This window comes from Psammomys obesus, unplaced genomic scaffold (assembly GCF_907164565.1).
Source record: "Psammomys obesus unplaced genomic scaffold, mPsaObe1.curated_primary_1811, whole genome shotgun sequence".
Lineage (NCBI taxonomy): Eukaryota > Metazoa > Chordata > Mammalia > Rodentia > Muridae > Psammomys > Psammomys obesus.
Window position 1 is genome coordinate 3,206,653 of NW_026587556.1, and position 104,559 is coordinate 3,311,211.

General features: G+C 43.7%; 2 protein-coding genes across 3 annotated transcripts; one reads left to right on the forward strand and one right to left on the reverse strand.

Moving 5' to 3' along the window:
• The first annotated feature begins 17,869 nt into the window (after window positions 1-17,869).
• Ero1b (endoplasmic reticulum oxidoreductase 1 beta) lies at window positions 17,870-62,282 on the forward strand. Its single transcript, XM_055603930.1, has 16 exons — window positions 17,870-18,178; window positions 23,245-23,364; window positions 29,313-29,396; window positions 32,201-32,242; window positions 33,610-33,692; window positions 36,354-36,427; window positions 43,729-43,849; window positions 43,952-43,998; window positions 46,635-46,646; window positions 48,852-48,878; window positions 52,690-52,782; window positions 53,016-53,262; window positions 54,389-54,458; window positions 55,141-55,227; window positions 57,262-57,395; window positions 59,659-62,282. Exons 1-16 carry the CDS (start codon window positions 18,077-18,079, stop codon window positions 59,717-59,719), a joined length of 1,404 nt encoding a protein of 467 aa, XP_055459905.1. The 5' UTR covers window positions 17,870-18,076; the 3' UTR covers window positions 59,720-62,282.
• Window positions 62,283-62,752: 470 nt separating this feature from the next.
• On the reverse strand, window positions 62,753-100,875 carry Gpr137b (G protein-coupled receptor 137B). 2 transcript variants are annotated; one of them, XM_055603916.1, is made up of 7 exons: window positions 100,433-100,875; window positions 83,013-83,062; window positions 76,722-76,944; window positions 74,465-74,614; window positions 72,963-73,091; window positions 71,030-71,154; window positions 62,753-69,435 (listed from the first exon to the last, which is right to left on the reverse strand). In XM_055603916.1, the coding sequence occupies exons 1-7, from the start codon at window positions 100,799-100,801 to the stop codon at window positions 69,324-69,326; spliced, it is 1,158 nt and encodes a 385-aa protein (XP_055459891.1). In that variant the 5' UTR covers window positions 100,802-100,875; the 3' UTR covers window positions 62,753-69,323. The 2 variants fall into 2 exon arrangements, with proteins under 2 accessions (XP_055459891.1, XP_055459890.1); XM_055603915.1 differs by having other exon boundaries at window positions 69,354-70,813.
• Window positions 100,876-104,559: the final 3,684 nt, after the last annotated feature.

Here is a 104,559-nt window from a genome sequence, read left to right on the forward strand (position 1 = left end):
ATATATATATATATATATATATATATATATATATATATATATATATATATATATATTTTTTTTTTTTAAAGAAAATAGAATTCATTGTGTGCCTTTGAGGTATTAAATAATGTTATGGGATACGTATAGTGAAGAGATTGGAAGGAAACTAACATATCCACATACATGAATTATCCACACACCACATAGTTACTCATTTGGCTTCTGTGACAAGAGCAGCTAAAATCTATTCATTTAGAATCGATCCCGAATGGTAGATCTGTGTTATCTAGTCTTCCCGCGGTAGGTCAGGTATCTACACTTGTTTGTCTTATGTACCCATTGCTTTGTGTCTGGTTATCCTTTCCATGTATTTGCATTCTCTCCCTCCCTCTCTTCTTCTCTTCCTTCTGTTTAAAAAGCACAGCTCTCATCCTAAAGGGAACAAGAGATAATTTATACTGGAGTCATTTTGAGTGACTGGAACACACATTTAGATTGCTCCAAATTCTGTGTTCCAACATGGAAGCAGTTTCATGAAGTTTTTGAAGTTTTATAGCTTTTACAGTACAAAGAGAGTCATAAATCAAGACAAGTTTAAAATACATTGATGGGTACATCAGAGAGATAGTTATAAGATGAAGAAAGCTCTTCTTATAGGCCCATGTGCTATCTGATGACATTCTTAACTCTTGGGTTAATGGAAGCTAGTGGTCTGTTAAGTTAATAGATTCCAAAAGGGAATCTATTATCTATTTATCTATTAGTCACAAGATATTAGTTCAGACTTGGGCAGGGTGGGGGTGGGGAGGGGTTGAGAAATGGCTGTTCTGGAGAGCTAGAACTAGCCCCAGATCAGATAATTAGCTTCTAGGCCTGCAACATGCAAGTCTCTCCACAGTACCGCAGTTCCAATCAGGCAGTCTCAGCAGGTGCAGCTTCTTTCTAGGAGTTCTCCTTCCTTCCTTCCTTCCTTCCTTCCTTCCTTCCTTCCTTCCTTCCTTCTTTCCCTCTTTCCCTCCCTTCCTTCTTCTCCCTTTCTCTCTGTCCTGTTTTTCTTTCCTTATTTCTGATTCCACCACCTAGAATCCCCTAAGAAGGGAGTCTTAGTCGAAGGATTGACAAATTCGAGTTGATCTGTGGGCGTGTCTGTCTTTTGGGCATTGTTTTGACTGCTGGTATAAGAAGACCTGGCCCTTTGTGGTTAGTACCATTCCTTATGGTCCTGAACCATACAAAACAGGAGAAAGCTGGATGAGAGCAAAGAAAAAAGAAGCATGGGTGCAGTCACTTCGCTCTGCTCTTAGATATGCTATAACTAGTTGTTCTGGGTTCCTGCCACCTTGACTTCCCCTCAGTAATGGACTGTGACCTGGAACTGTAAGCCAAATAAACCCTTTGCTCCTCTGAGTGTCATTTGATCACAGTGTTTTGACACAGCAATAGAAATGAAACCAAAATATGTGGCTTATTTCACATCCATGTTGTATGTTGTATCTTAAAGATGTTTTATTTGTTTACTTATTTAGTTATCATTTATTAGTATCAAGGAGGGTCTCACTATGTTAGACCCAGGCTGCCCTCATTATTTCGAGTGCTGGTATTATAGGGGTTTGCCACCGCACTACACCGCCGAGGGAGTGGAATTCCTAACCACCTTGAGGTGAGCTGTTGCAAGTCTTAGCCTGATAGCTATATTAGGTGAGAACTTGGGCGGAGTCTGCCGGCACGTTTGAGTCTCACCGCTGGGACAGGGCTTGAGACCCAAGCAGGCAGGGCCCAGTGAGCAGGATGCTCTCTTCACCCAACCCCCCGCCGTGTCAGCAGACGTGTCTGACCCAGAATAACCACAGAGCTATGAGAGAGGCACTGTCGTAGAGGCAGGAGTGCCAAGGCTTGGAAGGATGGGAGCACCGGCCAGGTGTGTGGTACTCTCATTCCTGTCCTCTCTATGTCCTCAAGGTTAGGAAGATTCGTTACACCTCACTCTACGGGAAGGTTTGCATCGAGGGGGCAGGGCAACTGCAGTCCCATGTGTTTCGCCTGTCCCTCCCCAGGGTGCTCATGGGTGTTCTCTTCACAGCAGAGGAAAGCTCAGAATTACAGTGGGGAAAAAAGGAAGGGACGAGCTTCCATCACCCAAGCTGCTGCTCCTGGTGGTGGGGCCCAGCTCTCCTGGTTTGCCTTAATGCACAATGAACCTTGGGATAACATTGTGTCTTGAGGTGGGCAGCGCTCTGGTGGTATGACAGGAACCTTGGACTCTCTCTGCTGGGAAAGAACGGGATTTTTTCTTTCCCCAGGAGGCACCCTTTCTGCAAGTAAATCTGTGTTCTCTGCCCTACCCCTGCCAGCATCATGGCCTATGAATTCTCTTTCATTTTGTGCTTGCAAGTATGTGTGTGTATGTGTGTGCGTGCGTGTGTGTGTGTGTGTGTGTGTGTGCACATGCGCTTTAAAGAGCATGCATAGGTGAGCACACTTACCTACGTGTGTGACAGCCAGAGGTCATAGATTGAGGTCCTCTTCCCACTACGGCAAGCATTTCGCTGACTGAGCAGTCTTCCCCACATTGGTATTTCTTTTGATGGAGAAGGAAGCAATGTGACAACTCATTTGGGGCTGTAAAACCTAGTGGGACACAGTAGAGAGAAAGATCCAAAGAGTTTTAAAGGGCCCCAGTTTGATGGTGAATTGTTTTATGGCAACAAAAATTAGGTTACTTACGGAAAGTGAAGGTTAGGGAATCTGCAGGAAATCTGTGACATTGCCTTTGGGCAGCTGAAATGTTACATAAGAAAGTTTTAAATCCTTCTTTCTTCTTTTTACAATTTAGAAAAATAGAAATCTTCTTAGCACAGTGAGCTTTCAAAGTAAGTTAGAAATGAATTGGTTAGGGCTGGGGATATAGCTCAGTTGGTAGAGTGCTTGCCTAGCATGCACAGTCCTGGGTTTGACCCTTAGCATTCCATAAACTGGGTGTGATGGTACATGCCTGTGAGTCCAGTACTCAGAATGTGGAAGCAGAAAGATTAGAAGTTCAAGGTCATATATGTGTGTATGTGTAACATCAAAGTAGATGTGAGACCATGTGTCCTAACAAGAAAAAGAAAGGAAAACAAGAGAGGATAATTGTACTGGCTGGTTCTGTATGTCAACTTGACACAAGCTAGAGGCAGATCATCAGAGAGGAAGGATCATCAGTTGAGGAAATATCTCCATGAGATCCAGTTGTAAGGCATTTTCTCAGTTAGTGACCAATGGGGAGGGCCCAGCCCATGGTAGATGGTGCCATCCCTCAGGTGGTAGTCCTGGGTTCCATAAGAAAGCAGGTTGAGCAAGCCATGGGAAGCAAGCCAGTAAGCAGCACCCCTCCATGGCCTTTGCATCAGCTCCTGCCTCTGGGTTTCAGCCCTGCTTGAGTTCCTGTCCTGACTTCCTCACATGATGGATTGTGATCTGGAAGTTTGAGCCAAATAAGCCCTTTCCTTCCCAACTTGCTTTTTGGTCATAGTGTTCAATAGAAACCCTAACTAAGACAATAATGGTACAGGAAAAAGAAACATATTGTATTTTTTTTTTTCTCATAGAGAATCTAAATTGTGTGTGTGTCAGGGGGAAGGCACAGACAGACACATAAGGGAAACTATTTAGGGAAAGGAGAGTGGCTAGTAGGGGAGGGGAGGAGAGTAATGAAAATATGAGGAAATATATCATACACATGTGTGAAATGTCACAATGAGGCCATTATTTTATATGCTAACTAAAGTAATTTTTAAAATTCTCATAAAGAATTTTCATAAAGTGAACTCTCTGCTGGGTGTGATAGTGTGTGTGCCTGTAATATTAGCTTTTGGAGGCTGAGGCAGAAGAATCCCTGGCCGTCAGGCATTTGACCTGACCTCCAGCAGGGACATCAGAGCAAAAACCTATCTCTTAAGGGAGAAGATGAAACTCCCTCTGAAGGATTCTATCTCATCACGTTTGTATGTGCTAGTTCAGGAGTTTTGGCAAAACAACCTCTTAATAAGTCAGCAAAACTGGGTCATGGCTTCCTGCAGAGCAGCCATTGCAGTCCTCTGGTGGTTTGAATAAGAATGCCCCCATATGCTCATATATTTGCATGCTTAGTTGCTGAGAGAAGAGTTAGGAGGTGTGGCTTTGTTGGAGGAGGTGTGGCTTTGTTGGAGGAGGTGTGTCCTTGTTGGAGGAGGTGTGCTGCTGGGGTGGGCTCTCAGGTTTCCAAAGCCCACACAAAGCAAAGCTGCTACGCTTCCGGCTAAGCCTCTGAAATTGTAAGACCCCAATTAAACGACTTCCTTTGTAAGAGTTGCCTTGGTAATGGTATCTCTTCAGAGCAGCAGAGCACTAGCAAGACAAGTATTTTATCTACACAATTCTGGCATCTTGATTTAGCTGTTTCTCAAAAAGGTCATTTGCGAAACGAAAACTTAAAAAAAGGACCTTCAAAAATAATCCTACAGTCCCAAGAAGTGCAGACTTATGTTCTGAATATGATGTGTTGCAAAGCAAGTCCTGCCAAAAGGCCATTTGATAATAGCCCTTCCAGGAGACTGTTCTTCACCGTTTACCCTGGGTTCTTTACAACCTCTAAGGAGATGTTTGCATTGATGTGAGCCTGGGGTGTTCCTGTCTTACACTAGCACATAGTCCATAATTGGCTTAATGAAGTGACCAGTCATCACCGAGAAACCTGACAGGCATCTAAGGAAAAAGAGCCAATGTCAGTGGAAGGACTGGGGAGGTTACAGTCAGGGCAGCCACTTGAGCTGCTATTAGGACCTGGGAGGTAAGGACACTGGCTGCATGAGCTGCTGGGGTCAGAGGGGCCTGTGGGGAAGTGGTGTATATCCCCATGTGCAAATGGCACACTGACTGCTGGTTTGGCAGCTTGGATATTGATGTAAATTGCCCTGACTGCTGAATGTTTGCAACTAATTCAACATTTTAGCAATCTGGGAGCAGCTCTTTGTAAGCTAAACAGGATAGTTATGTGAGTGACAGGAGGCCAGGGGTCAGCACCAGTCTGAGACCCAGTGGTTAGGGAAGTGGAGGAACCTTGAGAGCAAAGGCTGTCCTCTTCTCCACAGATGGTGCCGATGACGAAGGGTGTTCTCACTTTCATTTTCTGTGGATTGTCTCTAACTAAGTTTTATGCAAGGAACTAGGCCAGCTCCCTCTTCGCAGCTGGAGTTCAAAACCACCTCAGTCCCTCAACATTTGTGTGTGTGTGTGTGTGTGTGTGTGTGTGTGTGTGTATACATGTATGTGTGCTCTTGAGTGTACATATGTGTGTGAGCTTGTAAGTCAAAGGTTAGCATCAGGTGTCTTCCTCAATCACTCTTCACTTTATTTTTGGGACAGGGTTTCTCACTGAAGCTGAGAATTGGCTAGACTGGCTGGCCAGAGAACCCCAGAGATCCACCTGTCTCTGCTTCCTTGGTGGCTGGGTTATAGGTATGTGACACTGAACCTAGCATTTACATTTTTTTAAATTTGTTTTTCTTTTATATGTACTGTATGTATGCCTGTATGAAAGTGTCAGTTCCCCTGGAACTGGAATTACAGACAGCGGTGAGCTGCCATGTGGGTGCTGGAACTTGAACCTGGGTCCTCTGTAGGAGCAGCCAGTGCTCTTATCCACGAAGCCATCTCTCCAGCCTTGGGCCTAGCTTTTTACATCGGTGCTGAGGAGAAAACCCAGCTCCTTATACTTGCACAGCAAGCACTTTACAAACTAAGCCATCTCCCCAGCCCCTTTCTCGACATCTTTTTTTTCTTTCTTAAGGAAGGACTCTCCTAGTCTCTTATTTTTAAAAATAATTTATTTAATTTACTTCTCTGTGTGTTGGCATGAAGTTGTCAGAATACATGGGACTGGAGTTATAAACAGTTGTGAGTTGCCGTATGGTTGCTGGGAATTGAACCTGGGTCCTTTGGAAGTACAGCTAGTGCTCTTAACCACTGACCCATCTTTAAACAGGAGCCTCCTGTTTAAAGATCTTTTCCCAGGAGCCTCCAGCCAGTCTTCTGAGTTGGATTCAATTATAGGGGATGTGGATGTTATTTCTCCAAAGGTTTCTAAGCCTGGCAGACTCTCTATCTCCCGACCATGTATTGATCCCAACATAGCTTCTCAGTTGCAAATGATGGGACTGCGGAGTTGACAGCCAAGGCAGGGGTGTCTGGAGCAGATGTCAGAACCACTAGGAGTCAACAGTGGTCCAGAACAAGAGCTCTGGGAAAACGCCTCTTTCAGATTCTGCTTCCTCCATTTGCTCTGAAGCTGCCTGAGCTTAGAAAAGTTGCATAAACCATCTGTGATGTGGGGACAGCAGAATGCCACCAGCTGTGAGAGTGTTGTGAAGATTTAGTAAGCCAATTCTCAATAAAAAGCATTTGTTGTTAGCTATTATGATAAAAAAATATTATTTGAGCCAGGCCACCACGCCTGTAATCCAAACTCTCTTGGAGGCAGAGTCAGGCAGATTTCTGTGAGTTTGAGGCTAGCCTGGTCTACTAAGTCTAGGATAGCCAAGGCTACACAGAGAAATCCTGTTAAAAAAAAAAAAACTATAAAAAAATATTATTTGGAAGGGCCTGAGAGGTGGCTCAGTGATTGAGAGGCTTGGTGCATTCTAGGCAAGCACTCTACCAACTGAACCATATCCCAGGCCTTCAGTTTTTGGTTTCGTTTTAAAACAGTATATTTCTAATTGTATATGTATGTATGTGCAGGTGCCCACCGAGGCCAGAGAAGCATTTCCAATCCTCCAGAGCTGGAGTTGCAAGCAGTTGTGAGTCACCGGTCATGGGTGCTAGCAACTGAACTTGGGTCCTTTGCAAGAGCATTAAGCATTGCTAACTGCTGTGCCTAACTCCAGCCCCTGATTTTTTTGGTGGCTTCAGCAAGAGTCAACTATGTTTTCCCCATGGCTAAGGTCTTTATCAGGGTTTCTTATCTACTTCACTCTGCATTGACCAGATGAGTCCCTATTCTCAGAGAGCCACGGGTTTTGGGCACTTGGAGTAGGAAGGGATCAATCATGGACTGGATGAACAAGCTGCATGACTTTGAGTTATTTATGCTTCTGTTTTTCTATCACACTTTACTCTGAGTCTGGCTCAGCACACATACAGTTCTTGCCAACTTCAGCACTCTTGCTGCCTGGGGCAGCAGGCAACTCCTTCGTGGCTGCTGCATTCCTTGTCTTCTGTGTATTATTTCAGCTGTCTTAATTAGGAACCCCATCCTTCTAAGCCAACCTGGTTCTCTTATTCTCATTGTTCACAGGGTTATTTTTGTAGCCCTGGGCTGCAGGACATTTATAGAAGTGGGGTCGGAAAGTCCTTGGCGAGAAGTCTATGCTGCCATTCACTAGGCCAACAAAAAGTCACTGAGTTACTTCCCTATGTCCTGGGCTCTGCTGTGTGCTGAGGATACAGCAGCGAACAAATTAGGCAAAGTCTCTTCCACCTTTGTGGAATGACTTTCTAGTCGAAAAGACAGCAATAAGCAAGTCTAAAGCTGAAGGACTAGCAGATTTTGTTCACAGACTGTTGTCTACTTGTGTCCTTAAGCGGTAGACAGAATGAAGGAGCTTTCTAGCATCTTCTTTGATTAACAACAACAACAAAAAAGATTGAACTGTTTTTATTTCGTATGTACGGATGTCTTGCCTGCATGTATGTTTGAGCATCACATAGGTGCCTGGTGCCCACACATGCCAGAAGAGGGTGTCAGATCTCCTGCAATTGGAGTTAAAGATGGTTTCAAGCAGCATGTGGAGCTGGGAACTGAACCTGGGTCCTCTAGAAGAGCAGCCAGTGCTCTTTAACCCCTGAGCCATCTCTGCAATCTCCGAGGGTCCCTTTTGTAATCCTATTCACAAGGCTTTTCTCAAAGGCGTGCCCTACAAGTACAGTTATAGGAAGGGATACATGCCATTACATGTCTAGTAGTTACTCGGTAGAGTGCTTGCCATGTAAGGATGACAATCCAAGTTCACATCCCCAACACCCATGTAAAAAGCCTTATGCAGTGGCACTCGCCTGAATTCCCGGTGTTGAGGCGGTAAAGACAGGAGGTCTCTGGAAGTCACTGGCAAGTCAGGCCGGCTAAATTAGTAAGCTCCAGGTTCAGTGAGAGATCTTCTCTCAAAAAACAAGGTATGAGAGTGATTGAGGAATGACACACAATGTTTACTACAGACCTCTTTGTAGTAAGAGTGGATTTCCCAGAATCTATTTTACTTGACTGTGGTGATTTATCACACCCTTGTGCAGGACTGTGGGATGTCACAATCAAGGATAATGCCATGGAGATTCCAACCAGAAGAGCCATGGGTAAGAAACACATTTCATGCCTTGAAGAATGTATACTAAGCTTGTATTTTATTTTCCAAAACGTAATCACAGGGTTAATTTTTTAATACTTCATTTTTTAAGAGATCTATTTATTTATTATTTATACAGTATTCTGCCTGCATGTCAGAAGAGGGCAGCAGATCTCATTACACATAGTTATAAGCCACCATGTGGTTCCTGGGAATTGAACTCAGGACCTTTGGAAGAACAGCCAGTGCTCTTAACCTCTGAGCCATATCTCCGGCCCACAGGATTAATTTTTGTGTTGTATTTATTATTTATTTATTTTGAGTGTGTGAATGCAGGTGCATGTAGAGGTCAGAGGTCAGCCTCGGTCAAGCACAAGACAGAGGTCAAGCCGTCTATCTTGTTTTATGAGACAGGGTCTCCCATTAGTCTGAAGCTTGCTGACTAGCCCAGACTGGATTGCTACCAAGCATCAGGAACTTCCTGTCTCCTCCTCCCCAGCACTGGGAGCAGAGATGCATACTTTTTTTTTTTTTTTTTTTTGATGAAACATTCAAAATGCAAGATGACCACCCTGTTCAAGTGGGGAAGATTCTGATGCTACGTGAATCTCGGAGAACTCAATGTCCTTGCACAAAATTAGATAGCAACCAGCAAGTAGGTGATTCTCTACTTGGGATCCAGACCTATGATGACTGTTGACGTGTGTATGAGGATGAGATGCAGGAAGTCGGGATACTACCCGTCGAGGGCTGCACAACAATAACCAGCCTCCACGGAAGCAGGGGAAGGGGGTGAGAGGTGGTGGATAGGGAGCGGGTGTGAATGTGATTTTTGGAGAAGTAGCAACTGGACATGGCAAGGACGAAGCCATTGACTGGAACCAATGCATCTACCTGATTTCATTCAGAAAAAGACTATTGAATTCTGAGAAATAATTGTCTGAAGGTTCTCACTGGCTGAGGGTGGGCACTGATTAATGGGAAGAATTCAGGCAGCATTGACGCACAACCACAGCACTATCTATAGCTTTGGTTTCTGTCTGTCCCTTTCGGCAGTCCCCATCTCCATGGACATCTTAGTCACTGTTCTATTGCTGTGAAGAGACACCATGGGCAAGGAAACTCTTTAAAGGAAAACATTCAATTGGTCTGGCTTACAGTTTCAGAGGTTTGGTCCATCATCATCATGGTGGGAAGCATGGCGGCACGCAGGCAGACGTGGTGCTGGAGAAGGAGCTGAGAGTTCTGCATCCTGAGCCTCAGGCAGCAGGAAGAGTGAGATACTGGGCCTGGCAAGGACTTTTGAAATCTCAAAGCCCTCCCCCAGGGACACACATCTTCCATCAAGACCACACCCACTTCTTCCAGACCGCACCTCCTTCTAATCCCCTCAAAGAGTTCCACTCCTCAGTGACTAAGCACGCAAATGCATGAGCCTATTGGAGGCCGTTCATAGTCAACCACAACAATGGCTTGTCCTTCTGTTTCCTCTAGTTCTCATTTTCATACACAGCCCTACACCAGCCAGCCTCTTTGCTTTCCATCATTTTCAATCCCAAAATTCATTGCAAAAGAAAAGGAGAAGAAATCCCCTCGGTTAAAATTAAGAGGTGATGTTGCCAAGCAGGGAGTGGCTTTTAAGTCCCCAGAAGTTTGTCTCCTAGGTGGTCCTAGAGCCTGCCAGCTGGACAACGTTAACTGTCACAAGCTGGGAAGGAGAATTTGTCTTGAGAGACCAAAAAGTTTAAAGCCCCAGCCACCCGGGAAAAGAAACTTAATGAAATCTTTCCCCACCCACTGCCCACTAGTTATACATTTGCTAGGAAACCGGCCCATGCCCCTAGGAAGGGACACCAGGTCATTAATGGTTTGGGGACCTTCCTCCAGCCAATCAATTCAAAATGCAACATCCCTTTTGTGTTTCGACCAATAGGTGCTTGCCAGGCAGGAATCCCCCTGCTTTGGGCATGTTGGGAGGGACTGGTATCTTTAAATCACCCAACTAACCTGAGCATGGGGCTCTCGGGGTTCTTGGGGCTCTCGGCTCTCACCAGCTCTCACCGCTTCAGCTGTGGGGGTGTGAGCCCAAACTGCAGCTTGTAATCAAAGGATCCTCATGCGTTTTGCAATGGACTCAACTCCTGGTGGTGGTCTTTTAGGGTCTCGAGATTCGGGCACAACAGACTTACAAATGATTCCAGGTCTTTTCATGTATTTAACTGCTCTTACTCCCATCAAATCATACATTACTGGCAAGCCCAGTGTTTCAGGCCTGTAATCTTAGCTACTTGGCAGGTTAAGGCAAGAAGATCACAAGTTTAAGCCTAGCCTGGCATATAGCATGGGTTCAAGGCCAGCCTGAGCAACTTCATAAAGCCATATCTCAAAACAGAAAGTAAAAGAGGCCTCAGGGCACAGCTCAGTCTCAGATCCCTTGCCTATCACGGGTGAAATCCTAGCTTCAACCCCCAGTATTACAAAGAAAATGAAAGATTATATATTATTCCTAGCATAGAATCTGTTATAGAAGAAGTTTTATTCAAATTGCACAAAGCCTGTACACGCCTTTAGGAATAGCAATGCTTCTTAACAGAGGCAAGCCCATCGCTTTAATGCTATTCAGTGAGCACACTTGAACGCTGCAGCTGGGTAAATACTGAGACACACAAGGACACTTTAGAAGGGAGAACGGTTAATACAGAGCCATACGCCAGCCAAACTCCTGGGTTTTCATTGCTTTTAATCCCAATTCATTGCAAAAGAAAAGGAGAAGAAATCCCCTCAGTTAAAATTCAGAGACGTGATTACCAAGCAAAGGGTCCCTTGTAAATAAGTCACAGATGGAGAGTTCGTAAAAATAGAAAAAAAAAAAATTTCACCCTATGGTCATTTGTTGACACACCAGAACTATCAACACAGATGTTTAAACACATCAGATTGCCACCTCGTAGGTTCATTAGTCCTAGTTCAGCTTGCTATCACAAAAAAATGACTGGCGTTACAAAATTTCCACTCAATTGCCTTGACTTTTATTTAGGGCATATGGATTTTCAGATTTTCCTCAGTAGACGTCAGGCGTTATCCAGGCCAGAAAGCCATCAAAGAAACATGATGCACTGGAGATGTATATAATTAGTGCCACTTTGTCGAACTTAAGTCTCTTTGGTATCATGGTCATCCAACCAAGGTAGTTTTTAAGTCTTTGCTTAAAAACAAAACAAAACAACCAGGCAAACAAAAAAAAAAAAAAAAAAAAAAAACCACAGCAGTAACAGACATTTCAAGTAAGTGCTTGAGGTTAAAAGAGAGAGAGAGAGAGAAGTTAAAGATGGAACTAAAACATCTTGGTAACTCATTCTCCTTTCCTGCCGCTCGTCCTCTGTCTCCACCAGTCACTCCATTTCCCTTGAGGGAAACTGTTGAAGCTTAGCTGTTGAGAGCACCGACTGTTGTTCCAGAGGGTTCAATTCCCAGCACCCACATGGCAGCTCACAACTGTCTGTAATGACAGTTCCAGGGAATCTGACGCCCTCTTCTGGTCTCCCTGGGCACTGCACACCCACATGGTACCCAAAACATAAATGCAGACAAACACCCAAACACATAATTGGAAAAAAAAAAAAAAAAAACACTTTAAAAAAGTAATTGTTTCTAGTAACGAGATTCCAGCAGTGTGACAATCTGTATCAGTCTTTATTTTTATTTTTATTTTTATTTTTTTTTTGGTTTCCAAATACACCTCTGTTCACATCTTAACAAAATATTGTGTGATTCATTTTACTCCATTTTCCAGGAATATTCTTTTCCAAAATAAAGCTACTACCCAGCCCTCCACAGGAAACATCCAGAGGCCCTACATACTGGTAAGTAATAAAATAAATCAACATAGCGAACAATACTAACTAATAATCAACAAATATGTATTAATTTCTTTTCATAGGGATTGAGATGGTACTCAAAAGAATATAGTAGAAGATAGGTTTGCCTAACATTTTATACTCCAGGTGGATTATAATACACAGACACAAGAAAAGTGAACTCCAACCCAGACCAGAAGATTATCAGAGTTGTTGGTAGGACAACCTAGCATTTGGGTAAGTACATGAAAGAGATGTACTTATTGCTTATAGAAGAGAGGGATGTGGAATAGAAAGGAAAAACAAAACCAAAAAAAAAAAAAAAAAGAAATCCATTAGAGGAATGGAGAGAAGCATTCGAATTTTAAAGCAGAACAGTGAATTGAGGAAATAATCTCTCTGCTGTTGTGCACATATTTGTGACTATAGTTGCAGTATAAATATTAATCTCTGTGTGTGTGTGTGTGTGTGTGTCTGTGTGTGTGTTGTATGTGTGAAGGCCAGAGGTTGATGTGCAGTGTTTCTTCAGTTGATCTAAAAATGTTTTTATTTCCTCAGATGAGAGGATGAGATAAGATCTGTACTCAAGCTTTATAAATACATGGCTTGGGCTAAGCCCAAAGCATTTCTATCTAAATATCCCTAGACCTATATATATACATACATACATACATACATACATACATACATACATACATACATGTGTGTGTGTGTGTGTGTGTGTATAGAGTCTGCACAATCTAATTTTCTACAAGACCAGACCTTGAAGGCTTTAGCCTCATCTGTTAACCTAGGCCTAGAATGTTTTCAGCCTCTGAGACTTACTGCTGAATAAGCTCACCCTTTCCAATTCTTTATGAACTCTGGCTGGCTAGTTCAACTCAGCTTTTCTGGCTCAAAACTCCTTTCCATGCTGACTGACTCAAACTGGCTTCTCTCTGCTTCTCACTGAATTGTTCTCCTTGAAAAACCTGCCTCTGAATTCCATGAACTGAATTGCATAAACTCATTCAACTGAACATCACTGAAATGCACCAAACTGTACTGTACTCCCAAACTATACTGTACTGTCTCCATGAACTCCATACTGTACTCTCCTCCACTGTACTGTATTGTCCCGTTCTCTCTGCATGCTGCTCTTAAGTAGACTCTCTCCCTCTCTCTCCCCTTCTCTCTCTCTAGTGAGAAATGGGTGTATCCTATCTCTGACTCATTCTGTCAAATCTTTCTGTGATTTGTCACTTTGTCTGCCTCTCAATTAGACATCATTGTTTGGGATTAAAAGTGTATACTAGAGGCATGTCTATATTCCAGCCAGAGGGATTAAAGGTGTGTATTCCAGCTGGATTACACAGACCTAGGTCTTTGGATGCTATCCCTTGACACAGTAGCCTTGTTGCTGCATTAAGACTCCTCTATATTGTGATCTCCATCTTAATTTTTGAGATGGGATCTCTCACTGGACTTGGCCAGCAAGAATCTACCTGTCTCCTCTTCTGTACTGGCATAACAACTGCAGGGCCACCATACTGGCTTTTACGTATGTCTTAGGAATCTGAAGTCAAATCTTCATGCTTACATGGCTAACACTTTGCCACCTGAGCCATCTCCCTGCCTTTAATGAAGAGTGATCTGAAACCAGGTCTGTGGCAGAGGCCTGAGATCCCAGTCACTCAGAAGGCTGAGAAAGAAGGATCAAAATGGTAAGGCTTGTCTGGGCAACTTAGCAAGATCAAACAAACAAACGAACAAACAAACAAACAAAAAGAGGTTGGAGAGATGGATCAGAGGTTAAGCGCCATTGACACCATCCCTTCCAAAAGATGAAACACAGTCAGGTCACCCACACCCAGTTTGTTTAGGCTCCTTTGAGAGTTACAAAAAATAAACTCATGCCTTACCAGCTGTCATAATTTGGATATAAAATGTCCCCTGAGGCTCCTGTATTTGAATTTTTGGTAAGCTGGCAGCACTGTTTTGGGAGGCTGTGAGCCCTTTAGAAGGAGGACCTGACTTTGAGGGAATCGGTTTCTCGTGTATGTGTGTGTGGTGTGGTGTGTGGTGCCTCGAGGTTTACGAGCCTGATTTGTTTCCTGATCCCCTGAGATATGAGCATTCAGCCTCTTGTTCCTACTGCTATAGATTAGAGCCGGTTCCCCACTTCTGTGTATCTTCCTTCTCTCGTGATGGACTCACCCTTAAGTTGATTCTTGTTGGGCATTTGGTCATAGTGATGAGGAAAGGAACTAACACATCATCTGTACTGATTGTTTCTCCCACAGAGTTAACCATCATCTATCCCAACCATATCAATGAGAAATTGTCACTGTCTGTCCTGGAGGAGTTGTGCTAACTGACAAAGCAGGTCCTCACTCTTCCCGGAAGAGGCTCACATATTTTTTTTTTCCCCTCACGGAAAGAAAAATAATTTTCCTGTATCTTAGTTGCAGAAAATTAGGCTTGTCTAAGCCAGGTGGTTTATAAATAATAAATTACATTATCTGAAAGAACATATTACTGTTATGTTTGGTTGGCCAGGTCCCTGATGTATGCTTTTCAGTGTACACACAGACCAAGACATTTGTGATAATTTAACAAATGTATGAATGCAAATCAGGGTAATGCAAACCAGAAAAGTGAGTGTAAAGCCAGACCTGGTGGCGGGCCTGTGATTCTAGCTATTCAGGAGGCTTGAGGCAGGAAAATGGACATTTCATGGCTTGTCTAGGCAACTTAGTAAGATTGAAAAATAAGGGAGCTAGAGAGATGGCTCAGTGGTTAAGAGCACTTGCTGCTCTTGCAGAGGACCTCAGTTGTGTTCCAAGTACCCATATCAGGCAGTCCCCAATCTCCCATTAGCCCAGTTCCAGGGCATCTGATACCTTATTGTGTCCTCTGAGGGCATTGCACGCACAGTGTGCATAAAAAGCAGGTACACACACATACACATAAATACAAATACATTTTTAACTTAAAATATAAAGAGAACTGGGGACATGGCTCAGTAGCAAAGTACTTGACTAGCATGTGTGAGGCCCTAGGTTTAATCTCTACTACCACAGGAGGAAAATGAATTTGTCTGACATACTTAGCATGGCTTGCTTAAGGAAGCATTTATTATTTCTGTCTGTCCAGCCTCTTTTTCTCTGTAAATGTGGGAAGGTAGTGGGCCTCCCCATACGCTTGAGTACCTAGCTTCTTCCTGTGTTTTGTATTCCTGCAGGGTTGTCGATATTTTGTGCTTTCTATTTTTCTTTTCTCCTCTCTCAGCTAAACTTGAGAAATTGGAATTTTTATTGGGGGTAAATGATAAAAAGTAACTGGAAATGGTCAATACAATGGCAATGTTCTGGAAAAACTAGTTAGCAGTCCCTATTCCTCTTGGTCCCTGAAGTACACCCCAATGGACTCATCTTTCCAGAGCTGTAGTGGTCAAGCCTTGTTCAACATTGCAAGCTGTCATTTTTCATATTTACTATCATTTTGCTTATTGTTTTTAAATATAGCTGTATCTGAATTTTTCTATAGCTTGCCATGAAGGTGATATGGTATGGCCTTCCTGTTTCAACTTCCTACCCCATCATTAGGATGGGAAGTTTGAAACTGAGGATTACAGGTGGGGAGCAGGGGTGGCATCAGAGAGGCCATGCCTGTCCTAATTGATTTTAAGGAAAGCAGAAGTAAAGAGCAAGGCTAAAACCGAGGAAGGCAGCTTGTTCATCAATGAACACTCCTCTCACACCGCCCATTACAACAAACACAGGCCACAGCACAGGTCAGTGTGCAGGGCCCTTGGTAGCTTTTTTTTTTTTTTTTCATGAAAAACACCTATTTCTGATTTCACTCACAAAAGAGAAAATTTGTTTTCAAACATTGAGTCATGTTCCTGAACTGAAAAACAATTACTGTGTATATATGACTTCATTATATTTTTTTGTGATATTTTTGTCTTTCTTCAGTGACAGACCCTGAAGTGCTCTGAATGACAGGCATTGGTTCTGCCTTGATATGTTAAAAACTTGAAGTTTTAAAATATGGAAGTTTACAACAACAAAAAAAATGTCCCTCTTCCATGATGTATGAGTTATCAGGGCCAATTGTACCCCAAAGGGGCCCAAGGAAAGTTCCCCTGCATATCCAAAGAACAGAGAAATGGGGAGTGTGGAAATGCAGCTTTGAGAAGCAAACTGAAGTCCTGTGTTGGCTGTGTAGGTAAAGATGCCCTAGTCCAGAGTGGAGGCAACAGAAGTGTGGAGGAGAAGGATCAACAGAGTTGGCAACACGGGGAAGATGACCTGTGGAGTTTCACGGCCTTGCACTTTGTTGATGGCTCTGCTGTCACAGTCTTGAAATTCCTCACATTTTTCTGAAAATTTCTGGCTGACTCTACAGATTATGGAGGAATCATGTATGCAAATGTTCTCTGAAAGCTATAAAGCATTGCTGGGGTGATTATGGGAAGCCATGGGTGTACCCGTTCTAATCTCTGGAGCCTGTAGATGTTACTCAAGAGAGCAAAAGAGACTTTGAAGATCTGATTAAGGGTTTTGAGATAAGGAAATTGCCTGCATTATCTGGGTGAACCCCATGCAATCACAGGTCTTTACATGCAGGGACACAAGAGAGATAGGGTCAGAAAGAACATGACAACAGAAGCAGGTTGTGTCACTGTGTCACATGAGGTTCTGAGTCTAGGAATGCAAGTGGCTCTGGGAGCCGGAAAAAGCAAGGAGATATTGTTTTCTATAATAATCCAAATGAATGCAGTCCATTGACTTGAACTTCTGGCTCCCAAAAAGTACGATTAATATATCGAGTTTGTTTCCAGTCATTAAATTTGTGGTCATTTGTTACATCAAAATGACAAACTGACATACACACACTGGATGTCAGGAATATTGATCAAGATAGGGACTACCGTTTATTGAACACTTCCTATTTTCTAGGCACTACAGGAAGCCCGTGTACACAATCTTACATAATCCTAGAACATTATCTGAGGTGTAACTAAGACCCTGAAACTGACTAGAACGTGTTACATTTGGGATAGTCCATGTCCCTTTAAGCTTTTCTGTGCGTTTATCCTGATTCTTCTTTCTCCCTGCATAAGTTTGGTTTATCTTCATGTTTTAAAGTGCATTATAGATTTTCCCGGCTTTGGTAGAGGAGTAGGAGAGACACCAAGCGATGACATTCACTTCTGAGGCGTGTAACATGAAGGATTTGCTGAAGCCTCCTTGACAAGATGCCAGGTGGTTTTAGGTGCAGAGGTGAGAAAAAGAGTCAAAGAAAGCTCTTGGGATTGCGGGTCAAAGATTCCGCCAGGTTGAGGATATCCTGAGCGGTGACAAGGAGCAACCTGCACAGCGCTGGTTTCCCTGCGGGGCCCCAGCCTCGTTTCTCAAAGCGACAAAACCGAGTTTCCACCACCGCCGGCCAACCCCAATCACAGCACCCGCTCTCCCGCCCGCTCCTGGGTGTTTTGGAGCCCTCGTGGTCCCGCCTCATTGGTCGCCGCGGAGCCCCGCCTCAGGGAGAGCGACCTCCGCCCCTGTAGTTCTCCATTTTTGAGGCCTTCCCGTTGTGGGGGGCCCTCAAGGGGCTATCGGGACTACAACTCCCAGAAGGCTTTGCGCAGAGGGCGTGCTCACAACTGAGGACGTCGGGGGCGGGGCCTCCTGGGATGAAGCGGGGGCGCGCAGCGCTGGTACATCAGTAGCTGCTGCTGGGAACCGTGGAGTGTTTTTCTGCCCGAGGCCGGCACTCAGACCTGGAGGCTCCCGGCTCCTAGCTCCCGGTCACTGGCTCCTGGAGTCGTCGTAGCGGAGGCCCGCCGTTCCCTAGCCCGGAGTGGCCGGGGCCACCGCAGCGGCCGAGGTCGCAATGAGTCCCGGGTTCCGCCGGGCGGTCGCTGGGCAGGGGGCGGCGGCCGCAGTGCAGCTGCTTGTCACTCTGAGCTTCCTCCCAAGTCTTGTCAAGAACCAGGTAAGCCCGAGGGACGTGAGGCTGGGGACCGGCCGCGCCGGCGTCGCCGAGAGGCCGCGGGGGGGGCAGGTGCGAGTGGCCAGCCAGGGACCGAGGGAACCGCACCGGCTAGTGCGGGAAACGTCTGTAAACCGCGGCGGCGGGCGCGGGGACGCGACACGCGTGGCGGCGGTAGACGGAAGAGGAAGATGGTGACTGCCAGCAAGCGCTGTGGCTTTATCTTTGTGATGGTGAGGGGGAGGAAACCCTCGGTGTCTTGAACAGGGGGGGGGCGGGGGGGGGGGCCCAAGCCTCTGACTCTTCCCTCAGGAGATGACAGGGAGGCAGGCCCTCCACCCTCTTCCCAAGAGGACTAGAGGAGGACAGGATTTCACTTCCTTGAACTTGTGCACCAGAGATAGGAAGGCTTTAGCTGCTTTATTATTACCCAACCATCCTGCTATGCAAAGTAGCATCGCCAGGTGAACGCAGTTACAACATTGGAGGATCTGGGCCCCGACTGTGGGCCTCCAAGTCTATAGTGAGGCTTTCTGGCTGGAGAGTCCGTTACACTTTGGGGTTGCCTTGGTGAGGCGAGTATTGCTGAAGTGTTCACAGTCTGTTAGAAAGCCAAGGGTTAGCTGACCACAGCCTCCCGTCTTGAAGAGAGGTCGGTTTGCTGCTTTTTCAGTGAGGAAGATTTGAACAGGTTGACAGATTCTGCTGTATCTTGTGTGCACCTGCTGCAAAGTGTTAGTTCGAAGAGCCAACAACGGAGCAAAACAAGTGTCTCAGATGGCCTGATAATGAGGGGACACGCAGTTTGAAGCAATTAACGCTCATTGCTAAGCAAAAAAAAAAAAAGGGGTAACTATGAGGGTATCCATGTAAACATGTTTTTCTGACTATTCATGGGTGTTATGGTGTCTAGCACTAAATCCTGGAATGCTTGTCTATTCGGCTGGTGTCCGTGTGTGAGTGCTCTTTAAATGGATGACTTGATTGAAAAATAAAAGAAACAGCTGGGAACAGTAGTCACACACCTGTAGCCTCAGCACTCAGGGGATAGAAAAGCAGATTGCCACGGGTTGGACACTAAGCTGGTCTACATATGCCGTTCCAGGTTATCCAGAACTGCATAGCAAGACCCTCTCTCATCTAAACAATGATCCTACGGGTGTGGGGGGGAAATAGGGGGAAGGAAAAGAAACTCTTTGTTGAACGCGGAGGTTCTCTGGCTCCTTTCTATATATTCTGCGGCCATCTGGAACTGTGCAAGGAATCAGCATTTTAAACAAGCCTTGTCAGTGTCTGTAATGCAGTTGCTCTTTCCACTACATTTTAGCCTGGCTTAGAAAATACTGTGATATAATGCTGGGTGTATCTACCAGACTTAGAAAAAAAAATTAACTTCCTAGATTGCCAATAGCAAAATTATTTTCTAGTTACTAGTTTGATGTTTGGCTTGAGTGGAACTTATATTTAAGTGTTTTTATAAAGTCTGATTTCTCATTTTCTTGCTTTATATATGTCATATATTAATTGTATACTTTATCACCAATCTAGAAGCTTCACTTCAGTTTTCCCCAGCTACCAATAATCATATCTAATTAGTGGTTTATAATGTACCTGTAATTCTATTTCCTTATATTCAAATATATATAATCAACATTTAAATATTTGTACATTTCAAAGTAACACGGTGCCAAACAGTCTTCAAAAGTGTATATATATTTTGTTTGTAGTGGTACTTACTAGTATAGTTTTGATGACATTTTTAGATAGCACTTAGCCCATAACATGCTTAATTATATATTACCACATTTTATTTGGCACATATCTCATATGTAAGGCTTTGGTGGTTAATGAAGTTCAGAGAGCTTAACTGACTTGTTAAGTAACATAAACTGGGGCCCTAATGTAGCCCTTTCTGCTCTACCCAGTATTAACAAAACAGCATACTTGCTTCATTATACAGAAAAGCAGAGAGCAGAAAATCAGAAAGTAGAACTACAATAGTCAGTTCTTTTACTTCTCATGTATCCTAAACTTGGTAGGAAAAAACAAAAGTAGAATTGAAGGGAAGAATTAAAATTTTTGAAAAACACCTCTGTTTGTATGAAATCAAAATAATTTAAGGAAATAGGTACTTTGCCTTTTATATTGAAAACAGGAAAATATTTTTGCCATGTGAAAGGATGTTCATTTGTATATCTCCTGCTCTATTTTCTTATAAATGAAATGCAAATATGGCATGTTAACATACAATTTTCCTACAAAAGGATGTTTTAGTCAGATATATTTAAAATCCTTTAAAATGTCCATGTTGAGGTGGCATGAAATCATGGAACACACAGCTCCCCATTAAATGGAAGTCAGAAATATGGGACACATATTCCAGTTCCTTAAGGAATTGAACTGGAGTCCAATTCTTTTAAACCTGGAAGACCAAGATTCTAGTCTCACAGCTTCCTGGGGGTGGAAATGGCAAGCAATAAGACCAGTGTGTTCCCTAAGGGAGAATAATAAGAGACCCACTACAAAGCCTGTACCCCAAAGAGCTACACCCTAGTATAAGTGTGAATAAGAAATGAGTCCCATTTTGAGGAAAAGGAAAGTTCAAACAAACAAACAAACAGAAACTTGCTAGAAGAAGGGGTGAAAAGTCCATTGAGAATCTGTGACCGTGAGCAGCCTTCACAGGACTTTTCAGGCCAAGTTTGCCCCACTTAGCTAGGACAAGCTTTCCTTGGAAGTCAGATTTATAGCAAGCCTCGGTTACCAGAGAAAGCAGATATCCATTCCTCCTAGAGAAGTGTATTTTCAACTCAAGGACGTAAGATTTTTTCAGAGATAGTGTTCAGTGGAATAAACAGTAGAATAAGCAGTATGCTAAAGAAAGTAATCACGAACCACAAGGCAAGAGTACCATGAATCATGAATCAGATACAGATAGCCCCTGCCTGATGGTGGGTTATGATGGTTGGATTTAGTTTTGTTTTTTTTTTTTTTTAACTTTCCACAGGTTAGAAAACTGTACCTGCTTTTACTTCATATTTTGTTGTTTTCTCTTTCAATGCTGGGCAGGAACAATGTGCCCCAGTTCCCCATCAGCTATGCCAACACAAGGGTAAACAACTTGTATTCCACAAGTTGTCTCCTGTGTTTCTGACCTATTTTGGATGGTAGGTTTTGTGTCTTGACTGCATTTCCACTTGGTGTTTTTGTTTTAGTGGGATTATTGAGGATTTTTTTTTTTTAATGGGAATTTCAAGAATACCTATAGTGGAAACACTAGAGATGATAAATAAATGATCTTAGGTTCTGAAATTTTTAGGTAGGTTATTTAATATCAGCTTTAACATATTCAAATAAGAAAAGCATAGGGGGACTGGAGAAATGGCTCAGAGGTTAAGAGAACTGTCTGTTCTTCCAGAGGTCCTGAGTTCAATTCTCAGCAACTACATGGTGGCTCACAACCATCTATAATGTGATCTGGTGCCCTCTTCTGGCATGCAGGCATACATGCAGACAGAGAGCACTCATATAGATAAAAATAAAGAAAGCATAGAAGTATGAAAAAACCAAATATCTAAAAGAATGAACAAAAGATTAAAAATAATGAAATTGAGGTTTTCAAAGTAAAATTTAAGCCGTGAGGTGGTACGCACCTATAATCTCTCAAGAGGTAGAGACAGGATCAGAATTTCAAGGTTAGTTTCAGTTATAGAGCCAACTCCTCCTTGGCTTGAGCTACTTGAGACTCTGTCCCAAAAAACCAGGGGAGGAAAAAGTAAAATTTAAAACTCGAATGATAACTTAAATAGATGATTACACCTAGCTTAGGAAATAATTATTACAAACTTCTCTACTTAATCCTTCACTGTCTGCTCACCTGCCCTGTCATTTTTATATCATTAACAAAAGAGAACTTCTGCAGAGCAGCTCACTTACTGGTCTCTGCACCAGCTGCTGTGACTCCATGTTGGTTACAGCTATGGATGAGTTGTTTGTGCTCTTATAATGTATATTAGGTTCCATTTCTTCTTTCCCATTCAAGGATACGGTTCCCTTCATGTTTTCTTTTCCCCCAGTTCATTAATTTTTCCTTTTTCTAATGGGTTGTTACTGTCATCCTAAAATATGACCTTGGGTTCTTGGTATTGAACTCTGGTCCTCATCAAGCTCTCTACCAATTGAGCTACCTTTTTTCAAACTCTGTAAAAAATTTCTGAGGTGTCTTCATTTTATTTCTCCTGTTCTAGTTAGCCTATTTTATTCTTCCTGTTTTGTTTAGCCTATTTATTACAGCCAGACTCTTCTACTGTCCTGAAGCTGCTCGCTTTTGTCAAGGCTACCAGTGTCTTTGTTGCTAAGACTATATAGTTCTTAAACCTCAGGTTTTTACCTGCTAGCAGAATTTTTTCACAACTCAACTTTCACTCTTTCAAGTACTTACTTCTTTTGGTATCCAGAATGCTGTCTTTTCTGGTTTACTTCCTCTGTAATGGCCTAGTCTATCTTGTACACTTTGCTTGTTTCTCCTCTGCCATTGACTACCAATCATTTGAGCCTCAGGGTTTGTGTCTGTCTTGTTCACCTTATCTGGATGCTTGGTTTAAAAAACCCATCTGTACCTTGTAAAATAGGTTTCAGTTTCTTTAAAAACTCAGTTATGTTATGTAAATGTAGATATAAGTAATTTTCCTGTTTTTTTTAAATATTCAACTGCCATAATTAAAAAGTGACTGCTTTAATGTTATGACCCTGTTTAATAGTTATTTTGTGTGTGTGTTGGGGTATGGGTATACGTGTGGCTGGCATACATATAAAAGTCAGAGGACAAGTTTCAAGAGTCAGGTCTCTCCTTCTACCATATGGGGGGAGATTGAACTCAGGTCTACAGACTTGGCAATAAGCACTTTTACCCACTAAGCCATTTCATTGGCCCTAATGTTATGAATCTTAATCAGTAAAACTGGCCAACTTGAAAGAATAAATTATCTTTTAAAATAATAGAACATATTTATTAAGATATAAACATTAGTATTTGCATGTCTTATATGTTACACATATGTACATTCTAGGTGACTGGAGTCCTGGATGATTGCTTGTGTGACATTGACAGTATTGATAACTTCAACACCTACAAAATCTTCCCCAAAATAAAAAAGTTACAAGAACGAGACTATTTTCGTTATTACAAGGTAAGGTGGCAATTTTTAATTCTGTTAACCCAAAGATTCCTATGTAGTTATCTGCAAATACGACTTGTTTTATTATATTTATTACATATTACATATATTATATTTCAAAATCTTGTAAAAATAAAACTAAAAGAATATCATATTTGAAAATTTGTCAGTTTTTTGTTTGGTTAGTTGGTTTTCTGAGACAGGCCTTTTCTTTGTAGCTTTGCCTGTCCTGGACTTGCTTTGTTGACCAGGCTGGCCTTGAAATCAAAGCACCCACCCGCCTCTGCCTCCCTGAGTGCTGGGATTACAGGCATGTACCACCATACCCAGCAAATTGTCTATTTTACTACATACCAAAAATTTGAATCCCCTTCCTGTTATTGGGGACTTATTCTTCTTTCAGTTTTGGTTTCTGAGGATGATTCCTCTTTTACAGAAGGTTCAGATGCCCACATGGGCTTTGCCAGCCTCTCTGGGCATAGGTTCTGTAGCTGTCCAGGCTTTAGATGGACATCATGTTGCTATAATGGGTGTGTTGTAAGCAGGACACAGTAACAGACTGTCACTGGTCCACCTTGTGTGGGGCAGCAAACCAACTGATGCTACAAGTAGAACATGCCCTCATAGTAATTCTATAGATTCTGTTTTTAACCTACTTTGAGTCTTTAGGCCTTCTGAAAAGACCAGTGAAAAGGCAGTAGCAACAAGTATGTCAACATTAGAACTAAAAAACAAAACAAAACAATTGTAACTTTACATTTTAAAGGAGACAATACCAAGGGGGTAGCCTAGTGAGTTAAAAAAAATTGTTAGTGAAAGAAGCCAAAACCATACAATGGAAAAAAGGCAGCATTTACAACAAATGGTGCTGTTCCAAATGGATGTCTACATGTAGAAAAATGAAAATAGATCCATATTTATCACCTTACACAAAACTAAAGGTCAAGTGGATCAAAGACCTCACATAAAACCAGACACACTGAACCTGTTAGAAGAAAAAGTGGGCACATTGAACTCATTGGCACAGGAGACAACTTCCTGAATAGAACACCAATAGCATAGGCTCTAAGATCAATGGGACCTCATGAAACTGAAAAGCTTCTGTAAAGCAAAGGACACTGACATCAGAACAAGACGACAGCCCACAGACTGGGAAAGGATCTTCACCAACCCTATATCTGACAGAGGGCTAATATCCAGAATATATAAAGAACTTAAGTTAAAGAGCAACAAATCAAGTAATCCAATTAAAAAATGGGGTATAGAGCTAAACAGAGAATTCTCTGTAGAGAACTATTAGATGGCAGAGAAACACTTAAAGAAATGTTCAACATCCTTGGTCATCAGGGAAATGCAAATCAAAAGGACCCTGAGATTTCACCTTACACCCATCAGAATGGCTAAGTTCAAGAACTCAAGTGACCACACACACTGGAGAGGATGTGGAGAAAGGGGAACCCTCTTCCATTGCTGGTGGGAATGTAAACTTGTACAACCATTTTGGAAATCAATCTGGCGCTTTCTCAGACAATTAGGAATAGTGCTCCCTCAAGATCCAGCTATACCACTCCTAGGCATATATCCAAAAGATGCTTAAGTACACAACAAGGACATTTGCTCAACCATGTTTGTAGCAGCTTTATTCGTATAGCCAGAATCTGGAAACAACCCAGATGTCCCTCAGCAGAAGAATGGATGCAGAAATGGTGGTACATTTACACAATGGAATACTACTCAGTAATTAAAAACAAGGAAATAATGAAAATTGCAGGCAAATGGTGGGATCTAGCTAGAAAAGATCATCCTGAGTGAGGTATCCCAGAAGCAGAAAGACACATAAGGTATATACTCACTTAAAAGTGGATATTAGACATATAATATAGGATAAACATACTAAAATCTGTATACCTAAAGAAGCTAAGCAAGAAGGAGGACCCTGGATAAGATGATCAATCCTCACTCAGAAAGGCAAATGGGACGGACATTGGAAAAGGGAGAAAACAGGGAACAGGACAGGAGCCTACTGCAGAGGGCCTCTGAAAGACTCTACCCAGCAGGGTATCAAAGCAGATGCTGAGACCCATAGCCAAATTTTGGGCAGAGTGCAAGGAATCTTATGAAGGAAGGGGGCGATAGAAAGACAATCAAACAGAACCAAAAAATCTGGTCCCAGGGGTCTTTTCTGAGACTGATACTCCAAGTAAGGACCATGAATGCAGATAACCTGAACCTTTGCACAGATGTAGCCCATGGCAGCTCAGTGTCCAAGTAGGTTCCCTAGTAATGGGAACAGGGAATGTCTCTGACATGAACTCAGTGGCTGGTTCTTTGATCACCTCCCCCTGAGGGGTGATCAGTCTTGCCTGGCCACAGAGGAAGACAATGCAGCCCGTCATGATGAGACCTGATAGGCTAGGGTCAGATGGAGAGGGAGGAGGAGGACCTCTCCTATCAGTGGACTTGGGTAGGGGCATGGGAGGAGATGAGGGAGGGAAGGTAGGATTGGGAGGGGACAAGGAAGGCAGCTACAGCTGAGGCACTAAGTGAATAAACTGTAGTTAAAAAATAAATAAATAAAATTTAAAAAATCATTAGTGTATATTCATTGTACAAAGCTTTATGATCCCTTTTGGTTCAAGTACATCATGTACTTTGACCATTTTCACTCCCTGATCCTCCAGTCTCTGGAGGTTCTATGATCTGGATCCTTTGAGTGTCAAAGAGTCTATTTTACAACTGTATTTTAAAACTATACTTGGCTTTACTTTGGTCTTGCTCTTGCTCTTAGGATTTAATTGGCATATAATTTGGTTTTTATTTTAGTTTGTTCTAAAATTTAGCCATGGTTTCCTTTTTAATCTTGATTCTGAATAGATTATCTTAGTTTTGTTTTTTTTTTAACTATTTTTGAGGGTGAAAAATTTAATCTTTTGGCAACTGTAGATTGCCCAAGAAGATAACTTAGAAAACGACAGATTTGGGAACCCATCCTTTGTCCCACAAATATCTAGAATATCCAGAAAGGAGCAAATGTTTCTTCTCTGTATAGAATCTGTTAGGAGTACAGTGGGTGGATTTTTCTCAAAGATAAATTGGTACCTAAACTGTGGCTGATGTTGAGGCATTTTTCATACAAATAAAGACAGCTGCTTCTGAGTCCCTGCATGAAATTGCTGGCTGTACATGTAGATGTTGTCTTTATATTGTTAGACAAACCATAATGAAATTGTTACTTTCCTGTTTCAACAATGGTTGAACATGCCAGTTTCATATGGTTCAGTCTAATATAGTAAAAACTTTGTGTGTGCTGTCTGACTGTGCCTTATTTGGGGTCCAGGTACTATTTCCACTGAATCTGTCCCAACCCTCCCTTTTGAGATTGCCTCTTTTATTTCTGTATCCATATAAGACCTGGCCCATTGAGGAACTGAATATTTGTGTGAATGGATATCTCACTTAATTTCCATATGAAAATTTTGTTATTACTATCCACATTTTTAAATTGAAGAAATAATAGGCCTGGGTATCTTAAATAGGGTACTTTTGTTGACTAAAAAAAACAGAAGTTTGAGAAAGAGAGAAGGTAATTGAGTTGTTTACAAAATTAAAAGACAAACTGAAGAAATACATGTCAGAAAAGATGAAGGCAGAGCAGGCACAGGTAAGTCTTTTCTTTAAGATACCACCAAAACTCTGGTAGTTGGGTCTAGGGTATCTGGCCTGTGGGGCAGCTAGGCAAGCCCTGCTTCCCTGAGCCTGTGTGTCATCAGCCCTTCCCTGAACATTCAGCCTGAATTAGCTGTTCCCCCACCGTTTTGTTGTTGTTGTACTGAAGAAGAGGATCATGATTGGTCCAGGAAGTCAAGTGATACTTTTACCAAAAGAAGGAAGGATCCCTTTCTATTCAAAGAAACATGAGGAATCATTGTTTCTCAAAGAGAAATTAGAAGACTGTTACAGTAGAAGGGAAAATGAAAGATAAGTAGGCAAAAATAATGTGGCCTTGGCCTACCCAACATAGGTTTTCATTTTCCTGCTTGTTTAAAAGTACTCTAACATGATAAGGTTCTATACACATTTATGCCTGTTCCCCAAGAGGGTGCAGCCCTGGTGTTGCTGATGCCCTCATCCCAGGGACAAACAGGCATTTGAGAGTGAACTGCTCAGTTTCTAGTTCTGTCTGCCTGTGAGGTAAATAGAAATATTTAACCATTCTCAGTATTCTGTACTTATGGGAAGCTAAGAGCAGTTTTCAAACACAAGTAACATAAAATACCTGGGATTCAGTGAACAAGGAGCGGGACGGAGAAGCAACCACTCACCTTTGCAGCTAGGCAATTGGTCACACTGGTGACTTTTCAACAGCCTCTAGTCTTGGTACTGTGGATATGGCAGTGAGTAAGACAAAGTTTTTGTTCTGTTTAGGGGATAAACAGTAAGTAAGCATACACTGAACTGTATTGTCAGATGTAAGGTGAATACTACAGAGAAAAATAAAGCAGGAGATGAAATATAAGTGGGGTGGGGGATAACATACAGAAATACCTTGCTTTGATGAAATGATCAGGAAAGAAGATTTTTATGCTAATGTGATATTTGAGCAATGACCTTCCTAACGTTAAAGTGTAAGTGGTGGTGAGATCTAGGGATTTTGAGTGAATAGATGTAAAAGTTTTGACATAGGAATAAGCTTAATATATTTGAAGAATTTGAAGAAAGCTTAGGCCACAGAAGTAGATGAAGGAGGAAGAGGATGATTGGAGAGGTAGGTAGGGGCCAGCTTTAAAAAACATGAGCATGTACACATGACACATACACAAAAATTATACACCAACATATTGGGGGGTATATTCGAAGAACTATTTTAGAGGGTCTAGTCAAGGCCTACTGCTGTTGAGAGACCTGAGTAAGGGGGAAGGAACGCACCTTCTGTAGGAACAATAATACAGATGAAGAGAATGGCCAGTATAGAGGCTTTGGGGCTTAAGAAGCCTGGTGTATCAAGCAGAAATGCAGTGTAATAGATGAGGTAAGAGAGGCAGACGACAGTGGTTCCGTAGTAGTGTTTGTAGAGCTGCTGCAGGATTTGCTCCAAGGGAGATGAAAAATGTGAAGTAAAGTTCTGAGCAGACTCTGGTAGGTCTGCCTTGGTTTTGATGTAACTGTTGCTTTGTGCAACAGGTAGTGGTAGAAGGAGGGCAACTGTTGCAGTAACTTAGGCAAGAGACAAATGATGGTGGTGGGGCTGGTAAAAGTAAGTACCAAGTAAGGGAGAAGACAGAAAACGGGGTTTTAGCTTGGGCAATACATCTGTAAGTCCAGTTGGATTGTCAGCTTCCTGTGGTATGAAGAATGTAGAAGTCAGTGTCCACGTAACCTCTGCCTCTATTGTCCATTCTTTTCCCACTAAAAATGGTAGAACTGGTGGTTCTTCATTCTTAGCACCATCAAAGCTCTCCATTGCTATAGCCAAATGTATATTTCCCTTGACCCAGAGGCTACATCCATCAGCGCCACTACTACAAAACTCTGGGTTCTCCTTTGGAACACATACTACAATTTGCAATGAAATAAATGTAAATATTTGATTTCTCTTTTCAGAATATTATAAGTCATAAGAGAGAAAACTCTCTTTTGGCTTTGAGCCTAGCCTGGTGTCTGACAGTTAGCCAGTGTTCAGTACATACTGACTAAGATATTTGGGGAATGTTAAAGTTGTTCTGAAATGTTGCACAATGACAGCTGTGCTTCAAATGAACAGAGAACTTGAGTGTTGTTCCTCTTTTTCAGTGTCAGAGAACCTATAGCCGTTTGTTTTAAAAGTTAACTCTCCATCTGCAATCATTTAATATCTTAACTGTGTATACAGCGCAGGGTCAAGAAGTTTTTCCCTCCCTATCACCACTGTGTTGTGTGCACAGGTCACTGGCAAACATTCTATAATTTGTTCTTTGTAAAAGGTTAATCTGAAGCGACCATGCCCTTTCTGGGCAGAAGATGGCCATTGCTCAATAAAAGACTGTCATGTGGAGCCCTGTCCGGAGGTAAGTAAGAATATAATAATGGGGGCGGGGGGGAGGCAGACTAGTGTACTCTGGGGCTTTTAAAATATCATAAGCCCTTGCTAGTATCCTTGTGTTTGGACTTGTCGGCAGGTTCACAGGCTTTCAGCTCTTATGACTAGACACCTTGAAAGTTTAGGAACTCTTGAATCCAGTGGTATTGGTGATAGGGTATGTACATAGGTCTGATTCTACAATGGGAGGAAGATCAAAGACTTATTCTAGTATTAGACCTACTATGGACTATATTGAATCTGCATCTTGTTTCATAGGCAAAAACACCTAAACTTCACATTTAAAATGGGAATTTCAGTGCACAAATTGGGAAAATCCACCTTAGAGTAGAGTATGTTCTCATTGCTTTTTTTCCTTAAAGGATATGTTTACTACCAAGAGAATGTTACATTCTAGGTAAGGAGAGGGGAGGGGCAGACACAGGAACCTTATCTTTACACATACTAGACAGGTACCACTGAGATATACCGCTAGTTCTGATATTTCAGTTTTGACATAATTAATTTAAAAATATTCTCCTTTAATAACAATTTTAAGGTACATTTAAAATTTTGACTTATTGCCTTTTTTTTTTTTAACCAAATCAGGCTAGTTGTGGGCCTTAAAAGTAGTTTTAAAAAAGAGCATCTGGACCAGTGTCATCTTATGAAAGATTTTTTTTTTTTTTTTAATGAGCTTTATTTTTAAACTAGAATGGTGGTGCGCACCTTTAAGCTCAGCACTTGGGAGGCAGAGGCAGGTGGATCTCTGTGAGTTTGAGGCCAGCCTAGTCTACAGAGATAGTTCCAGGATAGCCAAAGAGAAACATAGAGAAACCTTGTCTTGAAAAACAAATAAACAAAAGAATAAAATATTTACAGAAAATGGTTTGAGTCTGAAATGATCTCCAGTTTGCAGGAAAGGTCTAGGGCTGGTGCAGAGAATGCTGTGGATGTGTTATGCAGATCACCTGAATGTGCACAGTTAATGCCTGCCTTGTAATTTCTGAACTGTTGGAGTATGCTGCAGACTTATCCTTTAAGTCTGAATACTGCTGTGTTTTCTTAGAAGCAAGACTGTTCTTGTATATAACTGCAGCAAAATTAAGAAAATCAGGAAATTAATCTTAATACCATCCTATGCCTAGTTTCACATATGTCAGCTCTGTGCTTGTGCTTTATAGCTTGTCAATTCTGTTCAACAGGACATTTTTTTTTAGTCCTGTCTCTTCCATCTTTTTTCCTCTGGAACTGGAGTCAGTATTTATTTTTTTCTTTTGGTGCTTGTGTTGGGATCAGAACTCAGTTCCTGTATATGCCAAACAAGTACCTTGCCACAGAGTTATACACCTAGATCTGCCCATTTATTTTATTATTTGTGCAGCATCCTGCCTGCATGTGTGCAAGGAGACCAGAAGAGGGCACCAGATCTCATTATAGATGGTTGTGAGCCACCATGTGGTTGCTGGAAATTGAACTCAGGACCTCTGGAAGAACAGTGCTCTCAACTGCTGAGCCATCTCTCCAACTTGGGTCTGCCCATTTTTAAATAGTTTTCTTGGTGTTGAATATTTGAAGTTCATTATTTGGTTGTGGTTTTGTTTGAGATAGGGTCTCATTATAGAGTCTGGGAGTTGATATGCTCCTGCCTCCACCAGTGCCATGTAGCTAGACCTGACCAATTTGTCTTTGATACACTGTATTTTGTGTGTGTGTGTGTGTCTTTGGATTTTTGGAGATATGATCTTATCCTATTGTCTTGGCTGGCTTTGAATTTATGGCAGTCTTCCTTCCTCAGTTTCCTGAGTGCTGGTATCACAGGTGTGAACCACAATGCTGGCTGATTCATGATAGGTTCCTAAATTGAGTGTTCAGTTCGTAAGTTCATAGCCTCTTCTGTGTTACATTTCTAGTAAGAAATAAATGGTGTTTACTTAAAAACTCACATCAGGGGCTGGAGAGATAGAGCATTTGCTGCTCTTACCAGCACTCAAGTAGTAGCTCAGAGCCACCCATAACCATAGTTCCAGGGATTCCAGGGCCCTCTCTGGCTGCCATAGACAGTAGGCATAATGTGGGCTGTTCAGGGCAGGGAGTCCCTGCTGTGGTGGACTCCCCACTCCCGCCCCACCCATCGCCCTTCCCCTTTGTCACCACCACCCTCCCCTGCCCTACTCTGCATGGTGAGGAGCTCCAGCATTGGTCAGTTGATAGTATAACAGTCATGCCCAGCCCTGAGGCATGGGAGTAGCCAGGAAAAAAAAAAAGAAAAAGAAAGAAAAAAAATCTAATCAATCCCTGAACAGGAGACACCACCAAACCCTGATCTTGCCACAGGAACCCACCAATTTCTGAGCTCCCCCAAGCTCAGGGCTTTAAATCCTACCAATCCTCACCCTGGCAAGTTCCATCCTGGACCGCTCCACCTTTAAGAAACCATATATAAACCCTGTGTCTGCTAATTCCCCATTGTTTCTCTCCCGAGCAGAGGCAGCCACCCTTCTGGGTTTTCCCTCCCAATAAATCTCTTGTGTGAGGTTTGTTGTATGTTGTGATTTTGTGGCATTTCTTGGCTCACAACTGCCAGGGTACATTTCCCTTCAGAGCTACATTTATACTGGCAAAACATCATACACATAAAATACAATTTTTTAAAAAAGAGAAGCCATAACATAGGAAGCAAAATCCATTTGCATTTTTAAGATCCAGTTTCTTTTGTTCTCCTCCTTTCCCTTTTGATACCAACCATCCCTCTGACTGTCTTCTAAGTAATGTTACTGTTTTTCTTTTAAGAGTAAAATTCCAGTTGGAATTAAAGCCGGGCATGCAAATAAGGTGCGTTACTCTTCTTCTTTGAATATTTTTGGATAGTGGGGGCAGTAGAGAGCAATGAGTTTATCTGGGAATGAGACAGTTGGCCTCAGAGATCAAACTGCTAACTCTTGAATCAAGCAGTGAGGCTCTGAATACCTAGCTTCTTGTGAAATTGATCTGTTTGCAGAATCTCTAGATAGAAAAACTCTAAACTGCTGCAGCAAAAATACTGGTAGATATTTTCAGTCTTCTGTTTCAGTCAGTGTCTCTGTTAGATTCACATTATATTGAATAAAGAAAATTATTACCAAGATATTTTAAGCGAAGTACTTGGAAATGGTGTTAAGGTATTTGTTGTGCTTTTGGGACAGGGCAGTAAGCTGTGTTCCTAGTTGGAAGTTAACTCTCATTTTCCACTGCTGCACATACATACAAGTTGATGATTCCACCCCCTCTCTGCCTTCTTTGTTACTGTCTTATCTCCTTGATCTATCCATCTCTCCCATGCATTGTTGATGCTCACTTGCTCATAATTACTTTGGTTCTGAAGCTGTAATAAACTAAGCAGCAAGGTAGTCCAAAAGGTAGTCCACTCCCCCAACACTATTTTAATCCCATTTTACTTTCTCCTCCCCAGAGCCAGCCATTTCCTGAAGTGGCTTATGTGGTTCTCCTCTTACTACATATGTATCTGTCTATAAGTTACACACTTTCAGAGCATGTGTCTGCAGTACAATAATATAGATTATTTTCTCAAAAGAGAAAGACAATTTTAGTAAAATAAATTTCTTCAAGTTGGAAATACTTTTTGGTTTATATTTTGGCTCAATGTTTTTGTTTCTAAGTCTCTTTCTCTTTTGATACTTTAGACCTTGTATATTTACCCTCACAGCTATATTTTAGTCATTTGTGTGACTAGCAGTAGCCAGCTTGCATGTGAACATTTCTGTCATTCTGGTTCTTTGCTCTTGCAGTTGAAACACTGGCATTTTGCACATAAAAGTTTCCTATTACTGTGTATAAAAGTGGGATGCTGGGCCATAGGATATGTGTATCAGCATTTTTAAATGATACAAAACACTATGATGGTAGTATTATTAAGAAAAAAAAAAGTTGGGATGTGGTCTAAGTTTTGAAGACTGCTGTTCTAAAGATTTATGTGTTTGTAAAACCTAGATACATATTCATCCAGTTTTCTTTTGTAGATAACATCATCACTGGCACACGCTTGCATTTTTAATGCCTTTGCTCACTTAATGGGTAGAAATTCTTGCCTTTAAAAAAAGTCTTTCTTACTATAAGGATTTTGATGATAATGTGTCACCATTGATTATCTGATAAAGAAGAGCGAATTACTATCATTTAACTACATATGAATTTTCTTGTAGTACTTGCAGGTGGCAAACACCACCATAGAACTGGAAGACTGTGAGCAGGCTAACAAACTGGGTGCCATCAACAGCACATTAAGGCAAGTTGAGTTTTACTTAGTATTTTTTGTATCAGTGACTTTTTTGTGATTTTTTCTTTGAGACAGGGTTTCTCTGTTTAGAACTGACTTTTCTGGAATTTACTCTGTAGACCAGGCTGGCCTCAGAGGTCTACTTGCTTCTGCCTCCTGAGTGCTGGGTGTAAAGTCAAGCACCACCACTGCCCAGCTTGTGATTTTGATAAAATATTTTTAGTTAGTTATTACATTTTCAGCTAATGAACTTCTAAAAATAATAATGCCTACAGTTCTATAAGTTCTCCATCTTTGGGGCAATTTTATCCTCAGTAATTACTCCAGAGAATGAGTGGACTGTCAGGACTTTGACATTCTTTATGAACATTGTGTGGAAGGAGCTTGAGCCCCTGAGTCTTTAATAGGCAGTAGTTTAGTCTGTGTCTTTTCCGAAATGAAAATTGCTGTCAGTATAATTTAAGTTTCATAATATTTTTCTGAGCCTTTTCCTTATTTGCTCTAAACAGAAACTTGCTTCTTAAGGTCAGCATAATTCCTAAATAATCTCAGATTATTTAGTATTAAGTTACTCAATATAACTTGTAGTTGGGATGCAATATTCATAAATTCTTTTAAAACTTCTATTTGTTTTTTTTTAAATTTATTTATTTATTATATATACAATGTTCTACCTGTATGTATGCCTGTATGCCAGAAGAGGGCACCAGATCTCATTACCGATGGTTGTGAGCCACCATGTGGTTTCTGGGAATTGAACTCAGGACCTCTGGAAGAACAGCCAGTGCTCTTAACCTCTGAGCCATCTCTCCTAAAACTTCTATTTGTTTAGATTTGTGTTTATAAACTAATTGCTAGCAAATCAAAGTTAATGGCCTTTATTATTATATTTGTTATATGAAGATAATAGCCTATATTATTTACCATTAAAATTTTAATGTAGAAAGATTAAAGGATAAAAGAAAAAAAGATACAATTTCAAATGAATGTTACCATTTTAATGTAATGCTTGTTTATGGACTACAAATTGAACTCAGGGCCTCACCTATATTAGACAAGTTGCCCTGCCTCTGAGCTATATTCCTAATCCTCTTTTTATTTTTTTTCTTGAGTGTAAGTTTGCTTTTTAGGCTGTGTTGAAATAGATTTAGTTTTAATTGATAGATATTTTCATTGTGTAGATGTGTTACATTTTACTTATCTGCCCTCTTTTTGCTACTATGAGAAGTTTTTAAAATTAACTTTAATAGGGGAACAATAAGACATGTTAATAGTGTGAACTTACCTTTGTGGCTGTAAGCTAGTACAGTGCCCATACTACCTAGATGACCCTGTGAACTCTCCTAGCTGCTACCAACTTTCAAAATTTACCATGATTAGAAATTAGTGTTGCTCATTTATATAAATAGAATAATATGAAATGTGTTCCTTTGTATTTGTGGGTGGGTTTTTTTGTTTTTATTTAATTTTTCTTTTGTTTGTTTCTTTTCTTTTTTTTTGAGACAGAGTCTTACTTTATAGCCCTGGCCTGACTGCACTATGCAGACCAGGCTGGCCTCAGCCTCATAGAGATGGCTCTGTCCTCTGAGGCAAAAGTACTGAGATTAAAGACATGCACCACTATGCTTAGCTGTCACCATCACATCCGCTGCTGCCTCCTTCCTCTTCGTTTCCTCTTCTTCCTCCTCCTCTTCCTCCTCCTCCTCCTCCTCCTCCTCCTCCCCCAACCCTCTTTTTGTGACAGGATCTCAGGCTGGCCTGCAATTCATGATTCTTCTGCCTTAGCCTCTTAAATTCAGGGATTATTGGTATGTGACAACACACCCATCTTGTGTCTGTCTTCTTTAAAGTATGTGTGTGGCTCTCTTCATGTTCTTGAGCAAAAAACACTTCTTTTTGTTGTTGTTGGCACATATGTTGGAATCCTACTGTTGCTAACTGGATGCTTTCCACTTAGAGGCCATTTTAAAAACATTTAGGTCATACCTGTGTGTATTTATAAGGTGAATAGTCCTAGAAATGGAGTTAGGTACTGCCAAATGGTTTCTCAAAATTACTATAGCAAATTTAATTGCCACTAATAGTATATAAGAATGCCTTCTTTGAGGACAGGGAGATAGATCAGATGTATAGATCAGAGATAGATGTATCAATTTTGTATAGCAAACTGGAACCAATGTGAAAAGCATGCAGAGTGTGATCCCATGCAGTATAAATTAAACAACTAATACAATAAAGTTCTTGGTATTTGGGGGTTTTATAAATATAGAAACAAACAAACAAACAAAAAAGAATTCAGAAAACAAGCTGTGCTTCTATTTAAGAGAATAACATTTTTATATTAGTTATGGCGGTGACCTTGATTTTGATATGTAAATGCTTGTGATATTTTTTTGTAAATTACATTTAAATTACTGAAAAAACTAGATGTAAGAATAATTTTAAAGTAGGATAGCTAGGAAATATAAACAACTCATAGATATTGATAGCTATGATTTTCCTGACTTGCTTTTATCATTCCCTTGTTTAACTACTGCTAGAATTTGTGGCATCATCTTCTAAAGAAATGATCTTTATTTTGTTCACTAGAATACAATGTTAAAATTTCAACTCCAGATATAATTGTTTTTTGTTTTTTGTTTTTTTTTTTTTTACTTCTCCTTTCCATAGTAATGAAAGCAAAGAAGCATTCATTGACTGGGCGAGATACGACGATTCACAGGATCACTTTTGTGAACTTGATGGTAATAAAATAGTCATCACTTTAACCTGAAACCTTTTATAAGACACTTAAGCCATTGAATATATGACCTGAGTTAGTGCCTTAACACTAGGTTTTTCTGTGGAGACCTTATTTTTTTTTACACATAAAGTCTTTATTACTAGATGTAGATACAAGTACATTGTAAGGGGTGATCATGTATTTGTCTTTTTAAAAATAATTTATTTAATTTTATTTTATGTGCATTAGTGTGAAGGTGTCAGATCCCTTGGAATTTGCATTACAGACAGTTGTGAACTGCCATGTGGGGGCTGGGAATTGAACCCGGTTCCTTTGGAAGAGCAGACAGTGCTCTTAACCACTGAGCCATCTCTTCAGCTCTCTGTATTTGTCTTTTAATTAATTTTTTATTAGTTAACAATTTATTCACTTTGTATCCCAGCTGTAGCCCCCTCCCTTTTTCCTTCCCAATTCCACCCTCTTCTCCTCCCCTGCCCCTCCCCAAGCCCACTGATAGGGAAGGTCCTCCTCCTCTTCCCTCTGACCCTAGCCTATTAATCAGGTCTCATCAGGCGTGGCTGCATTGTCTTCCCCTGTGGCCTGGTAAGGCTGCTCCCCTCTCAGGGGGAGGTGGTCAAAGAACCAGCCACTGAGTTCATGTCAGAGACAGTCCCTGTTCCCCTTATTAGAGAACCCACTTGCACACAGAGCTGCCGTGGGCTACATCTGTGCAGGGGTTCTAGGGTATCTCCATACATGGGTCTTGATTGGAGTATCAGTCTCAAAAAGACACCTGGGCCCAGATTTTTTTGGTTCTGTTGCTCTCCCTGTGGAGCTCTAGTCCCCTCCAGGTCTTTCTATCTCCTCCTTCTTTCATAAGATTCTTTGCACTCTGCCCAACGTTTGGTTATGAGTCTCAGCATCTGCTTTGATACACTGCTGGGTAGAGTCTTTCAGAGGCCCCCTGTGGTAGGCTCCTGTCCTATTCTCTGTTTTCACACTCTTCCAGTGTCCATCCTGTTTGCCTTTCTGAATGGGGATTGAGCATCTTAGCCAGGGTCCTCTTCTTGCTTAGTTTCTTTAGGTGTACAGATTTTAGTATGATTATCCTATATTATAGGTCTAGTATCAACTTATAAGTGAGTATATTATCATGTGTGTCTTTCTGCTTCTGGGTTACCTCACTTAGGGTAATCTTTTCTAGTTTCTACCATTTGCCTGTAAATTTCATGATTTCTTTTTTTTTAATTCCTGAGTAGTATTCCATTATGTAAATGTACCACAATTTCTGCATCCATTCTTCTGCTGAGGGCCATCTTGGTTGTTTCCAGGTTCTGACTATTACGAATAAAGCTGCTACAAACATGCAGACCTTACTGCTGATAGTGATATTAACTGAGAGAGTATGTTTGAGGCCTCTGTTAATACTACAGATATGTTATTTCTTCCTGATCTTTACAGCTTCCTTAGTAGATGTGTACTGTTCCAGGACTGAGAAACTTGCTTCAAAGAGCAAATAACTTGCCCAATATCACATAATAGCAAGAGGCTAAGGAATGATTCAGTCCTAGATCCGAGTCCCAAACCTGTGTTCTTAGATTCCAGCATGCCATCTCCTGTGGACCTTTACTTCAAATCACTTGGTTCTCTGAACAGGCCATGAAAATTGGATGGTGGTCTCAATAAACTCAAACCGAATCCCTGCAGTACTGGTGAGGATTCTGACTTGACTTCCTCATAGCTCTGTTTTTCCAAGCATCTCTTGGAAGGGTGATTGGCAGGATATTGTCCAGCCAAGTACTAACCACTTCTCTTAGCAAAAGAAAATTACAATAACTCAAAATTGCCTGAGAATATGTCCACTGTGCTGTGATCATTTATTTGGCCTCTCTTCACTTTTTACTGTAGTGTTAGCTTTCGGGAAGTGGGAAAGAACATGCCACTCAACCTACACAGATGGAAATGCAATTTGGGAAGTAGAAACTTCCCTTTAAGGATCTAAGGTGCTCTTACTGCTTTGTAAGGATTTGAAGAGGATTCTCAGTTTTCTATTGCTGTGATAAAACAAGGCAGCTTACAAAAGAAAGTGTTTAATTGGACTTAACAGTTTCAGAGGGCTAGAATCCATGGTGGTGGAGTGAAGGCATGGTGGCAAAAATAACTGAGAGCATATATATATATATATATATATATATATATATATATATATACACACTCAACATAGGCATTTCATAAAATTCTACTCAGGGTTGGAGAGATGGCTCAGTGGGTAAAGCACCTGCCTTGGAAGCCCAAGGATCTGGGTTTGAATCCTTAGGCCACATAAAGCTGGACACAGTGAACAGCAAGGGACCTTATCTAAAGGTGGAAGACAAGGACAAACAACCAAGGTTGCCCTCTGATTCCTACATGCATGCAGTGATATATGCATACACTCCCATACACCATGTTTAAAGAAAAAATCCCCCTCCACAAACACCTATATCCTATCAGTCTGCTGGAAAATTGTTAACAAAGAATTTCATGTGCTAAATTACCTGTCATTAATACAGTGTTAACAAATTTTTTGAAACAGATTATCTTTGTGTAGCCATGGCTACCCTGAAACTCACTATGTAGAACAGGTTAGCTTTGAAGTCTTGGAGATCCAGCTGCCTCTGCCTTCTGAATGCTGAGAAAGGCATGTGCTGCTGTCTTAGTGTTCTATTGCTGTGGAGAGACACCGTAACCATGGCAACTCATAAATCATTTAGTTGGGATTTTCTTACCATTTCAGAGGTTTAGTCCATTATCCTCATGGTGGGTAACAAGCAGGCAGAGCTAGTAACTGAGAGTTCTACATCTGGGTCCAAAGGCAGCAGGAAGAGAGAGAGCCGCTTGGCTTGGGCCCTTGAAACCTCAAAGCCCACCTCCAGTGACACTCTTCCTCCAGCAAGGACATACCACCTAATCCCTCTCAAGTAGCGGCACTACTAATGACTAAGCACTCGAATATATGAATCTATGGGGGCCATTCTTACTCAAACCATCACAGCCATCATGCCCAGTTTAACCAGGTTGAAAAAAAAAGTTTTCTTTTTCACCAGACTTACTGGCACATGCAAGAGAGGCTAGCCTGTTCTACAAAGTAAATTCCAGGACAGCTAAAGCTACACAGAGAAACACTGGAAAAACCAACACAACAAAAACAAAAATCATTGGTTTTTTTTAAACTGTAAAATGGAAGATATATTGTGTAAAAGTATTTCTCAGCTAAGCCCAGAGCTCACTGATTACAGCTAGTCTAGCCTTCTTGCTCCAAGATGCCCTAGTTCTGCCTCCTGAGTTCTGGAACTACACAGGTGCCACCACAGCTGCCAGATGTTTGCCCGGACTCTCGGATACAAATTCTGGTCTTCATACTTTTGTAGCAGGTGTTTACCCACTTAGCCATCTTCCCAGCTCTACTTTTAAGATTTTTCAGATTACGAATCTTAAATACCTAGTACTTTTATGTAATTTTATGCATATGAAACTATGCTATTACCGTTCTTCTGAATAGCAGTGTCTACCTGTGACTGAGTGATTTTTATCTGCCAGTTTTTATTGTTGCGAGACTCCAGGATCATTCTTTAGGTATGCCTGTTTTGTAATTTCAGTGAATTAAAATTAAAATCTCAAGAATTCAAATTTATTCCTGAAAATACCTCTATACCTTTGTTCCTGAAGTTTTGTTGGTGTTGCTGTCTCTGTTTGGAAGGAAAAGGCGAGCCCTAAAGGTCAAAGAGTTTTAGACACTTTTGTGGTTTAATACCCACTAAAGCAAGCTTATGGCATTATCCACAGCTGTCTGCTTCCCTTGGTTCATGTTTCTGCTCTGATGTTGTCTGTTTTCACTCAAGACTCCACACTGCTGGTTTCTGCCCAGCCCACTTTCCAACACTTTCTGAGTACATACAATGTGTTACTCATGAGGCTTGATTTTTGTGCTGCCTGCCTTCTTCAATTAGTCTGTGAGATACCAGTGGACAAGGGCTTGGCCTTTTGGCTCAATACTATATTATTTTTTTAAGATTTATTTATTTATTTTATGTATAGGAGTATTTATCTGCATGTGCATCTGCATGCCAGAAGAGGGCATCAGACCCCAGTATAGATGGTTGTGAGCCACCATGTGGTTGCTGGGAATTGAACTCATGATCTCTGGAAGAGCAGATGGTTCTCTTAACTGCTGAGCCATCTCTCCAGCCCCTAGTACTGTATTCTTAATGTTTAGACTTGCACGTGGACATGGAAGTCCTTAACATATATTTGGCTGAATAAGTAATTGGATCATTAATATTGTAATGGATAGAGCATGTTCATTAATAAATTTAATTATTTATTAATTAGCAAAATAATATAATTTATTTTAAATAATTTAACAAAAACATTGTTCAAAATAGTAATTTCCAAATCTTGCTGTGTCATGATTACTTGATCTTTGTAAACTATAGATTCTCCTCAAGACCATGCTTTTATAGTGGGTTTGGAACAAATTAGGTAAGATTGGTGATAGGTTATATATTCTCAACCAAGAATCTTGTTTTATCTGTAACATGTGCCCTAAGTCTTCATTGTGACCTGACTTATACTATAGTGTATTTTAAGAAATATATGGGTAAAGGGGCTGGAGTGTGTTTGATACACAAGAAACTGAGGTGCAACCTCAAAGCACTGGTACTAAATTAGCACAGTGAAAGGAAAATTCATTTGGAACAATGCTGTATTTTACGAAAAACCTATTCAATTTGATTAATTTCCAGAATTAGGAATAGCAGAGTCCTAATCTTTGAATCCTTAGATATGATTAGCATGGTCAAATAGAAAAGATAGCTTTGTAGAGGGAAGAAGACTTTCAGGGAGAGGGGCACAAGGGCTATAAGCCAGAGTAGAGAGTACAGTTTCTGTTTGAATGAATTAGAATCTATATCCTAGCTGGCCTGGGGATGAGGAATGGCGGCAGCACCACCATGGGAACCAGCTGCATCGCTCACTCTGGAGGGAAGGAATCTTTATCACTGTAGGTCACGGGTAGACAGTTTTCCAGTAAATACCAAATAGGAATCTTAGCGTTTGTAGACTGTGCATGGCTCAGGTCTGCCAGGTGATGTGAAAGCAGCACTCCAGCAGGGCACTGTGTTCTTCCAGGACACTGTCCTTCCCAGTACAACCCACATTCAGCCAAGAGGGTCACTTGCCAACCCTCCTGAGTAACTTAACAAACCCTTCTTTTTTCATGACTTGAAAAAAAATTTTTAAAGGTTTTTAAAATTAAGGAAAACCAAGAACAAATGTTTTATTTAAGGAGTTTTAAAAACAGATATAATTGGTTATATACTTTTATTTTTAAATTTCCTTAAAATACACTAGATGATTTGTATATGTGTGCACACATCTGTGGTATTGAGTATCAACTCCAGGGCTTCACACGTCTTAGGGAAGCATGCTTTCCCTGAGTCACACTGCTGACCCACTAAAATATAAGTCATCATGGTTTGACGTCAGGATCTGACTTTTCCCTTTATAGTTTTTGATTCTGTTTTTTGTGGTAACACCTTCATAGCAGCCCCTGCACGTTTACTTTCACATGTGCGCACTCAGGAAGTATGGACAGGCTAGACATATATATATTTAAAGTGTATGTATATATGTATGCATATATACACAATATAATTATTTGTGTATGTATATCTACATATACATATGTATATGTGTCTATATATGCATGTTTATATCAGAGAATATACTAATGACATTGATATTCAAGAAGTTTTATATATAACCAAATATACTTTAAAGATGAGTTTAAAAACAGCTCAAAGAAATTAAAAATACATAACTGGGGCTGGAACCATGACTCAACAATTAAGAACACTGGTTGCACTTCTTGAGAACCTTGGTTCAATTCCTAGAACCCATGTGGCAGCTCACAGCTGTCTGTAACTCCAGCCGCAGGGAATCTGACACCCTCTTTTGGCCTCAGTGGGAACTACGCACATGTGATATGCAAGTATAGATGTAGGCAAAATATTCATGCGTAAAATTTTAAAACTGAAAGATATAGAAGTTAGAAATACAATGAGGCAGGCCATTCTGCTCCTACCCTAACCACTGCTCCCTTGAAGTATACGCAATAAGCGTGTCTTCTCATACTCTGGAAAAAATAGAAATTAAATAATACATTTTAAATAATTTTTATTGTTTAATTAAAAAATGCTGTTTTTTTCCTCTTCAGGTCGTGTTTGCTTTGCAGATATTAAAAACCAGAGCTTAGCAAGTACCTTTACCACTCAGCTGCACTCTTCATCCTTAACCCTAAAAAGCAATGCCTTTAAAAACCTCATGACCTGAATGTTTTTAAAATTAGGATTTTTAAAATTAATGACTTCCAGTCAAATTAAACTGCTTGTGAGTTTTTGTATATCCAATTGCAAATTGTTTCCTGTGCCTAAATTTGTATAGTGCAATATCTTTGAGATTAGCATTAGAAATAAGATTTTAACATTCTGTAAAATCCTGTTTCCATTATCTCTGTTATATTCAAACCATTTAACAATTACAGTTTGTGGGTTACTTTTGTATTCCTCCTACATAAGAGCAGCAGGTAGCCCTTGAGGGATGTGGGTCAAGTTGACAGTTTCCCTCATGATTATGGGGATAGTAGTCATTGAATATTTTATGAATCTTGTTCAGTGACAGAAAAATATACTATCAGGTAGGAGAGAAAGGAAGTTTAATGACCAAATTATTCTGTAGAGAATAATGAGAAGAATCTTTGTAATGTAAGATGTAACAAAATAGTATTTCCACCAGGCAGTGGTGGTACATGCCTTTAATCCTAGTGCTCTGAAGGCAGAGGTGGATCTCTATGAGTTCAAGGCCAGCCAGGCCTACAGAGTGAGTTCCAGGACAGCCAAGGCTACATAGACAGAGAAACCCTGTCACAAAAACAAAAACTTATTTCTGAGTCTATGTTGAGATAATTACAGAAAGAAAAAAAAAACCACATAAATCTGAATTTGTTATTTCTTTTTATTCCTGGGTGGTTACAACTGAAGTGGAAAATGTTACATTACTTATCTTGGAGAAGCCAAAGAAAGGAAGGGGTTGTTCTTTTCTCTCGAGTGATTTGTCCAAGATCTCCAAATTCAGGGTCAGGTGCAGTCACAGGGACAAACCGCTCCACTGTGTGAGCTGGAGGTGACCTGAACCAGGACCGTCCTGCTTGTGGAGTCGCTGTTTTTGATGCCAAGCTGTAGGTGAGTAGTGAGGCCGAGCAGCCTTACCACTTGTTCCTGACAGATGAGCGGTCTCCAGCTGCACAGTACGTGGACCTGCTGCTGAACCCGGAGCGGTACACTGGCTACAAGGGCTCCTCGGCATGGCGGGTGTGGAACAGCATCTACGAAGAAAACTGCTTCAAGTAATGGAGGGACGGAGGGGGAGGCAGATGTTTGTGTTCGTTCGTAAAGGCGATTCAAACAAGCCGAACCATTTTACAGCTGAGCTTTGTGCTTTTTTTCAGGCCCCGATCTGTATATCGTCCTTTAAATCCTCTGGCGCCCAGCCGAGGTGGGTGTCCATACATTTCATGCTTTCTCAAGTTGAAGAAAAGCAAAGCAACAATTTTATGTTTTGCTTCATTTTAGTGATTAACGCAAGCATGAATTAATAGGCTGGATGTCTTCTGGAGCTCTGTGCCAGGTCCTAACCTGGGAGCTTGGTGTGGGGTGGATTAGAGGATGTGAGCGTACATACCACAGATTTCCTGAGAAATTCCAATTCTGGAGGCCTGGGTCCTTCTCTACAACAGTAAACCAAGAAGCCAGAATAAGGACCCAGTCCCCCAGTCCCCCCATGTTTTTAAACACTCCAGTTCAGTGGTTCTCAACTTTCCTAATACTGCGACCCTTTAATACAGTTCTTCATGCTATGGTAACCCCCAAACATAAGATTATTTTTTGTTGCTACTTCACAACTGTAATTTTGCTACTGTTATGAGTCATAATGTAAATATCTTAATGTATATCTTAATGTATATCTTAGATATCTAAATATCTAATGTAAATATCATAATGTAATGTGCTTTCTGATGGCCTTAGGCAACCCCTGTGAAAGGGTCATTCAGATCCAAAGGGCTCAGGATCCACAGGTTGAGAACCACCGTTTTAGTTGGTGATACGCAGCTAAAGTAGAGAGTCAGGGGCTCATCACAGCTTCTCCAGAGTACACACAGGTTACCTGGAAGCCAGATGAGCACAAAACACGGGGAATGAGCCCCACCTCAGCTAACAGGCTACCTGTCTTTGTGCTGCCTGGGATGCCTACAAGGAAGGAGGCAGGACAGGCACTCAGGCTGCCTTCAACATGCTCCAGTCCCTGTACTGTTCCACAAAGTGGCCAATTACCAGCTGGCCATTAAGTGTTTTCATGGTGAACCTGAACTTAAAATTTTACATTTTAAGTTTAGTTAACTTGATGTAAAGATGGTGGCAGTATTAGCTGCCGTTGACACTGCTGTTCATCATATAGAACCTTCTTGTTTGGGCAGAACTTGTAGCCCATAGCATCTGATACTGAGGTGGTAGGGCCAGACACACTCTTCCTGTAAAAATAGCTGTTTAAGGTACATGTGAACTAGCTAGTGTGCTGTTCAGATGGTGTAGCATGCTGTGGTCAGTGAGGACATCCTTATCCTCTTATCTAGGAGCAGCTAATTCCTGGGATTGACCCTGTAGCTGACCTACCAGTTCAGAGTTTAGGCCAAGATGGAGTTAAAAAGTTGAAATTCGTATGTAAATTTGCATTTCTGGCCTGAGGCCCAAATGTGGAATGGTTAAACATAAGCAGTGCTTTTAGTTGCTGGCTTTGTCCAGGCCAAATGCCATTCTCCAGGTTCATTCTGAAAGTGCCTGGTAGAGTTGGGACAGAGCACAGCGCTCATGACTTTTTTTTTTGGGAAGGGAGCTCTTTTGCTGTTTTTATGTCATAACTTGTGTCTTCAACATTGATGTCTTAATTACATAAAATGTTATAAAAACTGAGACACTCTAGAAGCTGTATAAAGGACAGGAGGAGATTCCTCCGTCTTCTGTCTCCTGTTACCGTTAAGGAAGGTGTTTCTTCAGACCTTTTCTGTGGTTACTTTGTTTCAAAGTAGGAAATACAATTGTTTAACAAAAGATGTCAAATCCAAAGAAACACTTTGTTTCCATTTACCATAAAATTAGACAAGAAACTGTTAGAAAGATGAGGAGAGGAAAGAAATCAACAAAGAGAAGGAGGAAAAGAAAACAGGGGACAGATTACTAAAGCTAGGTATAAAAGCAGTGAGAGTGGGTACAGCTCTTCTGGGCTGCTCAAAGAAGCCTGCAGCTCTGGCTGAGTAATGGTGGCCTCTCTACTGACATGGTGGTGGAGGGTGTTGCCTGCTCAGCCGTTTCTTCCACTCTGTTCCTGAAGAAGTGTCAGCTCTAGGCTTCTATTTTTCCAAAACAGAACCTTTTTCTGAGAAATAAGCTCTCCCATCAGAATCTGTAAGGCAGAGGCAACAAAGGCAGAGCAACAGTGAAGCCAGGTCAGCCTTCCGGCCTCTTCTACCCCAGGAGGATGTCCTTGACTCTAGTTTAGGCTGTCTACCAAAAAAAGTAGCCATCTAAAGTAGTACACAGCATGGAAACTGTCCTGTCTACAGAGATGGTATGTGGGACTGAAGGAGATTTTGTATGTTTGACAAGTACTAAATTTAGCTGCCTCTGGCCATCTCAGTTGCTTTCTGTCCTTTAATGTGCACACTAACATTTTATCGCAGCTGCATCTCCAGCTCCCCAGAGTCGAACTGAGTTGCCATCCCAGCCTAAAGCTCATATAACCCAGGGAGGCCTTGAATTCAGTAATGATGGTACTGCCTCAGTCTCCCTAGTATCTGGGATTATAGACCTGTCTCATCAGGGCAAGTTCCTTCTCCCTTCTCAGTTTCTTCTTCTCTCTCCCCTCCCCCATGAGTTGTGTTTTGTAGAATATGGAAATTGAGTGCTCTTTGGCCTGCGTTTTTGTTAAGAGCCTCATTTGCAGGATGCCTGCAATAGTGATCAGAGTTCATACAATGAACAGCTTAACGGTGAGGATTAGTCATGCATTAATATTAGCAGAGCTGGAATCTGAGCAGAGTAAGGCATTTTGTAATGTCTTTCTCTTTTCTCCTTTAGGGGAAGATGATGGTGAGTTGCAACGCTTCTGTTTACTTCAACCATGGAAGAAACTTTTTACTACTAAATTTTGATTTTTTTTCTTCTTTTTACCAAAAGCAGTTGGATTAGCCCATTTTTTTTTCCCCAGAAATGATGAATGGTGATCAAAAGTGAGATTTTCTTAGTAGCAAAGTTGTCTTATGTTAAAAAAAAAAAAAAAAGCATAGAGACTATTTTACCTAAATATATAAATTAGGTCCATTTTCCAAGTTCTTCCTTTTCTGTTAATGAAATCTTGAAGGTTAGTGGTAAAGACACTTGCTGCCAAGCTTGATGGCCTGTGTTTGATCCCAAGGACCCACACAATGGAAGAAAAGAGTTGATTCTCTTTAATTGTCCTGTGACTTTCATACCACATATGCTGTGGCACTCATGAATCCCACCTTCCATCTACATGCACAGTGAATACTAATTAAAAAAAAAAAAAAACTACATGAAGATTCTGAGGAAATATAGCAAAGTTTGGTTGGTTGGTTTTTTGAGACAGGGTTTTTCTGTGTAGTCTTGGCTGTCCTGGACTCGCTTTGTAGACCAGGCTGGCCTCGAACTCACAGCAATTTACCTGCCTCTGATTCCCTGAGTGCTGGGATTAAAGGCATGTGCCACCATACCCAGCTAGCAAAGTTATTTTTATCAGATAATTTGTGACTTCTTTATTTTCTTATTGACTTTGAAACTTACAGTCTTAGTTATACTTAATCTTGTAAAGACTATTTTCTAGCATTAGCTGTGAAAAAGCCAAAAAAACTATTCCAATTGGTATATTTTTACCTGTGTTCAGTGGCAGACTGGGAGGATGTATAAAATACACATGTTCCCTCTGCAAGCCAAGGATGCACAGAGAAAAGTAAATGCAATACACAACCAACACAACATACAGAAATGCAGACATACAGCCCGACCAGCTGATGAAACTCAGGAAGGGCTTTCAAAACAAAGCACCCTCATGCATGATGAGAGAATGAAGGAGAAAGGCTTTCTGAAATAAGTGGCCTTTAAGTGAATTCTGAATTAAAGGAGGTGTAGATCAATAGAATTAGCTAGTAAGGGCTAGTTGGAAGAAATAGCAGGAGCCTGGAAGCTGAGCAGGAAGGTCTAGTGTGACCTGTTGACAGTGGGAAAGCCTCAAATCCTCTGAAGGGATGGGTTAAGAGGCCACATGGAAGCTTAGGGAGCTGCAAGTTGAGGTTGAGTGAGATAGTTAACAATTCTTAGCAAGGGTAGGTAGAGTGGATGAGTGCAGAAAGCTGTGGTGGTGTTTTGGGGTGGGGTGGCACAGCACTGGGGGGGGGGGGGGAGGAACTCCCAAGGTTTTTCCCAGAGACCAGGCAGCAGCTCTGTGGGCTGGGCTAACTGTTGTCTCTCAGGAAGTACCGAAACACTCCCCTTTCTTTCCCTCCCTAACTCAGAAGAGCATTATTGAGCCAGGAACAGCTCTTCTTTCTTTTAGTGACAGAATTATGTACATTTATCAGCAGTGTTTTGAAGCATGTGTGGTGGAGTGTAGCTAAACAAGATCAGTGCTATATATATTTACTTACATACTTAGCTTTTTTGTGGCAAAGACACTTAAAATCTCAGCAGTTTACAGGAGCACAGCACATTGTTGTTAACTCTAGTCATCATGCCACAGTAGACCTCTAGAACTTTCTGCTGTTGTGGAACCCTGTCCTGCATTTCTTGTCACCATCCCTTCAGTTCCAGGGTCCTATACAGATGAGTCACAGCCACTCCAAGTAAGATTACATTGAAAATTATCCTTTAAAATTTAGTCTTAGATAATCGAGGAAGCACACCTACTTTTTTGGGTTACGAAAAAATGAGTAATTATAATTTAGCTTTTGTATTTGTGTTTTGCTGATGTAATTATGCTTGTTACCTCAGATTTATTACGTTTGCTCCTATGCTTTTGGATTTAAACCATCAATGAATAAGATATATTTTACTATTTACACTGAAAATTTTTAGCATATACTTTAATAATCAAAATATTTATTAGAATATTCTCTAGAACTATTTAAATCATCTGTGGGTTTTTCTAGAAACATATGCCCATGTTGCTATTTAGTCTAAAAGGAGTAGACATTTCTAGAGGTAGTCCTCAAATGACCTGATTTATTGTTTATACATGAATATTTAAAATATTTTAACCAAATTCTTGTTTTTGTTTTTAAGGAGAATCGTTCTATACATGGCTAGAAGGTAAATTTCTTATCTGTGGTTGACTATCTAGACAACTGATATTTAACAATATTTGAAGGAAAAATAACATGGTTTAGTTTGTTACATTTTTTGATAAAATTATGTGAAAATTTTGAGGATATTGGGCATCCAGAAATCAATACCAAATGAATTCACAGGCTTGAAGGGTTCTTAGGAGTTCCCGAGTGGCTCCTCTGTCTTATCCATATTTTACTAGTAACTAGCAAACAAGTCTGCTTTTAAAGCAGAGATGTTTTCCTTAGTAAGGAAGCACTTGTGATGTGTAAAACACGGCAAGGTGAATTAAATTCATGTTTGCTCATGTTCATACACTGTGTATTTGTCTAATAAAAATTTAAAGCAATATAGTTTACAGAGCATTTTTCATTCTTCATATTTTCCATATTGGAAATATAAAATATTATAGATTAAAAGCTAAGTTCTATAGGAGTTTTAACAGTCTTGGTTAGTAACTGGGAGAATGATGTTTTTGAAATAATGCTATACTGTTTTATATTAATAGAAGATTAGCAAACTGAATGATGGAGTGAAAGCATTGTTTCACAGCCATGAGTTTCCAGGATAGTGTTAAACTCTATGTAGTCAATTCTGTTGGTTGTTAATTGATTTATGAACATAATTTGTTTGTTCTTAGAGTGAACATGTTGTGTGAATACTGTTGTGAGTTGTATTGGAAAATGACCTTTAGTAAAAGATGCATAATTTTTCCACATAACATGTTTTCCTCAATGTTCTAAAGGTGAACATTGTGGAAAGTAATTAAGAACAGAGGTGCCCAACATTTTGACACTGACATGATATTGGGGTCTACAAATGTACTAGCTGCATTGATAGATATCCTGGGATGTATGTTACATGTGGGTCACAAGTTGGACACTCCTGATTGAGACTCAGAGAGTCAGAAACTTGTGATGAGAATGGACGAAACACACATCTCTGTCAGTGTTTGACCTTCGGCACTGGGCATCAACTCTCAGCTCCCGGCTGCTTGGAGTCCCTGAATGTGAGTATGTAGTTCACATGTACTTCTAGCTACAGGCAGCTGGCCCAGCCTTTCCTGAGAAAGTTTCCTGAGATAGTTTTGGAGCTGGAGAGTACTAATAGTTGTGTGCCACCTACACTGTCAGTAGAGACGATGCCAGTAAGAAATCCTTGAAAAAAGCGAGGTGATAGGCAAAGGCAAAACAATTCTGTGGCGGTAGTAAATCTAGCCCTCTTGTGAGAAACATTTTTACATATGTTCCGTGTCTCCTAAACCCATTGTTGAAAATTAATGCCATTAAAGTTAAAAGAGATCCCCCTAAATTGGTTAGTCTTATTTGCTGTGTATTCAGAAGTAGAAGTTGGTGGAATTGCCTTTGTAGGTTGGCTTTTGTGTGTTACTTCAGAGCAAGAGGTAGAAGCTTCTGTCTGCTCTTGTAGGCACAGCTCCACCCATTCTGGGCACCAGGCTGGGCCAGAAGGTCTCCAGCATCTCCTCCTAGTGCTGTGTGTCGTCTTCATGTAGTCAGTTGGCACATCTTGTATGTCCACATTTTGCTTGAGGTCACCCCGTTCACAGAAGTGCGCTTCTGTTCCACTTTCCCCCTGCACCTGCTCTACCCCAGCTTACAGGCTCCGTGAGGTCTGTAAACAGGAACTCCTCTCAGTTTCTCAGGCTCTGTTTTTTAGGCTTGTTAATTTTCATGAACTTGGCTCTACTTGCTGTCCCTTCTCTAGCCTTTGGCCATTTTGTAAAACAGGAGCACTGCTTACATGGGTAGGTTGGAAGGAGTTTTTACTGAACCTCAAATTGGATAAATTGCTTCTTGCCTATGAAATTTTTCTGGAAGTTAATACTTAATATTTTAGTAAATCTCTTTGTTTTATTTATAGCCTTGTTATAAACATTTAAAATTGGCTATGTGATTTCTGGAGAAAGCTACAAAATAAAATTTAATCTCTAACATTTTGAATCAAAGAATGAGATCCCAAAAGAACTGTTTTTCCTATTTTGAGGATGTTTGCTTCAGAGCCTTCTGCAGTAAGATGTAAGGAGTGAACCAATGTTCTGAGAGCCCTTGATAAGCTGTAACAGTAAGGCTCATAGGTGCTCTCATATTAAGAAAATTCTCCTGGCACATAAATGTGACTATGCCCTACTGTCCACATTAGGGAAGGTTGTTAAAAAGAAAGCAAACAAGCGGGGTAGAGGTGGTACACACCTTTGATCCCAGCACCCAGAAGGCAGAGGCAGGCAGATCTGGACTATGGAGTGAGTTCTAGGACAGCCAGGGCTAAAACAAATAAACCCTGTCAAAAACAAAAACAAAAACAAAAAAGCCTTTTAGGTGGTAAAGAAAAGCTGCATCTAGCAGATTCTTAAAATTTTTTATTCAGAAGACATAAGAGATGGTTCTGTGCTGCTTTTGCAGAAGACCTGAGTGGGCAGCACACAACCCTTTATAATTCCAGTTTCCTGGGATCCATTGGCCTCCACAGGTATCACACAGGTAGATAGTACTCCTACATACATGCAAACAAACATTCTTGTACATAAAGTAAATCTTAGTTTAAATTTATTATTTTGCAATTTCATTTATTTTTAAATTTTCTATAAATATACTCACCAAATTTTTTTATTGTGGCCTATTAATACAGTGTAAACTACGATGTTACCCTTGAGGAATTATTTATTTTTTTACTTTAGTGCTGGAAGTTGTGCTCAGGGTCATGGGCGTGCTAACCATATTCTTGGCTACTGAGCCTCACTCCAGCCTCATCTTAGCCATTTTTAGCCATTTTTAAGTTGGTGGCACTAAGTGGACTTACAATCTTTGTCACTGTAAGAGAAAATCTTATAGGATAGCAGGAGTAGGATAAGATTACAGGATTATGTTGGTATTTGCCATAAATTTTGAGCAGAAGCCTGTGTGGGTTAAGGAAGTTACATAAAGTGACTTTGCATCACATCCTTGAATTCCATTTGGTGGGACTTGACTTGTATTGTAAATACTCAACAGGTGTGTGTGTGTGTGTGTGTGTGTGTGTGTGTGTGTGTGTGTAAATTCCTGAGAGCCTTTTGTCATTAGATAGAATTAGAGCCTCACAGGACAAAAGAAAAGGACATAAAGGCCCTTCTTTCTCCACCACAAAGTAGATTCCAAAAAAAACACAGCGGGAAGGTATGGAAAGACACAGCTAAGGCAAAGCAATGACTTCATTGTTATAGTTGTGTTTAGTACATTCTTATTCTAAACTACAACCCTCTTATGAAAAACATTTTTACATATATTCAGTTTTTGGGCCACCTTCAGGGCCAGGCCTGTGTTAAGTTTTCATCATACTCAGTTAAGTCCATTCTGAAACAAGAATCTTAGTGTTTTCTAGTGGAAATCTCCACCTAATTGTCTGTATATTATATCTTGATTTGATTTTATTGTCTGTGTTAGCTACTTTTATGTCAAGGGACCAACATAGCTGACAGGAACTTCTCACACACAGACAGATTTATGCTGCCCAGAATTTCAGAGAGTTCATTCCATGGCTACTTGGCTCTGAGCCTGTGAGCAGAACATCATGACAGAGAGAATGTGTAGTAGAGGACAGCTGTACTGCCTCCCTGGCCCTGTCCCCACTGCTGTATGTCCTCTAGCTAGGCCCCCCCAGAGCAACAAGCACCCCAAACCCAAACCTGCAGGGACACTGCACATTTCAGCCAAAACTATGCCCCTGAAACACATGTACTGTTTTTTATTAAATATTCTTTATCTAATGGGCATGGGTTCTTTTTCTGTGTTTTTCTGAATAGGTTTGTGTCTTGAGAAAAGAGTCTTTTATAAGCTTATATCGGGACTTCATGCCAGCATCAATTTACATCTGTGTGCAAATTATCTTCTGGAAGGTAATCAGATTTCTTAAATGGGAATTTTTTTTTTAACTTCTAAAATATCACAGAAAGTGTTAGAAAGTAAAATACATTTTCTGTTGGACAAAACTAAAACCTTTTTATACTAAAAGACAATGTATTTTCCTTCCTTCCCTTTCTTCCTTCCTTCCTTCCTTCCTTCCTTCCTTCCTTCCTTCCTTCCTTCCTTCCTTCTTTCCTTCTTTCCTTCCTTCTTTCTTTCTTTTCAGAAACCTGGGGTAAACCTAGTTGGGGACCTAACATCAAAGAATTTAAACGTCGCTTTGACCCTGTGGAAACAAAGGGGGAAGGTCCAAGAAGGCTGAAGAATCTGTACTTTTTATACTTGATAGAGCTTCGTGCTTTGTCAAAGGTGGCCCCTTATTTTGAACGCTCGATTGTTGATCTTTATACTGGCAACTTGGAAGAAGATGCTGACACCAAGACCCTTCTGCTCAGCATCTTTCAGGACACAAAGTAAGACCTGGATGTCAGTATCCTGGAATCCTTCACTGCTCAGATGCTGTGGAGCTTGGAGCTAGGGGTGATAAAGACCTGAGCAGACATTAGAAAAGAGAGGCACAGAGAAGATGACCAGTCATAGCACAAAAGTGCTACAGATGCTGAGCAAAAAGCTTCTCTGTAGCTCACCTGCAGAGGTGTTTACACTTGAAAATAAGTGCTTTATATTTAATAAAGAGTTTAAGGTTTTATGTTCCACTCATTTGGTATTCTTTCTATTACTGCTTGAACTTGCATAGTGTCACAGTGTATGAACATTACAGTGAACATACAAAGTGACACTAGTTACTTTTCAAAATGTAACCTTTTAAAGCATCCTTAGCCTGTAGAACACATTCACTGGTTGTTAAGACAATCATGAAGGAGAAGTAGATGGGGAAGGAACTAAAGTAAAGTACATTTTAAAGTGTACAAGAATATTGAGTGTTGCCATACTGGGAGATTGTTTTTCCCTTTTAAATAATTTTGCTGATTTTCTTAAGATATTGCAGTCTTTTTTTTTCTTTACATATTTATTTATTTTACATGTATAAGTACTCTTTTATTGTCTTTAAAAAAATTTTTAATATTAGTTACAGTTTGTTAACTTTGTATCCCTGCTGTATCCCCCTCCCTCATTCCCTTCTAATTCCACCCTCCCTCCCTCATCTCCTCCCTGCCCCTTTCAAAGTCCACTGATAGGGGAGGACTTCCTCCCCTTTCATCTGACCCTGGTTTATCAGGAATCTTCAGGACTGACTGCAAAGTATGAGTACTCTTATCTGCTTTTATCTGACGCCCAGAAGAGGGCATCAGAGCCTAGTATAGATGATTGTGAATCACTATGTGGTTGCTGGGAATTGAACTCAGGACCTCTGGAAGAGCAGACAATGCTCTTAACCACTGAGCCATCTCTCCAGCATTTTAAAATACTAAGTCAAATGTAGCTTGTTGTAGTCTTAGTGTATATATGAGCTGTCCTACATTATAAATAAACAGCAGATTTTAAATATTGTAGGGCTACAAAATTTTAGCAAAACTTTAAGACAAGTACTTGGGTTTTTTCATTGGTAATTTCCTAATGGTTTTGTCATTTCATCAGGTCCTTTCCCATGCACTTCGATGAGAAATCCATGTTTGCAGGTGACAAAAAGGGGGCCAAGTCATTAAAGGTAATTGAGGGTAGTGTGGAAACCATTTGTTTTGTTTTCATCTTAATTCATGCAAACTTTCCGTTGTCTAACCAACATTTTCATGTCAGTCTGATTGGATCTTGCTGTAAACGGATCATTGATTGTTGATTGGTACCTATGACACAGAATGTCGTTAATTCATGCAAACTTTCCGTTGTCTAACCAACATTTTCATGTCAGTGTGATTGGATTTTGCTGTAAACGGGATCATTGGTTGTTGATTGACCTATGACACAGAATGGCGTTAAGAAGTTACTTACAACTGGATCTTTTCTAGGACCAACATTCTGAGTAGGTTTTACAGTAGTTACTTTTTCCGTTGCTGTGAAAAAATACCCTGACAAACTATATTTAAGAAGCTATTCGGTGTCAGCAACTGCTTAATTCTTACAAATCAAGGCTTCACACTGTTAACCTTCCAGTCCTTCATTCAAATGCTTCCCCAGGAAAGTGTATTGAAATAATGTACAGCATGAATCTTGATGTCTCTATTAATGCCCACTGTTTTAATGTACTATGTTGTGCTATAGGAATTCAGATCTTTTTACTACTGAGAAACACTTTAATCACTTGTAGACTTTAAAATTTTGTTTTATATATATAATTCAACCAAATGTGGCTTAATTTAAAAAGTCTAATTCAGATATTTTCTGCATAACAGGAGGAATTCCGGTTACATTTCAAGAACATCTCCCGCATCATGGACTGTGTTGGGTGTGATAAATGCAGATTGTGGGGAAAATTGCAGGTGTGTGTGGTGTTATTCCTTTTCAAACTGTTCTTCTGCTTACTTCAGTTTTATCAAGATATCTTTGTTGATCACTGAATTGATGTTTGGAAACAGGCAGATCTAAGTGTGGCTTTTCTGTGATATTATTGAAAGATAAACTCTGCTTCTAAACTATGCTGCAGATCTGTGAGCAAAGACATTTTTGTACTCTGTGTCTTTGCACCGTCCTAGGTTCATGTTTATGTTGGTTACAGATAGAGAATTTTATTTAGAAAAAGTAAAATATGTAAATACTAAGCATGACATTTTGGACATGGTTTGTTTCAGTGGTGAAAAGCTGCTGAGCACAAAATGCAAAAGTTCTGCAGGGCAGGTCTGAATCTTCAGGGAACAGAGGACTGTTTAATTTTTACCTCTTTTTTTCCTTTTCCTTTTTATTGTTGTTTTTGAGATAGGGTTTCTCTATGTGGCTTTGGCTGTCCTGGAGCTTTTTTTTTAAGTTATTTATTTTCACTTTATATCCTGACTGAAAACCCCTCTCTCCTCTTCTCCTGGTCCCACCCTCCTGTCCTCCTCCCCTTTTGCCCCCACTCCTTCTTCTCAGAACAGGGGAGGTCCCTTACCCCCATATCAACACACCCCAGCACATCAAGTCTTATCAGGATTGATCCCATTCTCTTCCACTGAGGCCAGGCAAGGCAGTCTGCTAGGGGGAAGTGATATAATAGCAGGCAACAAAGTCCATGCCAGAACCCCAACTGCACATCCTCACCCCACCCCGTTTCATTTTCTAGGGGACCCCCCAGGAAGACCAAGCTGCCCATAAGTCACAGACAAATATAGAGGGGCCTAGGTCCAGACTGTGCATGCTCTTTGGTTGGTGCTTTAGTCTCTGTAAGTCCCCTCTAGCCTAAGTTAGTTGACTGTTGGTTCCTGTGGAGTTCCTGTCCCCTCTGAGTCCTTCTATTCTTCCCCCCACACTTCCAGCAAGGCTTAAGCTCTAACCCATGTTTGGCTATGAGTCTCAGCATCTGTTTCAACCAGCTGCTGGCTACAGCCTCTTAGAGGGCTGTCCTACACCTTCCTTTATAGACCAGGCTGGCCTGAGATCCATCTGCCTCCTGAGTGCTGGGATTAAAGGCAGATTAAATTAAAGAGCTGCCACACAGCTCTCTTATTTTCTTACGAAGATGATAATTACCGAAAACCAAAAAGTAAATTTAATTAATTTTGTTTGGATAGTTGTTTTGTTTTTTTGATATAGGGTCTTACTTTGTACTCAAGGCATCAACAAATTTGTAGTCTTTCTGCACCAGCTGGGATTACACAGTACTGGTGGGATAGAATTATTTTAAAGGCAGCTGTGATGAAATAATTTTTTTTTTTTCCTCAGTGCTGAGAAATTAGTGTAGGATCACTTTTCAGTACTCTTGGAACTGTGAATTGCTAAGCGCTGTAAATGTAGCAATTGTGTTTAATGGGCCTGAGCTGTAGAGCTGGGGTAAAGCAGGGTTTGATTCCCCCAGTACTACAAAAAAATAAAAAAAAAAATACTGCTTTTAAGATTACAAGTCAAATACTGTGGTTCTGACGATAAAAACAGGCATTTTACTAATCTGCAATGGAAATGAAATGTGTTCAGCAAGTATCAGGTTGATCAAGTTTTCCTGAGAAGGGTTGTGTTTGTGTGTGTGTGTGTGAGAGAGATTGAGAGAGAGAGAGAAACAGAGAGAGAGAGAGAGAGCACTGTTAGGGAGTAGACATTGCTTCGTGCATAGTCCAGTACTGTGTTGTAAAGCTCAGTTCATAGGATTTTAAAAAGAGATTAATTTTGTTTTTATTTAGGGGTATGTGTGTGCCCATAGAGGCCAATAGAGGGTGTCAGATCCCTGGAGCTGGGACTGCAGGTGGTTATGAGCCAATGGATGAAGGGCAGCAAGCATTTCTTTCTGCTATCTCTCCAGCTCCCTCATGGTTTTCAGTGTCTTCACTGGGTACTTCATAGTAGCTACTGTGCAAGGTTAATTATAAATATATGAATATTTCCTTCAGACTCAGGGTTTAGGAACTGCCTTGAAGATACTATTCTCTGAAAAAGAAATCCAAAAACTTCCGGAGAACAGTCCATCTAAAGGCTTCCAGCTCACTCGGCAGGAAATAGTTGCTCTTTTAAATGCGTTTGGAAGGTAAGCTGAGACCTGATTTTCCTGCAGGTTTCCGTATTCTGCGAAGATTGCCTTTTTCCTCAATGTATGCTTTGATTTGGTTTGTGACAAAAAGTTAAAATGCCAGATGTTATGGCACACACTCATAACCCCAGCATTGAGAAGCTGAGGCAGGCAGATCATGAGTTCAAGGCCAACTTGGCCTATGTAGTAAGACCCTGTCTCAAACAAACACCTTAAATTCATTGCTCAGTGTGTCCTCCAGGCTGACAGCCAAGTTGTCTGTCAATCCCAGGAAGAATTGATAGTTTCCAGTTCTGTACTTTTCAGTTTGCTTTCTCAATTTCCTAAGGGAAATAGTCTCCTAATAATCATTTCTTTGGCTGGCTACCGTAGGAGGAGGAGGAAAACATGATTGCGAAGGTAATCAAAATGTCAAAGACATGACACCCTTCCTCTGCTCTGTATTGCCTAAGCTGAAGAGTCATCCTCTCCCACACCACTACCTCATTCTTTCATATATATGTGTGTGTGTGTATGTGCATATGTATATATATATACATGTATGTGTATATATATATAAGAAATGGTTTTAAACATAACTTGAATTTGCCTATAGAGCTGTATGCAGTGTTGGGGGATATAAAACAGAAGGGAAAGAGTCATACAAAACAATGTGTTGTGTTGTAACAGCAGGGAAAAATGCATCAAATCATGGTGGAAAGTTTATTTTTAAAATGGGACCAAATGACAGCGATTAATGTGTTTGGCGAATATGATGTTAAGTTCAAAGGAGACCAACCACTCAAACATAACTTAGATATGTCCCAGCCTAATGTCAAAGCCTTCACCATTTCCCCAGTGTGCTTATGTTTATGTAGGCAGGGCTATGCTCTAGTGCAAGCTGAGTGATCCTTCTTCAGCCCCTAGTGCTAGTTGTAGGTGTGGAGTGCTGTGCCCAGCTCTTTCCTGTAGTTAAAGATGTCTGCGATAACTGAGATACAAACCACAAGGTAGACAGAGTGCTGATTGTGTTGTTTTATTTCAGGAAATATTAAATCTACATATTTTTGAGGCCTGGAGAAAAATAAGATAGAAGTACCTAGGTGAAATGTAAATTATTTGGAATGAAACGGAAATGAGAAAGATCTTAAATAACATTTTAAGCACAAACAAAAGTGAAAAAGGAAAAATTAAGTTGACCATTTAATCAAATTTTCATTGGCTCTCAGATACGTTCCCTTCTAGCTTCAACCTTATATCCAGAGCCTGTTTTCCCTCTAGGTGTGCTGGCCAGGAAGCCAGTTTTGGAGTCCTGAGATTTTGACCTGCCATTTGCCAGCAATACAGCAGACACAGTGCCCCATTTAGAACCCACCTACTAGCTGGGGGATCCTGAAAAAATAGTTGATTTGATCCTAATTTTACCTGAAATGTAAGAGCAACGTTCTAGCCACCTTTTGTTGTTGCATTCTTTAGGTTTATTGAGTATGGACACTTGAAGGACTCAGATCATTTCCTGGAACCTCCTAAGCTCTCAATAAACAGAAACTCCTCAAATATTGGGGTAAAGGAAAAAAAAAAAGCAGTTAGCAGGGTACATTGTATCACCAGTCTGTAGAAGAGAATTACTGGATTTTGTTACATTAACCCTGAGTTTTATACATAAGGAAAAATGAACTTGTAGTTTTTTCATTTCTTCCTTTCCCAGAGTTTTACTTCTGGGTTTGAACTTTTTATTCATTGAGCCACTAATCACTTACACAATGCCATAAATATAAATAGGCACTGGGAGTGACTGTGTAGGAGACACCAAATATTTGTGAGCTATTCATGGCACTGTTTCCATCGCTCATCTACAGTCTTTTTGTTGTTATTATTTTTCAAGACAAGGTTTCTCTGTGTAGCCCTGGCTGTCCTATAACTCACTTTGTAGACCAGGCTGGCCCTGAACTCAGATCTGTCTGCCTCTTAAGTGCTGGGATTAAAGTCATGCACGACCACACCTGGCTCTCATTTATGGTCTTGATGAGAAGATGAGTTGTTTGTTTGTTTGTTTGTTTCCCTTTTAAGCAAGCCGAACTAAGGCTCTGTGATCTCTCAGTTTTAATAGGAGTTACAGCATTTCTATTTCAAATGGAATTCACAGTGGTCAGTATTTGGTTCTTTTAGATTTTTACTTCTAGGTTATATAGCTCAAGGAACCAGTATTGGCTATTTGAAATGTATGCACGTTACTTCATGTCAGCCGTATGTATAATATGTACCTGTTCTCCTCCTGCAGGCTTTCTACAAGCATAAGAGAATTACAGAACTTTAAAGCGTTATTGCAGAACAGGAGGTAATGAAGACTTTTCTATGTCGCCATAGACATAACGAACTGTGTGAAGCCTTTTAGCCTTGGACACTGAGCAGAGAGACTAAGTGTCTAAGACTTGAAGAATTCTGAACTCTTAAAGAAGAAGTTCAAATGTCCACTTGAATATTTATGATCCTTAATAGATACCAATTAGAGCTATTTATAAATGAAGTATATACTTTAAAATTGCAAGTTATACTATCCCATGTTTGTTCCACATTGGTCTTGTTTGTATTGTATTACCCTTCATTTCTAGTTGTCAAATTTTAAATGACTGTGTCTATCCTGAGAAGACTATTCAGTCTGTTATAGAAAAAGAACTAGGGAACCAGTGCTGCCTAGGGCTGGTCTCAGTGACAGAAATTCGTCAATGGTGTAGTTAGTGTTTTAGCCTTGCCTGACACTGTGTGTCATCTTCCGTAACACAGGGCTGTCACTATAATGAATAGGCCTTTCAGTGACTAGTGAGAGAGGTTCTGGATGATCTCCCAGGACTTCGACCATTTTAAGATGTTTAGTTGCTGTTGCTGCTTTGGTTTTGGCCTAAAGGGACCTGCCTTGGTGAAGGTGGGTAAGTGCCCTCCCATGCTCACTTGGCCTGTGTACCCCAGGCTAGCTCAAGAGTGTCCTCTACCTAAAGCCTACAGCTCCCCTTCTGACTGTTCTCTTTGTCCCTCTCCTAATTATAGACATTTTCATTTATTTTATGAAAAGTCCTATTTATTTAATGGATTTTTTTCTTCACAAAATTTGAATGGGATCCTATGGGCTTATAATGCTAATTGCATTATGCACAAATTTTGCTGTGTTAAAGTAAGCATTTTAAATATTTGATTTTGAACACAATCTATGCAATCCTCTACCTCTTTGTGTGATTCTGTTTGGTGAGATGCTTCAGCATGAGTGTCGCTTCCTCCTTCCTCTCCATCTTCAGTTCATCCCAGATCAGCCATCCTTGGTGTGACATAAGACAGTGGAGGACTTGAAGGCCCTAGACTATCCTTTTCGAAACCTGTAAAGTCTTTTCAATATTTTAAATCTTGATTCTTTTAAAGGTGGCAGTGGATAATGGGATTACTTGAAAGGTTTTTATCTGTGTGGAATGTGAGTCCAAAGTCTCACATCTCCTTAGATTCCGTCTTTCTGAAGTAAACAGTAAGTGCTCTTAAACCCACATCTTATCTGCCAAAGTCTGAACTGTGCTCCTGTGACTTCATGGTGTGTGCCAGATTATTTAGTTGGTTTATTCCCATTAATGCCTAGTCTTCCCCTGTGGAGGTGTGATGGGGGACTGAAGCCTCATTAGTTATTTCTGCTCCTAATTCCTAATCTTTAGAAACTTAATGTTGAGAGTGGTGAATTTTGTAGGTTATTTTTTAAAGATCTCTTGCAATTTTCCTTTTTCTTTGCTTTTTATTTTTTTAAAGAGTCAAGTATTACCACATAATGGGAGGAGGCCACTGTAAGACAAAAAGTCCACAAAGTGAATGCCAGTGACCTTGCTGGTACAGCAGTAAGTTCTGCAGCTCACTTAGAATGTAAGGAAATATGAAAAAAATGCACTTTATTTTTATTTTAAATGCAGAGTTTGTTTTGGAAATGTCATTTACCACCACTGCAGTTAGATACTATTGTTTAAACTATTTGCTTGAGGAAAAAAATATATCCTCATTTCCACTTGCAGGCTAGGACACACAGCAGCATAGAGTGTGTTCTTGGAAGCTGAAAGAAATGGTTAAGTTACCATGTCCTCGCGGTTGTAATGAATTTCTTCAGTAGGGAAGTATTCTGATTTGGTGTTTGTTATATTAACCTTTACATCCTTTTGCATGGCCAACATTGCCATGACATCTAAGGACTGTGGAGACTGTAGCACTGTTTGGTAACCCTGGCGGTGAGTCTACCCTTAAAAAGCTGTCTGCCAGTTCTGTCACCTGTGCTTAAAAATCTAGCACTCGACATCCAAACTGACAGAAATGATTGTACCTGGTGCCATGATCGTGAAGAGGAAGTATTTTCCCTTGGTGGCCTGTTTGTTTTCCTGTGGCATCTGTGTTAGACAGACGTTACACACTAAAATGGTCAGTGCTCAGTGCTCTTCCTGTTTCGGATTATGTGGAGCATTAGCCAAAACAAGATTTTAGTTTTGAAACCTGACAAGTCAAATGTTGAGCCCCTGCATCGTGTGTATGAAATGCTGTGCCGTGTTTCTCAGCCCTGCCTAGGTGCCACTGTAGACAAGGAAGGACAACTGTGCTGGTCTTCCTCAGCATTGCCTTCAGCCGGACACCTGAAAACAGTTCACAGTAGGCCTCTCGCAGTTTGCAGACTGAAGTTCCCGCAGAAGCCATAGCTAGTCACCAAAAGGCTCAGAGCAGGTACCCGGTGTCATGGAAATTCCTTGGTACAGGCTAAGTACATAAATCCACGTCCTTTGATTGAAATAGCATCTGCAGATGCAGCTTTGAGTTTCCCGAGCAGAATTCCAAATAATTTGCTCTTGTATCCACCAGAATCTAGACCATGAATTAAAATACATGTTTCTGCAATCTTCTGTTTCTTTGTTTTCCCCTCCTCCATACTGAGTGCTTCTTACAAGAATGTGATTATAACTTATGGATCAGGGATCTATATATATCTATACACACACACACACACACACATATATATATATATACACACACACACACACATACGTAACTACTGGATCTGCATGGTCTGAGGGGGCTCTTCTTGCAGTCATGACGGCAGACGTTGGCTCTGCGCTGAGGTTTCCGCATGCAACAGCTCATCACTAGCACACTAGTGCTAAGTACAGTTGTTTCCTAAAGCATGAACACAGATGACGCTCAGCCAGGCACATAACTCATGGTTGTGGGGCCTGATCATGCCACCAGAATCCATGATTCCAGAGCCTCTGCTGCTAGTGTGGGCTGTTTGTGTCTTTTTTTTTTCTGTAATGGCCTATTAACATTTTATCAAAATGTAGGAATTCTGTGATTTCTATTGAGTCATAGGCTTTAAAAAATGCTTCTTTTATTTAACTTTCTGAACAGTTGATACATTCACATAGTTAAAAAACACAGTATATACTAAAAATACAATGTCTTCCCAGCTTCCCATAGTGCGCACACATACCTTCTGCCCCTGGCTTTTTATATCTCCATTCATACCTTTTTTTTTCTCCCCAATATGCCCACATATACAAATATAAAGCCTCATTTCTCTTGTGTCTTTACTTGGAATAACATGACATACACACCATCTGCTTTTATCACCTAGTATTTCAGTGGCCACATATCACCAGATAACTTTTTCACTTTCGTGGGTACTTGGAATTTTTAATATGGCTATGCCATTATTTAGTTAAGCAGTTCCATTCTTGAGCATTTGGGTTGTTTCTAGACCTTATCCACATATCATATCACATATGTATACATACCTCTCTAAGTATTCAAAAGTGAAAGAATACACACACACTTGTAGTTTTGAAAGGCACTGACTTAGATTCTGCCCTCCAGAGCACATCACCTGTGCTTGCTCACCCACAACCTCACCATCATAGAAGGTGTCCAAATGCTGGGCTTGGACATTCTGAGAGAATGTAAGTTTAAAATGTTCATTTTTAACCTAAATATATAAAATTAACAACTCTTAATGAGGAGTCCCCTGAATTTGTTCCATGTTCTTTGTGCACTTTTTTACTGCATGGTATTTGGAACTTCACCTGTTTAGGGTGTAATCCTTCAAGTGTGACTGGCTGCATAGTCTTCCAATTTGTTACCTGGCTTTGTCCTGATGGTTTTCTGTTCTGATTTCCTATACCAGTTCTTTGCTGGTTTCTATAGCAGCTCGTAGACTGTCTTCCTCACTCAGACCAAGACAGTAAACCACGGCTTTTTTTTTTTTTTTTTTCCTTCTGAAGGATTGATGGTTTTGCATTTTCATTTCTAAATTCTGATCCCTTGAAACAGATCCTAGTACAAACTACACATTAAGAAACAAACCTAATTTTCCCTAGCGGGTAACCTGCTTGTGCCTGAACAGTCCATCTTCTCTATGACTAGTTTGAGTCTACACGTAGATAGGACAGATCTATGACATTTTTATGGGCTTAGCCCTTTATCTAGGTTCTGTTCCCATTTCATCAGTCCATCTTCTATATGGAATAGTAGAGATTGTTTTAATTAAATAATATTTAATGTTAGTCTTCGGTCCTCTCTTGTGATGATGCAATATTACAAAAATATATCTTCCCAAGAGACTGGACTGGACCTTTTAATGCCGCTCACAGGCAGTTAGTACACTCTGAGGTCACTTATGACTTAAGACTCCTATCCTACTGTATACTCAGCTATTTAACCCACCTTTAAGAGAACAATGTTAATAGTCACCTTTACTTGTCCTTGGATTTCCCAGTGCACAGCTGTAATCTTAAGTTATGTATTCTTCATGTCCCTGATCCAGAGTAGTGCATGGGTACCATTTGCTGAAAATAGCAAATACAGAAGTTGAAAGCAACCTTCTAAAATGAATATCCACCACAAATGTTGAACACAATATTTGAATATTGATTGATAAACAGTAGTGTTTGAAATACCATTATCTGGGTCAGTTGGGGTCTGTGACTTAATCCTTTGTGAAACTCTGTTAAAGGTTTCTGTTATCAGCCAGGTACAGTGGTGCACACCTATAATCTCAGCACTGAGGAAGGCAGGATCTCTGTGAGTTTGAGGCCAGTCTGGTCTACAAAGCGAGTCCAGGGCAGCCAAAGCTACACAGAGAAACCTTGCCTTGAAAAACAGAAAAAAAAAATTCTGTTATCACTCATTCATTCCCATGGGATGCTTTTTGTGCTGCTCAATAAAGAGCAAAGCCCTTTGGGATGGATGAACACACAGGGATAGATTTACATGACAGCCTCAGGCAGGCACAGATTCTGACTCATGTAACAGATTTAGAGGGCAAGGACAGAAGACACAGGGAACATGAAATAGAAATTCAAATCTGGGCTCACACTTGGTTAAATGACATCAGTGGAAAGTGCTTTGATTTCTTTCCCTTAATGTGACACCAACACATAATGGGTAATTTGGAGTTTACTATTAATGTGTTCAAATTGACCACACATTCTCATTCTTTCCCCTGCATCTTTTGTTTTTTCCTAGATACTGTTTATGATTGCACATGAGCTTTGAAAAAAATCCATACAGCATGACAGAACTCTGTCAGGTTGTTTTCTTTTGTGAGTCCCTCCCTCCCTCCCTTTCATTATTTTCAGGGTCTCATGTGTCTCAGGCTGGCATCAAACTCCTTGAATAGCCAAGGATGGTCTTGAATTCTGGTTTTCCTTGTGTCCACCTTCCCAAGTGCTGGGATCACAGGTGTAAGCTATCATGCTGTACTAGGGTTTGGACCCAGGGCCTTCTACAAATGGACAAGCACTCAGACCACAAACAACTACATCTTTAGATGTGAAAGTACTTTTAACCTCTTGATGTTTTTAGTTTTCTATCTCAATTTCACACCGCTTAATGACCCTTTTAGGTTTTCTTTTTAACTCCCTGGAGTAATTTTGAGTACTCTTCCTAAATGGGGCATTTCATAGAGGTATTTCTTGCAGAGCACCTAATGAAGTCAAAGTTCATCTTGTAAGACAAAGTCTCCAAGAATGATTTTGGGCTTATCTTCATATAAAAAAAAAAAAATCCCACTCCATTTATTTGTCCAAAAGTTTCATGTCTGCTAAAGCCACACAGCAGCCCTGGGAAGGTACTGTTTACCTGAATGCATGCACTCTTTCTATGCTTTAGTTAGGGTCTTGTAGGAAGACCATGACTGAGGAGTGAATAGTGGGGTCAGAATCGTGGGTAACAGTTATATGACAAGAGTTGGTAGAAAGGGAAGAATTTTAAGGCTCATATGAGCTGAAGAAAGTGGATCTCTGAACTCCAGTTCTGACTAGGTTAAAGTTTGGGGACATACAATCTACTCAGATTATAGAAAATCAGAATTTGAGGGGTGAACCAGATAGTGCTTAGGGGGAAAAGAGCCATTAGCAAGGTATCTGAATCAGAAAATGGAGCAGGGCCACATCAAGGTTTGGAGAAGGCAGGTATGGATGCCTGTAAGCATTTGGATTCAAGGATCACAAGCCTGGATTGCATGAGTCCATAATGAACACAGTATTTATTCAGGGCAAGGATGAGGCCAAGGTGTAGGAAGTCAAAAAGTTTGGGACTTAAGAATGGTCAAAGCAGGTATTGGGTATTTTGTTCCTTTGGGAAAGAGGACCTGAAAGGAAGTTACTCTATGACTCTCTTTGTATGGTCTCAGATCCAAACTCATGACAACTGCCCAGTACAACAGAGACACCCAGGAGACACTAAATTCCAATGCCTGTCTTGACAATCCCATTTAAAAAGTAGTCTCCATTTTGTCTTATGTAGTCTTTGAGCCTGCTCCTTTTTAATTGTTACGCCACCTGGACGCATCAGAGATGTGACTAGCTCATGCATACTGGATAAAGTGAAACTGCACTTCGATGCTTCTGCACCAGTCTGCTCTTAAAGCAGGGTTCTTTTTCTAAAACAGTTGGCTTAACTTGTAAGTTTTGATAAATTATTTGTAACCTGGTAGTAGAACACACAGCAGAGGCTGGAATGTGTGTAGCTTAGTGGCAGACAGAGCACTTGCTTAACAAGTTTAAGGTCTGCATTTGATCTCCACTGTGCAAGTACACATGCATATGTGTGCACAATGTTCTAGTGGTACACACTACGTAGATCCAAATGAGATTTTCACAGTGCTCCTGAAGCACCCACTAATTCTTCTTTTGCTCTTTAGAGGGGTCCAGTGTTGGTTTAACACTACTGTCTACAAAAGCAGTTGAAATTCCCAAGAAGGAATTTGGGAGGTGCCAGGGTTTACCTGATTTATGCAGATAAACACGTGACCAGAACAGATGCTATGAGTGTGTTCAACACAATCAAGACAGAGTTGGTAAGAGCAAGGACTATAGCTCAGTGGTAGAGCACTAGTTGTGTATGTTTAAGGCATCCTTGCTGTAGCCACCAAAAACCAAATGTGACTGGGACATGTGCTGTAATAACCTCTAGTTCACAACTCCACTTATACCCCAGACATCAGCTGTCTAAAGGAATAGGTGCCAATCAATGATAGATAGGAGCATGATAGCCTGGCCAGAATTCTTAGCTGAGCAGGCAAATGACTCCAGCAGTTAAAACCATGTGTGTCTTGTTCTTGCTGTAGCAGCTCTCAATGCTGGTACCACATTTTCATTTTCAGTGTTATCGCCTCTCTCCCAGGAACTTGTTCATCTCAGTATACTGCTACAGCCCAGGCTAGTGCTGGGATTATAAGCATAATACTATGCTTGGCCCTGTGCACTTCAATCTTTAATATTGCCAGGTTTTAAATTCATGATGCTGTTAACATGAATGCTCCTTTCCCTATGTTTAACACATTAGGAACAGTTAGCTTTGTTAGCAGAGGAGGTAAAGGAGAAGGCTCAAAGGCAACTTAGACCTCCTTCCCTGCCTGTGATCCACAGCCATCACATTTACATTCCAACGTGTTGACAACATTTAAGAGTTATAGTCTTACTTTAAAAAAAAAAAAAAAAAGCAAGATTCAGCCAGGTGTGGTGGTGCACACCTTTAATCCCAGCACTCAGGGAGGCAGGAGATCGCTGTTCCAGGCCAGCCTGGTCTACAAAGGGAGGCCAGGAAATCCAAAGCTACATACACAGAGAAACCCTGTCTCAAAAACAAAAAAAGATTCCATAGGCATATCATTTTGTCCTTTCCAACAAAAAAAATAATAGCTGACATGAATGTTGACAGCTATTATAAAAGTGGGTTGTAGCTTGTTGGTTGATGCTGGGTATGTCTTCCTACAGTCACAAACTGTAAAGTGTGCATGTGCTACAAAATAAGTGCAGAGAGAATGGTCTTAATGATGCTGTGCTTTTCAGAAAGCCCTGCCCTTAGCTGCTGATGGATAACAGACGTGCTGTGGACAAGGACACAGGTGCTGTGGGCACTGGCTTCAACAGCTGAACCGTTGGAGGTATAGGTGGCAGATAAACTGTCTTATACCCTGCTGCTGTAAACTACCGATTTAGGCAATTTGTGCAGGCTTTGCTTCAGTGAGGAATTCACCAGGGCAAATAACTATTGTACATGGTTTGCAAACCAGATGCTTGTCACACTCAAGCAAAGATGGGTGAGGGGTTGTGCACGGTCTTCAACTTTGTGCTCTATATAATAAAACCCCAGTCACGACCCATTTGAAACTTGGGACCCCAGTTTTTACATCAAAATAGGAGAAAGTGGGCTTGACCCTGTTAAGTTAAAGCCCAAGATGGGCTTTTCCAAAACTCTAGAGCAGCAAACCTCTAGTAAAGTGGGCTGTATGAGCAAGACTGACTGTGGCTCTGGTGACCTCTAGGACCAGATGATGCATTCTGTGAGAAGCCAGAGCATCCAGCTTCCAGGAGGGCCATTTTGGTTCCAGAGTACACCCAGGGGAGCCCTGAGACAGCACATAGGGAACATTGTCTGGAACACCCTCTGGCTGAGACAGGGGTCCTGCTACCATAGGCAGAGCCCACTGTTTAAAACACACAGCTTTCCATAGCTTGAGCACTATTTAAAAATAACAGGCAGTGAGCACCATGTCAGTCTCATACAAATTACAGGCATGTTTTACAGAAAAGCTGTCAAGAGCCCACAGTCCTTTAGAGCTTGAGGGCCGGAAAAATTTACTCTTAACACTTAGTGGGGATTTCTTGGTTTGTCTTTGTATATAGCAAGCACTGGCTGAGTCAGGGAAGGCGCAGTCCTGCCATCCTACTGAGGTAGTGAGTATTCAGTCACACCAGGCTGAAGAAAACTACAAAATGGCTACACACACAGCAGAGGAGTTTTAATAGTGTCGGCAACTACATCTTGACAGTATCCACTTGTTACCGGAGTGCTTATAGTAGTGCTCTCAGATGAAGAAGCACCTGACTTTGGGCAAAGTTTAAGAGGAACTGCTACTGCTGAGCCAGTTACGTACAGACCGTGGCACCCTGCCTCCTCTTAACTTTCAACACTGGAGTGGCAGTGGCCCTCACAGTCAGAGTGACCTTCAGAGGTAAGGCTTTGCGAAACTTGTCCAAAAGCTTTAAACTATTAGACCACGTATGCTATACGTTTTAAAGTGAATTATGCATGAAAGTCTGTGCAAACTACAACACACATCACACTAACAATCATGGGGAAACCTAGTATACTTTAGCATTAGTATTTAAGTTATATAAAATACATCTTTATAAAAGTACAGAATCTCGTTTAAAAGTTTAAATTATACCCACTGAAATAGCCAGGCTCTCTGCTAGTACTAAAGTAAGGATTTATCACTCTAAATTATTGCTTAGTCCTATGGAGCCATGAGAAAGCTACAGCAAAAAATAAAGTTCTGTGTCATAAGGAAAAGTGCCCTAAAAACTCAGCTGTCATCCAGTCTGTCTGGCAGAAGGTTTTCAACAGAGGACTCTTCCATAGGACTGTGTCAAGTTGCTGCTACCCTTGACTTGCTTTGTCTGGATCCAAAGTAGAGTCTTGCAGCAAAGTTCCTGCTTGTGCCAGGAAGCTGTTAGTTTGCTGTCCCCAATCATAGTAGTCCGGAGCAAAACTTTAAACAAACAAACAAAACCAGTTTAGTGGCTTAACACAGCGTGTTATGTATAAGTGGCATGTGTACTTATCAATAGACTTGGGTTTTTCAGGCTGGTGTCTGGAAGCCCATTTCTCACCAAACAGCTATGCACACTGCTGCTGGCAGCCTGCATTCAAGTCTACCAAACCCTGCAGAGCTCAGAAGTTTGCAACTACTAGAACCTAAAACTAGCCACTGTGGAGAACAGTTTTGGCAAAAAAAATTGTGTCTTACAGTTCAGTGCCCATGTGTTTTGGATAGAGAATTTCTGTGTCTGAAGTTTCCTCATCTGTGGAACAGGAGTGGCATTAGCAACTTCCTTGTTGGGCTGTAGTCAGGGTTGAGTGAACAACAAAAGTCCTCAAGAGCAACATCTGAGATACATACCATTTGAACTCTACACTGTTTTCATTTTCCTCTTATCACAGAAGGGTCTTGTCTTGCTCTGCACAGGCTGAGTATTCCCTCTCTACTCTTGGCAAGTCATGGTTAGGGATGCCTGGGTGGGGTCCCAGGGTGAAACAGTGGGGTGCTAGCTAAGAGAACAGTTTGGGAAGAGGTGGAGCTCAGACTCTTGGGAGGATGGCTTTGACCCTGAGAAATCTTTGTATGTTGGCTTGCTTCCAGAGTCTGTACGTGACCTCTGCTGCTCTGCGCTTTCCCCTGCTACCTTATTTTCTTATCTGATCAGGGCTGTCCTCCCTACCCACTGAGACAGCACACACACAGCCCAAACCAATGGGTTTTCTGAGCGCCAGCCAGATCCAGGTGCACAGGGAGAGGAGGAACATTGGGCAGCTAGGGCTGCTCCTGGCCCTGGCTAGGAGGGCTTCCCTTCCTCCCTGTTATCCAGACTCTGGGTCTAGCTGAAGGCACCAGGTACAGCTTGTTTACTATCTTGAGCACGCACACACACACACACCCCCCATTGTGAATGCTACTGTGTGTAAATACCCACCCTAAAATAGACTGAGCCCACGTTGCAAGTGGATTTTCAAGAAAGGGGGCAGTTCCCAAGTACTCTGGCACTGAGGTCTGCACCAGGGCCAGCCACATTGCTTACCTAGGAAAGGGATTCCCACAGATCTCGAACCATGAGAACTCAATTATACCGACCTCACAGGACTGTAGCAAACAATGAGTGAGATGACACTTGTGATCTTAGTAAGTACTTAAGAATGACAAATTTCAAATACTGGTTCTTATAATACATTTGCTCTAGTGATTATTGTTCATGTATTCTCTGGCTTTAGAAGAGGATCCGAGATGTCTGCCCGGATGTCCCAGGTCACGTTCCACTGAGTGACTGGAGCAGCAAATGCTCTGGCTCTCTCTGGGTAGGCTCGGAGAAGTCCTATAAGTGAAGGTTGATTTCTTTAAAACCAGCACAGCTACTAAGCATGGGATCCTGACTGGGGGGACTGGGGGAGGGAATCTTGTCTAGATCTCTTCTTTGCTGTTACACCTTGCTGTTTCCCCATGGTGAACCTGACCCTACAGGAGTAGGAGTAGTCTTCCAGTTGGAGCTGTTCCAGTGGCCCAGCACTCTCCTACAGGCGCAGGCTCTTACCTTCCCTGAAGTCCCTGAGGGGCAATGTTCCAGGCAAGATCATCATCACTGTCGTATCTTCGGGGGTTGTCAAAGAAATAGGACCTGGGACTGAATCCATGGCTGGGGACCATCCCAGGGTTGGTCTAGAAGAAGACATTATCAGCTTAGCACCCATGCTAGTCTCAACCTTAAAAGCCAAAGATGACCTTGAATTTTTTATTTTCCTCCCTCTACCTCTTAGGTGCTGAGGATTGAATCAAAGGTTTCCTGCATGCTAGGCAAGCACTCTACCAATTGAGCTATATCTCCAGTCCCAAAGTACAGCATGAAGGAGGGAGGGCTGCTCTCTCCTTGAGGATCTATAGGCAGTTTTTGTTGTTGTTTTTTGTTTTTATTTAGGTGGGAGTTTTGGGTTTTTGTTTTGTTTTCTTGGCTTTTAGAGAGGGTTTCTCTGTGTAGCCTTGGCTGTCCTGGACTCACTCTGTAGACTAGGCTGGCCTTGAACTCAGAGTATCCCCTGCCTCCCCAAGTGCTAGGATTAAAGGCATGTGCTACCATGCCCAGCAATAGGCAATTTTTTTTTTCTTAAATTGACCATAGGAAGAGCACTGACTAGTTGGTGATCAGTAGAAGAAAGGGTAATTGGGAGGGAGGATAAATAAAAATATGGTTATATAAACATCACGGTGAAACCCATTATGTAATACCGTTAATAATGCTAATAACGCCATACATAGCTCTTACTTCCAGTGATGAACTACTGCTTTAATTCCTCACCGATATGTCCACATAGCCAGGTATAGTCATTCCTGCTTATACCCCCAGCACCTGGGAGGTCGAGTCAGAGGTTTTTACCTCGAGGTCAGCCCTTGCCCTACAGCAGGATTGTCTCAAAACAGTAAGTTCCCCAGACTAAAGCAGTTTGTCCATGTGGAGACATACCAGGCTCTCGGGAGCTTCTTACCTCAGGATCCTCCCTCTATCCTTTCATACTTTTGGCCCAAACTGAACTCCCAAAAAACTGCAAATGTACATTGCTGGAGTCCATTCTGGCAGGGAAGGCTTAACTAGGCCGTGCTTCATCTCACCCTGGTCTGTTTCCTGTGCCTGGCTCAGCGGTGACCACCCAGAGATGAGTAGAAAAAAGAATAGCAAGCTGTTGTTACCTGGGTATGGAACAGGAGCTGTGCCCTCTTCACTGCTCACACTGGCCGAAAATCTACTCCCCACCCTCCCGAGTATATGTCTCAGGAAGGCACCCTGGCTTGTGAGACACAGCAAGGCTTCAGGGCATCCTGAGCCTGACTTGCTTGGTTTTCTTTTCTATAGTGTTGGTTAAGCAGAAGATGTGGCCAAACAGGAGTGGGTGGCTTCAGCATGGTCACCATGATGCCACTCCACTGCTCTCAAACTCCCTGATGAGCTAGTGTCACTCTGGGGATAAAGTGAGTCTGTTTTCTCTTTTTTGTTTAACTGTTATTTTCAGACTCGTTATGTAGCCAAGGATGACTGAACCTCTGATCCACTTACTTCTATCTCCCCCCTCCCCAGTGCTACGATTACATGCCTGGTTTTATGTGATACTGAGGACCAAGCCCAGGACTTCATGCATGTTAGGCAAGCACTCTACCAAATGCCTTATCTCCAACCCTCTATTCTCCGCTAAAAGAGCAGTGTATGTGTTTAGAGGACAGTGAACACTGTGTTACATTAAGAATCACCAAGCCCCAGCCCATGAGATGTACCTTGACTTTCATTTCTTTTGTAAAATAAAGATAAACCTCCAAACACATTTTCTTTAAGAGAGCATTACAGGAAAAAGAGATTCTATTGAAAGAGTCATGGATGACCTACCCTACCATGGGATACAAGAAGCTTCACTGAAAAACTGGGAGGAAAATCCAAATTTCAGGAGGATTAAGGATGCCAGCAAACAGACAGGGGTACTTACAAGGTCCTTTGTGGGATTTCTGACTCTGAAGAAATAGACCACCAAGGTGGTGGGTAAGAGCTCCCACACAAAAAGCACCACACCAAAAACTACGTAGCCAGCATCGCCCAGCTGGCTCTTCAGATCTGCCTGTTGCAGAGGAGGGAAAATGAAGTCATGAAACCTCAGACAACCAGTATTGAAGGCACACAGCAGAGAACACTCCTAGACACAGTGAAACATTCCCCCTAAAGCCTGCACTGTGAAACTGTGTTGCAGCGGTGGGCCAGGCCCCAGCTGGAGTACTATGGAAACCATTTAGGATGATTATGACTGGCTAGTCATTTACTTTTGGAGTTCAAGGGATAAACCCAGAGCCCACACCCCAGCCCTGACTCCTCCTAAAGTCACATTCTCCACACATGAGTGGAGAACAGCTTGTCCAGGCAAAGTCCTCTGAGCAAGGGAAAGCCCAAGAGGATGGCTCTGGGGGCTTCAGTGAAGGGAAGGTCCCAGAGTAGAGAAGAGCTGGATGTGGCAGCTTCTCAGCCTGTTACTGGGAAGAAAGCACTGAGCCACAGCCTGGTCCTTAAGCCTTCTCCAGTACATCCTGCTGAAAGCAGTGACCAAATGCTCCTCCCCAGGGTGATGGTACTCATGTCTCCTGCTTCTAGATTACCACAGCCCAGCCCCACACCATCTCCCTTCATCAAGAAGGTACAGGCCCTTGAAGCTGCTAAACATGGTTGTAAGTTCTTAATTGAAATAAAGTTGGAAGTAACTTGTTAAAAGCAGATCTGTTGTGTGATGGAACTTCAGTTCGGAAACATGAAGAGGTCACGCGGGCAGCAGTGATGGTTTGAACTTGTATGTACCAGTGCTACTGAAAGCCTTGTATATGATGAACATCTCTATACTTGGCCACCACTTAAGGTCTAGAAATCTCACATCTGGTTTTCCTCAAATGGCACACATACCGAAGCATCCTTGCCCAGCTTTTTCCTGATGTACCTGTGAGGTTGCCCAGGGGTTGCTAGCCACGGTTTCATTTTTCCAGGGATAATGTGTATGTAGCCATTGTGGATTTAGACCACTGATGTCATTTTAGTTTTATCTCACTACCTTAAATCAGCTCCCATTGTGAGCACTGGTAGGATTTTATAGCTGGACTTGCACACATTTGCTGTTTTTCCCATATAACACTAAGGAATGTTTGCAAAGCAATCCAATAGAGTCCTATTCAGAGGGTTCATTTCCCACTGCATTTATCTGTGTTTATACATCACTGGGGCATCCAATCCCACAGGGCAGGGGAAGATGTCTGTTTGCTTTTGTGTACCTGGCACTGTACAGCAGAAACAGAGTTTGGCCTTCCTGTGGACACTCACTGCATCCTACTAAGCTGGTCCCCACTGAGGCAGCATCTCACCACATTCCACTGATCTGGTGCCTGTGCAGGCAGAACCTTGCCCAGCCCCCACTGACCTGGTCCCTGGACACCACCTTGTCATGCCCCCACTGACCTGGTCTGATACATTGTACCAGTCATAATCAAAGGAGTGGACGTTCCTGATCTGAGAAAACGACAAAATGAACAGGTTGTAGCAGGCCCGAGAGGTGTAGAGCAAGATGACGGTGACACCAATGGCAGTCACCTGACACACCGAAGAGCCCTGGAAGACAAAGCCAACAGGAATGGACCACTGCAGGCATACCTGCCTCCTCTGCTGAGCCCCAGAGTTTTAAGTACATGCTTTTGCACTGGTTTCCAGAGGACCCAGGTACCTTATGTTTGTATTTTATTGACTAAGGCCATAAGGCCTTGATCTTAAGAGGCAGAATGTCAAAAACCTCATCAGATCTCTTAAGTCCCATTGTTCAGTAACAAGATCCTGGCTGATGGGCACAGCAGACAAGGATGTAGCCTTGTTCAGGTCTAGATCCTCCTAAGCTAGAAGCATAGAAGTCCTACTTGGCCTCTGGGTAAGGTCACTCGAGTATCTGTGACTTTTCCCTATTTATGAAGCTGTATCAGTGTCTGCAATCACTTAAAGGGCCCCCAGTTAAGAGCTGCTCTTAACCTTTGGCTGCTCTTCCAAAGGTTCTAAGTTCAATTCCCACAACCACATGGTGGCTCACAACCATCTATAATGAGATCTGGTGCCCTCATCTGGCATGCAGGTGTACATACAGGCAGAACACTATACATAATAAATCTTTAAAAAAAAAATTTTTTTTCTTTTTTAAAGGGCCCCAGCTAGTTAACAGGCCAAAGAAACGCAGAGCTGACTTGCATCCTGCATTGAGGAGTCATTACCTAAATCAAAGTGTCATTCATTTCATCACAGGGGTCAGCTAAGTGTATCTGACAATCAATGACTTAACTCTTCCTTCTAAAAACTGCAGTTTTATTTTTCAAAATTTTTGCACAACTCATAAGAGAATGAACTGTATGGCAAAAATTAAGTGTAAAACATCGAGATTTCCAAGTGAAAGAACTGGCTCAGTTGATGTGTAGGATTTTCATGAGTCCACCTGAATCACAGTGGGCCTTGTGAGGGCTAAAGGCAGAGCTTTTCACCCACTGATCACTTCTAAAGACACAGCCTGGTGGGAGCCCAGCTGCCCTGAAGTTTTCAGGCCACAGGCATACTAAGACCCGAAGAGTCCCGGAGGAAGGCGTGTGTGTCTGAATGCAGATCTGTCACAGGGCACAGAGGCGTTGTATTCGGAAGCACAGACACTGGAGAATTCACTTAATCTCACAATTGGCAGGGCCCAGGAAGTGAAGGGTAAGGATGGAGGTGGTGCGAGTGAGGGGGCCAGTTCCCCTGGCTGTCCAGGGCCCAACGCTGCTCTCTACACAGCCACCCCCCACCCCCATTCACCAGGTTTCCAGGGCTTCGGTTGGGAATCTGTAAAGGAGATTCACGGGCCTGGCTGACCAGAAGCATTTTGGTAGCACAGAGTACCTGAATATTTGCCCTTCTCATAGCCCTGGGGATAAGATAGCATGGAGGTCAGGCTGTGTGACAGTGGTAGATAAGAAGCAAGGGCTGCCTCCTTGCCTGAGTCTGACTCCATCTTGGAGCAAGAGCCGGGAACATGCCCTCAGCCAGAGAGAAGCTGATGAGGGCTCAGGCTAAATCTGAGTCGCCACAGAGGCACGGCAGGTGGTAGTAAGGCCTGAACTCTGGTCCTTGGCAGCCCACATTCACGTCAGCTGTGTACTTGTGAGCATTGACCTGGGACGCACTTCTTGAACTCTCTGCTTCAGATTCCTTACCCATTAAGTGTGGCTTTGACACTACCCCCACTGACATTAGCTCACGTACTAAAAATGCTCAAGTCAGGCCTGGAGGTGTAAGAGTGGGGGCTGAAGGAGGAGGGTCGCAAGTCCAGCCAGGGTGACAGTGAGTTCAAGGGCAGCCCAGGCAACTTACAAAGACCTTGTCTCCAAATAAGAATTTTTAAAATGTGTAACTCAGTGGTGACGATTGCCTAGTGCGGAGGGGGAGGGGGGGGGCGGGGGGCGGGCGGAAGGGGGCGCGGCGCGGCTGTGTTTGCTCTCCAGCACCACAAAAAAATAGTTGTAGTTCTAAGCCAAACTAAGTTTTCCCAGAGACACTACACACCCTAGCATATGCTAAGCCATCTAGAAACAGAAGTTCACACAAAGTTCAGTGAGCCACAGAGTGAGCAAGATCTGTTGTGTCCCGTGTGCAAACCAGGAGAAAGCCATTTTCAAAATAAGGAACCTTGGCCACATTCCCACCATACCTTTGACTCCAGGTAGATGTTGGCCAGGGACATCTTGGAGATTTTGTAGAGGCAGATGGAGAGAGAGATGGCACACAGCACAAAGAGTGTGTCATTGATGGCCACTCTCACGGAGACGATAACCTTCCTTTCCCAGTTTCCCGTCTTCACCAGCACAGCACAGGTCAGATTCACCAACAGGAAAACAAGGCTGATGAAAAGCGAGGCCAGGTAGAGAGGTAACCTGGGGAAGACAAGAGACACACTTCAGGATCTGTTATTCATCTTAGCCACACATTCTGGGCCAGTCTAGAAAGAAGCTGCTTGGGCTAACTGCTGAAGCAGAGGCAGGAGCATGGCTCTTGGTGGTAGACAGGCTCAGGTCATTACAAAATGACCACTGTCAGGAACCCCTTGCCGGAGGGTCTTTTATACTGTCCCACTTCTAAGAGGTAGCAAGAACTTGCTTCAGGGTTGTGCCTATTGGCTGCTTGCCTGAGCATCCTATCCGAATTGCCTGTGCACAGGCGTGAGAACATGCTTGGACTCAGCTCCGGGCAGAGTACAGAGCCTCTACCCCAAAACCCTCAACATGGGTGAGAGGGACACAACGCAGTCTCTGCACTTCATTCCATCGTCTAACAATGAAACTCCCTGATGCCTGCCTCACAAGGCTGTTTCTGAAGACAGCTCTGTCCTCCCTGCTCCCTGTATCCTTATCCCAGACTCAACCGGCCAAGAGCCAAAGTAACTGCACTGCATCTGTGCTGAGCACATGCAGGCGTCTCCTGACATTATACCCCAAACACCCATTTTCCTAACATTCACACGGTTAGATATCAAACCTAGAGATGAGTTATATGCTATAGCGAGGATGAGTGTAGGCCACATGTCTAGGCCATATTCTTGGGACTTGAGCATCCGGAGTTTATTTCTGGGTCACACAATCTACCCTGCACAAATGCAGCTGTACCTTTTAAGCACCATCCTTTGTATAATGTGTTCTGTCTTCTCCCCACTCCATTAACTATACAGAGTCTTCCCTGTGAGTTGCCACAGGGGCTGGAGACCTGGCTCAGCAGCACTTAAGAGCACTGGCTGCTCTTCCAGAGGACCTGGAGTCAATATGGCAGCTCACATGCCTGTAACTCCAGTCCCAGGGAATCCAATGTCTTCTGACCTCTTCTGGAACCCAGCACACATAAGGTGCGCACACACGCATAAAATGATGAAAAGTTTAAAAAAACAAAAACTCTGTCACAGCTGGGGCTGGGAACACAGCTAAGTGCCAGAGCACTTGCCTACAGAGACCTGGATCTGAGCTCTAACACTACAAGGAAAACCACGATACAAATCTACCACATTGACTAAAAAATGCTAAAAGGATAAAAATTGCCTTAAAATTTATTTTTCTTTCCTAGTGCTAAGGGTTAAACCAAGGGCACTGCACTCCCTCGGTGAATGTTCTAACACCAAACTACAGGCCCCAAGCCCTGAGCTGTTTATGTCACTGGCCATTTCATCTTACAGTTTTTCAGAGCTCCACATGTACAAGAGACCCGCACATGGGAGATGCAGGCTCCTCAGACTTGCTGACACAAAAGGCGTCAGCCTCACCACGGTCCCCTCATAGCTCCCCACATGATGTTCTTTCCTGGCAGACCCACGTGGCAGACATGCAATAAGGGGTGAAACTGTGTGGCTCAAAAGTGGACTGCTGTGAGGGCTTTGCATAAGTTTTGGTCCAAACCCCTAGGACCCACATAAAATAGGCATGGATGTACACACGTGTAACCCCAGTGATGGCGGTGGGAGTGATAGATGGGAGTTGCTGGCTACCAGTCTAGTTCCAGATTCAGTGAGAGACCACCTCAGAGGAATAAGGACAGGGATAGAACTGGACACGCAATGGCAATGTCCTCCTCTGGCCTCTGAGCGCACAACTGGATACTTACACAGACAGACACACACATGTTAATAAGTAATCTCAGCATCAGAAACCGTGATCCCATGAGGCCTTTCTCTCTCTGGTTTCCAGTACCACCTGTAACTCAGCTCAGCAAGCTGCTACAGAGGCTTGCTGACTCGGACCCTTCCGTACCTGCAGACACGACACTCCCTGGTCTTCTTGTCCCTGCTTTCCTGGATTTCTTACACTTAAACTCCACAGATTTCTCACAGCTTGCAACCAAAGGGATGAGGAATCAACTCGTGCCTGCAAGGTCCAAAGTCTGAGGGCTGGCTGTGCCCACACCACAGCAGGTGGGGGTTCCCTGCCACCGCTGTGCATGTTTTGAGATGGAAGGAGACAGCTGGGATGTCGCTCGGCTGCTAGAGTACTTGCAGAGCATGTGTGAGGCTCTCAGTTTCATTCCCAGGGCTATAGAAGCTGGGAATGGTGGTGCATGCCTGTCATCCCAGCACTTAAGATGTGGAAGCAGAAGAGGATCAGAAGTCACGGTCGTCTTCGGTGACGTAATGAGTTGGAGGCCAGTGTGGAATACATGAAACCTCACCTAAGAAGGACTCGAGCCCAAAGCCCTGCTTGACACACCTGAACCTGGCTCCCCAAAAAACTGTATTATTAACATCCTCTTGTTGGCGATAACTTGCCATGGACAAAGGACATCTTTCCAAGTGAACAGAGGGAACTGTGGACACTCCCTGCAAACCCCTGAACCCAGAGCTACATGTACTTCTAGCCCATCTGATGAAAAGGAGAAGCCACATAGGCCAGCCAGGTCTAATGACAAAGACCTCAAAGAGAGAGAACGCTCCCAGAGAGGTGAGGTCCCAGCAGACCAGAAGGAGTATGAATTAAGACACTGGCACTGGGGGACAGTTGAGATGGAGAAGGGATAGGACATGGAACTTAGGACTATACAGGCTGAGCAGCCAAACCATCACCTGACCACATCCAGGTTTTAGAAAGGATGTATGTACCCAGCATTGGGTCAGGAGCGAGTGCAGACTGTGCCTTCCTAGGGCTCTCCAGGAATGGTGAAAGTGATGGCTTGGCTCTGGATGCAGGCCTGTTAGGGAGGTAGTGGGACCAGAACCCAGAAGTAGAGCCCCTAGGACTCTGTAAAGTCTGGGTCTCAATCAGGTCTCTCTAAACCCACCACAATTTCTCCCGTGCCTCCTCTGCGGCCCCACTGTGTCCGCAAGTGTGCCACATACTTGCCAATTCAGCTCTACAACATGCACCACCTCCAACCCCATCTTAGAAATACGGCCATTTCCCAGGGGCTGTTCCCCTTCCCGAAACCCGTGCAGCTGTGTTCCAAGGCCTATGGCAGAGGGGCCTCTGGAAACTACAGCTCCCACCGAGACCCTGCACTTCTATAAGGGACTGACCAAACAGACACGAAGAAACTGGGCCAGGGGCTGCGTGCCCTGACAGAGCCTCAGCAGTACACTAGAAACTTGGCACCTTTTATACACCTGAATTAGGAGGTGGGTTTACTATATACAGCTGAACAAGGAGGTGGGATTATTATTTGCAGTTAATTTCAGCAGGGATGTCTCTGTAGGGGAGCAGTCTCGGGCTTTAAACATCCAGGAAAAAGGTACTGTGGACATTTTCTACACGTTTGCACACTGACCAGAGGAAGGCTTTGACACTTCCCTGAGTGTTACCCAGTGTCTCGGTAACTGTTCGGAAGCTTTGAGGAGACACCGTGACCAAGGCAACTTATAAAAGGAAGCATTTAGTTGGGAGTTTGCCTACAGTTTCAGAGAGTTAGTCCACGGCCATCATGGCAGGAAGCAGACAGGCATGGTTCTGGAGCAGTAGCTGAAAGCCTTACATCCTGATCTACAGGCAGCAAGCAGAGAGACAGTGGTCCTGCCGTGAGCTTCTGAAGCCTCAAGGTCCATCCCCAGTAACATACTTCCTCCAACAAAGCCACACCTCCTAATCCTTCTGATCTTTTGAAACAGTTCCATACCCTGGTTACTGAGCCTCCAAATATGTGAGCCTATTAGGGCCCTTTTCACTCAAAGCACCACACTCAGAGAAGGCTTTGCCATCCCAATACATCTGAGGCTTTGGGGTCCTTGACACGGCCATTCCCGTGTCTAGCAAGGCATAGTCTTTCTCCACTCCCCACAAGTGCATGCATGCCATCCTGGATCAGGCTCCCTCTCTCCAAACCACAGCCACTCTTGCCTGACTCAAAAAGGACACATGAAGCTGTGACCCTTTTTATCCATTTTCCATGTGTTGCCTGTGAGGAAAGAAGGACAAATGTGGGGTCCTTGGCGAATTACCAGGCATGCCAGCTTCTAGAAAGCCCTGTTTAGTGTTGTACTAGCAGCTGCTGAGCTGTGAAAGGCACAAGATTGTGAGCCTCTGCCTCTCTGCCCTGCACAGGTTCTCTGAAGACAGCCCCGGGCACAGTCCGGCTGGTGTCTGTCCAGACGACTCCTCAGGATGCTATCTTAAATATCATTCAAATGGCTATCATCCTTTCATCACAAAGCAAAGCACATCGGGAAAGTACCAAAAGGATAAAGTGTGGTGAAAAGAAAGGGCACTAGAGAGCGCCGTGGAGCACTGAGGAGCATCACGGAGCACCACCAAGCATGGCAGCGTGCCATCCAGCATCACAGGCCACTATGATACATCATCCAGCACCACGGACCATGGCACCTGCTGCCAGCTCTGGGTGTGGATCCCTGTATTCCACGTCCTATCTGGATGCCACAGCAGAACCAACAAACCTCCATTTCCCTTCTCTCCTGCTGCCCACCATCTGCCTCGGCCCAGTACACCACGAGAAGAGGGTATGGGGTGCAGGCTAGATCCACAAATCCCCGTCTGGTCCTTAAACAGGCTGATCTTCCCACCTGTAACCTCTCTTTTCTAGATTTCTGGGTAGCAAAGCCTGTTCTAGCACCTTCGGGATCTGACAATCTTTACCTCCTAGTGCTAAGATCACAAGCATCCATGCCAAGTCACTTTAAAAAAAAAAAAAAATTCTGAGGATCAAACGCAGGTCTTGACTGAGCTAGATCTCCAGACACAAGTCTTAAAGGGGCTGGAACAAAGACTCACAACAATTTACAGGAAACATGTATAATCTAAATACAATCTAAGCTAATCTAATCTATAACTTATGCTTAAAGTTAGAAAGTGTGGGTGTATGTGGGAGGGTCAGGTGCCACAGCACACCTGTGGAAATCAGAGGACAATTATGATAGTTCTTTCTACCACGTAGGTTCTGGGGATAGACCTAGTCATCAGGCTTGCCAGCAAGCGCCTTTACCCACTGAGCAATCTTGCCAGCCCATTTGTGAGAATTTTTGAGCCATTCATGATTGAATCCATGGGTGTGGATTGTATTTAAATGAGGTCTGTGTGTACATTTTTCTTGTGACACGATGATTCACTTTTCCAGTATTTTGTACCCATGGTGGTGAAGTCCTTTGGGCAAGACCACAAAACACAAAGAATGCCATGTGCCCCAGCCCTCTCTTAGGCCCTTTCTTACCATGTCTCCAAAGCCAAACCTGATCATCATTGCTCACCTCTGATGAAACAGGGTCTTATTAGCCAAGATTAGCTCAAATTCACTCCAGAGCACAGGAAGGCTTCAAACACAAGATTCTGCCTCATCATCCTGAGCACAGAGGTTACACAAGCATACCTGAACCAAATCTGACCGTTCTAAGCTTTGGAGCGTGACCAATTTTTCTGACAATGCAGGAGGAGCGTGAACTGTTACCTTTTTTCATAGACTGCGTATGTCACTCAAGGTCTCTCCTGACCATGTTCCTCTCTTGGGCTCCTAGAATAAGTACAACCTCAAACTCGGTGCCTAGCTGAGGTGACTTTGGATTTCTGATCCCTCTGCTTTTACCTTCAGAGTCCAGAGATCACAGGTGTGCACCACAAGTGGTTTTTACTGTCCTCAGGGCTGGACTCAGGCTTTGTGCATGCTAGGCGAGTACTGACCAAAAGCTACATTGTTTTAACTAGTGCTTGAAAAGCGAGCATGATTGTGCATACCCGCCAAGCCAGCAGGCAGGAGGCTGAGGAAGAAGCACAGAGAGCAAGGCAAGCCTGGAGGAAGCGTGTGGGTGGCATGTGTGTGCATGTGTGTACTGTTCCACAGGACCCCTGCAAACCCTATCCACGTGCAGGCTCCTGTGAACAATGGAAAGCATTCCATCAGGCAAACAGGACCACTGCAGGGTTGTCTGGGTGTTTACAGAGGGGTCAAATATGCACACCTCAGCTGGCAAAACAGGTTTCTTGTGCAAACGCTTCACCTTCTGTCTGAGAAGCAATGTTCTGGGGGTACTTACCGATATTTGAGTAACTCTGGAGAATATTTGGACTTGGCCTTGAAAATCACCTGCAATGACAGGAAAACATGGAAGGTTGGGGCGCAAAGTATGGACGGCAACGAGATGTTACCATCACCTAGGGTCCCCCTCCTTCTACAGCAAGATGCCAGACACTTTTCCTGATGGTGAGAAGCAGTCCTCAGGAGGCTGAGGTAGAGAGGGTGCCAGGTTCAAGGACTGCCTGGGCTACCCAGTGATTTTGAAGTCAGCTTCAGCAACTGAGTGAACCTTGTCTTGAAAAGTAAAATAAGGACGGGGTTCTAGCTCAGTGGCCAAGTTGTTGCCTAATACTCACAGGGTCTGAAGAAAAATAAAACCAAACCCCAGGAGTCTTTGTTAAAATATCCAGTGAAGAAGAGAGAGAAACTACATTATTTTCAAGGAGTGTTTTTGAGGCAGGCATGGCGGTCTATGCCCACCATTCCCACACTCAGGAGATTCAAATATTTGAAACCAGCCAAGGCAAGACTCTGTCACAATGAAGAACAACAACAACAAACTGTTGATCTTATCTTGGGAATACATAATTTTATTTCATGTTGTGCCACAATTGGGGGTTCATTCAAAGCATGTAACATTCTCTAACTATACAAGGTCCAGTGCCTCTGGGAGCTGCATTGCCAGCCGGGGCACAAGTGAGTGGCCCTATCCAATGGGCTCAGCTCCATGAACGCTGCTGTCAGCAAAGAGAAAGCAAAGGCCAGCCCTGCTTTCAATGGCTTACAGTCCCACTGGAGAAGAAGGGCCCAGATATACAGAACCACAAAGAAGTCTCTTACTGCAGCTGGTGGGAGCACAGACCTACAGGCCACGGAATCAGCCTCAGACTGGGACACCAACTCCTATCTGCTCTCAGCATGTGCTGCAGCTGTAGCCTAGGTCACATGGTGACACTGGAGAGACTGTGAGCGCATTAGAGTGAACCCAGGACTCCTGTGGAGTCAAGCTCACTTTCAGCCTTGGCCAGTGCTGTTGTCTCTTTCCCATGGGACCTGCAGAATGATGTCTTTGCTCAAGAGATATAAAAAAACCCCAACAGTCCCCCAGCCCACCTTATACAAACTACAAGCCTTATAAATAAGGAAACTTTTTTTTTTTTCTTCCAATAGTCACTGATCCTGGAGCTCGGCCTGCCCACTTTCAGTGAAGGACACGCTGAATGGAATCAGGTGGGACCCGCCAACCCTAGCCAAGACCTATAAAAATCCTTTCCCAGTCCCACGTAAAGGACAGGGTTCCCAGTTCTGGCACACGTGCCTTGTAAGTGTTCACCTACTTCACCTCAACAATTACACCTGTGAGAATTCACACTGAGACAGGACCCATCACGCTGTTCCAACAGAACTGGTACTCAATTTATAATAAACATTATTGGAAATTGGAAAAACGGTCATGTGAACAAATACATTTAAAAACATTAGAAAAAAAAACATTCCTTAAATTATTTGTGTGTGCATGTATATGGGCACTGATGTGCCAGAGCGTGTAGGCAGAACAGGTCCGAAGAACAACCTTAGATGTTCTTGTGGGGGTCCCTGGGATCAAACTCGGGCCATGAGGTTTGGCAGCAAGCATCTTTGGTCACTGAGCTATCCTACCAGCCCTGAAAATACCTGTTCCCCTACAGGAACCCACAGAGCCTTTAGAAGATTATTATAATGTCAGTCTTCGAGAGGAGTGTGCTATACAACAGTTTTCCTAACTTATTTCACCACTCAAGTCTTCCTAATGGTGCTCAGGGAACAGACGCTGGGGAACACTGCCCTATAGTCCAGACGGCACGTTCACGGCAGCTGAGAAAGGGTGATGATACCAGCAAGAATACCAACAATAATTAGGAAGAGCAAGTTTAGTGATGCCCAAGACTTAGCCCCTGGACATGAGCCCGGGTAATGCACTGAGTAGGAAAACCCCACTACTCTCACGCTCCCTCAGAGATGAAACTATCTGACCAACCCTAACTCATCTCACCATTAAAGTCTCATTACCACCTGAAGGGAAGAGGTCATCCCAGATGAAGGCCACTCAGATAGAGGGTGTCACTGGGATCCTCCCAAGCCAACAGCCAGGGCCACATCAAGCTGAACACTGGAACTTCCACCCGCCCTCCTTGTATGGCCATTACAACTTGTCTGCATTCAGCCAAGCTGCTCAAGCTGTGCTCAGCGCTCTTCCTCCATCCTAAACCCTAAGTTCCCTCAAGTTCACAATTGCAGGCAACTGAAACTGAAACAGTGTAAGTGATGAGGGCATGGATATCTGAGAGACAGCATACTCTACCAATACATACACAAATATACTTTCAACATAAACTCTGTCCTCATTAATTTAAAAGACACGCAGCCGGGTGCAGTGACGCAAGCCTGCAACCCCAGCATTCTGGGAGGCAGAGGCAGGTAGATCTTTGCTGAGTTCTAGGCCAGCCTGTCTCAAAAACAAAAACAAAAACAAAAACAAAAAACAAACAAAACAAAACCAAAAAGACATACACGTCCAAACTAAGTTATAATAAATCCAAGTTGCCTTGTGTACCCACTCTGTCTGCAGAGGCTTCACTAAAGATTGATGAAAACTCAGTCTGTGGTCACGTCTTGGTCCTTGGGACCTCTTATCTTGCTACCATCTCCATGAGCCTGCACTGACTCCCACTGACTTTGGCAGGGCCTCCCCCAGGGAGGAGAGGAAGGCTCCCGTGGGGGAGGCAAAAAAAGATTAATTACTCTTGCAGTTTACAGAGCCCATTGACTACACAGGCACCGGGAATGGACACAAAGTCAGACACACAAAAAAAGGTAACAAAAAAGCTACAGGAGGAAAACCCCCGCCAACTAAAAGGTTAACGGGTGAATTCAACAAGAGATTAAGGAAACAGTTCTAACAGGCCAGTCAACGGACTCTGAGCACAGGACAGGCAACAGGCATGTGACTGGCCTCTGTAAAACTGAGAAAAGGAAAAGCCGGCCGCTGACCTGCAGACAGACAGGTGGACATGTCCCTAAATAAGCATGAGTGCTATGAAAAGATGTGAGGAGGTGTGAAGACATGAGGAGGAAAAAGAAGATATAAAGTATAGGAAAAGTGTGAGTTGGAGGGCTGGAGAGATGCCTTAGGGGTTAAGAGCACGGACTGCTCTCCCAAAGGACCCAGGTTCAAATCCCAGCACCCACATGGCAGCTCACACCTGTCTATAACTCCGAGATCAGACACCCCTCACACAGATACGCATGCAGGCAAAACATCAACGCACACAAAATAAAAACAAACTTTTAAAAGAAATGCTTAATTAAAAAAAGAAAAGTGTGAGATGAAGGAGCTGTGAGATTAACCAGGCACAAGGACGTGTAAGGAGGTGTGGAGAGATGCGAGGGTCAGGAAGGTCTGAGGAGAAGTGAGGAGGTGTAAAGAGATCTGAGGTGCAGGAGGTGTTGGATGAAGGGAGGTTATCAGAGAAGGGCGTGGAGAGGTGTGAAGCCCAGGAGGGTCAGCTGGTGTGAGGAGATGAGGGGCAGTGTGGAGAGCTGTGAGCTGGTGGGAAGTGTGAGGGGTTGTAGGGAGGTATGGGAAGGTGTCAAGACGTGACTGGAGGAAGGTGAGGAGATCTAAGAAGGTCTGAAGCGTGAAGACGCACAAGTGTGAGTTGTGAGCCTGGGGAGCACGGGCACAGCACAGAGGCTGGGTCACGTGGTACCACGCGACACCAGCCTGGCACTGGATTGGGACTCCTCATGCCCCAGGTAAGAGCCATGGAAGGTTTTCAGAAGCAAAGGGCCTGCACTGAGGAGGGGTGTGAGTTGGCAGGCAGATCAGGGCCACGCTGTAGACCAGTGGCAGTCTAGGCTGGAAGGTGGTGAGAAAGTGACACGAGGCTTCCTTGGGGTGACAAGGGACAGCGGTGACAGTTGCACAACTCTGAACACACTGCCCTTGTGAAAGGGGGAATCAAGTGAGGTACGGGTTATCCCTCAGTCGAACTGGTTTTTGTTTGTTGTTTGTTTTTTAGAAAGGAGCAAAGAGAAACAGGGAGGGAGAAGTCAGGGCCTCTTCAGCAGTCAAGGTCAGGCTGATGTGTGGGGAGAGGGAGGGTTGTCCTATGGACTGTGGCTGCTGGGCCTGGCAGCTGGGGAGGGCCTGAAGGGAAGTGCACACCCAAAACCGCAGGCAGAGGGAAATGGGAGCCGTGAGTCAAATCTGGACATAATCACTCTTTTAAAATGTCTGCAGGTGACACGTAAGACCAAGGTTATTTGAGAGTGTGAGGCCCTCGTTAAAATTTTAAGACTGGGAGAAGTGAGCTGGCCGGAGGCAGGCACCTAGCAAAGGGGTGGAGTAGTCAGGCTGTGGGCTCTGGGGTGACTTAAATAAGAGTGACCCCCACAGGGAGACAGAGGGCCATCTCTTGTCACCAAAAGAAACATGGAGTACCAGAACTGGGTTAAGTCTAATTGAGCTGTTGGCAAAAGGGATCCCACAGGAATCTCCAAACAACCCAGGCTGTTGCCAAGACTATAGTTTGCAATAGGTCCCCAAACGGACAGCAAGGTCCCATGGCTGAAAACAACAGTCACACAAACCATTGAATAAAGACAGGTCCAGCCGGTGCCTACATGGAGCCTTAATTCACTGGAACACTGCTTCAGAAAGGTTCTCTGCACACTAACAAGACAAAAACGTAAATACACTGCTGGCCACAAACCCCCTATCTACAGTGCTGTATCTTCAAGATATGCTAGGGTAATGGTGGCGTAAAGCCCGTGGGACTAACCAATAACTGATTTGACCTTTAAGGGCCACCCCATGAGGTGGAACCCGTACCGGCCACTACTTGGGTGACCAAGAACCTGAGACTAGCTAGCCCAGGGGCCTAAGGTAAGACCAAGTAACTGCTGGTCTAAAAAAGAAAAAGAAAATGTAGTGATAAAATGACTCCTAAGGCTTTTCTGCTATACTCATAGATCAGTGCCTTGTCCAGCCATCAGACAAGCTTCCTCCTCCAGATGGGAACAAATTCACAAAGAGAGGAAGAGCCCTTGGGACAATGGGATGTCTCCTTCAAATCCCTTCCCCTCAGAGCTCAGTGAACCTCTTGGAGTAGGAGGCGAAGAGTGTAAGAGCCAGAGGGCATGGATGACAGCAAGGAAACAAGGCCCCTGCATCAACATGAGCCCACATGAACTCACAGAGGCTGGGGCAGCATGCAGGGCCTGCATGGAGCTGCCCCAGGTCCTCTGCGTCTATATTATAGCTTCCAATTTAGTGTTTTCATGGGGTTCCTGAGCGTGCAAACAAGTGGGCCTCTGATTCTTGTGCCTTCTCTTGGGCTCTTTTCCTTCTGTTGGTTTGTCCTGTCCCAACTTTGATGTGATAGTTTTTGTTTTTGATAGTTTTTGTTTTATATTACTATACTTTCAAAAATGAATGCATGTGTGAGTGAATGAATGAATGAATGAATGAATGAATGAATGGATGGATGGAAACGTATCCACTAAGGTAAAATTTAACAATTGAACTGTCATTTGTACCTGCCGAGAGAGAGGAAAATCAGTGTTCTCCAAGAGAGTGACACTGGGTGAATCAACCACTCTGGAGCAGGCCTCATGTTCAGGAGTAGCTGACCGACAAATAATGGACTCCACGGTTCTTGTATGTGTGTGCTTTCCTTTGGTTACAGTCTGGCGTTTTGTTGTTTCCCCCCTCCTGCTGACGGAGGATCAGGATGTCGCACTCCCAGCTCCTTCTCCAGCACCATTCCTGCCAGTGTGCGTCCACGCTCTCTGCCACGATGATAATGGACTAAACCTCTGAAACAGCAAGCAAGCCCCCAGCTAAACGCTTTCTCTCAGAAGGGTTGCCTTGATCCTGTGTTCCTCCAAAGCAATAGAACAATGATTAAGACAGGCTCCCAGAGGCTCCTGAGAGGCTGGATCAGGAAAAGGGCATTTCCTCTTTCCCCTCCCAACCCTGAGACCAGGGCTTTCAGGGGATCCCCCACAGTGGGGAAAGAGGGAACAGGAGTGGCCCGAAGGAGGGGCAGGACACACCATCTCATCAGAGACTCCATAGGCCTGTGACCTCGGGCCTTTTCCAAGACAGAAGCAAAGTGGCTTTTTAAAAGCAAACTTCTTTTGGTTTTAGCTTAGCCTCACCAGCCTTTTGCTATCAGTGTGTGTGTGTGTGTGTGTGTGTGTGTGTGTGTGTGTGCGCGCGCGATCGCGCGTGTGTGCGCACGTGCAGGGGGTTGTCAGCACAGACCAACCTCAAAGGCTCAAACCTCCTGCCTTGTCTCTTAGGCAGTGAGCTTATAGTCCCACACCACCACACCCTACTTGCTCTGCTTCTTTACGTTTTACCAGGTGCTCGGCAATGGTGATGCAGGCCACGTAGGAGACTGAGGAAAGAGGATCCAAGTTCAAGGTCTGCCTGGGCAACTGGGTGAAGCCCTGTCTCAAAATGAAAAGTAAAAACGGCTGGGCAGTGATGACATGTCTGCCTCACGTCCAAAAGGACTTGGGTTCAATCTCCGACAAGAAGAAAGGGAAGGAGCAGTTAGGACAGTAATAAAGTCTGACCCAGGTATGGTGTGCCCTAGCAGAACCCAGACAGGGTTTCACACAGGCCTTTGATGTCACTTAGTGACTTCTCTATCATGACAACTGTACATGAGCCTTAAGAGGCTCCAGCTGACAGATGATGGGAATGTGGGGTTCCTGCATGATTTTCTGACTCCCCTCCAACTACTGGTAACCTTACAACCCCTGAGGAACCCCAGGCCCTTCACCACACCCTTACAGACGACAAAGGGGGAACCAGGGCCCTGCTAGTGACGCAGTTCTTTTGAGAAGTGGCTGACCTCTGCCTCTGTTCCCTAATAAATCACAGGCTCTTGATGTCACAAGTAGGTTCACGCCCTTGGAACTCCTGGTGACCCAAGTTTTCAACTGCTATCTCAAGTTGGCACTGACATTTGCTTTCATTAATGTCACATTAGTTGGTCCTGGTAGAAACGGCCCACATTACTCTACCTTTTAGGGTGTGACAGTGTCCATTGCAAACCTGCTGTCCCCCAGAGACATCGCTGTGCCACCTAAGGGTCCTCGACACATCCTAACTTATACTTGATTTGGAATTCGTGCGTTGTTTTTAGGATGTGGGCACACATACTTGTAATCTCAGCATTTGGAAGGCTGGAGCAGAAGGATCATGTTGAACCTGAGCGTAGAGTGAGGCGGCATATTGAGACCTAGTCTCCAAAAATCACCCACCACCACCAAAAAGAATTCTTCCATGGAAACTTTGCAAAATCCTTTCAAAAAATAACATTCTTAAGAGTCCCCAGTTCTGGACCCCTATAAAGATGTAACTGATGGGCAGCTCAGATCTCATGTGGGTGCCCTAGTAGGGTGAGCAGAAGCTCTCTCTGACAATGGATGCTCTTGTCAGCTTTTCAATTACTTCACCCTGGAGGGACTGCCATGCCAGGCCACAGGAGAAGAGGACACCCTCAGCCCTGACACGACTTGATGAGCTGGGGTGCCTGGGAAGAGTTGCTCTCATTTTCTGAGGAACTGGGGAGAGGGGAGAGGGAGGGAAGGTGGGACTAGGAGCTCTAGGGTAGCTGGGATGACAGGCCTGCACCACCACATTTAACTCTTATACTTTGTGTGTGTGTGTATGTATGTGTGCGTGCGTGCATGTGTGTGTATCCACATGGGTATTAAAACTAGGGTTCTCACACATGCTACACAAAAGCACTACCACTGAGCTACATCCCCAACCATTTAAACATTTTATTTCAAAATATTCCATATACACAGAGAGTAATTCATGTGCCCACACTCTCTTCCAATAGTAACACTTTGCATGCCTGTTCCAAGAGTGTGTGTGTGTGTGTGTGTGTGTGTGTGTGTCTGTGTCTGTGTGTCTGTGTCTGTGCGCGCGCGCGCTCACCAGCAAGGTAAACATCACAAGTCTCCCTAAATTACTGCCTGACTTATTTTTTGGGACATAGTCACTCACTAAATCCGGCAATTTCTAATTATGCTAGGATGGTTAGCCAGAGGACTCCAGGGACCCTCCTGTCTGTCTCCCCAGTGCTGGGATTGCAGGCATGTATTGCTATGGATACCTGGGGGGTTTTTTGTTTTTTAATATGTATCTCCTCATGTCAAGCCCTCCTGTTTGTGCAGCAAGCCATCAACACCAGAGCTGTCTCTGTCTTGTCTTCAATAAAATCGGCAGCTAAGCCCTGCTTGTTCTGTTCCCTCCCAGGGCGATCCATTCCCTGAGGCTAGTGTTTTTGATCCACGCAGGCTCATACTTTCATATATACATACATTTTTGTACATACACATCTGTATGTATGCCAGCGGTTCTCAACCTTCCTAATGCTGTGACCCCTTAAGACGGTTCCTCGTGTTGTGGCGACCCCAACCATAAAATTATTCTGTTGCTACTTCATAACTGTAATTTTGCTACTGTTGTGAGTTGTAATGTAGATATGTGTTTTTTTGATGACCCTAGACAAACCCTGTGAAAGGGCCATTCGATCCCAAAGGGTGCTCATGAGCCACAGCTGGTTGAGAACCGATGGTGTATTCAGAAATACACACACAGGTTTGCATTTCTTATGTACGTATCCATACCTCCCACAGCCTTCTGCATGTGGCTCGTCCGCCTTTGACAACACTCAGAATACACAGGTCTCCTGTCCCTATATTTTCACCTAGTTCCACGTTTGCCATGTCTTCAAGGCAAATCCACCATGCAAATCCACCTCAAGCAGAGGAGCATCTAAACGAGGAGCGAAGAGCCTTGTGCTGAATCCAGGCTTCAGCTGTGCATCTGGGAGAGGTACCCGACCTCCCTTGCTCCTCAAGTATCCATCATAAGATGGGTCACAGCACCTGCCTGGTGAGTTGCTGAGGCCTTGGTGAGTCAAAGGAGTAAAGGGATTAGCCGAACACCTGCCTCCTTAGTAGGTGCCCTGTGAGCCTGTGCTGAACTTACATGTCTACTAGGGGATTTGGTATCATCAAATATGTCTTCAAATTGTGATTCTGAATGCCGAAAGGCTAGACTGGATGCTTTCTCGGCCATAAAAGGAACTCTCACACTCCAACAAACAGATGACGGAATTAGCGGCACATGGGCATCTACTCACGGCCCGGCCGCACTTGCCACTTCCTGATACACTGTGGAAATTACCCAAAGCCCTGGCCTTCCTCCTTCGTCCCCTGCCTCCCAGCACCAGCCATCAACCCATGGCTTCGGGGTGGACGTCTGTAGGCTGTGAGCTTCCCCCTTCACAGAGCAGCATGGCGGACAGCCAGGGTCCCTGAAATCAGGTGCAGCGTGGCCCTCTCCACAGGATTCCCTGGAGAATGCAGTCACTCTGGGGGATCTGCAGCTGATCTGCAAGACGGCAAAGTGAGGACGTGCTTCTGCATTCTTTGTTAATCTCTCGTCCGCAAACGGAGATACGGCTAGTGGTCTTCAGTCTTGGCACTAAGAGAGGGTCTGCAGCCCCATAACTATCCCTGTGTCCATGGCAGTGGAGCAGACTGGCCCTACCAAGGTTATCTTGTAGACACAGTCCTATGGAGCAAAACTGTCCTCGGTCCCACAGGGCAAAATTGTCCCCTACCACTTACGAAGGCCAGTTAGTGGTGGTACATGTCTGCAATTCGGTCTTAGGGGGTCTGTGGTGGGAGGACTATGAGTTTGAGGCCAGCATGTGCAATACAGTGAGTTCAAGACCATCCTCCTGTGGAAAGCTCTGCAAACTGAACCCAAGGACACACCAAATGCTGATCTCTCATACCCCAAGTTTTTCCCTGTTCTTATCTGCTGAGGACCAGAAACAGGCTGTTGAAATGTGTGGGCTCAGCATCTTGTCCCATTACCAGGGTTGCACAGATATTCATCTGGGTGCTTCCCCAGAGATGTCTGTGCCCTCTGTCCTTCAGTGCCCACAAGTATCACCCAAGTCTCCTTCTAAGGGGCCGTGTCTCATATAGGTCCTACTTCTACCTGCCAAGGGAGAGGCAGAGGTGGCCTAGCAGGCCCAAGGACAGCTTCTGAGTTGCACACCCCCCTGCCCATCCCACAGTGACTGAGGAAGCACTGTCCACCTGCCTTGGCATGGAGACTAACAACTGAGAACAGCCTTCCTCATTGGGTCTCTCCTCAGTCCCAGGAGCGACAGGGCTTTAGCCACCAGGGCACTATGATCTTATGACCATCTTCTCACTGCGGGCCTTGACCACAGGTTCAGTTCAGTAGCCAGGGCTGCTCAGCTGCTGCAACAGCCCGGGGGAGATTAACCAGCGACATGGAGGTTGCATTCCCCCCCACAGTAGGGACTAGTCAGTCAAGCCCAAGGGCTCCCCAAAAGAGGGCCACCCGGCCAGCATGCAGCAGCAACACATCACATCTTACCCTAACAGGACTTTTTCCTAGAAAGCAAACCTTGCAAAATCATACAAGTTAGCACCAAAAAACCGCCCAGGTTTCCCCTGACAGAGTAACTCTGGGCTTCAGAAATAAGGCAAACGTGGGGGTTTTTAGATTTTCCCAGGAACCCATGACCTTGTGGGTCATGTGGTGTTGGATGGCATGCCTCGTGTTCTACAGAGAATGAATAGCTATGGGAACTCCTGAAGGGGAAAAGGGAAGCAGCCTGGCTGAGGAGATTTTTTTTTCCTAGTACTGCGGCTGGAACTTAGGGTTATGTATACTAAGCAAGCGCTCTTCCACTGAGCCACAGCCCCAACCTTCCCTTTACATTTTTACTCGAAGACAATGTCTTACCAAGCTGCCACAGGCTAGCCTTGAGCTCATTCTGTAGCCCAGGGAGGCTTTAAAATATTGATCCTCCTGCCCCAGTCTCTTGCATTTTGGAGTTAACAGGGCCGTGGCGGCAGGGACCTTAGAGTTCAGCAACCAGGAGGGAAGGGACAAGCCTGCATCCCAGCAGACAAACAAGGAAAGGCTCTCAGGGTGGCTGGTTCCAAGTAGAAAGGCAGCTTTGCCTAGATGCACAGGCCTGTCATCCCAGCTGCTTGGGAAGCTGAGACACAGGGATCATAACTTAGCCTGCCTGGACCACAGAGTGAATTCAAGTCAGCCCAGGCAACACAGGCTCAAAATAATAGGTAGAAAGAGAACTAAGGATATAGCGTAATGGGAGCACTTCTGTGGCGGATGGGAGGCCCTAGGATCAATCAATCCCCACACTACGAAACACAGAGGGTCACTTGGATATGTAACATCCAGATGGAAAGGGCGGTGGTGGCTGCCTGAGGCTGACGTGAAAAAGGAAGGGGTGACTACTCAATGGAAGCTACAGGCTGGATGTGACTTGGCCCCCTGAGGAACTGCATATTGGACGTGTGGTCGCTCCCGTGACTGTTGCAGGATGTTTGCTCACACTGGAAAAACATGTTCCTAGTTGTGGTGGGGCTTAGCCGTAGCACTCACCTTTCTTTAATCCAATAGCTTTCTGTACGCAGGATTAGCTAAAGTGGTAGAGCAAGCAACCAGTGGCCAGGGAGCAGACACAGGAAAAAAACCATAGAGAGGAAGCCTGGAGGATAGAGAGAGAGAAGCACAGGACAAGAAGTACAAAGGAGGGACATTCAGTTTGAAGGGTTTCTAAGACAGCGTGGGGAAGGAGGGGCTCTTTCCTTCTGAGACATCGGCTGAGTAGGAAGGTCAGCTAGGTGCTTCCTCTATGAGCGAGCAGACTTTTACCCCTGCATCTGGCTCCTGAATCTTTATTGGTAAAATAAAACATTTGGGATTTTGTTTAAAAACAAATGTGACCATACTAAGTCTTAGTAAAAAACATTGTCGATGAATGAGTGATTCTCTTATAAGCAAAGCCCAAGGCTGGCTTGTGACTTTCCTGCAGGACTTGGTCTAGCGAACCTCACAGAATAAAGGTTGGGCAAGAGCTAGGAAAACAAACAGGTTTGTCCTAACCCCAGGGCTAGCCAACTACAGTCCACTGACCAAGTCCATCCTGAAGGCTATTTTTAAAACCTGTGTGTTAATGATGGTTATTATCTTTATAAAGATTATTTAAAAATATAAGAAAGGAGCCAGGTGCCGTGGCACACACCTGTAATCCCAGCACTTGGAGAGGCAGAGGCTGGTGGATCTCTGAGTTCAAGGCCAGCCTGGACAAAGCAAGTCCAGGATGACCAAGGGTACACAGAGAAACTTTGTCTGGAAAAACCAAAAGAGGAAGAAGAAAGTGGAAAAGGGATATGTGACAGAGACCACGTGTGGCTCACAGACCTGAGGTCCTGGCCAGCACCTGGTTTCCCTTTCTTTCTACATAAGCCTGAGGAATAAGCCTCTTGGGGAAGAAACTACCAGGCGTTGCTCATCCCTCCCAGGTGAAGACTTCAACCTCAGCTGAAGAATGAATTAGAATCAATGAGCCTCTGCAGCCTCCACAGCTGAGCTCTTAGTGCACCTACTTTTCTGTCTTAGGAGCCCTGGCCAGCTGAAGTTCAAGACTGGCAGGACTTCCAATCGGAAGTGGCTTTTACCTCACAAGGAAATTCAAGGTGACCGGGAAGAGCTACAGGAAGTGGACACAAGACTGGATCTTCCCCAAACCCTGGATCCCGGCAGGTGGGGTGCTGCTGCAGAGTGCAAAGGCACACACGGGTGTAGACAAAACGATATTCAGAGACACACAGGGGCAAGCACGGCAAACGTGTACCTGAAGAGACACATAAGCATGAATACTAACATGTACATAGGTATTCACACAGAGAAGTGCACAGGAGTACACATACAAGACACAGACCCGCATGTACACACAAGCAGGTTTCCACAGGTGTACACAGGCGAACACACACAGATATATACACAAGCATGCACACTGACATATATAGGGGTTCACACCCAGGCACACAGGTACATGTACTTGCAGGCCATTTTGCGGACACACGAGCATGCAAACATAGGCAACTTCTTATAGAAGTGCACAGACATTGACAGGTAAGAAGGTACACGGGGCAACTCAGTACACACGGCATTGGCACTGGCAAAGCCTTTGCACCTGTGCTCACATATGCAGACGTACAAATGCACACTGAGAAACGCACACAGCTCGGGCTCACCCAGAGCGCCTGGGCTATGTATGGGTGGTGCACGGCCCAGGCTGGGCATAGTGCCAGCTGTGACACAAGATGCCTGGGAGTCAGCAAGATCTGCCCGGTCTGTTTCCCAAGCTTTAGACCACTACACAATCACAGAGAGGCCTAGAGGCTTTCACCTCCCAGGTCCCAGAGGCCTGACACATAGCAGGTGTTTCACCTGACGTTATCGCTCACTCCTCATGTGCCTCCTCAAACCACCCCACCGCCATGGCAGGACCTGGTCGGAGGATCCAAGAAAAGCCTCTACCAGTTCCACCCAGCCGACCTCAGAAGACTCCAAAATTGGAGTTCTGGAACTGGAAATTTCTAGGAAGGGTGTCTAGGACACACAGCAACCAGGAATTCGAAGCCCCAACCACCTCATGACCCTCTGCTCTGAAAACATACCTGCCCCATGCAGGAGTTGAGACCTTTCGCTTTAGACTGCCTCTACACCCCAGTGAAGGAGACAGGACAATATCCCACACACAGAAACTTTCCCAGGCCTCAATCACAAAGCCCCATCCTGCCCTAACTATGAAGAAAGTGATCTGAAGCTGTGCTTAGCCCGCTCTAGGTCCAAGGCTTCTGTGCAGGTCTGGCCCTCCCCTGCGAGCTGTGTGAAACTCAATTGTTCCCTGGAGTAAGCGCAAGGACCTCCCACTGAGAACAACAAGTCCTTTAGGGACTGCACACACACACATTAATACAGCTTTCTTCCGATTAGCAGACCAAGCCGCCCACCGCCTGGCCTCCATCTTTCCAGCTCCATCAGAAGGTGAGGCTGAGATGGAGAGTTTCATGAGCCTACTGGCATGAGAGGCCCTCCTTCTGGGTCTCTGAAGAGCCTCAGCAGGCACCTGCTGGCCCGAGATTGTGTAGGCCCAATGGGTACAGCCATCAGAGGTAAGTGGCTTGCTAAGGAAGTTCTGGTTGAGCTCACCCTCAGAGGGCCTGGGAATCTGAAAGACCCAACAAACTTAGAAGTGGTGCCTGCCCTTGTCTCCATTTTCTGTAGGGGAGGGTTCCTGTCAGGCAAGGGGAAGGGACCCAGATGCGGGATCCAGAAGACACTAGTAGACACACAGCCCAGTATCTGTGTGGTTAAACAATCCAGGGATCCTGCTGCTAAGGCTTCATGCAAAAGAATCAGAAAGTGGGCCAGAAGGAAGCTAACGCCCACGTCATAGACAAAGCAGTCACCCACAGAGGCAGGGCCAGGGCAGGACCAGGGCAGACAGGTTGAGCTACCGGGCAAGGCACTGCTCCCCAGACGGAGCCTCAAAGGAGAGCAACGGGCTGAGAGTCCGGGAAACACCCTTCTCCAAACAGCTGTACAAGTACAACAGAAATACCATGGGGCATTCCAAGGCGGGGTCCTTCTACCTGGGCTGCAGACTTTGCGGGTAGTGCCTCCTCTTTCTGAGTCTTGGGAGGAGAAACAGTTCATGGGTTACATATAAGAACGGCTGGGTGACATGAGGGCCAGGAGTAAGGATGTGATGTGGACGGCAGCTTCCTGTACCTCCCAGACTCTCTTCTTGATCATTTCCAACCACTGGGCCATCTAGCTCTCTCCTACCCAGCCCCCTGCCTCAGAACCTCCATCCCTCGGGATGTAGGTATTGCACGGCCCAAGTCTCCTGGCCCTCACTCTCTCCAGTCCCTTAAGTCATAGCTGGCAAGTGTGTGTGTACATGCTTTAACACTCCAACTGGATTTGAATATTTTTAGCAGGGACTGAGGCAAGTGTCACCCTGTAGTCTTGGCTGGTCTCGAACTTTCAGCAATCCTCCTCCTGTCTTCCCCTCCCAAATGCTGAGGTCACAGAGAAGCACCACCAGGCCCAGACAGCACATACTTCTTTCTTTTTTTCTCTTTCTTTCTTTCTTTCTTTCTTTCTTCTTCTTTCTTTTTTTCTCTTTCTTTCTTCCTTCCTTCCTTCCTTTCTTTCTCTCTCTCTTTCTCTTTCTTTTTTGAGACAGGGTTTCTCTTCGTAGCCTTGACTGTTCTGGGCTCACTTTGTAGACCAGGCTGGCCTCAAACTCACAGCGATCCACCTATCTCTGCCTCTCTGAGTGCTGGGATTAAAAGGCATGCACTACCAAGACCTTGGTCAGCACACACTTCTTAATTGCTAGTCACCGTCCTCCCTGACACTTTCAGATTTTTGTGGTCTGTAATGAGCTCAGGCAGAGTGATCCTGGGAAATCCACATTTCAAGCATTTCTGGTGGCTGAGAACCCCCTGTCAAAGAACAAGCAATGGCACAGCAGGCTGGAATCCAGGAGCCAACTTTCTAACTCTCCAGAAGGACCAGAATTTTTGTCAGGAAGCTAGGAACGTCCTCACTGTGCTGCCTCATCTCCTGCCAGCTACCCCAAGTCCTCAGACAAAATACCCCTTGCTACGGTGTGCTCCCCCTGTGAGGACATAAAGGAAACAAGGGTAGTGATTTGAGGCCTTGCCACCAGTGGCTCTGTCTGCCTGGTCACTTTTCCCCTTGCTCAGCATTTACTCAACAACCAGCAGATGGTGCAGAAAATGTGCCGGCTGGCCCCTAATCCGGCTGTAAGGGCAGGCTTGGCATGTGACCACTAGAGAGCCAGGGCAACATACTCAAAAGAGACAGGGATAAGATCTCCATCGGAGACACAGCTTTTCCGGGTGACACCACCTCACCTACTGTTTGCATCGTGCATAAACCACCCCATTTTCACCCAGTCACAAAACCCATTTGTCATGAAGCTGACGGCCTGGAATGAAGTTTAAAAGTAGCACTCAGACGGGCCATGGCCATTACCCCTCGACTGCACAATAATCCGACCCACAGGACCACTAAGAAGCCTCCAAGCAGAGAGTACATATAGTATTAAATATTAATATATATCCATACACTCATATACCACTAAATAGTACATCTGACGGGGGAGAGGGGTGCAGGGGTCTTACGCTGTAGCTCGGGCTAGCCTGGAACTCAAAGCAACCTTCCCAGCTCAGCCACCCAAGTCCTAAGATTATAGGTATGAACCACCACACCCACCCCATCTGATAGCTTTCCTCCTCCTTTCTTTAGTTTCCTTTAGATTCCCTACAGAGTCCCATACATCCCAGGCTGGCCCCAAACTCGAAATGTAGCTGAGGCCGCTCTAGAACCCCTGATCCTCCAGCTGCCACTTATCAAGTACTAGGATTTCAGGTGTGCGCCAAACACATCTGGTCTTTATTAACCAGAAATAGTTCTTCCAAAATTTCAGTCAGCAGTTTCTGCTCTACAAGGACCATTCTGACTGTGGCCCATCAGAATTGCACCGCTGCCCTGCACCCCAATAAGGACCATTATCTTTTCATCAGTAACATTTTTCTTTTGAAAAACGAGAGATCCCGTTCAAAGGCACAGAATGCCTGCTTGCACAGGGCCTCTGCCAAGGAGAAGACACTTTAATCACCCCCGTCGGGTGGCACAGTGCTCCCTGGGCAGAGTACTGGTGATAATGTACATTTTTAGTATTTGCAAAACTAAGGGGAACTTGGAGCTGGCAAGGTGTCATCAAGCCTTTGTGAAGTGCTTCCCTTGGTACCTATAAAGCCTCCTGCAACCACTGTACGTTCATTAAGACGCGGCCTCGTGCAACCCTTTAGCGTATTAACTACAGGTCTCATAAAATGAAGCTGGCGAGCCTGTAAAAGAGCCCGGGTTCAATTTTATGGCTTATTTCTTAGGGCTTCTCCGATGAGCTCAGACAGCAAGCCAGAAACCTCCTGCAGCCGGGGAGCTGGGTGTGCCACCAGACTGCCGTGGTGTAGCAATCCTGTGGAATGAGTTACTAATTCACAGTACAGTGGGGCTCCTAATCCCGAGGGTTCAAAACATCTCATCAAAACCAAGCCCGTCCCATCATTATTCCCAACAGGCTGTGTCTGGCCCCAAAGTGGGGCCAACACGCAGACAGCCTTCCAGGCTAAGGGTGGGTGTCTTGAGATGAGCAAGGGAGACAAGGGAAACGAAGGGTTCAGGCACCCCTTGCCACCAGCACTGAAAACGAGATGCGCACAGAAGACTCCGGGTACCCGGCGCGGAATCGCCTGCGAATAGGGCCCTGCAGATGGCACGGTTCCCCGGGACCCGCGCCTCGGCCCCACCCTCTCCACCTGCGGACGAGGAGACACGCCCTCTCCTGGAGGATGGAGGGCCACCCCGGCAGGTGAGCGTCTCTCGGGACTCACCTGCGTGAAGTACAAGTTCATGAGCGTGAGGGTGAAGAACTGCAGACACACGGGGAAGCAGTAGAGCAGCCAGAAGACGAAGGGGCTGAAGGAGTTGGCTGCCACAAAGTCTCGGAAGTAAAAGGAGAAAAGCACGGTGCGCAGCGAGGCCCAGAAAAGGCAGAGGAAGAGGAAGACGCTCTGGTAGCTGAGCCGCTTGTGGCGGTAGCGCAGCACCAGCCAGAGCTGCGCGTAGATGAACACGAAGAGGAGCGCGTAGAAGGCTGTGTAGACGGCGGTGAGGCCGAGCTTCACGTAGGGCGGCACCGCGGGGCTCAGCGTGGGCGGCAGCGACTCGTTGCGCCCCGGCTCCCACAGAGGCGCCTCCATCGGGCTGGGGCCGCTCGGGCTTCATCGGGGCTCGCAGCCTCCGGCTCCCGGGTACCGGCGCATCGCGCCGCGGCCGCCGCTCCAGAGCCCAGCCGGGAAAACAAGCCGCACTTCCTCCCGCCGCACCACATGATCTGCTGGGCGGCCTTTGTCTGCGATTGGCAGGGCCGCGCCCCCAGGAGCGCGCGCCCGCCCACCCGCCCGCCCATCGCGGCCCCGCGCGCCCCTGGGTGCGCGCGCCCCAGGGACGGCGGCCTCAGAGCTGGAGGCTGGTGGGTGCTCGAGGGCCAGGCACCCATGTGACTCTGCGCACCCATGGCCAGGACCAGGGTGATCCGCACGCCTGTGCACTGCGCGCTCCTAACCTGCGTCCTAACCGCGCGCGCCTTTCGGGACGCCGCGGCTGGAGCTGGGGAGACGTCTGTGGCCTTGACCGGTGCGCTCCGCGTGATCCCGCGACCGGGAGCATCCGTGTAGGGCATCCTATCGATGGCCCTGGGGAGCATCCACGCGCCCCCGCACTGGGCGCCCCCCTCATAGCACGCACCCCTGATCAGTTCGTCTCTTTGACTTCTCGCGCCTTCTGGTACTGGAAGAGATTCGTGCCCCTGACCGAGCATCCCCTCTCTCACACCTAAACTCTGCGCCCCTGACCCCACCACAAGCCTGCGCACTCCGGTCTGCTGCTGGCGTCTCGCTGGGGGTGTGGCTTGGGGGCGTGTCTGCGCACTTGACCTGGTGTTTTCTGCTGAAGGCCTGGTTTTGCAGTTCACTCTTATTTAAAAAAAAAAATACCGCTTTGCAAGTTCCTTCTCCCGTACACCCACACGGTCACCCGTACTTAAAAATAAAATTGTGACCGCGAGCCGGCCCGCTTCCGCAGCGCTGCTGAATTCTAAATGCAAATGAGCGAAGGGCTGGAATTTCTAGCCGGCCTGTGCTGGTAGCCACTGCACTCAGGCCGAGCTACCCTGGAACTCCTAACTGCCCGCCGCAGCGCGGCTGCGTCCTTATCCTCAGAGCGCTAAGGGCTCTGAGCGAGACCAGTGTCCTTCCTGCCGCCCCCATCCTCTCAGTTGCTGCTGCCCAGAGGGTCTCGCAGATGGCGGATGGCGTTGACTCAGTTTATCCCCAAACCTGAACCATGCTCCCTTTATAATGGTAGTGTCCGGAGTTGGTGAGTTCTGAGCCCTCAAGAAACCAGGCTGCACAAGTGGCAGGCGGATCTCTGTGAGTTCGAGGCCAGGTCTACAAAGCGAGATCAGGAGAGCTAAGGCTACACCGATAAACCCTGTTTTCTAAAACCAAACAGAAAAACAGGCTACCTGTGTGCAGGTGTAGCTAGGGGAGCAGTTAGCAGAAGCAAAAGGAAGGAACTGGATTTTAAAGGGACCACTTCATTTCTTCTGATTCCCTTTCTCATTATTAATATTTCGTACCTAATTGCATGTTCTTTTGGGTTAATCAGCCAGGCCTAACGTGAAGCTGGCTTTTCATGGAAATTGCGATTTACACCCTCCCTCAACTAAACAAGGTCAGCGTGCCTTCCGAGTGGAGTTCCTGATCTAATTCTGATCTTTCCTGGTACGCACCTACTTCTGACTTGATCCACTTCAGTGGAATAGATAGACACGGAACAGCTGTGTCTGTCTTTCTAAAGATGATGCATGACTGTTATTCTCCAGCTTGGTTCCCCTTAACTGCACCTTCTAGAGATCAATATCCCCCCCGTTTACTGAACTCCTAAGAACGGATGCACAGTACCAACCCCTGCTAAAGTCCTGAGCAAAACAACTCTTTCATGCTTTTCTCAATCTCTGGCCCAATCCTTTCACCTATCCGTATGGCAGCATTTCCTCCAGAAACTTTGTTTTTAAGACAGGGTCTCAATTTGTAGCTCAGGCTATCCTGGAACTCACTGGGCTTTGAACTCGAGATCATCCTGCCTCTTCCTGCTGGGTCACCAATGCACTTAAAAGACCAGAATATTTACCATGTGCTGGCCGCTTAGGCTGAACGCTCTCTTTCCAAAAAATTCCCTGTCTAATTGTCAGTCATCTTGACATCTCGGTAAGTTTCCTTGGGATAGAAACATTTAGTATTATTTACTATCAGCTCCTCTGGCAGGTTAAAAAAAAATCTGTCTCCACTTGATTATACTGAAGAGATAGAATATGCCCTTAGAAACCAGTCTTTAAAATTTGTCCTATACTGTACAAGAGTACCTCTTGATCTAAGATGGCTGCTTGCTCTTCAACTATTGTGTCCACAGCCCAGGCAGGCATCAGAAAGAACAGATGGCTGAAGAGCATTTGACCTTTCTTGTTTCTGGAGCCATCCCAGAAAATGATGCCCATTCATCTAACTTCTACTTATTAGCAGAATCCGATTACCTTAGTAAGCTAGCTACAGAAGTGGCTGGGAGACATTATTCACTTTCTATGGTGCTGTACAGTTCTGAAAGTCACACTTCTGATATTATGGATGAAGGGAGAATGGATGAAAGAGGAACAATCCAGCTGCACCATACCTTCAAAAGAACGCCAACCCCAGGCTTGGTTGTGCACACCTTTGATCCCAGCACTTGGAAGGCCAGCCTGGTCTACAAAGCAAGTCCAGAAAAGCCAGGGCTACGCACACAGAAACCTTGTCTCAAAAAACAAAACAAAACAAAACAAACAAAAAACAAACAAACAAAAACCCCCACAAAGCTAATAATAGCTAGGCATAGGGATGGGGTAATGCGTCTTGACAGTTACAGAGGTAATACACCTCTGGGCATATCTGGAGAAGGCACTAAAGTAGGTTTACTGAGATAAGAAGATTCACCATAAATGTGGATGGCACCATTCTCTGAGATGGAGGCAGAGGCCACATAAAAAGAAAAAGGCAAGCTGCATGCCCACATTCATCTATTTCTGCTTCTTGACTCTGGATGCAATGTGGCCAACTAAATGTCTCATATTCCTTCTGCCCTGCCTTTCCCGCCATGATAGGCTGTATCCTCAAACTGTGAGCCAAAGCAAACCCATCCTTAGACTGTTTTCACCAGGCATTTTTCCACAGCAACTAGAAAAGTAACTAGTACACATGGTTACTTTTATTAAGTATTAAGATGCCTATCTCTAGAAGGAGAGAAAAACAAATGGAGAAGTATAATTACTTCAAACAGATAAATACCTACGACATGGCAAGGAGAAAAATAGCGGAAGTTAGGGTCCTTGTTATGCAGCTGGTCCTAAGGATGGTGTTATGGACTCCTCACTTGAGGCTCTTGTGAGTACTCTTGTGAGTACTAGGAAAGTGCTCTAACTTTGAGCCACAACTCCAGTCCTCCCTTTCTCTCTATCAGGTCCCTCAGGGAGAATCCTCATGAGGGTCTTAGCATGTGAGTGTTTGCCCTTGGATGTGCCACTAGTGGGAGGACACATTGACATGGCTGGATGCCACCCACTCACCTCCTTTAACTCATCACATAAGCACAACCCTTGATCTTCACTATCAGAGCAAACATGGTAATCCTAGCAATGATTGTCATCATACTCAGCAGCAGCAGTACAACCATCACCATCATCCTAACCATTACATCATCATAACCCTCACAGCCATCTAGTCATCATTATCATCAGAGCCATCACCATCATCTAGTTTTCACAGTTTTCACAGACATAAACTATAAACAGTTATCATAGCCACCACAGTCATCATAGCCATCACAGTCATCATCACAGCCATCATCACAGTCATCACAGTCATCA

Excerpts from the sequence above, each read along its gene's own strand:
- Ero1b (XM_055603930.1), top strand. The coding sequence starts at position 18,077 with ATGAGTCCCGGGTTCCGCCGGGCGGTCGCTGGGCAGGGGGCGGCGGCC. Across the intron at positions 36,428-43,728 it reads TCACTTTTGTGAACTTGATG|ATGAGCGGTCTCCAGCTGCA; the intron begins GTAATAAAATAG and ends TGTTCCTGACAG. Across the intron at positions 48,879-52,689 it reads GTTCTATACATGGCTAGAAG|GTTTGTGTCTTGAGAAAAGA; the intron begins GTAAATTTCTTA and ends TTTTCTGAATAG.
- Gpr137b (XM_055603915.1), bottom strand. The coding sequence starts at position 100,801 with ATGGAGGCGCCTCTGTGGGAGCCGGGGCGCAACGAGTCGCTGCCGCCC. Across the intron at positions 74,615-76,721 it reads ACATCTACCTGGAGTCAAAG|GGCTCTTCGGTGTGTCAGGT; the intron begins GTATGGTGGGAA and ends TTTGTCTTCCAG. Across the intron at positions 73,092-74,464 it reads GGTACAATGTATCAGACCAG|GCAGATCTGAAGAGCCAGCT; the intron begins GTCAGTGGGGGC and ends CCTCTGCAACAG.